The sequence below is a fragment of the Cupressus sempervirens genome, chromosome 10 (assembly GCF_028749045.1).
Source record: "Cupressus sempervirens isolate cs-2001-9-10 chromosome 10, ASM2874904v1, whole genome shotgun sequence".
Lineage (NCBI taxonomy): Eukaryota > Viridiplantae > Streptophyta > Pinopsida > Cupressales > Cupressaceae > Cupressus > Cupressus sempervirens.
In genome coordinates, this window is record NC_143127.1 from 55236323 (window position 1) to 55380501 (window position 144179).

The following is a 144179-nucleotide window of genomic DNA, read 5'->3' on the forward strand; positions in this document are numbered from 1 at the left end:
CATGATTGGGGCCATGAGTGGTCTACACCCTTGAAGTGATTAGATTTATGTTATTGTATTAGTTGCTTTGATTATGCTTATGGCTGATTTATGAGATTATGATGTGTTAGATGGTTTCATTGAGGTTTGTATCAGTGGTTACCAGGATTGATGTGGTATCATGAGGTTGTTTCCATGATTACCCTAAGATGTGTGCAAAGATTGCACTGTATATTATTATCCTACTAAACTAGACTAGTTTCCTATAGTAGTGGTTAGTAATGTATTTGACCATGTTCACGTATGTGTTTTAAGTGCCTTTTTATGTTGTTTAAACAACCATTATTAAATACTTAAATAATTAGAAATCAATTATCCATGTTGGATTCATTGGTTATGTACTGTGGATAGTTACCTTGTTCATTTCGATAATTTATGTAAAATGGTTATTTAATGTTATTTAATGCATTTATCACTTCATCTATATTATTATATGCAATTTTACTTGATCGTGTTATTCAATGTGCAGGATTTATATCCCCAATAATGGTGCATGGAGTAAATGACTCAATTGTTCATATCTACTAATGTCGTTCCTGTATGGTCAGCGTATCCTATTTAATTGTTTAAATTAAACCCTCTAATGATTTAATAAATCTTGACTCATTTGCATTATGTGATTAGACCCTTGAGCGTGTCTGTGCATATAAAGGTTTGCAATTATTGTGAAAGTTATTAAGGAATTCTGTGATTTTTGGTTAAGGGACTTTTGGGCTTTATCTCATTTAATTTATTTCTCGGCAGCTTTGTCATAGTTGAATTCCAATTACTTGGAATAGCATGTTTTCATTTGGGTGGATTTAGGGTTTAACTGGCTTTAGGGTTTAACTAGGTGATCAGGGTTAATCCTAATCCATTATTCACTCGAAAAGTTAATATATATCCAAAAAGGAATTTTATTCCTCACTTCTCACTTTCTGAAATAAGAAATTTGAGAGCAAATTCCAAATGCTCTTCAAGAGGAAATATTGTTATGTTCATTGTGGGGGCTACGGGTGTGGGATTGTCATGAGGTTGATCTCATTGGATCTAGCTCGAGGAGACCTTGGATTTCTATGACTTTTAGCAACTTTTGCAAGATTTTTACTTTATTGTTTAGATTCTTGTGTTTGCCCATTTGGTTGTCAGGTAGGGCTCTCCTATTTTTCTATTTCAGCTTTGTTTTTTCTTCCATTTTTGATAGTTGTATGTTAGAAGGTTGAGAACTAGTGTTCCCCTCCATTTTTGATTACTCGCTCTACCCGATTGGGCAAGTATGAGCATTTCCTTGATTTTCAGGATGGGGGTTTGGGGTTTCACACTGTTATTCTAGTTTTTTTTGCATATGATGTTCAAACCTGATTTTTGTTAGATTTATGTGGCTCATTTACCCAAGGATAAAATGAATTCCATTTTCATTGATTTTCGTTAACATTGGGTTTTTTGAGGTTTTAGTCTTGATTTGTGTGTCGTCAAGTTTTCTTGGGTTTTCTTGGCATAGTGTTGGTCATGGATTTAGATTATCTATAGGATGTCAATTTGATCGATGTTGCATCTTTATGTTTGCATTGGTATTCGTGTTGAATCCATACTCTTGACTTTTTGTTTGGTTGAGTGATTTTATACCTGGTGTTATTGTTTCTGGTCAAACCCTTGTTGTTATTTCATGGACACTAGGATTCATGTAGAATCCATACTCCTGGATTTAGGTCAGTTGAGTGAGTTCATGATGTATGGTTTGGTTGCATTATTGGGATTTGTGTAGAATCCATACTCTCAGATTTAGGCCGGTGGAGTGAGTCATGATGTTTGGTTTCTTTATTCATTGGGATTAATGTAGAATTTGTGCTCTTAGATATAGGTCAATTGAGTGATTTTTTTATACTTGGTATTTTGCTTGTGTTCTCATCTAGTCCTTGTTATTTGTGATCTTTGTATAGTTGGTGCTCCCACACATGAGCATGTGTGCATGCAAGGCCTGATCTCCTAGTTGTTATCAGTGGAGTTATGTTCATTTAGTTTTGGGTTGGGAATATGCATTTCCTATGGGTACTCATCATGTCATAAGCATGGGTATTAGGGTAGCACTGTGGAGGGGCTTCTCTCACAACCTTGGTGACTATTTCCTAGGTTGGCGTGAAGAAGTTTCTAAATAAGTGATAACTAAATAAATTATTGGGTAATAAATCTAAGATAATTTAAATAGTGAGCACCTAAAGTTGATCCGAGGACACTTAAAAATGTGAGCACCTAGAGTTGATCCGTGGACACAGTGCATGAGCCTCATCGGGGAGTTGATGTCGCACGATACTTAGCTTGGTCTCCTTGATGCCAAGTGACTTAGTCTCCACCGAGTCCCTACATAGTTGACCCACCGAGTGTCTGACCAGGACCTATTGTACTTGCATTGTCTTATGATCTTGGTTTTAGTCCTCTTTACTGTCTAGTGTGAGTGTTAGCCATAGACAATTGTTTTGTGTGTATTTGTGGTTGGATCATTATCTCCATCAGCATGGCGAGATTGGGCCTATAGGTTCCATGTGGTTGGGAAGCGTAGCTACCTTTACCACTACTGGGGGACCCGTGTACAAAGACACTCTATTTCTAGTTGAGGTCAATGCTTGATGTTCACTTGGTATATCCAAATTTTTGAAGTATGTTTCCTTGTGATTTATGCTTTAATTGGAATGCTTGGATATCACGTTTAGATGATGTTAGTTTTATTGATGCATTCATTTATTATGATGTTTTAGCATATGGTTAGATGATGTGATTCACTTAGTTGGAGTATCTATGTTGTGTTGGATTAGCATGTTAGATATTCTTGTTCTTATGATGTTATTACATTGTAGCAGTGACACCCTCATAAGACTATAAATGATTAAATTTATTATTTAAATGTCACAACAGTTTTATTCAAATTTGGAAGACCTGTGAATTTGCACTTTATTTATTAACATGGATTAGGAGGAAAATATAATTATATGATTTTATTTCTTGAAGCCTAAATCATTTTTATGATTATTATTTATATTCTTTAAAATAAAGAACTCACAAACGAATTATGTTGTAATCACCCACTTCTAAAAGACTCAAAAGTAAAGTTTGAAGTAACTATTATGATGCCATTTATTTTACTCTTTTACATAATCATCAACATCTCTATCTTTCTTCATATTATATGCACATTGGATGTCTTATTTGAATACCTCTCATGAAATATAAGTTGCACGTGATTTGATATGTGCTTATTCCTACTATCACACTTGATATATTATGATGTAATAGTGACATGTACAATGAATACATGTGTTTTTCACATAAGAATATGAATGTATATGAAAGAGAGTGATATGGAGAGAAGAAAAGAGTGATAAATAGAAAGATAAATATAGATTGAGAGGTAAATATAGAATTAGATCTAGGGATATAGAGGATGAAATAAAAGGTGAAATGGTAAGAGGACATTTAAATTGAGTGAGATTTAACTTATACAGATAACATAATATTATTTGAATGAAATTTGAACGTTTTAAAATGGTACCTTTAGACTGCCTTGCACTCTACGAGTTCTATAGAGAGCTCTATAAATGTCAGATAATCAAAAGGTTAGCTTTAAGCTCTTCACTCACCCTATAGAGGTTTACCCAAAAACTTGACAAATTTGGAGAAGTGTAGGTGCAAGAAGCTAGCCTGAGTGACTACTAGGTCATCTCCCCTAATCAAAGTTTAATTGTTATACTACAGTCATATTAATTCTTTCTCATTCATAGTCTAAAAACAAAATTGTCCATAATTTTCCCAATAAATAAAATTTAATATATTATTTAATATAATAGCAATACACATATTCCAAAAATGTAGATTACATAAATTCCACTAGAATATGCTATAGTGATAATGGAGAACAACCACAAATAGGGTGAGAAAACAATTGTTTCAAGAGTTTTTCTTATTTATATCAACATTGTTTGAAATAGTATCTTTGTTACATTTTTTCTTAATAGACATAATTCTTATATTTCTATTGGTATAATTATTAATTAAAAAATAAACATGGAAGATAATTAAATATATTGAATAATTCGATTTAATAAATTATATTTTTTTCTTATATTTTAATTATAAGAAAAAGAATATGTCATGTGCATTGAGATTTTAGAAGTGATTTCTCTTTAATATTTTTATCTATACAATTTATAGTGCTTTTGAATCTTAAACATTTAAGTTCTTCAAACATTTATTTGTCAATCTATATATCAAAGAAGAAGACTTACTTGTATTTAAAAATATAGATATATGCCTAGTGATATTTTTATTATTTCTTTTAGTGTTTTCATTACCTTCACAAACAATATATGCATAAATATCAAGAAATAAACAAACTACATTACAAATCTACCAAAAAGAGCTCAATTTATACAAGTGCCACTGAGTGGCTAAGTACTTGCCTCTTGTTTTTAAATAAGTGTCACATAGTGGCATGTATTTACCGTTAGAATGGATAGTTATAGAAAAAAAACTAATAGATAAAAATATAGTAGTATAGTGAAATTATTACTTATGTAAATATTTTTTCTACCATAGATAGTAAAATATTATAGAACATATAATGCATAACATGTTAATTTTAATTTAAATTAAAATAAATTGAAAATTAATAAAAATAATAATTTAAATGGTAATGTTTTAAATTTTAAATGGCAATGTCAAATTTTAAAGCAAGTGTGTACTTACTTTTATAGTTTTAAAAGTATTTTAAAGGAACATTGAGAATATTACACTAATTCTAATTTTTAAAAATGAACATGAGTACTACACTAGTTCTCTATTCTAGTGATATTATTATGTCAAAATATACATCAACAAAAATTATAATCAACAAGAGCTCTATAGAGCTAGAGTCTTGCCTAATGTCAAAAGTAAGTAAAGATAATTTATTATGAAATGAGTTATAATGAGTTATTTATTAGTAAGTAAAGATATTTCAACTATACGTTCATTTAGTTATAATTGCATAAATCTATAAAATATTTAAAAATATATAAATATAAATATAAAAAATGCATAGATATAAATATGTATCAATATTTTTAAACTTTGATTATTAAAAAATAAATAATTAAAAATAAAATTTTAAAGAAATATTAATTTAGATATTTATTATTATTATTTTTTCAAATCAAATTATCCAACATTTTAAAATTGTAATTTAAAAATATTATTAAAAAAATTAGAAATCTACAAAGATTTTTTTAGTTTTACTTATTTCTTATTGGCCATATAAAATACATTTTTTGATTTTTGAATGGAAAATTAAAAAGTCACTAGAAAAAATATGAATAGCCAATGACAAAAATGTATAGATATAAATATGTATCAATATTTTAAAACTTTGATTATTAAAAAATAAATAATTAAAAATAAATTTTTAAAAAAATATTAAAATTTTATTCAATTTTTTAAAGATATTTCTTATTATTATTTTTTCAAATCAAATTGTCCAATATTTTAAAATCATAACTTTAACAAGATTATTAAAAAATATTAGAAATCTACAAAGATTGTTTTAGTTTTACTTATTTCTTATTGGTTGTATAATACATTTTTTGAGTTTTGAATGCAAACAATGACAAAAGAGATATATTTGAAAAAAAACTCAAAATAAAAATAAAAGAAGAAACAAACATTACAATTGTGGTTTGATATTGTGGAGTGCAAGAAAATAAATAGTAAGAATTTGAGGTGAAAACATAAGTCTCCGCCTATATAGGTAGGACTAATAATATTAAATATCTCAACATTTAAATAATAATATATTTAATTTATAGTTATATAAGTCAATATCACATGTTGCATACGAAGAAATCAAATTTGGAAACGATTCATAAATGAAAGTTTAGAAAATAATTTAGTTAACTCATATTGGTAACTATTTTTTTTTTGGTAATATATGATCTACTATTTGTAATTAAGTTAGAGAAAGCCTTCGTAATTAAAATTTGCATATATCCTCTTTCTTACTTTCAATTATTTGAAGCTGTCTAAAAATAAAGTTCAATATCTTCATTAGAACTTAAAAGTATTGTTTACAATGATTTTCCAAAAAAAATAACTACCATAAATTTTTTTATCACCGTCAAATTCAATATAAAATATTTATGGAGATTGTTCCCAATGTTAAGAATATTAAGAAATAAAAAAATTTCATGGAATGAATTCATATATTGAAAATTGTCTCAAACCTAAACAAAAATAGGTGAGCCTCTTTAATGGAGATGACATTCTGCGTTGAATTAGCATTTGCAAGATACAAATTTTGGGTTTACAATTGTATAAATTTTTTATGTGGAAAAATAAATATTATATTAGATTTAGTAAGAATCGATAAAGATAATAAAAAATTAGAAACTAGTTTACAAATATTTTTGTGTGTTTTTTTTGTTTCATTTGAAAAATGAAAAAAAAAACTCAATAACATAGAGAACGAATAGGAAGAATTAAAATATTAAAAATTAAAATAATAATAATAATATTTTTGAAAAGCATAATTTTCAATATCAATAAATGGTAGAAAAAGATAGAGAAAACATAATCTATGGAAGTAATAATATTGTTAGTAAAATATTAAATGAATAGAAATATAGTTAAACACTATAGTTTTTTATTAAGATATTATTACGAAAATCATGGTGAAAATAATGCAACATGATGAACTCTCCCAAAAAAGGGTTCTTATAAGACAAATCTATTTGAACCAATAACAATGCAAATAAACATGTATTTTAGTGAGAAAATTTAAAAATTATGAACTTTATGAAACCTATAATTATTTTTAAAATCACAAAAATAAACCATTGCTATTGGTAGAACTTAATTCACTAATAGAGCAAAGCGAATGTAATAGTATTGCCTATGGTAAGTACAATAAGAATAGATATTAGATTTTTTCTTTTTCAAAATTTTAATGTAGTTTATATATTTAATTTTTAATTAAGTTGAGAGGCTTCCTACAATAAAAGCATTCATTAATGTAAACAATTAGCCTTTTTTGGAAAATTTGCCAAGCATATGACAGTTCTAATAGTGGACTGCAAAATCGACATTTGTTGTGGTAGCTGTTCATTATCCCTATTATTACGCCGAGATGCATAACCCAAAAGTGGCATAATACCTCCATCTAGAGGTCAACAAAAATAACACCCACAAGAAAAAAGAACCTCTACAAATTCCTTTTCTCCATGACAATTGGATGAATAACATTGTGAATGTAATGGTCCACATAGATGGGAATTGAATGGAATGCTCCATGTTGACAGGAATTGAACGGGACGATCCAGGTAGATAGGAAAATGATTTAATGCATCATCATAAATATGAGCAGTTACACAAGAGGATTGATATGAATGAGGACATGCTCAATGTTCAATGAATAGTTACAAAACCTTTCACCATTATTTATTCACATGAAAGTGATAGTAATGTAGGGTAGTGAGAAAAAAAGGTAGTGAAAACATGAGATTGTTTTCGTAGCCTACAATGACACATCAAGTTTCATAGGTTAGTTTTGATTTTCTAATTGCTCGATCTCTTCGCAAACATCACGCAGTAAGGTAAATCTGTGAAATGAATAATGTTATCCCTAATATTTAATACTTTTTACTGTATGATCTGTTGTTAAATTCATTAGTAATTAAAGTGATATTAAGTTCATTGTTCAAATTTATATTCATAGATAAGTGTGAGAGATTTTGTACAACTCGTGTGAGAGATTTTGTCTTATCAATCCATTAGTTTTTTCTTAGGCTTGGCAAGGGATTTGTTTAGAGTGAGACCTTCATCATCTTCATTGTTTCTGTTTTCTATGCTAAAACAATTATTGAGGTCATTGAAAATAAGAGGAATATTCATGTGATAGATCTGGGGATTTGAACTAGGTGCCAAGGGATGGTGTTAATGTAGTATCTTGCCCTTTTGAAGATTAATTAGTAGTAATTTGAAGAAAAGCTCCTTTGTGACATAACAAGAATACATGCACATTGAAATTTTATGCAACTGATCAAAAGGCTCATCACTAGCACTGGAGGTGAGAGGAAGAATAAGACCAAATAAGATCATACAATGTGAGCTAGCACTAGAGAGGAAGAATAAGACCAAATAAGGTTGTACATGTGAGAAATTCCATGGTATAAATGTAAGAACCCCCAAATAGGCTCTATGCTGATCACTGTTTGTTTCCTTGAGTGTAATGATTGTTTTGATTTGTTTTTGAATATTTTATGTTGTTTTTGGGTTTTTGAATTGACAAAAAGAAAATACAAATATTGAAACTAATCTACGTAAAATTATAACTCAAATCTGATTATAATGCTGATCAAATTCATTTATTCAAATGGCTCCTAATGTTTGTACAATACTTATTGCTAGGAGAATACATTAAAAACATCATCATTAATTGTTGAAAAACTTGATTTTTGTCTCCAATATGCAACCACACTACTGATTGCTTCCTCCTTGGGCAACGCCTATCAAAAAATGCAATATTAAATCTCTAATCTTTAATTCACTGTAGCGTTGTATTGTTCACGGCACTATAGTGCACTGTTCACATCACTGTAGCTACTGTTATAATCCCTTCCAACCTATAAATAGATTCATCCAATTCTCTCCTACTGAAACACAATATTGACTCTAGAATGAAGCCAACTCACATGCAAAATTCAAGTGATATTTCACACCCTCAAATTGCATCAACTCTAAAGATACTACGTCCTCTGTAGTCTAAATTCTTCTCAAACTTGTAGAAACCCTTGTTGCCACAACTTCAACAAATTTTGCAAGGAAAAGTTTTAAGTAATTCTCATAACCTCCTCTTGAAGGAAGACAAGGTTTTTTTATAAGGACCCCTCAACTCCAGAACGAGTCTCCACGCTCAATGTGGGATAAAAGATATAATAATAACATTAAAACTTAAAAAATCCTTTTTAATTTTTCCATAAGCTTGGACCCACAATTAATTGAACTAATGCCCCCCTTTTATGATATCATGACCCTCACTTAAGTTATATATTATAACTTAAAAATATAGGCTCAAAACCAATAATGTTTATTTTAACTAAATAAACATTAATATCTCCATTATTACTAAACATTTTTGAATGTCATCTGAACTGGGAGCTAACATGATAGAACTGCATATGACCATACCCCTTTTCTAAAAATAGCAGGGGTCTATCTTTATAACTCCAAAACTGCTAAAAATAGCATGACCAAGCCAAACTCAAAGCAAAACTCATCATAAACAAACTCTAGCAACCCAGAAGAGTACTCTGCTCCGGTCCTTGGAAGATCTCCACACCAAGGTGACCCTCTATCCAATCCTATTAGCCTACAAGGGTCTCTAATAGGCTAATCACAAGCTAAAGTGATGTCTCTAGCTAGAAGGGGACATCACAATAAATGCAGGTCAATTTGTGATTGATGGCTAGAAATGGATTTTACATTCAGTTTACCTTAATCTATTTTGAAACAAAGAATAATTCACAATCTCCTTCATTGAACAGGTTTCAGTTTTATATTTCTTTATAACATTATTATCAAAGTAATGAATATCAAAAGAATATTTTTTAGTATAAATATAAATAAAATTTTAGTACTAAACATTAATTGCAAGTACACTCATTAATGGAGTTCTTCAAATGCAAAAAAAAAAAAGTTATGTTATCCATTATTATTTGTTTTCATATTTTATTTTTTAATTATAAGAAAAACTTTGTAATTTTTAATGTGAAAAATGTAGTTAAATATTCATAAAATCTTATCCAAAACAAAGGACATTGGAACATTTGCTATGCAAGAAAGAATATTACTATAGTTGTATTTGTATGGTCTTTTTAACAATTGGCACATCTGCAAGTAGCATCATTAGCATCATTCGTTTTATTTGTATGATATTTTATACAATTTATTTCTTAAATTTTTGTTAAATTAAATATCAATGAAATGTAATATACAAAGTTAATGTTATTGAGGGTCTATCTTTAACAATTCTTATATAAAATATTAATAACTAAAATAATATTATAGACTTTTTTTTCATATATTTAAAAAATGTAGAAACATTCTATTTAAAAGTGATTGATGATTTGCTAAAAATTAAAAATAACATTTATACTAATTTTATATGATGAATCATTTTGTAGAAGAAATAGATTATAAATATATATTTGAGATTAGATTAGAAATTTGGAATTTTTTAAAAAGATATTATACATATATCTAGAATTTAGTTTTAAGAATTTAATTATTACAAAATTTAAAATTGATTTTTCTAAACTTTTGAAATATATAAATTTATTTGCATGCAAAATCCAAAATATAATAGAAATGCATTTTTACTAATCCCTAAAAATATAAGTCTATGTTTAATTAAAAATATATTAACAATATATTTAATATAAAATGTCTAATAATAAAATAGAAATATCATATTTCTATTTCATAATACTTATTTATTATTATTAAGTAATATGTTAGAAGACACATAAATTTATACTACAATGTGAAATATAGTAGTATTATGTAAATTGGACAGAATTAATATTACAAAGATAAATATGACCCTAAAGAGCTAAGTTATTCATATATTCTTCTAAATAGGGTCAGCCCCCTTTCTTTTGGCTACTATCTAAGACATCAAAAATATTAATTATATTTGTAATGGTTAAGCCAAATTCTATTCAATTGTTTAACACCTATATATATGTCTAACACTAAACCTCATAGTACTTTCAACCCTAACTTTAATAAAAAGACCCAATTAAAATTAAAATTATAGTCCACATCCTCACCCTAATCCTACTACTAATTCTATCTTGAACCCTAGACATGACCTTTACCATAATTATAACCATGTCCTAACCATAGATCTAACCCTAAATCCTAACCATAATAATAACCTTTAACGTTATGATAACCCTCGTACTTACCTAAGTAATGTGATCTAAACCTTAGAATAATGATGAAACCCTAAACTTAAAAATAAATATAATGATAATCCTAATGATAATCCTAGCCCTAATAATCATCATCATCATCCTAACTATAACCTTGATCATAACTCTAGCCTTAACTGAAATTGGCTCTAACTTTGGTGCAAACCTATATCTTAATAAAAATCTCAATTGTACTCACCATAAAACTAACCATAATTTTAATCGTATGCTTGAACCTAATTCTATTTCTAACCATATCAATACAACAAACCAAATATACAACCATTATGTAAAGCTTAATTATAACCATAACCACAACAACAAATCTAAAATAAAACCATAATGCAAAAAGTAACTACTACCATAACCCAAACCCTAATTTAAACCCTAGGAAAATTCCCAATCCTAACAATAATGTAATCTCTAATATTAAAAAAAAGAAGAAGAACCTTGACCCTATCCATAATCCTATCTTTAACCCTAACCCTAACCCAAATTCCAATCCTAAGCACACTCTAATCCATCAACCTAATTTATAACACTAGCTACCTTAACCCTAAATATACATGTAACCCTAATCATAAACCAAATACCAACCATTAAGTAATTGTCAAAGCCATAAAAAGCCTAATCATATTGCTAACCATAACTCTATATCTTAACATTAATTGTAATCCTAATCCTAAACCTAGCCATGACCATAACCATTGCTAAAATCATAACACTAACCATGGTATAAACCTTAACCCTAAGAAAAATGTAAACCATAATACTAAACTCTTATCATATCCTCACCCTCAACCCTAAATCCTAATCCTAACCCTACCCTTTACTCTAAAACCATGATGAAAACTCTATACTTAGCATGAGAATTCTAATGATGAAAACTCTAAACCTAGCATGAAGTAGACACCAAGAAAGAGAGCTAGAGAAACAGATACATGATACAAGGAGAGTAGGTAGAAATAATATGAGGGGACATGATAGAGAAAGTGAGACAAGGGGAGAGGTTTTAAGACACCTTGTGTAGACATGGAGAGATGATTATTTAGATAGAGAGAAAATGAGGATGGGGATACATTTTAGGTAGAGAGAAAGTGAATAATTATGACATGAAATATATGGACATAATGATGGGGTAAGGAAAGGGTGGGGGGGGGGGGGGGGGGGGAGGGGTTGGAGAGAGAGAGAGAGAGAGAGAGAGAGAGAGAGAGAGAGAGAGAGAGAGAGAGAGAGAGAGAGAGAGAAGGTGATATACAAAGATAAATGATTGTCAAGGGGATGAGATAGTAAGAGAGGGTGGAATGTAGGAGAAACAAATGACGTAGGAAGAGACAATGTAATGAGGGAGAGATAGAGGAGGAGATACAATAATTAGGGCATCAAATAGGTGGAGCTTTTGATGGAGAGAGAGAGAGAGAGAGAGAGAGAGTATTAGGGGGAAGAGATGGTTAGAGGGGCAAGGATTTGGAAGAAAGGGGGAAGGGAAGAGATGAGGTAGAGAGAAAATAATGATGGGTAGACCGATGAGGTAGAGAGAAATATAATACTTAGGGCATGGAATAGATGGACATGGTGAGGGAGAGAGATCAAGAGAGTTTAAATAAGGAAAGCAATGGTGAGAAGGGGGAGGGGAGAGGGGAGAGACCGAAAGAGAGAAATTAGAGAAAGAGAGAAAAGAGGGAAATGACAATAAACAAATGGTAATTAGGGGGAAGAGATCATGGAGGAGATATGTTTGAGAGAGAGAGAGAGAGAGAGAGAGAGAGAGAGAGAGAGAGAGAGAGAGAGGTGATATGCAATGATGAGATAAATGATCATATATTTTTGAACTAATATATAAAACGTATAATATATCCTAATAATATTAAAAATTTAATAATTAATTTTTTTAATAATAGATAAACTATAAAGAACTATAATTTAAAAAATAATGTCTTTCATTTTGCATTGTCGGTGCTACTAGCTTATATATATATAAAATAAGCTGAGAGATATCCTTCTCGAGGCGCCTATTTTCATAATTTGACTTAGGTCAACAGGCGCCTCAGAAGGATACTCTCAACTTATATATATATATATATATATATATATATATATATATATATATATATATATATATATATATATATATATATGTATATATATATATATATATATATGTATATGTATATATATATGTATATGTATATGTATATATATATGTATATGTATATGTATATATATATGTATATGTATATGTATATATATATGTATATGTATATGTATATATATATGTATATGTATATGTATATATATATGTATATGTATATGTATATATATATGTATATGTATATGTATATTTATATATATGTACATATATGTATATATATATATATACATGTACATATATATATATGTACATATATATATATGTACATATATATATATATATATGTATACATATATGTATACATATATGTATATATATATATATATATATATATATATATATATATATATATATATATATATACATATATGTATACATATATATATACATATACATATACATATACATATATATGTATACATATATGTATACATATATATATATGTATACATATATGTATATATATATATATGTATGTATATATATATATATGTATATACATATATATATGTATATATATATATATGTATATATATATATATATGCAATTTAAAATAGTATAGAGAATTAAAAAAGATTGAGTATATAAAGAATAAATTTACATCCAATAATGTTGGATTATTTATATAAAAGAGTAGAAGATATTTAATAATTTTTTTTTTATCCCATTAACATATGTTTTAATTAATAGATAGTTTTTTTTGGAGAATTAAAACTTAAAATGAAGACACATATATATTATGCAAATGGAAATAATCTATTTTAGAGGTTAAAATAGTATTCAATAAATAAAAATAAAAATATATTTATAAGTTGTAAATTGTTATTGTAAATTTTTAAAATAAACAAGAGAAGTGAATAAATTTTAGCAAGATATATTGATGAGTGCCATTTTTCCCTTAAAAACAATGCATGCTGAAGTCATGGTAATATAGAATTAAATAAAAAATAATAAAAATATATTTCTAACATTTGTACATCCATAAATCCGCATATAACCTGCATATAAGAGTCTAATTAAACCAACTAATAGAAACATAGAAAAATAATTTAAAAAAATTATAAAGTTAAAATATTATTATCTACTCTCATAAAAATGTAATGCTTATATAAAACAAACAAAAATAATAATTGAGATTGGTATACTAGAGTTAATTTAATAACACGTTCACTTAAGAAATACAAAATATGCCACAATAGTACTTAGCCTACCACAAGTACTATAAGGATGTTTATGTTAAGAATAGGTAGTTTTTTCCAGATATGAATGGAATTAAAAATAGAAGATATTTTTTTATATTTAACTTTTGCATACCAAATAAAAACCGGCTATTCAAATATGAGTGTAGATTACAAAGCATAGTATCACATTAAAATTTTCATCCAATGCAATTGTTATGATAATGAAAACAAGTGCCATGTATGTAGTGGCATGTACTTGCCGTAAAATGAAAGTATAATAGTTATTGAATACTATAATAATTAATAGATATATTAAATGAAAGATTAAAACATAGACTTATAATAAATTTATTATTTTGTTAATTCTGTATTATATAATAATTTAGTATTATAAAATATCTTATAAAATAATATAGTAAAAGTTGTTGATATTTTAGTATAAGTGAGATTATATGTTGATTTCATTTTTAAAAATAAAAGATGTATTTTATGAAATGAATTTTTTTTTGAAAGTTTAAAAAATCACATTGAAAAAATTGAAAGTATAAATTAACTGCATAGTAATAATTTATAAATAATTTCATTTAAGGATAGAAATATTAAATAGTAATAATACATAATAACTAGTCGAAAATATAGCCAAAAAAAAATCAATATAGTTCTAGCATGGAAAGAGGTCCTATAACACTAAATTAAATGAACCAATTAAACAAAAAATCAATATAGTTCTAGCATGGAAAGGGGTACTATAACACCAAATTAAATGAACCAATTATAAATTATATCAATCAACTATAGTTATAATAGTGAGAAAAATAGTTATAATAATTAATTATATTAATAAATCCATATATAAACTTTAGAAATATTTTATTAATAAAAAAATAGTTGATGAATTATAAAATAATTTAAGAACTGAATCTACAATTACCTACTGCACATTAAGGTGCCATTGCTAGTTATATGATCAGTCTCCGAATTATGAAGGGTAGTTGGAAGGACGTCAAATTTAAATATATAGTAAAGGGCACCTGTTCGCCCGTTATTCTGCCAAACGGTCCCAGACGCGAAGTCGGACTTATGTACGGTAGAGAAATGTTGTTTCAATTTGATTAAATGTTTGAAAATATTTTCAATTCAAACTATTTAAATTGCTTTTTCGTTGCTTTCAATTCTGTTTGGTTTGTTGAATCCTATAGATGTAAACAATTCCCCTATAGCACTTGGTTTGGGGATTCTTTCTAATGCTGGGGCTGAAAAACTGTTGCACCAGGTATGCATTTCTTACTGCAATTTTCAGCTCTGTAATTAACGGAACAGTCGAGAAAATGTTTAGATGAATTTCTGCCATTTCTTTTAAAGTGAATACGTTCAAATTGAGTGTATGTTAGGTCCTGCCCACAAATAATAGAGACTGATGCTTTGTCACCCACCATGACTCTGCGAATTCATTGTACTTGATTGTTTCCTTCTTTTGAACGCCTTCTTAACAGTATCTAATTAATGATTGCCTTCGGTGCTTCCAAAATATCCCAATCAGTATATTTGAGAATGAAGTTGCGTTTCCCGTAATAAACATTGCCCTTTTTGGCCTAATAAATTGAGGAACCATACTTTTTTTTTAACACGTTCATGTGTCAGAATATAGCCGGGTTTTAATGTGGTCAGTGGTAAGCTTGGAGCACCATCTTACCCCATGTTCTCTTGTGGCTGCAGAAAGTGTTTGCCTGATAGAAAAAGGATAAAATGAAATCTTTTTCTATTTTAGTAGAGCAGCAACTGCTTTAAAATTGAAAAAACATTGGAGAAAAGGCAATCTGCAACTGCTTATTGGAAAAAATGACAGAGTGTTCCACAAATTGTTTTCCTCCTTTCTATTTGTCTCCTATTTTTTCTCTAAATAATATTTTATTAATGATTTTGTTTAAAAATGGTTTTTAAGATGACCGTCTAAAATAAGCTATAAATTTTCATAATCATGGGGCCTCCACAAATTACTGCTAAAAAAATTGAACAGTGGCATTGTGCTTGAGTGGACCCAATACTCAGTAGAAAAAAGTCTTACTATATTTCCTTTGAGCCGCCTTATGTAGTGAACTGTGCTAGAGATTTGCACCTTGGGGCATGCTTCTCCAAGTACCCTCCAAAATCATTAGATTACAACTCATGATTACCTATAATTATGACTTCAGGCTGGCAGAGGCTCTTGGTTCAATCCTAACCCAAGCAATGCTACTCTGCAGAAAAATTCTAGACGAGGTGATCTGAATGATTTTGGGTTCATTCTCACTTGCAAGTAGAATGACTGTATGTTGGACAGATTATTGTCATTGATGCCAAAGCGTGTTTGATGTCAAGGAAGCACGAGGAAGATGTCAAAATTTGAATGTGGATTCTGTTGGACAGATACTGTCATTAATGTCAACATGCAGAATGTTAATGTTATCATTATTGAAGAAGCAATACAGAGAGTTTACATTGGGATCAGCTGTTCCTGAATGTCTATCACATTTGCAGAAGCTTGGAGGTGCCTGCATTATGTTTACGAGGATCATTGCTTAGAGGTGGTAAATGTACTTTACACTGTAATTGATTTGGTATCACATTCTACAGCAATAGATTGTTGGGTCATGTTGCTTGGTAGTTAAGTAAACTACACATAAGGTATGTTATATTCAAGTTTTGGAGCATATGATGTACATGACAAAGATCTAGAAGTGACAGAGTGATCACCTATGTTTGTTGGTTGATTATGCATTCTGTTGGTGAATGTGCTAGAGAAAGGAAATATGAGCCAGTTGGAGGGGCATATTAAGGTAACACATGATAACTTGAGTTTATTAAAGGGAGACACTTAATTTTCCACTTCCTGATATACTATGAGATTAGAGGGAGGTTTTACTGCCTGTTCGGGGGTTGCTGGTCCTTATCTTCCTTCTTCAGATACACCGTGCGCTCTATTTCCAGGAGGCCACACAGCTCCAGGATCACACCTTATAGCTTTAGTTCTTGTCGAGATAGGGCTCAGATCAGCTCATCACTGCTTTCATATTTGTCACACCGGCTAGGGGCGCCAAGCGGTTGCCGGGCCCCTCTACTTTGGTCATATCAGGTCTGTGAGACCTTGCAGAGGTTACATGTGACAACAACACTTCACTTCCAGCAGTTCTGAGAGAGGGCCCCCTCTCACCCCAGACCTTATGCTTCGGTCCTAGAGTACTTCTCGACTCCAAGGAGTGTTTAGTTCGCTACTTACTTCTGCTTCTGGTCTTCAGTTGGTTTCTCTCTTTGTTGTTGCTTTCTTTTATTTCCTTGGGCACTGTTTGGTGTTCTCGTTGTTGGCTGTCTCTTGATTGTATGTTTTCAGTCTCTTAGACCCCCTTTATGGTCTCTCGTTGGACATTAATAAAATTATCTTATCTTAACTAAGTCAAAATAGAGTTGATAATATCTTAGATGATTGTATAGATATTGATAATCAATTTCTTACATTTGTGTGTTGTATTGTGAAGCCTGTGAGTGACTACATGTGATAGAGAGTGACTGTGAAAATGTAAACTCTTGTTGACATTGTGTGCTGTGTGGAGTAAATTTGAGTCATAAATGTTGAACATCAAATTGAGTAGATGCAAACACTAAGGTTTTAATGACAATTTCTTCTTGTTTCTATGTCAATCTTTGTAATTGAATTTGGAGCCACATTGTCTAAGTTGATGCTCAGTGCTTTGTGTTCCTGAAATTCTATTACATTTGCAGAAGCTTGGATGTGCCTGCTTTAAGTTAATGAGGACCATTGCTTAGAGGTGGTAAATGTACTAGGTTATGCTGTAATTGATTTGGTATCACATTCTACACCAATTAATTGTTGTATCATGTTGCTTGGTAGTTAAGTAAACTACATGTAAAGTATGTTATATTCAAGTTTTGGAGCATATGATGTACATGACAAAGATCTAGAAGTGATAGAGTGGACACCTGTTGTTTACCATACCGGGGCAAAGAAATTAATGCATACAGGCAATAGATAAGAACAACAGAACTCCTTATATATGCCAAAGATATTACATTATACTTATGATATTTCTGATGATTACAATGATTCCGAAGGGGTTATATATACATCTCAAGGAACTTTCCCGAAGGTGTCCGTCGGCTACATACAACATATTGGCTACAGAATAAGAACCTTCCCGATACTGACAACATACATCTTGACATGAACCTTCCCGATATCGACGACATACATCTTGACACGAACCTTCCCGATATCGACGACATACATCCCGATACACACCTTGTTGGCCGATACCGACAACATCCATCCTGATACTGACGGTATACATCTTGATACTGACAACATCATCCCCCCCAAAAAAAAAAGTCATCTCCGGACGACCACACAACAAAACTCAACAACTAACTACATTTATTCATAAAACAACATAGACTTAGACATCATGAACCAGAAGGCTGTGTCTCAGATTGCGAAGACCGGCTGCGTCGAAGCTGATACACTTGATCTATCCGGACCTTCAAATCAGCTCTGATCTGAGAGTTCTCTTCCACTACTTCCTTTAGCATCAATGCAACCTCCTAACACTCAACTTCTTTCTGATCATGAGCCCTCTTTGCTGAGTCCTTCTCCTGAAGAGCTTCTACCAAACATTGCTCCGCTGTTGCTTCCTACTATTCCGCTTGCTGCTTCCCTTGTGCACCTTCCTCAAGTTGTGCTAACAGGGCAAGCTTCCTATGCAATTTGCTAGGTGGCAAGCTGGTTAGCCATCTCCTCCTGAGCCTTCTCAGCCGTCTCTCGAGCTTCCTGCCCAGCCTCTGCCCTTCTTCGTTGTGTAAGCACCAACTCTGCCAGGAACTTGCTCTACTCTGTGATGACAGCAAGGTGAGAATGAACATCCTTATCCTTCTCCGCTACTGGTAGAGGGTCTGACACCTGCACCCCTTCATCTCCTTTTTTTGCCATTGCTGCACTTTGATCCTCTACCCCGGTACATAGACACTGCAGGTCTCATCAACTGGTCACACTTCCCACGATTGATAATCCGCAACGACTGGGGGTCTAGGGCGCAACGCACCCAGTGGGGTTCTGGGGCAGTGCCTCAAATTAGCACTTTAGAAACCACATAAAACACCATTTTTGTAAGTTTCTTCTGATCCAACACTCTTTCTGACAACCACTTATGTTTTCTACCTGATTATGTATTTCTCTTTCTTTTGGCATCATGCGTTACTCATTCTGAACATTTTTTATTTGTTGATTTTTTTTTTTAATAAAGAAAACCCTTTTGTATTTGTCTACATCGTACGGCCCTTCCTTGTCACGTTGTCTCTGCTTCTTGCTTCCGTACGTCATTACTCTGTTCCAGATGATAGCCTAGCAATAACCTACTCCTGTACGAAGTCCTAGTTGCTGGCTTTGTTCAACAAAAACACCACATTAAGACGTTTGGAAGAGGCTGTACGGGCTTTATACTTGAACACTTCAAAACTTTGCAAGGATATGCCGTATGGCGTTTTAACTGAGCCGTACGGTGGTATACAAGTTATGGCATCAATCACGTGCTGTATGGTATCACCTTCAAACCATATGGTGGCCCATCTCCATGCTGTACGGTGTCCCTCCTTCAAGTCGTACGGTCTTCAAGCTGTATGGTGATCACTTTGTACTCCCTCCTGTGTTCGTACGGTGTCCAGACAAGTAAATGTGCCTTCAGAACTGCCGCCTCTAGGAACTATCTGAGTGCCGTACACTGCCTTAGACAAATGGAGGACTCTATATTCCTTATTCCTTATGCCTCTTCACCTACAAAAGGCCGTACGGATCACGCCTGTTGAAACACCCTTCATGTTGTATAGTGGATATTAGTCATCTTGAAACCGTACGGTATCCAGCCGTATAGTGTAGGCATATACGTCCATCGTATAGTACTTTCTCTTCTCTCTGCTTTTTTTTTTTGTTTAATGTTCAACTTTGTCTTACATGTGCAATATTTACATATATACAATATTTACAGTCGTTCTTTTCTCAATTGTTTGTCCACGGAGATGCGTTATTTCTTTCATGGTAGACATTCAACTTCGACCTATTCACTGTGTCGACCACTTCCTTTCCGTCTAGCATCCATAGTTTTATTGCTCCGTTATCATCCACTTCTTGAATCTGGTATGGCCTGACCCATTTCACTTGAAACTTACCTGGTTTGATCTAGTTTTGTTCGTCATACTTCAACACCAACTGTCCCAGATGGAACTTGTTCAATTTTAGGTATCTATCATGCCATGCTTTGTGCCTGTTTTGTATCACCTCCATGGCCCCTTGTGCCTGCAATGGTCGCTCAACAAGTTTATTTAAGGTACCCAATCTCTCCATCCGGTTTTCCATATCGCCCAATTTGTTCTCGAAGCTCGGTACCATGAACTTCGTCAGCTACCCCTTCTTGCCGTCAATAACACCTCCACTTCGTACTGCTGCAACTTTTATTAAACCCTTCCTCTTTGTTTCCTGTGCAGACTGTATGATGTGTCTTCCGTGTTGTCGACACCTTTTTGTTATATCCGTGGTTCAATTTAACATTTTCTTTCTACGCAGTCGTACGGTGGGATCTTTCCTTTTTCTGGGTTCATACTCTATGTTCTTCCCCTTAGCTTCAACCGTAACTGCTTTTCCTTCTTCCACTTCTCTGTATTCCTTCGGACATTCATTTTCCTCTTCTTTCTCACTTTCGTCCACCCTTAACATATTACAATTCGGAAAGAGTTCGTAGTCCTCTATTTGCCAGTGGTAAAGACCGTTGACAGAATCCAAATCGTCGTCAGTTGATCCTCCTTCCCACTGCAAGACTACTTTTTGATCTGGTTCCATACGCTGCCTCCCTTCATCTTCTTCTTCTTCAGAATTTGATGATAGAGCTTCTTCCCCAACCATTTGGGTGTATAAATCGATGACGTATTTTCGCCCTTTGCTTTCAAGTGACAGAGTATTTTTCTTCCAATCGTGCTTAACTCTGGCTTGTATCAGCCACCCCCGGCCTAGAATGGCATCGTATCCTTTCCTCTTTAGCAGAATCATGACGAAGTCAACCAGGAATGGCTGTGTTCCAATCGTCACTAGTTGTGCTATTAGGACTCTCAATGGTTTGATTCCGTGTTGGTTGGCCGTTAGTAGCTAGAATGTAGGTGGCCACAATGTCGGCTGTCCCAACCTTTTCCAAGTATCCTCTGGTAACACATTGACACTGGACCCTCTGTCCACAATCGTGTCCGTCAACACAGTCTCGAGAATTCCCATTTCAACAACTGTTGGATGGTGTTCGGATGAGAGAGCTAACAGCATCGGATCTTTTGCACTTGCGCCACCTTCTTTCTCCCTTCCTTGCTCTGCTGGCAGCTTAACAGTTGGAGTTATATTCATGAGTGTTGTATGGAGTTGAGGCATAGTGAGCAATAGATCATTTATTTTGATGGGTACCTCGGTTTGTAATATTTGCCATACAATGTTCTGTTCTGTGCAGTTTCGTGCGGAGGTACTAGTAGTGTCCTTCAGGTGTGCTTTCTCTACCTATGTTGCCTTTTGAATCTCTGCCCGTGCTTCCTCCAGTCTCTTCTTTTCTTCCGTCGGGTCGGGGTACACTTTCGCTTGCTTTTGTGTGATGGCCAAAACCTCCTCTTCGTCCGTCCCAACGGTAATCAAATTTACTCCCGACTTCGGGCACTTAGCATCTTCATGATTGCCGGGTCCGCACCATCTGCATAGCAATTTTTGTGTCTTCACCGTTGTACAGTCACGGGCAAAGTGGCCCCACAAATTACATGCTCGACATTGAACTATGGGCCGGCCATTGGCATCGTACTGGATTCGACTCTTGCTGGCATTATTGTTGTTGCCGTTGTTATTGTTTTGATCACGCCGATTATTTCTGTATCCTCCCGATGTAGTACCCTCCACACTAGTGTTCCCGCTCCCTCCTGATGTAGAAGCCTCTTGTGTTAGGAACACTTGCTGGGGTCCTCTTGTCTTCAGACTGAAAGGGCATTCCTTTGTCGAATGTCCCATGATCTGGCAAATCTCACAAAATTGGTCTCTCGGGCAGGATCCCTTTGTATGGCCTTCTTTTTTGCACTCGGTGCACCATAGCTCTTTTCCCTTGGTCTCCTTCTGCATGTTCTTGAACTCTTTCATCATGCGAATCATGTCCTTTTGGAGGGCGCGGACCTTCTTGCTATCCTTTTCATCATCACTGCTTTCCTCTGCTGAAGATGTGTCATCATCTGAATTCGACGAGCTACTCTTCTTGTTCTTTTTTGTCCTCTGCTCACTTTCCAAGTTCATTACCCGATTGTACGCTTCAGTGTATGACGATGGCGGCACGATCTTCATCTTTTTTCGTAGCTTCGGGTGTAGGCCTTCAATGAACTATCTTTTTTGTAGCCCATCAACCAGCTTATTCTCCATTTTATTGATTAAGTCCTTCAGCTTCCTGGCGTAGACTTAGACTGTTTCATTCTTCCCCTGTTTTGTATTGTATATCTCTTGCTACAATTTTGTTGTTATTGCGCAACAGTTGAAATTCGGCAGTAAACTCCTTCTTAAGGTTGTTCCAAGTGGTTAATTTCTAGGGATCTGCATCGGCGAACCAATCAATTGCAACACTCCGTAGGGTGGCCGGAAACTACTGGACCCATTCGTTTGTATGCGTTATGCCATTCGCCCTCCAAATCATTTCGCAAGTTTTACAATGTCAGATAGGATCAGTTGCTCCATCATCATCAAATTTAGGCAACTTCTCCTTTGGTCCCGCTATCCTGACATCGGTGCTTGGTATTCTGACGCTGACGTTTGGTATCCCGACACTGATGCTTGGTATCCTGACATTGATGCTTGGTATCCCGATAGCTGTGTTGTTTGGTGAAGAAAGGTCTTCGTTAAGCGAATCTGTCCCTTTTCGAAGTGTATTGTGGACGAAGAGTTCACTCCACGCTCTTGCTCCTTACGCACTCCGAGCCGTGTGAGTTGATTCTCTTTCGTCTGGATTCTCTTCCCTCGGTGAATACAAATTCAAAAACTCGTCCCTGGCTTCTTCCACCAACTCCTCTCGGTGTCGAGTCTCCTCCAACAAGTCCTCCACGCTTCTGTGTCCGTCAGCAATCTTTTAGAACCTTCGTCTGCGTTCGGCTTACTGTGCCAAAATTAAATTTTCTTGCGTAGTACGTATTCCATCTTTTCCCTTTACCTTATTTCGATCTTTGTTAAGCTGATTTGGCATTAATCTTCATTCCTCCCTCCCTTCAGGTTCATAGGGCAATGACGCCAAATTTTTACCGTACTGAGTAAAGAAATCAATGCATACAGACAATGGATTAGAATAGCAGAACTTCTTATATTATTCGCATATGTCAAAAGACGTTACATCTAGATCATCCTTACAATGATCCTGAACAAGGTATATATACATCTTGAGGAACCTTCTCGAAGGTGTCTGTCGACTACATACAACATGTCGGCTACAGAATAAGAACCTTTCCGATACCGACGACATATATCTTGACACGAACCTTCCTGATATCGACGACATACATTAACACATGACAACTTAGAGTTTATTAAAGGGAGGCATGCTTCATTTTCCATTGCCTGATATATTATGAGATTAGAGGGAGGTTTTACTGCCTGTTCAGTGGTTGCTGGTCCTTATCTCCCTTCTTTAGGTACATCGTGCGTTGTATCTCTAGGAGGCCACGTAGCTCTGGGTTCACATCTTACAGCTTTAGTTCTCATCGAGACAGGGCTTAGATCAACTCATCACCTCCTTCACATTTGTCATAGTGGCTAGGGGCACCAAGCAGTTGCTGGGCCTCTCTACTTTAGTCATATCAGATTTGTGAGACCTTGCAGAGGTTACACAAGCAACATCGCTTCACTTCCAACGGTTCGTAGAGATGGTCCGACCCCCTTTCCCGCCCAAGACCTTATCCTTCGGTCCTAGACTACTTCTCGACTCTGAGGAGTGTTTAGTTCGCTACTTACTTCTTCTTCTGGTCTCAGTTGGTTTATCTCTTTGTTCTTGCTTTCTCTTCTTTCTCTTTTGAGTATTTGGTGCAGCCTAGCTATTGATTTCTAAATGCTAAAAATGCTTCTCTTGGGGCCAAGTTGATCTTCTTGCTGGCAAAGTTAAGTTTAATGTATCACAATTAAGAGTCAGTTTGTTATGTTAGGATACTTTAAAATTCCATGCTTTATTTAATTGATAACCCTCTTCACTTCTTTCATATTGTCTACATTATTAGCTTTGACATTTATTGTTATCTCTACAAGCCTGATTGAGCAACATTGATATTTTATTCTGTTTTATGTTTCTTATTAGAATATGCAAACAGATTTCTATTTAACCTCTTTTTTTTGGTCTTAAATAAGACTTGCCTCTTTTTATTTTGGCTTATAGCATTTGAAGCTATAAGAATTTGGTATAGCTCTGACACCATGTAAGAATTTGCCTTAGGACAAAATCACCCAAGATCAAGAAGCTCAAGCACTAGCACAATATGGACCAATAAAGTATGATCAGAATAACAATATGAAAATGAATTGATGTGTACACACACACTAGGAGTGCCTGTATATAAAGACCTCTAGAATGACTAAGAGTCAGCAAAATGATAAGACTCACAACTAAGCACATGTCCACGAAGAGTGGATTATCCTCCATTGAGCACAGAAGTTAGTGTGATGATGAGAGGATAAACTTACATAGGTGTGTCACGTAAAAAGATGTTGTAGACACCATGTGCTTAATTAGAGTGCAAACAACTGTGTTGTCTACATAACAACTCAGATAAATATGCAAACTCCTGTGTTGTAGACACCATGTGCTAAATTAAAGATGCTAACTCATGTGTTGTCAACAAGACAAGTCATATGAGTACGCATACTCCTAGGTGTCTAACCTAATAAATAATAAAATAATGCATTGACCTAAGTAAACTTAAGTAAAGTGTAATAATAATTAATTATTTACACTAACAGAAGCAAACCATCTCACCATGGTTTTTCCCTTTTGGGTTTCCACGCAATATCTGCAGCCTAGGATTGAATTTTGAATGCTGGAAACTCCTCTTGGGGCTAAGTTGATCTCATTGCTAGCAAAGTTAAGTTTAACATTTCACAATTAAGAGTCAGTGTGTTATCTTAAGAGACATAACTCGACGTTTTATTTGATTGATGACCCTTTTTACCTCTTTCATATTGTCTACATATTAGCTTTGACATTTCTTGTCATCTTTTCAGGATTGATTGAGTAGCATTGATTTTTAATGTGTTCTAAGTTTCTATCTAGAATATGCCAATAGATTTTTGTGTGAACCCTTTTTGTGTCTTAAATAAGATTTACTAGTGTTGTATAGTATGCATATAGAACTTGAAATGCTAGTTATGAAATGAGGTTTCAGTAGAACATACCAAATTAAAATACTTAAACATAACAAAATTGCAACATGAACTAGGACCATTGAATATTCAACATAGTAACATATTACATACCCAATAGTAACGTTCAAAAATCAAAATTCAAATAGAAATTCAAGTACCCATCCCAACGGTGGCATGGTTGCAGAATGATAGAGGTGGGGGTACTTGGGTATGCAAGTACCCAATGCGGGGACGTCTCGAGGACATGTACTTTGAGGTTTGGGAGGGGGTGCGAGTCCCCATATTACACTACAAAATATAGTTAGTTTTAGTTTGCCTATAACAATAAAATTGTTCTGTCATTATTGGAGATGCTTGTGTTAATGTTTTGCCCATAAATAATGATAAACAACAATAAGGAAAAAGTAGAATAAAAATAGGCGCAAAAGACACATGGACTTTTCTTGGCAAAACCCTTCAACTTGAAGGGAAAAACCTAGCCACACTAGAAAAATATCTCTTTTATTGATAATAAATGTTCAAGTACAATGCTTTCCACTTGATACCATGCACATTCACACAAGGCAATCATATATATATATATCTATATATAGAATTGACAGACCCTTCATATCACAATCGAAGGTCTCTTCAATTTCCAAATACAAGACTCTTAATATTTCCAAATGCATGATTCTTCATATGACACGTCTCTTCATATAATATTATCTCAAATATAATCATAAATATCTTCTCCAACTGTTGACACAATACGGAGGTACTATCTCTATTTCAACATATAACAACAATAGAGATAAAGATCTCTATCACAGCTACAATCTTCAACACTCCCTCTTAGTAAGAGAGAGATCTTTAGTATGGAAGACACACAGCTGCAACCAAAAACATCAATGATAAATTCTCATTGCATAGATTAAAACATGTTACCTCAGCATAATAGAATTCTTCATAGTTACTTCATAAGCGTATAAAATTGAAGTCATGGAGTCACACACATGACTTCCACCATGCATACTTGTAGAGGGTGGATCCACCATACCTACTCATAAAGGGTGGAATGAGGGCTTTCACCTCAGATTTCCCCTAGAGGAGAACAAATTTCCACCATGCCTACTTGCAAAGGATGGTCCACCATACCTACTCGTAGAGGATGGAACGAGGGCATTCACCTCATACTTCGCCTAGAGAAGATTGCATTTCCACCATACCTACTCACAGAGGATGGAAGAATGAATTTCACCTTGAACATCTCCCGTAGAGAAGAACTCATTAACAAGGGATTTCACCTTGAACTTCTCCTTCATAGAGAATAATTCATTAACAAGGGATTTCACCTTGAACTTCTCCTTCATAGAGAAGAATTCATTAACATGTATAAGAATGGATGAGATTCTCTCTCAATAGAGACTCTCTCTCAGTAGGGACAACTTTGATCACCACAATAGGATTGCCGATTCCAATTTGACCAAACAAGGAGCTTTAGTAGTTACATTGCCACATAAGCATGCAAAGAATTAGATTTCTCCTTGTATCACATAACCCTCCTCTAAAGCTGAATAGTCTCCCTATGAATATCATTTACTATTTATGATCTTCCTCTTTTAATGGAGGTATGTAATATCAGCTCAATCCTATGATTGCAAGCAATGTCCCCATGTTCATTTCTATAGTCAACATATAATCTCTCATCATCTCATTGCTTCTTGATGTGTCTTGCAGCCAAGATATTAAATATAGAGATTAGTGCTAAAAGCAAACACTAGTCCTAGATATATAACAAAAATCCATGATCTATACACAAAGGTATAATTATAGAATACTTATCTTCTCGGCCATGCACACAAATATGCACCAATAACTAGTATTCATATACAACATTACCAGCTCTAGAAATAATGCATACAAAATACTACATGACCGTTATAAGAAAATAATCAAGTTTCCGGTTCAAGTTTGGTTCCAATTTCGAAGTTTTAGAACCGATTCGCAAGTTCGTCAAAATTTTGAAAAGGTGTTTGGGTTCATTAGTACAAAAACATGTAAAAATTAAAAATAAAATAAAAATAAAAATAATATATATATATATATATAAAATATGAAGCATGAGTTAAAATTGGAATGTAGCATAGTAGCATAAACACGTTTAAACAACAAAAACACTATAAATAGTTAAATTTGTAATCATAGTGATATACCGTCATATAGTTCAATCAACTTCAACATCAAAGATTTGTTAGTACAAAAACATATATATATATATATATATATATATATATATATATATATATATATATATATATATATATATATATATATATATATATATATATATATATATGAAGCATGAGTCAACATTAAAATGTACCATAGTAGCATAAACACATTTAAACAACAAAAACACCATAAATAGTTAAACTTGTAATCATAGTGATCATACCGTCATATAGTTCAATCAACTTCAACATCAAAGATTCAAAACATTATAAGTGTCAAGTTCAAGTATCATTGTTTCACGTTCATTGTTCAACTAATGGAATGAAAATGAGAAAAACTATTAATATTCTAAGTTCTTCAGTCTTCATCTTCTTCTTCTTCTTCTTCGTTCTTCTTCTCCGGTATTACTTGAGCTAAGGCCATTGGGATCAGCAGCAAAAGCAACAATGGTATTTGTTAGAAATAGGGAATACTGAGAGTGGGGGTGAGTAAGTATTCTATAAACTTTAACCCAAAACATTGCCTTATAACTTGCATATGAAAGTAAACTAACAATGTTGAATAGTAAACATAACCATACACAAAGAGAACTCATAACACCATATTTTGTTAATTGGGAAACTGTGGCCAAGGGAAAACCCCGGTGGGGATGGTACCCACAAAATGATCCACTAAACAAAAGTATCCGGTTAAGGATGTTGACCTATTAGGAGTTTATTACATATAGTGTCTCGGTCCTTGTTAGAGGGATAGGCCCTGTTAAAAGCCTCAAGCCTATTAGGAGTTGATATTACAATGACAAAATATATGCAAGATGAGCCCATTGCTCAAACATGCAATTATACAATGTAGTTCTTTATACAAAAGAGATAGATACAAAAACCTCTTTACAATGCTGATATCTTCATCTTTCCTTTGTTGCTCTTTGTATACCTCTAATCATACATCAGAATTCACATCATATATGTTTTGCATATAAGTTTGCATATCACTTGCAACATTCACACAACTTCACATATTGTTATCTTTCCTTTATACCTTTACAATTTACAAAACTGTCCAGTCAGCCTTCAAGCTTTCACATGCTTGGCAAAATACAAAATTAACTCTTGCTCTCTAAGGGTTAACATCTAGGATGTCGTCCCTAATTAGTCAAGTAATTATTTTGTAAACAAAATAATTACAAAATAATTTCTTAACCCATAATTCACACTTTTCTGTTACACTCTATTATGCTTGTACACTGCCTTTACTAGTATTTAATTCATAACTTACTCCGTATTGTTCGTATTGACTTGTGCACTTACATACTTCATCTTGATACTCTGTACTATCCGTACCCAATTGCGCATGTGCCAATAATATCTCTGTCATTTGTACACATCAAAACAGTCTTTGTTATGCTTAATAACTATCTGATACTTGGACAATTTTGTATGTCTAATTGTGGAATCTTCATCTCTACATAGTATCTTCTTTACACAAAGTATATGTTGCCATAAATGACAACACTAACACTATTCCAACTTACCCTACTTAGCCATATTGCCAACAATCTTCCCCTTTGACATTGATGGCAACATATGGGAAAATTGGCTAAGTCTCAAAATGTTCAATTTTTTTTTTTTTTACAAAACTTGGCCTTTACAAAATTTCAGAAACTTTCAAAACTCGTGAATCATTACATTTATAACCATCTTTCATTATATCTCCTATTATAATACTTTGTATAAGTACTACTTCCCCTTTCTATATACATCATACACTTAATATATTACTGTTACTCTTCCTTATTACATTGTACTTTATACAATTTTCCATATACTACTCTCCCTTTGACATCAATGGCAAAGGTGTCAAAATTTTATGTACAAGTCAAAATTTGTTACCTCTTCTCAAGATGAATTTGAGATCCTAGACAGACAATTTGCAAAATTTGTCTTTAGTAGCTCAATTTTCCTCTGCCATGTATCTCTTACTGCCTCTGTTGTGCTAAGTAGTGCACATAATCCATAGGAGGCTACTTCAACTGCATTTAAATCTGTATATGCAAATTTCTCCTAGGATGCCTTAGCTCCAAGACATTCTTCCAGCTTCTTTTGCACATTGTTGACCTTTAATGTTAGGGGTTCTTTGAGTAGTGAGAACCATTTGATCACCCTTTCTTTCCTAAGTTCAATGATTCTGATGTCATCATGAACTTTTGATACTGCAGCCTCAAGATCTTCAATAATTGTGCCCAGCTGCTGCAATGCTGATGTCAGTGTCTGAAATTCATTTACCTTTGAACTGATTTCATCATTCATATCTTTTAGATAATTGTATGACATATTGCATTGCCCATACAATTTCCTTCTTCTAGACATCTTCTCAATTCCTTGATGCTAGTATCAAGGGTCTGCAAATCATTTCTCATATTGTTGCATACAGTAGCAAACAGCTGTGCATCATGGCTGATTTGAGCTTGGATTGATGCAATGTCTGATAGATTAGTGAATTCTACATCAAAGAATTTCACTAACTCCTTTGCCTTCAACTGTAGGTCTTGCTCTGTCACCTTGGTCGTGATTGTCCTTTGTAGTTTCTCCAGAACTTCTTCCAAGGTCTTCTCTAGATTTCTGACCTTGTTGTTCTTTTCCAACTGTTTGCCCAGTGATGATATACGTCCTTTGTGATCATCATCATCATCTGATGCAATGGATATCACTATTATCATAGAAGACTTTTCTTTCTCAAGCGTAGGCAACAAAGTGTCAGCCTCATGCTGGAACTCAACTTTATCAAATTCTGTTGTAACATGCTTTAGCTGAGGTTGGAATGCTGATTCATGCACCACAACTTTCCAGTTGTGCTTTATTCTTTCATCTTTTTCATTCTTTGCTTTCCTCCTCATTTCTTCTTCCTTTCTTTTCTCTTCTTCTTCTTCTTTCGTTTTCTTTTCCTCTTCTTCCTTCTTTTTCTCTTCATCTTCTTTTCTCTTCCTTTCTTCTTCCTTTTTCCTTTTCTCCTCTTCCTTCTTTTTCTCCTCTTCGTTCTTTCTTTTCTCTTTTTCCTCACTCTTTCTTTTCTCCTCTTCTTTCTTTTTCTCCTCTTCTTGATCTTCTTCATCTTCTGAATTGGAGTAGCTAGTAATATTGCCAACAATGTTTGTACCATAACTTTTAAAAGGATCTTCCTTATCATCAAGCGTTGTATGTGTAATGTCCACTTGCATGGTATTAGTACCGATTGTAATTTGCAGAGTTTAATCTGTCATAACTGTGTCCTTAGCTGCCTTTGTCACAAATGTATCTACTGGTAGACTCTCAGTAGACTTCTCTGTGGACTCAATAGGTACACTTTTGTCTTCTGTTATGGGGGTTGCCCCCACTACATCCTTGATCTGTTTTGCAACGGTTGGTATAGAGGTCATGAATTTAATTATTGCTTGCTTTGTCTCTTCATTCACTTCCTCATAATTGCCACCCATCAAAAAAAATGTTCTTTTGTTCCTCAACAATGGCTCAATACCCTTCATCATCCTTTTCATGTCTTCGTTACTGTTAATCTCACAAAGTTTACTTGTTTCATTTTCTCTTATTCCTCTATCCTCTTCTACCAATCTTCTTTTTCTGTTAATTAACCTATTATACAAGTCTTGTGGTATATCTTTCTGAATATCCTCAAACCTTTTCTGAGTCAAAATCATATGCCTAACTACTGCATTCTCTAGTTGCATTCTATCCATGTTACTATATAAATGGTAATACTTATTCAATTGTACAAAGCTTTTATTGTCAATAATTTGAACATTCAAATTTTCTACTTTTGGTTTCCTGAGTTTCTTACTTGGGGTTGTCTTGGCTTTAGTCACAACCTTCTCAATAGGTTTATCCTTTGAATCTTCCTCAGATTCCTCTGACTCAATCATCTGCAATGTTTTCCTTCTTTTTCCTAGTCCACTGGATAGTTGCTTTGTTCTCCACTGGATAGTTGCTTTGTTCTCTTCTTGGATGGTGACTATGCTACCTCTTGTTTTACTTTGGTGAGTCTTTTAGATTTCCTTATACTTGGAGTAGTTATTGTTTGTTCACCAATTATCTTTACCTCCTCTTCATCCTTCTCGTTTTGAACAGGTTGTACAATAGTAGGTTGTACTTGTGCTACTATAGCATAGGGTGCACTAGGTATTTGAGTGGATGGTTGATGTAGGAGCATCCAGAGGTATAAGGGCAATCCTGTGTCACCCAAAAAAATGTACTTAGACTTAGTTTCTGTTTCATGTGTTTTCATTTTTGGACACCCATTTGGGTCAAATAAAGGTTCCAACCCTCACAGTTCCACTATCAGTGTGCTAGAAAATCCGGAAAAAATAGGATCATGTAATTGGGCCATCATTTTGGTAAACTAGAAGGTGTGAATTGGCCAGATGAATGTAATTGTGATTTAGAACATTCCAGAAAAAGAATCAGGTCAAAAGGCCCCTCGGTTTGAAAGTTATTGCAATTTTTCGGGTTTTGGAGACCTCCTAAGAATGCTTCAAAGTCAAGTTAGGGACATTAAATGACCTTGAAAAGGGTCGAAAATGGGGGATGAGCAAAGCTCATTCATAGGGCTATAGAGCGCTTCGAGAGCTTTCCGAAAATGTAAACGGTTCGTCAATCGGAGCTACGGTTCAAAAGTTATGCCTCCCGGAAGTTCGGTTACCGTTTCTGGATTCTTCTAGATTTGCACCGACTTCTAACGTAGCTTCTGGAGCCTTCTATTTGGTCGGTGGATGCCTACTAGCACCTTCTAGAATGTATTCCTAGTCCTTAACCCTCCGGGGTCTATTTAAGGAGATTCCTAGCATTGTAAAAGGCAGTTCGGAGTGGAGTTTGAGAGGAGGTACTGAAAGGAGAAATTATCTTCACATTTATGCTATTGTAAGCCCTTAGGGCATGTTTTGAAGTTTATTTTCTCTGTACTGAATGTACTAGCTTATTTTTCAGTTAATACAATTTCCCTTTTCTGTTGTGTCCATTCTGTTCTTGGGTTGTGTCCCCATCAATGGTCCTGCTACAGTGACTCCTTCTGCTGCTCTTGCAACTGCCAAAGGTGTAGCTACCAAAACTTTAGTTTGTCCACTTGCTCTCATTTCCATAGCTATACCCATTGCCTCTCTATATTCTTCTCGGTCATGCCTATCTCTTTAAGGATTGTGTCAATTTTCTTCTCAACTTTCTTCTTGATGTCTTTGTTGTGAAGTTCATTATAAACTTCCTTGACTTTTTCTTCATATGTCCCCCATCTAGGACATTCCTTATCTTTTTTTGATTCCAAGATAATCTTTGCATAACCCTCAATTATTTCTTCACGCATCTCACAACCTATTGGATCTATAAACTTCACTCAAGGTTCTACTGCTTCCATACATGTGACATCTGTTTCAACCATGAAACATATGTCATTCTTATATTTTTCCACTAGAGTAGGTGGAATTCTGAATCTCTGCTTCATTTTTAGACTGGAAACTTTTCATCATTTTTGTTATGTTTGTTGTTATTCTTTCCTTTGATTGCTTCCTATAATAGTGCGTTATCAATCTCATAGTGCACTGATCACTATCCCGTTCCGAGTCTGGCATACCATGGAATTGTCTGACCACTTGAAAGAATAGGTGTGTTAGTAGGGATTCAAATCTAAACACCTCATTCTTTGTCTTCAATTTGTAATGACCTTGCTCAAATCTGATCCCAAAATGCTGATAAAGGTTCAAGAAAACACTTTGCATACAAGGGTCATATGACTGATATAAAATTTCAGTATGCTTTTATGGCCCTTTCCTTCACTTAGCATCAATAAGAATGCTTGCAAGAAGACTCTGAATTGACTAAACAATGACCTAACATGAATGTGCAACTTATTTTGACAATATTCAATGCATATATGTGACTGAAACTATTTGCAATATGCAGCTACAGCAACTAGTAATTTTTACAAACACTTGGGATGCAAAATTATAACATTATTTATGCCAAAAAAGAGAACCTACAGCCAATTGACATTTTGTCAAACAATTGACATGCAAACTAATAAGCTGATCATGAATGATAAATACATATTCAATTCACTATATCAAACCAGAAACTTATGTCTCTTTTATTGCACATAAAATGTCAACTACAATGCTAGTATGAAATAGCCAAGACTCTTGGCTTACATCTGCATGAATAATGCTTAAATCTGTTACAACTTTCACCTACAGCCTTACCTCCTAATATGCATCTAAATGATAAGAACAATGCATGTAATATCCAAAGGAACCTGATTGTAGATGGCTGTAATAATTTTCTCCAATGCTGCCTTTTTGCTTTGCTTTTTTTTGTTCTGCTTTTTTACTTGCTTTTTTTGGATCTTCTTTTTCGCTTTGCTTTTTCGAAATGTTTTTTTAGATCTGCTTTTTCAGACTGCTTTTTTCAGATCTACTTTTTCGGACTGCTTTTTCGGATCTGCTTCCAAAAAATCAAACCCTCAGGTAGTCTGAATATACAAATTAAGCTCAACTTGAAATGGCTGAATACCACTTCCAAAGTGCAATCCTTCAGAAGGTCTTTCACTTCCTCAGTTATGCAATCTCTTGAGAGGTATCGTTTTCAAGGATTATGTTGAATATTTGCAAACCTGGATGGTGCCACAAATGCTCAAAGAGAATGGTAGTAGAATCATCAATTTTCGTCTGTCCCAAATGGGAGCCCAAGCCCTCTATTTATCTACTTTCCTAAGAAGTTACTAAGAACTTCTAGAAACATCCTTTTATAAGAAGTTACTAAGAACTTCTATAACATTATTTTTATTTTATGTATTAAGTGACTTTATAAGATATTTTTCAAGTCACTTTATTAAATTAATTAAATATAAAGTTACCTTTTTAATATTTATTTATTTGATAACTTTATAAATAATTAACTTAATACCACTTATTTATTTAATTAAAATAATTAATTAGTCATTCTCATAAAATATTCATTATTTTGGACAACTTAATTAATTAAATTAATTAAATCAAATTACCGCCAAAATGGGGACATTACACAATTTCTCAATATTGTCCAATAGCTACTGCTTCACAATCTCGCACATATTTACTTTTTCCTTCTTCTCTGTCATCAAATATGCTGCATGGATAAATCTAGCAGGTACTGAGTTCACTCTGGAACTGTAGTTCATTTTGTAGTCAATGATCTTATTGAAAACCCTAACATCAGTTTCTGTTATTAGACCAATCCTCATATTTCTGTCATTTGATTTTGTCTTCAGGTTAGTTTCAAGTTTCAACCAGCTTCTTTACATTCTTCTCATTTACTGGTTTGCTTCCTTCATTACTCAAACAAGTGAGCTTATGGATTATGTTATTGTCAATCATCACAGTGATGCCTCCCACTCAAAATATTCCTTCATGAAGTCTTCTCAAAATGATTCTGCTCCATTCATGATTGTCAAAGTCCATGTAAAACATATGCTTGATGATGTTCAAATCCTTCAAATGTGCAAACTCTTGCTTTAGTGATAAATCACCATTACATATTAGGCCTTCATGAATGTCACTGTCTCCAATGCTCTCAAACTTGCAATGTATGTAATCTCTAATGTCTTCTACGTGCAATACATTGTGCAGAACATGTGAGAACGCTTGAGGATCATCTTCTAATGACACATAAGGGTGCTTCTTGAATTTATAACTTGGCTTTTCACTCACATCACAAATTGTAGGGTTCTCCATTTTTACTTATTCAAAAAGCTTCGAAACACAACTATAAATGTGGAAAATAACTGAATTCCGCATAACTAGGGCTTCTTCCAATTCGCACTTGAAAATACTTCAATTCACTGTCAAATCACTCTTAACTCCTTAACTCTTCACATGATCAAATGATACACATAATCTTGTTCACATGGCTTATATCTCACGAAAATGATCTTTGCATTAATTGCGTGAGTACACAATTCGCAAAAAGCTGTTCCTGATAAGCAATAAACTTGATTTCATTTGCAATCACACACATGATCTCTAAATGTCATGTGCTCTTAACCATAGCTTCCACATATCATCTTCTATGTCATATTAACTTCGCAACTCTTAACTCGATTTCTAACTTCAGTTACATCTCTTTGGTACTTGATTTTTAATAAATATGTGCTTAATTCAAATAGGATGTATTACATACAATAACTGACTTCAATCTTTAATCAAGTGCATCAAAATACTATTCTTCTAATACTACATGTGAACTTGATGGATCTTTTTCTTTGACAAATACCTCTTTTAATTCTTCCACATGTTCTCTCAACTCATCTTTTTGACTCTAGTTGCTGCTATCATTCCTTCTGGTGTTTCTGTTATTGTTCCTTCTGAAATTTGGATTCCCGTTGATGTTCCTTATGTCCTTTCTGCAAAATCTTGCTATATGACCAAAATTGTTGCATAGCTGACATACTGGTGCATTTCTTCTCTGATTAGGTTCAGACTGATTCACTGGTGCTCTGCAAATTTTGACAATGTGTCCAAGGTTATTACACTTGTAACACACAATATGAATCCTTGCTCCATTAGGTCTTTCTCCTTCATTGGATCTGCTAGATGTCCTTTCATGGGATCTCCTTCTCTCATTACTTGCAGAGTTAGTATCTCTAAGCATTCTACTATTGCTATTATTACTATCAAATCTAGGTTTCTTACAATCAATTGCTTCATGACCAAAACCGTGACAATTATGACAATAAAAATTAGTAATAGGTTTGAATGACTTACCTGTATAGTCTCTTCATATGACCAACTTCATTACATATATAGCATCTACCTTTAAATTCATACCTTACCTCTTTAGGTGATTCAACTTGCTCTGTTTCCTTAGGTTCATCACTTTTCTCGGGTTGACTTGCTTGTTCAACTTCTTTTGGTGCATCTTTAGATTGACTAGATTCAATCTCATTTTGATCACTCTTCTTAGGTTCAAGATGTTCGATAATTGGATTTGGTTCATTTCTTGATTCAATTTTCTTTGTTGACTTTTTTCCAATAAAATATCCAAGACTAGTCTTATCATAGGAAGGTCTCTGAAAATATAGTTGCTCATCAATTTTCTCACTACTGGAATATACCTTTTTCTAATTGTTGCTTAGTTTGGGTCAATTCCCCTTTCACAATAGTATTTTACTTCTCAAGTTCTACATGCTCAATCTTGATAGATTCAAGTTCAGATGTACTTTAGTAAGATGGGATCTTAAATTTGCATTTTCAGATTTGAGATCTGATTCAACTTTGCTATCATTTTTCTTCAAACTTAGCTTTAGCTCAATGATGTTCAACTCACATTTCAAAATCTCATTTTCCTTCTTCAATGTTGATACCTCATCATTATCTTTTGTCTGCTTTTTAGGTTCCTTTCTGGATTTGAGATGATGGATCTTGTCTTTCAATTTCCCAATATAGTCTTTTGCATCTTCATATCTTTCGTTCAGGTTATCTCTTTCTTCAATAAGAAAATCAATCTGCTCAAGAGCTTCTTCAAGATTCTTCTGCAACTGTTCCATATCTATAGGGATTTTACTGAAGCTGTTAAGCCTTTTCTGAGTAATTGTGCTCTGATACCAATTGTTAGAAATAGGGAATACTGAGAGGGGGGGGTGGTTGAATCAGTGTTATACAAACTTTAGCCCAAAACTAGATATTGTTAATTGCCTTATAACTTGCATATGAAAGTAAACTAACAATGTTGAACAATAAACATAACCATACACAAAGAGAACTTATAACACCATATTTTGTTAACTAGGGAAAACCTCGGTGGGGATGGTAGCCACAAAATGATCCACTAAACAAAAGTATCCAATTAAGGATGTTGACCCTATTAAGAGTCTATTACATACATATAGTGTCTCAGTTCTTGTTAGAGGACTAGGCCCTGTTAAAAGCCTCAACCCTATTAGGAGTTGTTCCAACCCTGTTAGGAGTTGATATATGCAATTACAAAATGTATACAAGATGAGCCCACTACCCAAATATGCAATTATACAATGTAGTTCTTTATACAAAAGAGATAGATACAAAAACCTCTTTGCAATGCTGATATCTTCAATATCTGATCTTTCCTTTGCTTCTCTTCACATACCTCTGATCATACATCAAAATTCACATCATATATGTTTTGCATATAAGTTCGCATATCAGTCACAACATTCACACAACTTCACATATTGTTATCTTTTCTTTATACCTTTACAATTTACAAAACTGTCCAGTCAGCTTTCAAGCTTTCACACATTTCGCAAAATACAAAATTAATTCTTACACTCTTAGGGTTAACATTTAGGATGTCGCCGCTAATTTCAAGTAATTATTTCGTAAACAAAATAATTCCTTAACCCATAATTCACACTTTTCTGTTATACTCTGTTTTGCTTGTACATTGCCTTTACTGGTATTTAATTCATAACTTATTCCATATTGTCCGTATTGACTTGCACACTTACATACCTCACTATCTATACCCAACTGCGCATGTGCCAATAATATATCTATCATCTGTACACATCAAAACTGTCTTTGTTCTACTGGATAACTATCTAATACTTAAGACAATTTTGCATGTCTAACTGTGGAATCTTCATCTATACATAGTATCTTCTTTACACAAAGTATTTGTTGCCATAAATGACAACACTAACACTATTCCAACTTACCCTACTTAGCCATATTGCCAACAATATTGACATCAAAGTCATCAAAATCATCCATTTAAGTTGAGCAGTGGAAGCATCCAAGTCCGCAATCTCTGCACCTATATCCCAGTTCTTTGCATCCCCTTCTTTGTATTCTTTACTCTTGTGCGAAAGAAGGCGCAAGTTGTTATGCACAAAAACTAGGTTCTCTGCTTTTTTTTATTGCAACCTATTGCGCTTTATTGAGTAGATGAAAGAATAGGTGCACCAATTTCTTTCTTATGCAGAAGATCTAGCAACCTTTGAAGACAACACACGGTAAGTAATTAAAAGCAATTGTAATCTTTTAGCGATAGCATCTACAATCAGTAACCAAAATTAGAATCTTTCCATGTATGAAATAATAGCAAGATAAACTCCATGATAGCAAGATTAGACTCTAAGGTAAATACAACCGAAATATCCACGAAAGCAAGAATGAACTTTCAGAGATGGCAGCAGAGAAGACAAAAACGATACGGCCATTGGTGAAGAATGCCAAAGCATGTCTTTCCCTTGATCCAATCACCCCCTTCAATCATATTCATTTCAAGAAGCTTTTGCAGAAATTGTTGATTTATGAGAACCCTTGAGTGTAACCTTTCAACCATAGCATATACGATCAGTAACTAAAATTAGAATCTTTCCATGCATGAAATAATAGTCGAATACAAAAAAATCATGTGAACTGCCACAAAAGATATAATAAAAATGTCCGTCTTGATTAACCATTGACGGTAAAGATGATCATTCCTCCAATGGTGATCAAAGTTTTGATGACTGGTCGTTACTCAGGAAATAAATTTGCAGAAGAAGAGATGCTATTGATGCTGAGGTGAACATATAAAAAATGATAAATCATCTCTTAAACTTCCACATCGACAAAACCAGATGCAAGACAAAATGAAATAACCACAAAGCAATAAAGAACTTGAATAAAAAATAACATGAATAGAATAATAAGAAGCCATCTTAAATTGAGTATCTCTAAAGATAGACTTTGTAGAAGCTTATTTAGTAGAAGATCCTTTCAGAAGCACACCACATTTTAGGTAACTTGTCTAAATTAGGATCAACAACAAAACAAAAATAGGTAAACTGAATTCTATCACTGCTACCACATATTGCGAACAAAGATACTCAATGAAGTCTGCAATAGAAAAAACTAAAACAAGGGAAACTCCCTTATATGTTGTTTTCTAACCTTGCTCTGATACTATGTTAATGTTTTGCCCATAAATAATGTTGATTTTTAGAGGATTGCTGCAAATGTATTTGCACTGCCATGTTTGGTATGTGTTTTCGGAAGGCAGCAAATTCTTGTATATATATATTGAGAATCCACCAGGAAGAGACATGTCCTTTCATGGAGCATGTCTATTCATTTATTGGGTAATTAATATAATAATAAGTTTTAATTAATTAATTATATATATATATAATCTCCTTGTATTATTATTATATTTTTTCCTCTCACATAATACTTTAGATTTATATAAATTTATCTCACATTCATTTTATATATATATATATCTACAATAGTATTCTCTCAAAGGTTTTTTTCACTGAAGCTACCAAACATTAACAATAATGATAAACAACAATAAGGGAAAAGAAGAATAGAAATAGGTACAAAAGACACAAAAACTTATTCTGGGAAAATTCTTCAACTTGAAGGGAAAAGTCCAGCCACACCAGAAAAATATCTCTTTTATTGATAATGCTCAAGTACAATGTTTTCCATTTGATACCAGGCACATTCACACAAGGCAATCACACATACACACACACACACACACACTCTCACACACACACATATATATATATAGAGAGAGAGAGAATTGAAAGACCATATCACAGCCGAAGATCTCTTCAATTACTAAATACGACTCTTCATATTTCCAAATGCACGATTCTTCGTATGACACTTGTCTCGTCATATAATATTATCTCAAGTAATATCATAAATATCTTCTTCAACCTTTGACGAAGTACAAAGATATTATCTCTATCAAAACATATAGCAAAATTAGAGATAAAGATTTCTATCGCAGCTACAATCTTCAACACTTTGTAGTTTGTCTCACTTTTAGGCTTTTAGCATATTTTTGATTACCAAGGATGACTGAGTTTTGAAGTTACTTGTATTGGTCCCAGAATATTTTTGATGGACTTTGACATTAAACTTTTTATGTAGATGTTATAATGAATATTCTTCTCATAATATTTTCAAATCTTCAATAGTTTGAATTTCTTATTTGCAAGGTTTGAAAGTGGTTGTTTCCAAGGTTTCTGTAGATGGAGCAAGGCAACTTGTGCAGCTTGTTAGAAATAGATGGTTTATGTCTGCTATCTGATTCATTTTCAGTATATTTCATCATATTTTCCTGACTGTCAAGACATTATATTTTATTGACTTGTTATTATCATTTCCTCATACTATTCAGGAGATCTGTTTGATTTTATGTGGAACTAATTTTAAAAGAAAAACACACAAAAACATTATATTAGGAATTTAGTTTACAGCAGTCTGTCAGATTTCCAAAAAGCGGCAGCATAAGGCTTTCCAATAAATTAAGTACTGCTGGATAGCCTATCACAAGAGTCCACCTATGACAACTATTTTGAAAAACTAATAAAAATAAAAACACTAACAGTAATAATAGCATAAAACCTATAATATTGCTGACATGTAAAATATCTAACAGGTTGAGGAAACTCTAAATCCCAACACTATAAACTGCCAGGATGTATGCTCTTAACATTTCAAGTAATCAAGTGCTCAAGAGGAGGTCATTATCACAGTACTAAACAGAACATAAGCCAAAACAATCTAGTGCCCGGGGCCAAGCCTTCTACGGTCCTCCATATCAGAAATCAGAATTGCATTTGGAGGTTGCAGAAGCAATGCTCTGACCATTTTTATATGCGATTCTGCAGCAGGTGATATCCTATATTTGAGGCAATACAGGTGATCTCTTCACTTATCATTGCCTTCATCAATGGGTTAAGAAATAATTTCTTTAATTAAACATGCATAATAGGTCAGGGGATTGATAATATCCTGTCATATCATAGATGACTATAAATCCCCATAGTTCTTCCTTCCACTTTTTTGATTTGGTAGTACTTTTTCATTAGAGACTTGTTATTGAAATGGAAGAGACCATTCTTTGCTCAATTCTGATTGTCTTTCTAGTTGTGGATAACACACAATAGAGCTGATCGTTTTTATCTTGAGTTGTGTCCTGATCTATTTATTAGTCTCTGCCTATATATAGGCAGGGAACTAATGTTTTCAGTAGATCCCTACCTATTAATTTTTGCAATCAAAATTACTAAACTCTATGTAAATATTCTGCAGATTCTGATAATAGGATTAGACTTCAAATGCAAAGACTGGATTGGCACTGGAATAACTTTGGCAATAATACTTATATTCAGGCTTTTAATATTGCAGATGAGACAACTGAAGATCTTGGTATATGTAAGTACTGAAGTACTGAAATGCAGCAGATAACCTTTGAGGCTAAGAAGACCTGAAGAACAGACTGTAGGTTTATTGTGTGTTCCCAGACTGCCTTCTCAACCCTGCCTATATATCCAAAGGGTATGTCCCTCAAGGGACATCACCCTTAGCATTAACAAGTAATTAAAATACCTAAAGTTGGCGACCATAGGATAAAATTTAAATATTAGTTAGTACTAACTAAGGTTAGTTAAGTAAAACTAAGACCCGTTATACTCTGATCACTGGCACCTTTAGAGCATGTATAAGTAATTACCAATGCCTTTTAATGAAGTATATGCCAATGAGAGTTAGGCACAATCTGCACCCGTAGACCTGTGGATTATCTAGGTTAATTCTTTAACACTCCCTCTTAACTTGATAATCCTACAGAGAGATATTATATCTAGCAACATCAATATAAATGTTAAGCAAGAATTAATACTCTATATTTGTCTATCTCTACATAGTATCGTAAAACTTATGATACAAAGTCATATTACTAAACCTGTGATATGACAAATCACTGCTACTAGTGATAAAACACATGTTGTGACTCATAGAAGCTGGTACTTCTAAATCACAACTAGATCTTGAATTTAAGATCTATCAGAATGCAGGATAAACTTGAAGAATTTCTAGAATTCTTTCTTTATCTAATTTGTGACCCATGAACAAGTCAATGTCACAAGATGATCTAAAATTCACCTGGATCTTACAGTAAAATCTACTATTAGGACATTATCTAAGAGATTGTCATCTCTCATAATGCCTATTGCAAAAGTATTCATTATTTCAGAGATCGTCACCTCTTAAATAATGATTACATATGGTGGAGCCCATAACAGTCAATAGCCTGACAAAATAAAATTTTTCATTTTATTAATAATCAAATAGTACAAAAATGAATTACAACTCAACCATACCAAGTCTCTTTCTGAAATGTTCTATCTTTACTCTAGATAGAGGTTTGGTGAGTATATCTGTTGTTTGATCTGCAGTACAAATGTATTCCAATTTCACAGAATTCCTCTCTACCATATCTCTTACATAATGGTAAGGAATTTCGATATGCTTGGATCTATCATGGAAAATTGAATTCATTGAGAGCTTGATGAAACTCTGATTATCACAATGAATGATCATAGGATTCATGGCTTGCCCAAATAATCCCACAAGCAACTTCCTCAACCATACTGCTTCTCGAGAGGCCATTGCTGCAGCAATGTATTCAGCTTCTGTGGAGCTCTGAGCTACTGAAGACTTTTTTCTGCATATCCATGAAATCATAGCCGATCCTAAACTAAAACAACATCCTGAAGTACTTTTTTTGTCTTTAACACTTCCACCCCAATCTGAATCAGTGAATCCATGCAAATCTAAAGCAACTCTTTCATACTTGAGTCCATAATTGAGAGTATCTTGTAGGTATCTCATAATGTGTTTAACAACAACTAGGTGAATCTCCTTAGGTTCACACGTAAATTGACTTAAAGCATGAACCGCCTAGAAAATATCAGGTCTTGTATTTACTAGGTACATTAGAGACCCAATTATTTGCCTGTAGAGAGTAGAATCTATTGGAGGTGATTCTGCAACTGCTTCTTTAAGTTTATGCAAATTGGTCTCCATTGGAGAGGACATGGACTTGTAGTTCCACATTCTAAATTTCTTCAAGATATTTGAAGTGTACTTCCTTTGATTCAGTATGATACTATCAACATTCTGTTGCACTTCCAATCCTAGGAAGTAATGGAGAAGACCCAAGTCTTTCATCTCGAATTCTCTGATAAGATCTTTCTTGCACTGATCTATAAGATGATCATCACCTGTGATTAATAAATCATCAACATACAATATCAATATTACCATACCATCTTTATCCTTTTTATAATACAAGTTTGGATCGGCTTCATTCTTAGAGAATCCTAAGCCAGTGAGATATTTATCAATTCTTTCATACCAGGCCCTGCGAGCCTATTTAAGCCCATAAAGAGCTTTCTTGAGTCGGCAAACAAAAGCATTAGTATCATGGGTTTCAAATCCTTTTGGCTGCTCTATATAGACTTCTTCAGAAATCTTCCCATTGAGAAATGTTGTCTTCACATCCATCTGATGTACCTTCCATCCCTTAGAGGCGGCTATTGCTAAGACAACTCTAACAATAGTATATCTGGCGACAGGAGCAAAGGTTTCTTCATAATCAATTCCTTCTTCTTGAGAAAAACCTCTGGCTACAAATCTAGCTTTATATTTCTCAATACTTCCATCAACGACATGCTTTATTTTAAATAACCATTTTGAAGAAACAATGGATTTTCCTTTTGACCTTAGAACTATTTCCCAAACATCATTTTCTATAATTGATTGATATTCTTCTGTCATAGCTTCTTTCCAGGTGGGATCTTTAATAGCATCAAAAGGATTAGTTGGCTCTGTTTTGGATAAATCAATCATATTTGTTGTATAACCAGAGAATCTTCTAGGTCTTTTACTTTCTCTGACTGATCCTGAAGGTGCAGCAAAATCTTGAGCTGCTTCAATTGTTTTTATGGCCCAAAGTGGCCTTTTCTTTGAACTTTCTTCAAGGTTTACTTCATCTTTGACCTCTTCTAAGTTCTCTTTCTGGGATTTAGACTCACTTATGCTTTCAAAATTAGATAAAGGAGATGGTTCATGAGAATTTATTGCCTTTTTAAATGAAAGATCTTCCTCAAAGACTCATCCCTGCTAAGTTCAATAGTTTTTTGTCCAAGTATGAAAATTCGATATGCTTTAGAAGTTTCACTATACCCTACAAAGATACCCTTCTTTTCAAATGGTTTCAATTCGGTTCTCTTTTCTTTTGGCACATGAATGTATATAGGATATCCAAAGATTCTGAGATGACTTATATTAGGTTTTATTTTAGTAAATACTTCTTCAGGGGTCTTATCTTTAAGATAGGAGTGAGGGCTTCTGTTTTGGATGTATACAGTAGTACAAGAGGCTTCTGCCCAAAGATAGTATTCTAGATTTTGGTCAATAATCATAGCCCTAGCAGCTTCTATAATTGTCCTGTTTTTCCTTTCAGCTACCCCGTTTTGTTCAGGGTTATAAGGAATAGTATACTCCCTCTTGATCCTTGATTCTTTACAAAAAAATTTAAACAAATCTGAGGTATATTCTCCTCCATTATTTGTTCTAAGGGTTTTAATTTTATGACCTGAACAATTTTCAGGTAATGCTTTGAATTTCTTAAATCTTTGTAATATTTCTTCTGATTCTTTGCATTAAAAAAAATAAATCCATGTTTTCCTAGAGAAGTCATCTATGAACAAGACAAAATACCAAAATCCTCCAAGGGAGGGAATAGACATGGGTCCACATAAATTTGAATGAATTAATTCTAGTACATTACTTGTTTTTCTAGTACTATCATGAAAAGGTCTTCTAGTACTTTTACCTAGGGCACACCCTTTGCAAATACTAGGGTGATCTTGTTTTAATTTTGGTAGTCCGGTAACCATCTTTTCCATAGTAGATAGGGTTTTAAAGTTTAGGTGCCCTAATCTTCTGTGCCATATTTCGTTTGAATCTTCTGCTTTGTGAACAAGGGCTTGAATGGGTTCTATATTTAGTTCATACAAATATCCCTTTCTTTGACCAATTACTTTAGCTTTCTTGATGGAAGAATTCTTAGCCCAAGTTAGTACTTTGCCATCCGTGAATGCAACATTGTGTCCATCATCTTCTAATGCTGTAATTGATATTAAGTTCCTTTTTTATCCCTAGAACATATAGTACATCTTTCAGAAGGAGAGTATTTCCTATTTTTAGCTTCAAAGTGCAGCTACCAATCCTTTTAACTGAATGTGCTGAGTTATCACCAATAGTAACTTCACCGTTGACTTTGTCGGACAAGAAATCTAGAGTTTCTTTGTATCCCGTTATGTGCCTGGAGGATCCACTATCTATTACCCATGCCTTATTTGAGATTTCATTTGATAAGGAGGAATACAAAACACGATTCTCTGGATCATAAGTTTCCTCTTCTCTAACAATATTTGAGCAATTCGCTTGTTGTTTGGAGTTTTCTGGACAATTAGATCTAAAGTGTCCAAACTTTTCACATTTGAAACATTTTATTTTTTATAGGTCTTTCTTGGACTTTCCATTCTTCTGATTTCCTTTATTTTTCTTGAAATGCTTTTTCTTGCCTTTATACGAGTTGGCATTAAGAACATGAAGTTCTTCATCTTCCACTTTAGGTTTTCGTCCTTTCTTTAGTTTTCTTTATTCTTCCTGAAGTCAATCATTCTTAAGTTTGTTAAAATCCGGAAGCTGATCTCTAGCACTTATTCCTTGTGCAAATGTTTTCCATGATTCTGGCAGTCCATCTAAAGCCATGAGCGTTAGTCCGGTGTCATTTATGATGCTTCCTATGCTTGCCAATTCATCTCTAATACCAGCAACTCTTAGAAAATAGGAGTTGATAGATTCTCCTTTCTTTATTTGAATGTGATTTAGTTGTCTCTTTAGTGCAAGGACCCTCATTGCATTATTTACTTCAAATGCATTTTGTAATGCATTCATCATATCATAGGTAGTCAGATGTTTTGTAAGCATAGGTACGATGTCATTCTTAACTCCATCCAAGATGATTTAAATGGCTTTCCTGTTTCCATTGGACCATATGGATTTGTGAGGTTCAACAGGTGGCTGTTTGGATTCTCCATCAACAAATTGTCTAACATTATTTTCTTGGAGAATCATCAAGATTCTGAATTTCCATGCTTCAAAATGTTCCTTTCCATCGAATCTGTCCTCAGGCGTGATTGTATATGCCATTTGAAAAAATGAAGGATATCTACTGGATATAAACAGGTCTGATAATTAAAAAATCTGCAGAGCACTAGATCTGATAACAGGGCTCTGATACCATGTAAATATTCTGCAGATTCTGATAATAGGATTCAACTTCAAATGCAAAGACTAAATTGGCACTGGAATAACTTTGGCAATAATACTTATATTCAGGCTTTTATTATTGCAGATGAGACAACTCAAGATCCTGGTATATGTAAGTACTAAAGTACTGAAATGCAGCAGATAACCCATGAGGCTAAGAAGACCTGAAGAACAGACTGTAGGTGTATTGTGTGTTCCCAGACTGCCTTCTCAATCCTGCGTATATATCCATATCAAAGGGTATGTCCCTTAAGGGACATCACCCTTAGCATTAACAAGTAATTAAAATACCTAAAGTCGGCGACCATAGGATAAATATTAGTTAGTACTAACTAAGGTTAGTTAAGTAAAACTAAGACCTTTATACTTTGATCGCCGACACCTTTAGAGCAGGTATAAGTAATTACCAATGCCTTTTAATGAAGTATATGCCAATGAAAGTTAGGCACACTTTGCACCCATAGACCTGTAGATTATCCAGGTTAATTCTTTAACACTCTAAAGTTAGAAAGCTGTTTTATTTTTAAATTATTTTCTTATTATCAATTTCTTTTTTCTAATTGGCTGGTTGTAATTTTGGTAGGGGTTTTATTATTTTTCAAATTCAAAAATTACAGAATCTAGAAATTTCCAAAGATTTCATATATTATTTCCAGAAGTCTCCACATGGAATGGGCTTGGCTAAACACAGTCTGTTAGCTCACGTCAGATTCTGAAATCAACAGCCAAGCCTACCTGCTTTCCCTGTCAATCTTTAGTGGCACTGCTCAGAAATCCCCATCCACAGAAGCAATCAACAAACAACAATCAGAAATGATAATAATAATAAGACCAAGAAATGTGCTTTCTCAGAAAAAAATTCTCATCTTGCTTGGTTCTTTGTTCTTCTTCTCCTCCAGCCTTCTTCATTATCACAAGGACAGCCGTGCAGTCCATGTGAAAAACCCTTCCTCCTACACAGTCAACCCATGCTTATGCAGGCTTGAAAGAAAATTTGTGCACAATAAGTATCTGCCCCTTGAAACCACAAAAAAAATATCAATTATGCCCTAAGAATATAAATCATTATGATCGAACACTTATACATCAGAAGGCAAAAGAACAAGTTTCTTTCAATTCAGTGACCATCACAAGTCTGAAACTCTCCTTCTCTCTCTGCAGATTGTCATTCTATTCTCATTACTATTGGAGTCTTCATCCACAATCTAAGCTTGGCCTCTGGTGTTGAAGGGAATGAAAACTATAGCTCTGTTTCCCATGGGAAAGTGTCTCCTTGTTTGTAGATGGGAAAGCCTCTCCAGTTGTGGCAGAGGACGTGTTCCCATCACCCTCCCACTGCTATCGAATGAGCGATGTCATCTGAAAGTATGAAGGTACAGTCTGTTAAAAGGAGATGTGACTGAAATTTATTAAACTTTACCATACAACAACACTTAAGACTGGAGCGAGTAGTAAGTACTTGTACAAAAAGCAATAAAATTTAGGGTTAATTTGCAATGGGTAGCTGAGCGAGTAATGGCATCATTTACCCAAGTAGTAATTCCCACTCATGCAATGTTAATGGCCGGCCCCTGTCATCTCTAGGGAGACTAGCAATTTCATAATGTTTTGATTGAGGAATTAATCTTTTTTTTTAATAAGTTGTTTGTAATTAAAAATATATATTTAAATATGATAATAATATTATTTTTATAATAACTATTATAATAGATGACAATGATTATATTTAATTATTATTTTTAAAATATTATATAACTATAATTATTTTTTAATGTTTTGAGAATTTTATTTTTAATAGTAATGTTAATTAGTAAAACTTATTTATTTTTAAATTAATTTCTTTTCAGATATTTTCTAACTTGTAAATTTTTAAGTTAATTGTAGAAAGAATTATGGAATGTATATTTTTATTTTACACAATAGCATGACAAAGAATATTTTAGCATGTTAATTTGATAGTTACATTGGCTATTCTAAAAATTTAATAAGTAAACATTATTTATAAAATTAGACATAGGTAGTTCATAACAAAATTGATATTTTAACAAATGCATCACTCTCACATTTTTCAATACTAATCTCTCTCTCGTGAGAATAAATGAAACACTTCCTCTATGCTTAAACCCACTTCAGTTGCAACTCTCTCAAACCCTCCCTCAAAAAAGGCAGGGACTCTAGCTCATCAAGAGCTTTTGTTACCAGTGTTCCATGTGGACATGTCCCCTCCCCCAAAATAAACCTATGTCCACCCTAAGGGGGTGTTTGTGAGACTTGGGGAGTTGGAGGAAACACCCCCATAGATCCACCTCTGCTGGGCATGCTGCCAGGTCACTTTCGATATGGCACATGCTATTACGTACTAATTGCAACATTTAACTTCAGAAAATTAGTTTGCCTTTGGAGCACTTACAGAGGTGTCATATGCAGATTTTGCCTTGAAGATTCTAAATCACCTCAACCGCCACCATTGCTCTACTGCCATTACCCCCCATCCTCAAATTTAGGCCCTTGGATCCCCATCCCCAAAACCCATTCCCACATTGTTCCCACATCCTTGTGTCTCCCCATCAAGAAACTCTATGGAACTACACTTATTACATAGATTAGGATTTTTGAAGACTTCCTTTTCTATGTGTGAAGAAACTTTTTGCATTTGTGTGAAGTTGCCTTTTAGAACTCGATTGTTTAAAACTTATACTATTGTTGGTTTTTTGCAGTTGGGCTTTCAAGAGTAACCATTCACGCAAAGGAGATAGGCTATTGAGTTTGAACTGGATCAGAGTCTCTCCACAAATTGTGCACATTTCCCCTCTACTTTCTGTTTGGCAAGACACAGGAACCTTGTTCTTCCATTGGCCTTGGAAGTTCAACCTTTGTGAAAGCTTTTGGAAAGGTGATAGAAGAATGGAAATTAGAGAAACATCTGTAATTGATATGCATTTATGCAACAGAGGCAACAGCACTGCTTCAGGAATTTGTCAATCCAATGATAGTCTCATGGAGACCACTTGCAATACATACGCCTGTCAAGTAAAGGGTTCCTCGTCCCCGAAAGAAGGATGCACTAGAAGACAGATACAGCCAGAGAAATCAAGTTCTGAATCTCCACTTGATACTGTTTCTTCAGCAGGTGGATGCATATTTCTTCTTTGTTTATGTTACTTCAAGTTCAGATTCTCAAAGTCCATTATAGGAGTTTGAAACTTGAATTTTGAACAAAGTGATTTCGATTAATTGATATTATAATATCATTTTTTGGTAGTATAAACTTGGCAAATTTTCCCTCTACGCTAGATGCTTTCTGTTAAACTGGATCCTGGACTGTATTGTATATTTTGTTTGGAACATTAGAAGTCATTGTTTTTATATTTCAATCAACACCAAAAAATTAGGAAGCAATCTATTCAAAATATATTCTTATCCATATAATTAGCTTTTGTAATGAGAGGCTATCTAAGATATACGGATACCCAATTGGTGACCTGTTGTGATTGTACTTTGTGTCTCGTGTGCTAATGTTAATGTAAAATAATAGATCCAAGTCCAGTATTATTTATATATTGCAAATTGAATATTAATGTATTTAATTCAAAGTCCAAACGAGCCTGGTAACTCATTTCCTTTGCTTTCTCCTTGTTAATCACCAAATGTTCTGTAAACCTGAACTGAAGAAGAATTTCTCATGACATCATCTTGTAAGAGACATATATATTCAGTTCCCAGCTATTGGGGTGAATCTCAGGATGTATGCATCTGTCTCATTCTGGTCAACGTCCCACCCATCCCTGTGTTGATTATGCGATGTCTCAGCTATCCTGGTTTTGGCTTAATTTCCTCAAGGAATTTGTAGATAAGGTATGTTTTACTGCAAAGAGATAAAAAGTAGAGGCTATTGTATCTGAAGTCTCAACCCATAATACCTTTCCAGCTTGGTTTTTAACCTAGAAACTTTAGCGACTTGCCTTTCTGGAAGCTTATTCTTGGATTTGCAGCTCCACAAATTTATATTGATTTATATGATTAAAAAAATATTGTATATTTAAGGCTAGATTTTGGAAAAGTGTTTGTTGAAGAGATTCCTATGAATTCTTGGATTGGTTTGTTTGGATAGATGTATGATATGTACACTGTATTTCTTTTTCATAATCCCTGCCACAAATTTCTGAGTGTAGAGAGTTATACTTTTCACCTTATTTCACATGCTGATCCTTCTGCTAAGTGAGAGTTAGATGATTGCTGGAAGAATATTGTATATGTATATGTAAGACCAGATCTCTGAAAAGACTTTGTTAAGGAGCATGTAACAATCACTTTATTGTTTTTTTGTATAAATGTATAGTATCCATAATGCTCATCCATAAAGTAGTAAAAGTTAATAAGTGCAATCATGATGTTGTGACATGCAGAAAATTCCATTTCTCTCGTGATTGCACATGCAGATTCTTCTGTTGAGTTAGCATACATTGAAGCACTCAAAAAAGAGAATGGCTTGAAGCTTCTCGACAGAGAGGTAGTCATAACAGCAAGGTCTCTGCAACACATAACATCTTATCTTGAGTTCTTTGACATAGACTTGTACATGAATAATCTTTCAACAAACCAGTTTGGAAGGCTTCTTATTTGGTCCCCACGTTTGCCATCAACTCATACCTTGCTTTCTCAGTGAGTATAGTATTCTAGACTTCCCTTACATTTGGTTTTTGTTTGGGCTATTGTATAGCACTTGCCTATTTTGTGAGAAATATAAATGCCAATATAAACGTTTCATGTCTTATGGCTATGCACCATGTGAATGGTTTCTGCAAATCAGTTGTTATATGAATCTAACATAGTTAGAATATTTAAACCAAGGATTGCTACACCTTTAAATATGTATGTTGGAAAGTTAGTTTGTGTATTACTATGTATGCTTTTAAATCATAAACGGCTTAATCTTTGATATTGAGCAGAAACTTCCACGCTTTTCCTCTTGGTACTGCATGTGTGGCTGATACCCAGTTTCAGGGAAAAGGTATTGATTCTGAATTGGAAGAAACTAAGTAAATTGATTCTAATTTGATCTACTATTGGAATGGATTTCTTCTGATATGCTCCAAATTCAAGGACAGGTCGTGTAAGCAATTTGTGGGAATCTCCTGTGGGCTGCATGATGTTTTCCTTTACCCTAGCAATGGAGAATGGTCGTGTACTGCCACTACTTCAATATGTCGTTTCTCTTGCAGCCATTGAAGCAATTGAGACAGTTTGTGAAGCAAAGGTGATTTTGCCTCTTTTCTTCCTATTTTTCTTATATATTCACAGAAATAACTGTTATTTCACTTGTCAGCCCTAAGATAGTTTCACAGAAATATCAAATATGCAGCAGCCCAGAAGTAGCATGATATTTCTTTGGCCCAAAACTATTTTCATTTGTATAAGACTTGTTCGCCATTCATGGAAGTGGCATGGTATCTGTGATTCTATCAATAACCTTAATCTTTTTAAAAATTGCATCAGATATATCATATAAATGTATTTGAAGGTAATTACGAAAGTCTGATGTGTAGCTGCTTGTACAGCTGAGACTCATGATACTTGTGGAAATGTGATATTTGAAGAAAGATGAGAAGCAGTAGTTATTGGAATTTAGAAATACATATAAATAAAAATGATGCTATATGAAATTTTTGATTGTGTAGATACCTTTGACGGTCATTGCTCACTTCACTTCATGTAGTTATCTTGGATACAAGTATTCTCCCCTAAAAGTATTGCTCTTTACAGGTAATCTTGTTTACTGCATGGTTGTAGAAAAGAAAGAGATTACAGTAATGTCCACTATTGAAAACTGGATTTCAATATACCATCCATTACAACTTACAATAGTATAAGACATAGTGGTGAAATTATAAGAGCAAAAGTGACCAAGAGGAAAACAGTGAATTGAAAAGGAGCACATCGACTAGTTTGATAAATCATGGAGTTTGATTTGAATTGTCCAAAGGAAAAATTCAGACATTCAAATCCGGAAATCATGCAGAACAATATAAATGGACTGTGAATCACATGTTTACAAGGAGCACATCAATCAAGATTCTCAAGAGCTGATGGAAGCCTATATTGAAGCCTGGTTTAGATATTCATGAAACATCAGAATCAAATATCAGGGCATGGGGCCTGGCAATATCAAGCAAAGCTCACAAGATCATTATCAACTACTGTAAAATAGTGCATGCGGTCATAGAAAATGCACAGAGTTTTCCCTACTAAAAGCTTTTCAAGGGTCTCTTGCCCATGGCACCTAAATATTGCCCTAGTAATTGAAAGAAGTTCTTTAATTAAGATGGCTAGCCAACAGGGCGATGGTTGAATTCCTTTGAAACACATCTTCTTGTTTCAGCAATAACATTGTCTTCCGTGATCTTGAATCCATAGTTGATGACTTAAATCTTTATATTTGTTTTGTTTAGGGCAGTAATTGAATCATTCTACCATGCTAGTGACTGATAGTCATGTTGTCCTGCATTTTGTCACCACAAAATGTAGGTAACAGTACGAAACTTTTTCAAATTAGTTTCGCATTTCTCTGAGTTTATTTTATTATTTAATTGGTTAGTATTGATCAACCAATCGGTACTAATTGCTAAAATGAATCTTTTTATTGAAAGCTTTCGTCAAGTCTTTTTTGTTTTGTTTTTTGTCGAGCCTTTGCTTGATTTTTGAAGCCTTCAAAGTCTGTTTTTTTCTTTTGAGTTTGCGTTCGTTTGTTTTTAGTCTTTTGGTTTTGCTCATGTCATGCCTTTCGTTTTCTCCTTCGATTCGGTCTAACTTAGAGGTCAATCGGAGTTGTCAGTTAAAAGACATGGTCATTTTAGTGTCTCAAAAGTGGACATTTTAGGTGCAACAGCACGAATTAAAAATATGATGTTATATTTTCATTTTGACATTCATTTTTTGAAAATATAACATTTTACTCACTTTTTGTTATGTTTTGAAGTTACTTTTCATTTAAATTTATAACTTAAAGTGACTATAGTGCACTTTATGTTATAATTTTAAGTTAGAGTTATTTTTTAATTTTTCACTTAAAGTGACTATAGAACTATATAGTTACTTTTTAAATTTTTGATTTTTAAATCAAACACTTATATAAATGTCATTTTAATATAATGTTTATGTATAATATTGATTAATATGATGCATAAATGTTATTTTTGACCCATATTGTTGACATTTTTATAAAAATAAGTGAAATGCATAACTTAAAAGCCTAAAAGTGGACATTTTATGTGCATATACATGTAAAAAACTATGAAAAGTGAAAACTTTTCATGCTAATGCATATAAAAACTCATTTTGAAGACCTTTTTTATGCCATTACATCAAATGCTTGTAAAAGTGGACCTTTTTGATGCAATGGCATGAAAAGTTGAGTTTATATGCTTGTGCATAAAAAAGGTGAGATATGTTTATAAAATATGTAAGTGACTCCAAAAAGTGAGATTTTGGAGACTTGCACATTTTAAAATATGTAATGGGCTTCAAAAAGTGAGATTATGATCAAAGACATTTTTTAAAACATGCATTGGACTCTAAAAGGTCCGATTTTGTCTTATTACAAGTTTTAAAATATGTAATAAACATAAAAATGTCCTATTATGTGAAGAAAACATGTTCTTGCTCCAAAAACCTCCTATTTTGATCATAACTTTTAATTTTTTCCATGGATTTGGATGAAATCAGTTGCATTCAAAACGTTTTGGAGAGGTGATCATTTTGCCCTCATCAAAAATCAGTTTATTGCACCCAAAAATGTGTTTAAAACTCCCAAGCTAGGACACAATTTTGCAAAAAATTCCGTAAATCTTCAAATTTGGAACATGTTTTTGTTTGGAATTAAATCGTTTTGACATTATTTGCTGATTCCATTATATTGTGATCATTATTTTGATGTTAAAACACCAAATCGTTTTTTCTTGGAGAAACACGTTTTTGTTTAGAATGCCCGAAAAATTGGAGTTTTAATCCACTTTTGTGTTTTAAAGCAATTTTTTTGCATTTGCATCCATGTATATCATTTTGGAAAAGTCGTTTTTGCTTTCACAAGTAAAAAATGACTCAAAAACATGCAGTTTTTTGCCACGTTTCTGCAAAAACGGCCCAGATTTTTGAATAAAAAAGTCATGTATTTGTTTAAAAAACTCAAAAAATTGCATTTTCAACCCATACATTTGATCAAAAGGGATTTTTTTTGAGTTTTAAATGCATGATATTGTCTTTGGAGACCATTTATTTGACACTTTCATGTCAAATCTGACCATTGAATGTCCATTACATGCAAGTGTAGAAAAAGTCAAAAGATTGTTTGAAAATTCAAATTTAAGGGAGAATTTGTCTAAGTCTATAAAACTTGCTATTTTAGCATCTTTTCCTTCATTTTTGGCACATATTCATCATGTAAGTGGACCTCTTCTTTCTTACATTTTAATTCATGCTTATCCTTGCTGATTTTATGCATGAAATCGTTGAATGGATGCCACTTGTGAGAATCTTTGCCATAGAATGTGCATTTTTCCCTTAAATATGAATTTCTCCTTCATTTTGATGTTTTTGGTTCTTCCCCAAGTTTCAAATTCGAATTTTATCTTTGGAGTGCATTGCATCTTGGCATGTTTTGAGTTGTTTTCAAAGGTATGTTGTTTTTCTTTTGTTTTGGTTTTGTGTTTGTTTGTTGTTTTTTCTCCATTTGGAGAAGTTGCAAATTTTTTTCCAAAAGCTTGTTTTTCCTTCATTACATGCAAAAGCGTTATCATTTTTCACATTCCATTTCCATGTCATTACATCTCACATTTCATCCGACAAATGTGATTACATGTTTTTCACCATCATTCGCCATTCACACATGCATTTAATCCCATTTTCCACTTCCGTTTTCATCCATCTCATTTTTCGCTTTCATTCGCACGACACGATTACACGAAATGTCTTACGTGTAATTGTGTCTAAAAAGTCCAATTTTGACTAAAAGTCACTTTTTGAAAAGTCAAAAAGATGTCATTTTCTCCTCTCCATATGCATTCGCACCTCCATGAGAAAATACATGTTTCCATATCTTTCCATGCTTTCCATCTTAGCATTCATCCGCATATGCATGTAAAGCCTATCTTTCACTCACACTTGCATCTCATTTCACCCTCCACCTTCCGTTACATGTTGCATTTACATGTAATCCATTTTCCATGTAGTGACATCTTGAAAGCCCAAGTCACTTTTTGAAAATCGACAATCTCCATTTACACGCATTCCCATACGCCAAGCACTTTACTTCAAAAAAAAACAAAAAAGGGAGTTAAAGGTGCTGATGGAAAGTTGTTTCGAGTGTACATCCGAACATTGTCAAGAAGGTTTTCAAAGTGTCAAAGACTCCAGTTTGTGCTGATCTACAAAGGAGAATTCACGACAACTTGAGTGAGAAAAGATGGATCACATCAAGTTTCCACATGATAATGGACAATTCATCAAAGAGAGCTAGAGGTTGTCAAAAGACGCAACACTATGGTTATCAACGTGAATGTTGCAGTACAAGGTACAAGAACTCCCAATCCTGTTATCATCTAGGATTGCATCGTCAAGTACAAAGCCTTTCAGAATTGTTCTTTTCTCTTCCGTCTTCTTTCTTCTTCTTTCATGTTTGTAGTTGGAGAAGATGCATTACATGAAAAAGTGTAATTACATGTAATGCAAGTTACATGTGTATGTAAAAGATGTAATGTGAGTTGCACATGCAGTTGCATGTAACCCTATATTTTCTCTTCTAGTTAGACTAGGTCAAAGTTGGTTGAGTTGCTCCCACTTTTTCCTCTACCTTTTTCTCAACTCCTGTGCCTATATAAAGGAGTGCCCCCTCATTGTAAAAATTATCTTTTGTTGTATGCAAGAAAGCTCTACCACATTTGTGCAGCATAACTTTGATTGTGTAGTACGAATTTGGGAGAAAAGTGAATAAAATAAGCAATTGGATTCAAAGCTTTGACTGGAAGCAATTGTGATAGAACAAATTAGAAGCTTTGACTATAATTTGTGCCTATTGTCTTGATTCATGTTATTATTGTGTGTTCAATAAAAGAGCATAGAGAGTTAAGAAACAATTGAAGCCCGAGCTTTGACCAGGAACAATTGTGAAAATCCATAGCTAGAAGCTTTGTTTGTGGCTTGTATTTTCATCTTAATTCGCAAAATAGTTAGATTGTAGTTACTTTTAAGAGTCTTTGTGCCCTAATTGTAAAACTTTTACCATATAGAAGTACGACCGGACTTAAAGCCAAACCGGTATGTTTTAGCTAGCCTTTGAGTTAGTGAAGATTTATCGGTATCACTATTTCTAACTTTTGAGAGAAGTGTAGTTAGAGATTTACCTTGCCCATTATTCGTTCTACGAGTAAGTGGATCCTTTTTTGAAAGTTAAGAAGAAAGGATATTAGTAACACCGTGTTTAAGATCTCTCGACTTTTTACTTACCTTGAGTTGATCCAAGGAACGGTGAGAAGGGGGAGCCTTCCCTTTAAGGTAGGAGAGACTCTGTCTCACACGTTGTGGCTGGTCATCCTATTTTGCGATTGAATTTTTACCCAAAAACTGTTGGTTGCAAAATATTCACCCAACAAGTCATATCTACAATGCTTTGATTGGCAATCTTAAGATTAGGAGTATTGCAATTTACAACAGTTTTCATTACTGATCCTTTATAAAGAATCTCATTGCTTCACCACCTCCATTCCTATGTAGATTCAAAACTTTATAACTTTTATGCAACTGATTCTCATTTTTGATGTTTTTAGCACTTCATCACAAACCTTTTGGAATCTGGAAGATTGTTTGGGAAATCAACATTCCATCATACTTGAATCGATAGGCCACCATTTTTAAGGTGACAATAGTATGCATACTAACCATTCACCATCTTGGTGTCTCTTCAGTGACTTTGCAAGAATAATATCATCCTCTTAAAATGGATAAGAATGATAGACAACTGAGAGCTAGAATTCCAACTAAGTCCTTCAGGTTTAGCACAGTTCATTCCTAGTGCATTTTGGTTTAAAATTCAAAACTTTATAAGAAATTTCTTTTTCAATTATAGAAGGTGGCAAATACTTTTGAGAGGGCCTTTCTCGTAAGGGAGTCCTACTTATGATCATTCACACAATCTTGAGTTTTTTAGTGCTTTTTGTTTTCAGTGAAATTCAATTTTTGTCTGAGATGTTATTTAGAACTTACAATTTCATAAGAGGTTGCCTTTTTAGTTATGTAGGATTGATTTCGTAAGAAGTCTGAAGATATCCAGAGTTCAAGGGATGTTTAGAAAAAACATGTAGAGGACTCGTACGTGGCTATGAGTGCAAGGAAGGCACCAAAATGTTGAGGTCAAGATATTTCACCCACATCCAACGCACAAGGACTATGGGCGAGAAAAATGGTGACTCCTTTGGTGAGCTGAATGTGAAAGACATATTCTCCTGAAGTTCACAGGAATTGGGTATGAGGATCCTATGAGGCATTGCAAGATGTGCAAAACCATTTGATAGAAAGTGCTAGCAAGATGAAGACTATTGGGTGTAGCCATTGACTGGTTCACAAAACTTAACAATGAATCTACAGCCTCTTGGGATGCATTCAAGGTGTTTGAGGACGAGTTCAAACTATTGAGAGACAATAATGAGATAGTGGCAAAGATCTACACTACTAAACAAGGAAAAAATGAGAATGGACGGTCTTACAATTGTAGTCTCAACAAGTTGCTGGTAAAGTTGGAGAATCAGCTAGTTGATAAGCTGAAGAAGCAGCTGTTCGTTGAGGGGCTAATCTCATCCCTACACAAGAATACTAAAGAGGTGTCTATGTCCTCATACGTCAAAGCTTATAATTAGGTAATGGACATTGAGAATGAAAACAAAACATCCTCCTAGGCATAGAGGAAGGCTGTCGATGTTGAGAGTACAAAAGAAGAATAAAAAATGGTTCAAGCCCTACAATAGGATATGATGAGAATGATGAAAGAATTTGAAGGTTGAGAAAGGAACTAACAAAGAAACTAATGGACTATGGTGTATTGTGTGCAAAGATGTAGGGAACATAAAGTTCAATTGTCCTAGATTTCTTAGGGTATTGGTCATTCAATAAAAGAGTGCCCATACAATTTGTAGACCAAAAGTACTCAAGTACTCTTCATAGAGGGAGAATCCAATCAATTAGAGCCATAGAGTACATCGCTAGGTAGTTATTGAAATCAATGAGGACGAAATAAAATATAATACGTCTCCAAAGGACCTATCAAACAATGTTGACAATGTAAAGAATGTGGATACTTTGCAAGAGACTTCCAAAGTAAGATATCGTATGATTATTGTGCAAATAGTATGGACCAATTGAGCATGAGGGCACTGACTTCTCGAAGAAAAAAGGTATTAATACCCTGGAGATGGTGTAACAAAACGAGGTAGTTCTAGCAATCACTAGAGTAGAGATGAAGAAATTTGTGTACCCTAACTCTTGTATAGAGAATGAATGACTTGAGAAGCCAAAGAAAAATCAGAACAAGTCAATGGTGAAGGGATGAAGAATCTCTTATGGAACTACAAGTACATCATTGCGGTTAGAACCAAAGAACATTGTACAACATTTGTTAGAAGCAACCATACCAATCAAGGTTAAAAACCTTCGTTACACCATGTTGCAACTAAGAATGACACTTACAAATATAGTTGGTGACAACCAAAGTCGATGACAAGATGACCTAAGTAAAGATATGATAGTAGAGCTGCTACTCAAGGATAAACAAGTCATTGACCTTATGCTATCGACATTGAACATTGAGACAAAGTTGATGTTGTTCAGATGGAAATCATGGGGAAGAGTTTGAAAAAAACCATCATTGCTAGAGGCTCAAGAGTAAACGTATGGCCAAAAGATACTTGTAAGTGCCTTGGGAAACCAATTCTTTGGCCACCAACATTTCACCTAGTATGCCCCAACTAGCATGGAATCAAGCCTTTGGAGATGTTGATGGCCTAGAAGGTGATTATCAAGACCCAACAGTTCCTCTTGAATTTTATGGTCCTAGTGGAGAAGAGAGAATATGATGCATTGCTCGGGAGAGGATGGTTGGTATTAGCCAAAGCCAATCACAATTGGAGAAAGAATACAGTCTTTTTTGAAAACAAGAGCTAAAAGTATTTAATTGATAAAAAGAACAAAGCCGTAAATGAGGAAGAAGCTTCCTCAGATTTATTAGATACAAACTTAGGAGATGAATAGATGGAGGATCAAGGTCAGATGGAATCAAAAGCCGAAGGAATTTTGGAAGTTTAACCATTCTATGAATACCAAATTGGCAAATGGTGGACGCTGAGGCATATTTATCAACATGTAATTCGTTAGATTCTAGTTACATCTAGTTGGGGTGCTCTTGTGTCAGATGAGCATGGCGATAGTAGTTTTTCCCTAGTAAAGGTTCATGTGCTTTGAGAGGCTATTAGGATCTTGAACCATAGTTACTCAGTTAGTTATTGACAACGATTACCTTCTGGATTGGGGTAGCACCTGTTATGAGACATTGTTAGGGAAAGAGGAGGTAGTTGAGCTCACCCAGGAGCTTGAGGTTACTGTAGGCTCTCTTTAGTATACTCAGTTGGCTCTTCAGGAGTAATAGTCACAATTGGATGAGGTTACTGTGGAGTTAGAGCAGGTACAGTCGAAACTAGCCCCAGACCTTGTTTAGTTACCTATTGTGGTTGGTGGTGAGTTTGCTTCTACGGTTGGGAATGATGGACATGATAATGTGGCCAACACATTCATCCAGCATATGAGTGCAGTAGGTATAGAGGAGGTGAGAGCATTAGTGGAGACAAGCTCTCATGGCAATTTGTTACGTTCTGCCAAAAGCGGATCTATTTTTTCATTTCATATAGCTAGTACAATTGGACAGTTGGCAGTGCCACATTTTCAGAAGGATCAGCTATAGGTCACAAGTTATCAGGTTGATGCTTCCACATATAATTTCTACTGCATAGAGTCCTTCATGGAGTATCTATTGGGGAGTTCGGATGTGCAGGAGGATTCATATAGAGTGTCTGAGGGTACTCTCATCTGAAGTTGTCATGCTATTCTGAGGTTGGGTTTGTTGAGAGGGTTGCCCGATATCCTGCCCGACCAGTAGTTCGAAGTCAGAGATTGGAGTCATCTTCTGATTCCCAGTTTGATGTTGATGAGCCCTTGACAGAGATTTGGAGGTTTTATCAGCATTACACTGTGAGGTGTGCTCATCACTTCTCTTTTGACCCACATGTAGAGGATTTGATTTCCCGTCAGTGTGGTTTGGCTCCTATTTGAAACCATCCATTATGGGATGGCTTAGCACCATCTTTTGCAGATGGGATTGATAGTTGCAAGTTAGACCACTTGCAGTACCCACACACCCATGACAGTTTATCAGAGGTTGGAGTTGGTGATAGTGATTCAGGTTCATATGGTCATTGTCATCTCCACAGTGCACTTGGGTGTCAGTATTAGTTTGGTGGAGACCTAGGTGGGGACAAAGTTGGTATTTCAGTTGGGTTGAGTTTCGATGAGTTGTTACTGCCATCAACGCCTACAATTAGTTTTTAGATAATTATATCATTGGTATCAATTATTTGGTTGTTGCTACTACAGGAGTTTCTTGTACATAGCAGGGATAGTACGCACTGCACAATTTTACCCATAGGATCTAGGTGGATGGTGATGTTCATTTTGCTTTGGGATTGGTTAGGGACAAGCAATCTTAGGAAGGGAGGACCGTAATGTTCCCCATTTTTAGCAAGTTCCTGCAGTTGGCTTGTTTAGTTCACCATTGCAACCCTCGTGAGCTGATATTGAGATTTGAGGGTCTCAGTTGTGGGGTTATAGGCTTTTCAGTAGCCTATGGTGTGTTTTGGCTCCATTTGAGGGATTTACTATTTATAGTAAGTCAAACTATTGGTTTCGATGAGCTTAGTTGAGTTAGAGTAGTTGTGTGATGCTCTCAATTTTTATTTTGGGCTTCCAGTTTGGGCTCCAAGAATCTTGGAGGGAGCATCTATTTATAGTAAGTCACCCTGTTAGGTTCATTCGTCGCCTTTCATTATCAGGATCACTTTGGTGTTGTCAAATTTTGATTTTGATGCTTATTTAGTTGTTTTTGCAAGACGGGTGAATTATTATTATTCATTTAAATACGTTGAGGTTGCTATTTTTGTTGGTGTTATTGGTTGGTCACCTCAGTATCATACCTCGTTGGAACTGGGATGAAAAGTTTTAAATCATAGGAACAAGAAACACTGACCTTGCATATCAAAATATTAAGTTATGGTGAAAAAGGTCATTTTTGGAGCCAAAAGCAATTAATAAATTATATTACTGACACTTTATATATTTTAATGTTATGTAAGTGGAGTTCTTTTGGAAAATTGGTGCCATTTGAAGATTAAAAATATGAGGACATTTAATGAGAAAAGCATCCGATCATTAGATTATCTTATTTTGTTTTGTCGTCTTTGTGACATTTCTTGAAGTTTTGATTTTATGTGCCCTTGCTAAAGTATAAGGGTTTGAGACTAAGTTTGTGCATCACTCCACTGCTGAGGTAAAGTGGTATTGATTTAATTTTCAATTTAAATTGAAGAGACTTCTCATACTGTGTCTATTGTGGCTGAGGAGTGAATTGCTTGCTAAAAATTTAGTTTTAATTCGTTTTCAATTATCTCTATTGCTGGGCGAGGGTTTAGTCTGCAAATTTGAGTTTGGTAATTCTAGATATCGTAGTTTGTTCGATTTGCATCAGAATTAGTGTGTTGGATTTACAGCTTGAATGCCAAGGGTTCTTGTATTTGGCATGATTTCTATATCAGTTTTGGGCAGCATTTGTAAGGGTAGACTGTGTACGCCAAATTGAAATCGGACCAGGCAGCTTTTAGTTCGGCTTTGCAATTACATTCTACGGCAAAGACTAAGTTCTTAATTTGTAAAATTCAGTTTATGTTACATAGTTTGAAAGTATAATAGGCTAGTTTCAAATTCTGATTTATAGCAATCAGTTAACAACTAAATTCCCTGTTCATTATATTGTTGTATGGTTTGTCAATGAATGAATTCAAAGGCTGGTGTGAATCATTTCAAAATTGTTTATTGGCATTTGGTAATTATTTATGCTAAACTTATAAGGCCAAAATTGAATAAATTTGTGATCAGTTTGTTGTAAATCTTGATATTGTGTTTGAAAATTTAAGACATCATATATTCAATGGTATTTGGGTTGCTTGCCAATTGTTTGACAAAATGTCAAACTATTGAAATGTGAAAGAAATTGATGCTTGATTTAGCTATAACCAGACAGGATTATTAAATGTGCTCGAGTATATCCTTGGCTAACAGACTTTTGAAGCTCAAAACACCTCATTGACATTAACTTGAGCCGTACCATCCTTAAAAAGGACATCAATATATCTATAGAAAACTTACTAAATCTCAAAGATCTCATTGCAATCAAATAAATTCCCTTTTCAATTCTATCATATGCTTTCTCAAAGTCTATTTGAGCCATGGAAATATTTTTCCTGGAATCTTTCATCAAATTATCACTTCTTAGCCTGTAAGGAGATTCTCTAATTTACACATCTCCTAGACAAACCAATTTGATTGGGGGAATTTCCTGTTAGCAATTATTTTATCAAAAATCTTATAGGAAACATTCAACAAAGTTATAGGCCTCTACAATTTTATCATAGAGCAGTCTCCTTTCTTAGGCATTTGTTTTATTATCTCTTTTTATATATCCTTTCCAAAATAACAATCAGAGTAGCTTCTTTATACAATTGTAGCAAGAAGGGGGAACCCATTCTTTATCACATTTGTATAGTTCAGCCAGCTTACTATCAATCCTCGTCGTTATGTTGTTGCTAAGGGAACAAGTAAGATGAGATAAGATATTTTTATTAATGTCCAACAAAAGGCCAACAAGAGGCCAACAAGAAAGCAGGAGGACAACCAACAACATGAGCACCAAACAAGGTTCAGGGAAAGCAAAACAAAACAACTAAACAAATCACCCAGATAGCTTCTCTGACTGAGGGAAAAACTAAAATCAAAGGCTAGGCCATAGAGCAGGAAGAGACCCAACAACAGGAGCACTAAACGGTGTCCGGGAAAGAAAATAAAACAACCAAACAAACCACCTAGCTAGCTGCTTTGAGAAACTGAGGAAAAGTCCAAAATTGAAGTGTAGGCCCTAGTGCAAGAAGAGACCCCAAGCTACTACTGAAGACTTCTGGAAGAAGGGGAAGACTGCTACTGTGAAGAGGATCTGCGAAGTATCACGGTCCTAAGAGGCCCAGAGGAGGGATTAAGTGGCTGCTTCGTACCCAGCGCAAGAGAGACCATCGTGAAGAATGGAGTGATTAGCTGATTGGGCTGCAGTCTCGAGGGTAGACACTGCTGCAAAGAGTGTTCCTGGAGCCTCTTGGCCTCCTAAAGAAAAAGCGCAAGGCACTTCTGATCTGTATATCTGGAATAGTAATAACATTATCCAAACAGAAGGGACAATTCATTTTCATAACTATAGGCCCACTGATTTTCTTAGGCAGATTTTTTCATAATATCTCTGTTTTTGATATTTTTAGAGTTTAAACTAGTGAATGTACAGAGTTCCCAAAGAAAGCTTTTAAATGCATTTTTGACATTATTCTAATCCTCAATAACACCAATCATCAACTCTTATCCTAAGAATACTCTCCCTTACAAACTTAACCCTTGAGCAATTGAATTTTTTCGAAGTCACTGATTTGGGGTACAGGTATGGGTACTTGATACAGATTTGGGTGTGCGGGTATGACAATTGTTTCCATATACATATATTTATATGCATGAACACATGTATTTATGTATGTTGGAGCTTCAAAAATTTTAAATTTAACTGACTATAAGAAGAGTGATACTCGTAATTACATAATTGTCAATGAGTAATTGTTTTGAATGTCTCATAATATTATATACATAATTGCAAAACTATACATTTAAGTCTCAAAATGTCATTACACAAGGAAAATTCAAACTGCAATCTGATTGACATATTCATATTCATCTTCATCAAAGGCATCAAGTTCAACTTTTGGTTTAACTTCATTTGGACCACAATCCATGACATTGCCACTCCCACTAGCTACGTCTATGTCAAGTGCAAGAGCTGCCTCATCTATAGATGCCTAGGCAAGTTGTGCAACTACAGTATCTAAGAAAACTTCAAAACCAGCTTGGAGGAAAAAATTGGCTAGAATGCAAGTTTTGTTATAACATACAACTACCTACCACATAAAAATAACATTAATATAATTAAATAATGAACTATTCATGAGAATAACTTTTTTAATTTTAATACTTATTAACAGAAATTACTTTCATTTTTACTTAAACAAAAATAAAAGGAATGTTCATTACCTAACTTCAAAAAAGATTTAGTATTGTTAAATTTTGAACCAAAATATAACAATTGCAATAAACTAAAATTCAACACAAAATTACAAAGAACATAGGAGACTTGTCCTAGGAAAACCCTCCTCTTGAGGATGAAAAGCCCAAAAAATGATGATCCCTTTATTGAGTTCTCAAAACAATTATAATTACTTCTCCCTTATGATTGAAGACACTAACCAGTCAAGCAATAAGCCTGATATATCTCCTTCACAAATTAAACACTTTAACTGTGTAAAATAATATACCAGAGTATCTCACAAATACTATCGATCCTGAGAAATGATTTACAAACACAAAGTTATCACGCACAATCAGAATCTCTGATAATACAGTACAAAAAAGACACTGTTACAAAATGATATTTTAATGCGTCAATCTTGGTATCTTCTTTGCTGCTCACATACAGAGCTAACCAACATTCTCCGCTTCCCAAAATCATCATTCACTCTATGTAAGCCATATTTACCTAATGTAAAGTTTCTGCAAATTCTGCTACAAATCCAAGTGATATAATGCCTTGATGCTGAAGATAGTCTTGACAGACCTTTAAATGCGTGTTACTAATAGTATAATAACTATATTGGAAATATTCTTATCCCTACAATAAAATTGCATAAGGCAACAATGTAGAGGAGAAGACTTGATTGTGTATTGTGTGTTCTCTAACCTCATTCTTACCTCATACTTATATTGCACCCAAGAGAGTCCTTTCAAAGGACATGTCTCTTTCTAAGTCAGCCCTTATGAAGAAACTAATGATTATATTCCATGATCGGCGTCTCCTAGAAAACATAATTAGTTAGTAATTATACTAACAACAATCATGCAAAAGAACATTATTAAATGCTCCTAAGGAGGTCGCCGATAAGATTAATTATCTAAGATTATTAAAGAGGCAACTCCAACTAAGGATATTCATGCATTATAGAATTTGTACGATATGTAGTTCAGATCAGTCACGATTACCAGAGTTACAGAATCAATACTCCCTCTTAAGTTGATAATCATACTAAGAGATAACATATCTAGCATTATCAATTAAGATGAATAAGCATAGATTGATACTCTATATCTATCTAAATCTTCTAAGCATGTGGTATCATTGAACACATGATACTATATCATATTACTAAACCTATGATATGACTTATCACTTGTACTAGTGATAACAGTATTGCATGGAATGCAACATACAAGATAAAACCCACAGAGTGATTAAATTCTCCCTTTATTCAAATTGTGACTCATAGGTACTGATAGACCTATATCACAATATGATCCTGAGCTAAGATCTGCAAGTTCACAGAATAAAGTCTGAAGAATAATTAAATTCTTCTTTTATCCAAGTTGTGATTCATAGGCATAGAAATGTCTATATCACAATGTGATCTTGAATCATCCAGATCTGATAGTAGCTCTCTATTGTTCAGTACATTATCTTAGAGATAGTCATCTCTCATGATGTTTTTTGTAGAAGTGTTCATTATCTCACATATTGTCACCTCTTAGATAATGAATACAAATGGTGAAGCTCATAACAGTGAATAGCCTAACAACAATAATTTTAACTCAAAATTATTTCATTAATAATTAAAGAATACAAATGTATTATAATTCAACCATTCTAAGTCTTTTCTTGAAGTGATCTATCTTCACTCAAGAGAGAGGTTTGGTAAGAATATCTGTTGTTTGATTTGCAGTGCAAATGTATTCTAATTTTACAGTATTCATGTTTACCATATCTCTTACATAATGGTAAGGAATTTCAATATGCTTGAACCTGTCATGAAAAACTGGATTCACAGAAAACTTGATGGAACTTTGATTATCACAGTGAATAATAGTAGGATTCATGGGTTGACCAAATAATCCCACAAGTAACTTTCTAAGCCACACTGCTTCCCGAGAGGCCATTGCTACTGCAATGTATTCAGCTTTTGTAGAACTCTGTACTGTTGATGTCTGCTTTTTGCATATCCAAGATATCATCGTTGAGCCTAAACTGAAACAACATGCTGAAGTGTTTTTCCTATCAATAACACTTCCAGCCCAATCTGAGTTTGTGTACCCATGTAAGTCCAAGTCAACTTTCTCATACTTGAGCCCAACGTTAAGAGTGCCTTGAAAGTATCTCATGATGTGTTTGACTGCAATTAGGTGAATCTCTCACCTTTGGCTCACACATGAATTGACTTAAAGCATTATCAACATAGCAAATATTAGTCTTGTATTTACCAAGTACATAAGAGACCCAATCATTTGTCTGTAAAGAGTAGAATCTATGGAGGGTGATTTTTCTGTTGCTTCCTTAAGTTTATGTAGATTAGTCTCCATAGGAGAAGACATAAGTTTGCAATTCCACATTTCAAATCTCTTCAAGATATCTAATGTATATTTTCCTTGATTAAATATGATGCTGTCAGAGTTATGCCATACGTCTAGTCCTAGGAAGTAATGAAGGAGTCCTAAATCTTTCATTTCAAATTCTCTGATTAGAGCTTTCTTGCATTGATCTATAAGATGATCATCATCTGTGATTAATACATCATCAACATATAGTATCAAAATTATCATATTATCTTTATCCTTTTTACAATAGAGATTTGGATCAACTTCGTTCTTGAAGAATCCTAAACTGGAGAGATACTTATCAATTCTTTCATATCATGCCATTGGAGCCTGTTTAAGCCCATAGAGAGCTTTCTTGAGCCTGCAAACATTGACTTTAGGGTTATGAGTTTCAAATCCTTCAGGTTGTTCCAAATATACCTCTTCTGTAATCTTTCCATTAAAAAATGTTGTTTTCACATCCATTTGATGTAATTTCCATCCCTTTGATGCTGCAATAGCTAGGACTGCCCTTACAGAGGTGTATGTAGCAACTGGAGCAAAAGTTTCTTCATAATCAATTCCCTTCTTCTGAGAGAATCCCCTAGCTACAAATTTGGCTTTATATTTTTCAATGCTACTGTTAATAGCATGCTTGATTTTAAATATCCACCTAGAAGAAACAACAGATTTTCCTTTAGGCCTTGGAACAATTTTCCAAACATCATTCTTAATAACGGATTGGTATTCTTCCGTCATAGCATCCTTTCAAGTTGTATGTTTAATAGCATCCGAAACATTGGTTAGTACTGATTTAGATAAATCACTCATGTTTGCTGCATAACTAGAAAATCTTTTGAGTCTTTTGCTTTCTCGGAAGGTTCCAGATGGTGCAACGAAGTCTTGTGCTTCCGCTACAGTCTTAATAGCCCAAAGTGGCATTTTCTTAAGATTTTGAGTTTCCTCAAGATTAAGATTTTGAATTTCATCTTCAATTTTTTCAATGTTCTCCCTTTGAAACTCAGATTCATGATTTTCTTCAAAACTAGATACATATGTAAGATCTTCAAAACTAAGGGCTCCTTTGAACGCTAAATCTTTTTCAAGTATTACCTCCCTACTAAGTACAATGTTTTTCTAACTAGGTATGAAAATTCTATATGCTCTAGATGTTTCACTATACCCAACAAAAATAACTTTCCTCTCGAAGGATTCTAATTTAGTTCTTTTTTCTTTTGGAACATGTATGTATACTGGGCATCCAAATATCCTAAGATGGCTTGTATTTGGTTTAACCTTAGAAATGACTTCTTTAGGAGTTTTATCTCTAAGGTGGGAGTGAGCACTTTTGTTTTAGATATAGACATCAATACAAGAGGCTTCTGCCCAAAGATGATATTCTAAATTTTGATCAAATATCATAGCTCTTGCTACTTCTACAATTGTTCTATTCTTCCTTTCTGCTACCCTGTTTTGTTGTGGGTTATAAGGAACAATATACTCCCTCTCAATTCCTACTTCTTTACAAAAATCTTTAAACAAGTCTGAAGTATATTCCCCTCCATTATCAGTCCTAAGAGTTTTAATTTTGTGTCCAGATAAGTTTTCAGTTAAGATTTTGAATTCTCTAAATCTCTTAAGGGTTTCTTCTGATTCTTTACATTTTAAGAAGTAAACCCCATGTTTTCCTAGAGAAATCATCTATAAAAAGTATATAGTACCAGAATCCTCCAAGAGAAGGAACAAACATAGATCCACATAAATCTGAGTGGACTAATTCCAAAACATCGTTAGTTTTTCTAGTGCTATCATGAAATGGACTTTTGGTGTTCTTACCCAGAGCGCATCCTTTGCATATGCTTGAATGATGTTTATTCAACTTAGGTAAACCAGTAACCATCTTCTCCATAGTTGATAAGGCTTTGAAGTTTAGATGTCTTAATTTTCTATGTCACATTTTGTTTATATCAGCAACTTCATGAATTAAGGCTTGAATAAGTTCTATGTTTAATTCATACAAGTATCCCTTTCTTTGACTAATCAATTTTGATTTTTTAAATGAAGAGTTCTTAGACCAGGTCATCACTTTACCGTCCATGAATGCAACATTATGTCCATCATCTTCAAGTGTTGTAACATAGATTAGATTCCTCTTTATTCCCGATATAAAGTACTCTTTTGAGAGGGAAAGAAATACCCTACTTCAGTTTCAAGGTGCAGTTCCCAATTCTTTTGACTGAATGATTGGAATTATCACCTATGGTAAGTTCGCCATTAACTTCTAATATTGAGTCTAGTACTTTGTATCCTATAATGTGTCAAGATGATCCACTATCAATTACCCATGTTGTGCTTGATACTTCATTTGATAGTGCAGAATACAATACATGTTTCTCAGTATCATAGTTTTCTTCTTTCCTAGTATCGTTTGTACAATTTACTTGTTGCTTTGTATTCTTAGGGCAATTAGATCTATAGTATATAAATTTTTCAAATTTGAAGCATTTTATTTTGGATAGATTTTTCTTAGGTTTGTCATTTCTTTGATTACCCTTCTTCTTCTTGAAGCGCTTCTTCTTATCTTTATAGGAATTTGTGTTGAGAACATGAAGTTCTTCATCTTCAGTTTTCAATTTTCCTCCTTTCTTAAGTTTGCTAGATTCATCTTGAAGGCAATCTCCTCTAAGTCTATTGAAGTCTAGAAGATTGTCTCTAGCACTTACTCCTTGTGAGAATGTTTCCCATGAATCCAGTAACCCATCTATAGCCATAAGTGTTAGCTCTTTGTCTTCAATTATGGTCCCTATACTTGCAAGTTCATCTCTTAGACTACCCACCCTTAGGAAGTATGAATTCATAGATTCTCCCTTCTTTATCTGTATATGATTTAGTTGCCTTTTAAGTGCAGGGGTTCTAGTTGCATTGTTAACCTCATATGCATTTAATAATGCATTCATCATATTAAATGTTGTTTGATGTTTCATTAGCATAGGTGCTATTTCATTTTTAACTCCATCTAATATGATTTGCATGGCTTTCCTGTTTCCTTTACTCCAGATAGTTTTATGAGAATTAGCATCAAGTTGCTTGGTTTCTTTATCAACAAACTGTATTACATTATTGTCGTCAAGAATCATCATAATTCTGAATTTCCAAGCAATGATGTGTTCTTTTCCATCAAACCTATCTTGGGGTCTAATTGTGCTAGCCATTGAAGGTAGGAGTTGCTAGATATTTTTAATTTGATTGTCAATTTGCAGAGCCTAGGTTCGACTACTAGAGCTCTGATATCATGTAAAGTTTCTGCAATTTTTTACAAATCCAAGTAATATAATGCCTTACTTGATATTGAAGATAGTGTTGAATATACAAACCTTTAAATGAGTGTTACTAATAGTATAATAACTATTCTGGAAATGTTCTTATCCCTGCAATAAAATCACATAAGGCAGTAATGTAGAGGAGCAAACTTGATTGTACAAAGAGGCAACAAGAGGCATGTAAATTGTACAAATGATACTAGGAAAGAAGTAAAGGAAACAAATGATACAAACGATACATGTCCTTTGAACGATACAAATGATACAAATGATACAAACGATACATGTCCTTTGAACGATACAAATGATACAAATGATACAAACGATACATGTCCTTTCAAAGGACATGTCTCTTTCTAGGTTGGCCCTTATGAATAAACTAATGATTATATTTCATGATCTGCGTCTCCTAGAAAACATAATTAGTTAGTAATTATACTAACAACAATCATGCAAAAGAACATTATTAAATGCTCCTAAGGAGGCCATCGATAAGGTTAATCATCTAAGGTTATTAAAGAGGCAGCTCCGATTAAGGATATTCATGCATTACAGGATCTGTATGATCTATAGTTCAGATCAGTCACGATTACCAGAGTTACAGAATTAACACCTAATGTAGACAAAGAGACCATTGTGACTGAAACATCACTACCCCCAAAGAATCATTATCAAAGCGTAAAGAATCTCCTATGTAATTGCTAGAGTCGGCAGTTACAAACTTGGACAAGACACGCAATGGCCTCCCAACGTGAACAATCAACTTGAAGCCATGTACCATTGTAGTGAGCCACAGTGATGCCAGTTCATGCAATGATCGTCCCAAGTCATCATGTGATACAGTAGTGAAAAAGTGTCAAATAATTACAAGAACTTTATCCAACTGAATAAAAAACAACAGACATAACAGAAGACACCTTTTTATGCCAACAGAGACCATGATCGATGCCCATATAACTCATAATAACAAACAATAGATGTAATTGAAGGCACTTTTAATGCCATCATAGATCATGATTGATGCCCAGATAACTCACAATAGCAAAGAGAATAGAGAAACAACTCGATGCCAATAACACGAGCTACACAATACCACCAGAAGACTCGAACTCACATAACATACACAAAACTTCGAAGCAAAAGTGCTTGAACACGAGAGAAACCATATGACAGTGCTGACCAAAATATGATAAAGAATAGATCATTATCACAACATTAACTTATTTAAAGATGAGTTCAATCGTGAATTCTTGAATTTTTTTTCTCCTTGCCGAAGTTCATCCACATTTTATTGTTGGTGAACACAAGCTTTGTGACCTAGTTATTAACCATGGGGATGTCATTAGGATTGGGGTTTGATTCATATGGAACAACAGCTCTAAGCACTGCATTCTCAACATTGTTTACTGCATGGGGTAAATAGATTAATGCACACAGACAATGAACAAGAACAACAAAACTCCTTGTATTATTCATAATGCTCCTGATGATTACAATGATCTCGAAGGGTGTATATATACTTTCCGAAGAACCTTCCTGAAGGGGTCCGTCGGCTACATAACAAGAACCTTCCCGAAGGGACCCATCGGCTACATAACAATAACCTTCCAAAGGGACCTGTCGGCTACACAATATCTATCGATGACATACATCCTGTCGGTTACACAATATTTACTTACGACATCATCCCCCCCAAAAAAAAGTCGTCTCCGAACAACAATTACAAAATATCCAAGACAAATTAACAAAACATAATACATCAACTGACTAATTACAACAAGATAGATTTGTTTTTGTCACAACACTTTCACATTTGTTCTATGCCTGCACCAAACTGGTCTCCAAAACATGTTGCATCTGTAGCCTTTGCTAACACAATACTATTTCCTTAGCTGACCTTGATAGCCACCCGTGCTGCTTTCTCTGCTTCCAACTCCTGGGTACCCTAAGCCAAGTGTTGCTGTACTACCTTCAACTGGATGATCAGCTCCTCCTGAGCTCTCTATGTATCCACCAAGATAGCCTCACGTCCAACACCTACTCCAAGTGCCTCTGGTACACAGACACTCCATGCTTGCAGCAACTCTAGATCTCATCAACTAGTCACACTTTCCACGATTGATAACTACACCGACTGAGGGTCTACGGGGATCACCCCCAGTGGGGTCAAGAGGCACTCTGAAACCCACACAAAACTCCATGGAACACACCATTTATATCATTTTCTTCTGATTCCACACTCTTTCTGGCAACTGCTTATATTTTTCCTTCACTTTGGCATCATGCATTATTCATTCCAAACTGCTTCAATCTGTCGTCTTTTTTTTTTTTGCTTCTCCCTTCTGACTGCTTCCTTCTGCCCTTCTCTTCTTGCAATTGTCATATGGCAATCTCTGCTTACTCTGCTAGATGATATTGCCGTACTGTGTTGATATATATATATATATTTTAAATTTTTTATTTTGTTCCTTTACTGCAGGGTCTGTATGAATATAAGGCTACAAAAGAAGTCGTATGGACACATCAACCATCCCTCATAAACTTGCCATACAGTTAGAAAGACTTTAATGTGTTCAGTATGGTGACAAGAATCTAAAAATGCCGTATGGTGCTCCTCAGAAAATCTATGCTCTTCACTCTGCTATACAGTGTTGGGGAAAAAGGTGTATAGGCGTATGAAACACAACAACAATTCTTAATGCCTTCACTGTATAGGCATGGAGGTCTTTTTTAAAAGACCGTATGACCATTGACCCTATGTACGATGGCAGTCAGAGATTTCAACCTTCAAAATCCGTACGTTCCCAATAGAACTTAATCTTCAAAATTCGTACATTCCCAACAGAGAACTTAGTCTTCAAAATCCATACATGCCCAACTAAAAAAACAACCTCCAAATCCATACCAAATCCGTATGGCAGCAACAGGAAATTTACCCTTCAAATCTGTACGGGCATGAGGACCTTTTAAAAAGGCCGTACAACTAATGACACCACCGTATGGTACCTATCAGGTCAACCCAAATTACTGTACAATGCCTATTAGGGAAACTTAAGTTACCGTACGGTGACTTTCTCTCTCTCTCTCTCTCTCTCTCTCTCTCTCTCTCTCTTTGAACATATACATCTAATTCTTCCTCCGAGTTTCGTCCTTCTCTGATGACGAGGGGATGATTCTGACATGGTACATCTTTAGCTTTAAATCGTTGACTACTTTTGGTATTTCTTGTCCATTTAATGTCCACAACTTTATTGCTCTGTTGTCACCTACTTCCCGTATCTGATATGGCCCGAACCATTTGACTTTAAACTTACCTAGTTTGATTTCGTTCCATTTGTCATACTTCAACACTAGCTGCCCCGGTTGGAACTTGTTCAGTTTCAGGTGTCTATCAAGCTATGCTTTGCGCCTGTTCTGTGTCACCTATGTGGTCCATTGTGCCTGCAATCATCGCTCATCAAGTTTATTTAAGTTACACGATCTCTCCCTCCAGCTTTCCATATCGCCTAGTTTGTTCTCGACACTCAGTACCATGACTTCCGTTAGCTACCACTCCTTGTCGTCAATAATTGTATTCTTGATTTTAGAACCTTTACTCCGTACTGTTGAAGTTTTTCTTAAGCCCTTCCTCTTTGTTTCCTGTGCAGACCGTGCGATGTGTTTTCCTTGCTGTCGGCACCTTTCTAGTGAATTCGTGGTGCATTGTAACCTTTTCTTTCCGCACGGTCTGTTCACTGTGTTCCGTACAATGGGATGTTTCTTTTTTCTGGGCTCGTACTATATGTTCTTCCCTTCAGCTTCAACCATAATCGCCTTTCCTTCTTTCGCATCTCTATATTCCTTTGGACATTCATTTTCCTCTTCTTTCTCACCTTCGGCGACCCTTAAAATATTACAGCTCCAAAAGAGCTCGTAATTCTCCATCTACTAGTGGAAAAGGCCGTTCACCGAATTCAAATCATCGTCCGTCAATTCACCTTCCAATTGTAGGACTCCTTCCTTATTGGATTCCAATCGCTGCTTTCCTTCATCCTCTTCTTCGGAATTAGATGATACGGCTTCTTCGCTCACCATTTGTGTGTGTAAATCAATAATGAATCGTCATCTCCTGCTTTCCATTAATAGTGTATTCTTCTTCCAGTCATGCTAAACCTTTGCTTGTACAAGCCATCCTTGGCTCAAAATGGCGTCATATCCTCTCCTCTTCAGTAGGATGATGACGAAGTTGAGTAGGAACAGCTGTGTTCCAATAGTCGCTGGTTGTGCCATTAGGATTCCCAACGGTTCGATCTCGTGCTGATCAACCGTGAGCAATTGGAATGTAGGTGGCCACAACGTTGGCTGTCCCAACCTCTTCCAGGTATCCTCTGGCTGTGTCACAGGGTTCGCCGGATTTCAACCATTAAGTTCGAAATTCAGCGAACTTCAAAAATCTGCTAAAAAATCGCAAAAATTCGTCGCTAAATTCGACAGGGTACTGATTATTTAAATAAAATATATTAAAAAATCATTTTCGTAGGGCCCTTTCATGTCAAGCAGCGATAAGTGCCCTTTCATGTCAAGCAGCGATAAGTGTAAATGATAACCTGCGTAGAAGCTCAAACTCCATCCATGGAAATATTTCTGAAGTTTATAATCTTGCTCGATAGATCAAATGATCGTCGGCTTCCTTTTTGACTCTAAATATCTAAATTAAATTCAAAGTTTAAACATTTAGATTTAATTTAAATATTCAGTTTTAATTTTTAAGTTTTCTTTTCTTTTAAATTTGTTTTAAAATAAAAATTTAGCATCTTCCTATTAAATCTTCTAATTTGTTTTGTAATATATTTTAGAATTTAATATATGACCTAAATTATAATATTTAGTATTTAAATATAAATTTATCTACCTTAATTATGTTTTAAATTATTAAAAAAAAATTTGATTTGTATTTTATTAAATATATTAAAGTTTGATATTTTAAATATTTAGATTATAATATATTTTATGTTAGTATAAAAAGTTCTAATATAACTCTTATAATATATTAGTAATATTTAAATTAAGTTTTTTAAATCTATATAATATGGTTACGTTTTAAGATAACTCTTATCATATATTAGTAATATTTAAATTAAGTTTTTAAAATCTAATAATAGGAATATGTTTTAAAATGTATTCATATTATATAGAAATTTAACATAATATTATTTATTTTTTAGATTTAATATTTATATTTTAAAAAAAAGAAATTTATATAAGGCGAATTTTTTTCGAATTTTTTTGGCCTCACCGAACTTCTCTCGAATTTCATCGTTGTCGAACTCGAATTCAAATTCGAACCTTGTGACATAGTCCTCTGGTAACACAATCACATCGGACCCTCCATCCACAATTGTGTCTATCAGAACAGTCCCCAAAATTCCCATCTCGACTACCACCGGGTGCCGTCCGGATGTGAGGGCTAGTAGCATTGGGTCCTCCATACGTGTTCCACTTTTCTTCTCCCTTCCTTGTTCTAATAATTTAGCAGCGGAAGCAATGTTTGTGAGTACCAATTGGAGTTGAGGCATTGTGAGCAGTAGATCATTTATCTTGACTGATACTTCAGTTTGTAATATCTGTCGTACAATGTTCTGTTCCGCACAGTTTCTTTCTAAGGTACTAGTAGTGTCCTTTAAGTGTGCTTTGTCCGCCTACTTTGCCTTCTTGATTTTCGCCCATGCTTCCTCTAATCTCTTTTTTTCCTTCATCGGGTTGGGGTATAGTTTTGCTTGCTTATGTGTGATTGCCAGAACCTCCTTTTCGTTCGTCCTGATGGTGATTAGATTCACTCCTGATTTCGGACACTTAGCATCTTCATGATCTCTAGGACCGCACCATCTACATAACAACTTCGGTGTGTTTTTTGTTGTACAGTCTCGGGCAAAGTGGTCCCACAAATTGCATGCTCGACATTGTACCATCGGGCGGCCATTCGCATCGTATTGAATTCGGTTGCGACTTCCATTATTATTGTTAGCATTGTTGATGTTTTGCCCTTGTCTATTATTTCTGTACCCTCTCGAGGTGGCACCCTTCGTACTGGTGTTTTCGCTCCCTCCTGATGCGGAAGCCTCCTTTGTCAGGAACACTTGTTGAGGTCCTCTTGTTTTCATGTTGAAGGGGCATTCTTTTGTGGAATGTCCCATGATCTGACAGATCTCATAGAACTGGTTCTTCGGATAGGATCCCTTCATATGGCCTTCTGCCTTGCAGCCTGTGCACCATAGCTCATTTCCCTTGGTCTCCTTCTGCATGTTCTTAAATTCTTTCATCATTCGGATCATATCCTTTTGGAGGGCTTGGACCTTCTTGTTGCCCTTTTCATCATCGTTGCTCTCTTCTTCCGAAGATGCTTTGTCATCTGACTCGGATGAGCTACTCTTCTTTTTTGTTTTCTGTTCACTTTCTAAGTTCATTGCCTGATTGTATGCTTCAGTGTATGATGATAGCGACACAATCCTCATCTTCTTCCATAAATTTGGGCGTAGTGCTTCAATAAACCATCTCTTTCGTAGCCCATCTGCTGGCTTACCTTCCATCTTGTTTATTAAGTCTTTTAATTTTTTGGCATATACTCAAACTGTTTCATTTTTGCCTTGCTTCGTGTTGTATATCTCTGCTACAATCTCATTGTTGTCGCGCAATAGTTGAAATTCGGTGGTAGACTCCTTCATGTTGTCCCAATTGGTTAATTTTTGGGGATCTGTATTGGTGAACCAATCAATTGCTACCCCCCTTAGGGTTGTCGGAAATTGTCGGACCCATTCATTTGTATCTGTTATGCCATTCGCCCTCCAAATTGTTTCACATGTTTACAGTGTCGGATTGGATTGGTTGTTCCATCACCATCAAACTTGGGCAACTTCTCCTTTGGTCCAGCCATTACTAGTAGAGGTTGAGGGATTTGTTGCGTACCCGCGTTGTTCTGTACACTCGCGTTGTTCTGCACACCTGCGTTGTTCTGTACACCCACGTTGTTCTGCACACCCACGTTGTTCTGAACACCCATGTTGCTTTGAACACCTGCGTTGTTTCTGATAGTTGTGCTATTTGGTGAAGAAGGATTTTCGTCAACCGAAGTTGTCCGTTCTGGAAGTGTATCTCGGATGAAGAGTTCACTCCACGCTCGTGCTCCCTCGGCACTCCAAGCTATGCAAGTTAATCCTCTTCCATCTGGATTCTCTCCCCTCGGCATATGCAGGTTCAGAAACTCCTCCCTTGCTTCTTCCACCAAATCGAGCCGCTGTCGAGTCTCTTCCAACAATTCTTCAATGCTTTGGTGTCCGTCGGCAATTTGTTGAAACCTTCGTCTGCATTCGGCCTGTTGTGTCAAAATTAAATTTTCTTGTGCGGTGAGTATTCCATCTTTTCCCATTAGCTTATTTCTATCCTTGTTAAGCTGATTTGGCATTAGTTTGCATTCCTCTACCTTCGTTCCAGGTCCATTAGGCAACGGTGCCAAATGTTTACTGCATGGGGTAAATAGATTAATGCACACAAACAATGAACAAGAACAACAAAACTCTTTGTATTATTTGCATATGTCGAAAAGATTACATAATGCTCCTAATGATTACAATGATCTCGGAGGGTGTACATATACTTTCTGAAGAACCTTCCTGAAGGGGTTTGTCGGCTAGATAACAAGAACCTTCCCAAAGGGACCTGTTGGGTACATAACAATAACCTTCCGAAGCGACCCATCGGCTACACAATATCTACCGACAACATACATCCTGTCGGCTACACAATATTTACCTACGACAAGCATTATCTCTCTCAATAGTCTTGTTGCAAACTGGGATAATATCTTCTTATGAAACATTATTCATACCACTAACAAACATCATTATTTATGCTCTCTCCTTCTGTGGATGTATTCTTTCTATTTCTAATATTAGGACAGTCCATTCTCACATCACCATTCTTATGCAAAAAGAATAGATTATTTCGTGCAAACACAATTTTATCCACAATTTCCTTTGCCAGGTCTAAAGAAATTAATAGTCTCCTTTCATATGAGGTGTGAAGACTACTACCCTTGTTTTTAATGAAATCACACAAGAGTTTAAGAAAATGTAGCAGATAAAATCATCCATGAGGGGTTAAACCACAAATTTCAATCCATTTAGGGCATATCTATCTGTATAAGGGGTTAGACATGGAATCTTACTGTAGGTTATATCTATATGAAGGCTCTGTTGTGTAGTTCCATTTGTTCTATACTATGGAATTTTGATTAGAGTCCAGGCATTGCAAATTTTGGCATTTACCACATTGATTCTAGTTTTAAGGGTTTTCCTATTAAAAAGGTCAAGGCCCAAGATATTGGTTGTTTGAAAAATTCTGTAAATATTGTATTGAACATATCCATGTCACTTTGTTGCTAATAAATTGTGCATTTTGTAGATTATGGCAAGGACATGAACTGAATCAATTAAAGAGGCAATTTAATTACTGGTCTGATTCTTGATCAAAATGATCTCTTAGTAGTTATGAAGATGGTCATTTGTTTTAGGAATTCAATTAACACACCAGTACAATCAATTATGCAGTGTGCACCAATTCCCAATGTGAGAATCAAATGGCCCAATGATATTTATGCAAACGGTTTAAAAGTTGGTGGCATCCTTTGTACTTCTACTTACAGCTCCAAAAAATTCAGCGTCACAATTGGTCAGTAGTGTTTGATTCATAATTTGTGAAATGCCCAAAATTAAATTAATGCCTTTGGTTCTTTCAAAATTGTGAATTATGGTTTTGAAACTTTCTTCATTAAATACATAATACCTGTGGTTTTGAGTATGCCTAGTGAAGCACTTCTTAGATAGATTCTGCACTTTTTCTTCCCATTCATTATATCCTACGACATTATTTTTTATCTTTAATATTGATTGATTTTATGATTCGTGCCTTTAAACCTGAGTTTGTAATTATGACTTTTCAAAAGTTTTGAGAAGGTTTAACACTACTGTAATGATGCAGGCATTGGATTGAATCTAGATAATGAGAAACCTACAACATGTTTGAATGCGTTACTACAAGAGCTAACAAGTTGTTCACATTTGATAAGGAGGGAAGAACTTCTAGCTGCTTTTTTTGGAAGATTTGAAGTTCTTTTAGATATTTTCCTGAGACAAGGTACATCCAAACTTCATCATACTTCTTGATAGTATCATCACATGCTCAGCTCAAATTGTATTTTTCTATTTTCTTTCTGTGCATCTGGGCTTTTGGAAGCCCTTATAAGATGTCAATACATTATTCATTAGGCTCACAAAACTTTGTTTTTGTCTAGAGGGCTTCCATGCATAGTATTTCATACAAGCTTGGTGAAATTTATTTGCCAAAGCTGGTCCAATGAGTTATATACATCCATGGGAGTGGATAACTATTTTTGATGCTCATCTTATACAATGCTATTCATTCTATTCACATCCTTACAGAATATTCCTCCTGTCCCATGACAATGGGTGATTTACATGGTGATGTACTTGGGTCACTGGGTGTATGACCATTTGCTCCAACAACCCTTGAAGTTTTTTCTTCACTTGATTGCTCTCACAAGTGACTGTTTGTAGAAACTACTTTTGGGATCGAGAGATTCCAGCAGTGTTTATGGGAGATATATGATTGGGGAATTTAACTTTCTTGTATGTTAAAAGAAGTGAAACTAACTTTCAACCAGCATCTGCAACCACATTGACTCGAGTAGCTCTAATGAAGGAAATTTTTTATTTATCTTTGAAGGATTTAATGATGTGCATATTCTCTTCATCAATTGATATTAGTCAGTTCTTATCTATAACATAGCATCTATCAAAAACACACTGGGTTTTACAAAGATGACAATGCAAACATCATTAGGCCACAATAACATTACGAGAAAAATGCTTGTTAATAGCAAACCTCACCTTACATTAGTTATTCTTATCTCTATTTTGACTCCTTGATTCACCCAACTCCAAAAAATAAGAATTAAGATGACCATACGTGCTTATCACCCATACTTATTTATCATCTCTTTAGAAATCAGATATTGTTTGACAGTAACAATCAAAATTGTCAATCTTCGACTTTATAATTTGAATTTTGAAATAAAAGAGTTTTGCCAGCATAGAGTATCAAACATTTCAATTGTATGCTGAACACTGAGTTATTTGTTTGATATCACAGATTGTTTTCAAAATGTATTTGCAAGTGTTTCTTTTGTCAAGTTTCATAGACCGTTCTTATTCATGCATCAAATGAGCAGGATTTCTAAACTAAGATCCCAACAAGAGCTCATAAGGAATATGAAATATCAGAAATAAACTGCCAATACTAATCTTATTTAAAACAGTGCTCAGTCTGATATGAACAGCAATCTGAAAATATGTAATAGCAGTCCAAAATGTTCTTTATTTCAATCAAACTCAATGCACAGCAATTTGTGACAAATGCTGAAGATAAATGCATCCATATTTTCTTTTATTAGAATAGCAAACACTGTAAGCATAGATTTGGTATTTCTTCACATACCCCCTCGTGTGGTTATGTTTCTCTTTATTTGCTTCTTGTTCTGTTTGCTTTCTTTTTCTCGGATACCGTTTGGTGGTCCTGCTGCCTTCTTGGCTTCTGTTGTATTTTTTGTCAGGCCCGTTTGTGGTCTCTTGTTGGACATTAATAGATTATCTTATCTTATTTTTTCTTATGACTCCAATAGGAACTTTTCCAGAAGATGCAATTTCATGACTCCAACACCCAGCATTTATCTTTAACTCAGTTTTGTACAGAAATCATCCAGGGCCATCAAGCAATCAGTTCATATAGTTTTTTGCAGCCTTCTTTCTCTGATATGCCCTTTAATGCCTTGCAAAAGTGGAAACTTTTGAATGCAGCCTGAAATGATTGCCTATCACATGTCGATAGCAATGGATTGTGTTGCTGTATTAAATCATGCTAAAGCTATGCCAAGACCAGTGGTAACAAGCTTGAACAACAATGGCAGCCTTGAAGGGACCTTCTGGTCAAGCAATCAGAGGACAATCTCCATGTTCAGCAAGATATTCATTCAAAACCCAAATGAACTGATATTTCCAGTCACGTCCCTTTTAAGTCTTCAGCGGTAAGCTATGGAATGGAGATTCCAAACGGCCAATAGATGATACTTACACTTGGCATCCATGAACCACATGAGAACCTTTGACCAATAACCCATAGTGAAATGGAAGTTTCAATCTCAACTTGTCCATGAAATGTCAGCCTGTAATGTTTTCCAAATTATCACAACTTAAACACACAATCTCCAAATTTATTTGGTTTCAAGTGCCTAAACAATATGATTTAAGCCTTGGTTGAATTTTTTTAAAATTGTAAATCTCCATCCACTATTCTTTTTTTAACAAAAATGTATCCTTAAAAATATAAATTCACATTAAGGATTCAATTGAAAACTGTTAGATCTAGCTCAGAAAACAAAGGTAAACTGAATTAAGGAAGAGCTAAAATATGCAAGAGACACATAGACTTATCCTAAGAAAACCCTTCGAGAATGAAGGGAAAAACCCAGCCACACACAACGAAAGATCATTTTATTGATAAAAATTGAAGATTACATTGCCTTTCGCTTGAAGCGATATATATGACATAAAGAGAGACTCTTCACATTCTAACCGAAGGTCCCTTCAATAACTCTTTATTTTCAAATACAACTCTCCAGGTTTCCATGCATTAACGCATTTTGAAATAACACGTCATTATATTTAATATTATAACTTATCATAAATGTCCTTTTCAGCTGAAGGTGACCATAATGGTCTTAACACCAAGAGATAAAGATCTCTATTGTAGCTTTAAAATCCAACACTACCTCTTAGCAAGAGAGAGATCTTTAGCTGAACAGTCACACAAGGCTGCAATCAAAATGTCAATGATAAAATATAATTACATAGATCCTATAAAATTCATGAAATCACTCAACATGAAAAGCCTGCAAGAATCAAAATCAGCTTTTATCACAGATTCTCTCAATGTGATATTGTCATGGAATCTCTCAACATGACACTAAGAGAACAATTTACTCATAGTTAAAAATCATGGAATAACTCAACATGATAGTTCATAAAAATTACTCATAATCATGGAATCACTCAACATGGTAAACTTGTAAGAATCACAACTAAGCCTTTAATCACAAACTCTCTCAACGTGAACTGTCATGGAATTTCTCAACATGACATCCAACTCCCATCACAAAATCTCTCAACGTGATGTCATCATGGACTCTCTCAACATGATGTTCACTTTCCAGAGTGAGAGTTATCATAGTTGATTCTTACAATTTATTAATTTCACATGCATAATAACTCATAATAGCACAGTTGAAATTGTTTTCCATCAAGATTCTCAAATTCTACAATATCAAGCATGAATAAAATTGGAAGGGATTCCATAAATACTCCATCTTAATCAAGAATTATTTTGATCACAACAATAAGAAAGAGAATGCAACTTCCCTCTGAAGCTAAGCATCTCCCTTTGAATATTAAAGCAACATTCCCATCTTATAATTTGTTGCATCCTTTTTCTACAACCAAGAGATATAAAAAAAAAATCTTTCCAAATATATAATTGTGAACTCTACAAAGATAGAATATTTCTCTAGGTTGGTGTCAAATCATAGTTCAATTTCTTTGGAAACACCTCTAGGTACCAAAATTCATGAGATTAATTCCATCATCTAATGCTTCTTGCACTTTAGTTGTAGCTCCATGCTTGAACCATAAAGTAAGCAGTTGAAGAATATCCTGCAATCTATCATCTCCCCCTTTCTTTTACTATTGAATGAAACATACCCTGTAATAGCTGCAATTGTAGTTGGAGAACTCACCAAAGCCAACAACTTGCCAAGCCCCTAAAAGTTTATTTGAGAAAAAATTGGCCAGTTTTTTAAAAAAACTCGAGAACCTAAAAAATTGCTAAAATTTAATAAAAAATACATTTTTTTTGCGAATTTCAATGACAAGATGCATTTAATGAGTTAATTAAAGAGAACACAAAAGGAACAAGCAGAGTTTAGATATATATATAAATGCATAGTGGGTACAGAATCGCATTCTCATGAGGAATGTTGATGGCGGGAAGCAAAATAGTAAATAGTTTCTATCAAACTAGAAGTCTAGAAGTAAATATATCAATACAATCACATCTTCCTCTTTCTAGCTCTGCCAACAAGTCCCTCAATGAAAAGCATGACCCTCCTCTCAGATATGTCGTATTCCATCACTGACAACCTCTGAAACTCACTAATAAATACCTCCAAACCAGCTATTTGTTGTAACTAAGCCAACTCCCTAAAATAAACCTCAGGGTCCTTGTCAAAACGCTCTATCAACCTGTCAACAAACTCCTGGTATGATATGATCTGATCATGATGAAGAGATACTAAACCATGATACCACCAATCGTGCACAACTCCGTCAAGGTGTAGCACCGCAAACCTGATGGCGTCCTCCTCAGTCACAGGACGCAAAGCGAGGTAGGTGTCAAGCTTGTGGACCCAAGCTCTAGCAGTCACTCTACCACTCCCATCAAAATGAGCCAATGTCATCTTACCAGTTGTTTGCTAAAGTTTTGTGTGCCTAGGGCGTTGTTTGTTAGTAGCAGGCCTACTCCTAGAATACTCACACTTCTATGTCAAATATCTATCAAAACTCAAGTTATCCTTCAATGCCTGAGGAAGAGCATCCCACTCATGAAAATGAGTTAGAACATCATCAACAAATGGGGTGGCATTAGAAGTGGTGCTACCTGCATCCAACTCTGGTCTTTGGAAAGTGGGTCTTTGTGGCCGGTCCTATGCACCAATATAATCGTCCTATCCACCCTATCATCCATCCTGACATGATCCTCGACCCTATGCTTGTCATCAACCTTGGGTCCCTCATCCACACGTGTCCTGTGAGAACCAACTAAAACATCTCGAACTCTCTCTCTACCCTGGTCTCAAGGTAAGACTAACTGCTGTAAGGTGTCAGATAACTGTTGCAGTACTCCCATCACCTATTGTTGCCTAGTTGCAATATTCCTAAATGCCTGAAGGGCACCTCTATCAACCTCAGCATCTGCAGGTCATAATCCAATGCTACCAGAACCACCCGGACTACCTATTGTACCAAACTAAATCTCAAGCTCTCCTTCCTTGGGAGGCGAATTTTGTTCCCTTCGGGTGTAGTGCATACCCGACACAAATCTCCTATTGTCATCAATGATAGGAAATAATGGATCAATTACTAACCATTAATAACTGCTTTTGAGCCCAATTCCTACAGGCTGGCAAGAAATCGCTCTGGTACCACTGTAAAGAATCGTTGCTGGCTCCCAATTTTGAATATCGTGCACAATTTATTGTTTGCAATGTTTATATGTTTTTTAACTTATTCAATATTTCCCAAGTTCAAAATGTAAAATTAATTACATTGAATGTTGAAGTGAGGATGTAAAATCAGATTTTAATTGCAAGGAAATTCTTGTATTTAATTTGAAAATCTCAAATCAGAATTACACATAAATATTAATATGCCTAGTTGTGCCACCAAATGTCTTTCCTTAACTACTAATCCCAGCCGTAAATGATGAATACCCTTGCCGTCAACAAAGTGCAGATTGTTGGGCACTTGTAAGGGGGCTGCTGCTGATGTGACACCTTCTCTACCTTAATACGGCTGCCTCTATGAAACATAAGCTCTAGTAGATGAAGACGTGGCCTCCCACAATTGTTCCAAAGCAAAACACAAGGAGGAGTATGCAATGTTACTACCGTACAGTCTCTTCCTTGGCCACGGCTGCCAATATTGCAAACTTCCCAAACAAATTTGACCACCAATGTAACCTTCCAGCAAGGTCATGCAACCTCCACAATTCAATAATTAAACACTCTCAAATATCTCCAAGCCACATTAGACATAGTAGGAGAATTTGATAATTGTTTACCTTAGCACAATTATCAGAGACGATCTCAGAAGTTCTTCAAACCCTCAACTAGATGATATGAGAAAAGACAATATATATTGCAAGATGTCTCTCTTCTCACAAGTTATAATGTCATTTGAGCCATTCAGCTTCACCCACACACCTTTCACTTAAAAAGCAACTTTATAATATAAAGTCTTAACACTTTATAATTTAAAGTACAATAATTATTAAATGTGTATTAAATAATCATTAAGGCTGACATGCTCTTCAACAAATATGACTTCAACACAAAAAGCCCAAAGAGAGAACAGATATCCAAAGTTAGTTGATCATCCTGCCTGAATTGCTCAATTCAAAAATAGCAACTGGCCATGAGCGACTTCCTAAAAATAGTAAGTCCTTAAATAGCAACCGACCGACAAAAACCCCCAAATCTAGACATCAGCCCAGGAGGGTCATGATGATGAGCTGACAAAACCATACTCCAGAGACCTGCTAAATCTGGGACATTACAAATCTAGAGAGCTTGATAGGAGGCATTGTCGGGCGAGGAGCCAGACTGGTTTTCATGCCGATTTCTAGACCATGGACCATATCTTGACACTACAGACTATCATTGGGGAGGCTCAACATTACTTGGTGAAAGTCTATTGTTGTTTCGTGGACTTTTGTAAGGCATTTGATTCTATTCCTCAAGTGACTTGTTTTAGGGGCTTAGGGATATTGGGATCTTAGAGATTTTACTAACAGCGATTATGAGATTGTATGAGACAGTTATGGGCAGATTCAAGACTCCAGAGGGTTTCTCTAATCTGGTCCAAATTACCATTGGGGTGAAGTAGGGTTGCCCTCTCTTCCCCACCTTGTTCAGCATTTACATTGATGAGCTTGAGGCCTTTCTCAGAGATTCCTTGTGACTCATTGTTACTTACACTAAGTCTTGATTTACATTCTCTTTAGTGACAATGTAGTTCTAATGGCCTCCTCGAGGCTCCTCAAGAGAAGGTCTTCAGAGGCTTCTTGATGGGCTGGCCTCCTTTTGTGAATTGCGGTAGTTGGTTGTGAACCTAGGTAAGACTCGGGTTATGGTTTCAACTACTTGAAGACCTCTCATCGCCATTTCTAATTTCAAGGGCTTGATATTGAGATTGCTTCCTCATATACTTACCTCGGTGATAAGTTCTCTGAACCTTGTTTTAGTTTGGGACTCGCCATACAACCCAGGGTTAACAAAGGGTTGGGTTCCCTAGTCATGTTGGAGAGACAGTGTTTCAGACATCACTTTCAAGACACTACGTCCAAGTTATCCCTCCCAAACTTCCTTAGTCAAATCGATAGTGTTATATGGCTCGGTGGTGTGGGGGCCTTCTCTCCTAGATTCACAATGGGCATCAATTGAGCGGGTTCATCTGTTCCTCCCATGTATTATCAAATGCCATTGGTCCACCCCACATAGTATTATTCTTGTTGAATTAGGGGACCATCCCTGTAATGGACACCTAGGAATGCCCAAACGCTGAACCAACTGCTGAAATTATATTAATTCTAAAAATGCTACAATCAAGTACAAAGAGATGTATTCCAAAGGCCAAACCCTAAGGGAATGACGTCTAGAATGTTACAACAGAGAATGAACATCCCCTATTGCCAAAAAAGATATGAATTCACACATCCAAGTTATTATCAAATGCAAGTCATAATCATCCGATACAATAATCCGATACTCAACAATGAGACTTTCAGCCCAATTATCCTTTTCTTCATCCTTCTAGAAGGAACTAAAACATTAATTAATTGCAAGAGCTAAAAGCTTCCTCCTTCCAATAATTAATGCATTCTCTAGAAATCCCTCCCTAGCAATAATTAATTAAATGACGAGAGGCTTCCGTCCTTCCAATAATTAATACATACCCTAGAAGCTACTCCCTTGTAATTAATAATTAAATTAATTAAATACAAAGTCACCTTTAAATTGAATGACTTTATAAGAAATTAATTTAATTTCTTCTTATCCTCCACTTAGACTTTGGAGAATGTGAGAGCTAAAAGATGGGATAATTACAAATCCGCCCTCCTTGAAATTGCTTGTCCTCAAGCAATTAAGTAACATAATGGACTCCAACCTCCACCTGGATCCCAATATGTGATATCCATATGAAAGTTATACCAACTGCAAACCCGCATCATCAGGACCAACCCCTGTAGCCTAGAATTCAAAACTTGTGCTGATGAAGTCAGAATGTCACCATAAGGCAACTCCGTAGAAGATATATGAAATGTCTTCTTCCCTGTATCCATCCACATAGTATATATTGGATTGGAAGGCATATTATTACTATCATGCATTGAAAAAAATGTAGCTGCAGGTGAACCATATGTACTCATGCTAACTGTATCAACAATAGGTGTTGCCGCATTGAAATATATGGACATAGGAACAGCATTAACTGCTGCAACAGAAAACTGAACTGAATTTGTAGTTGATGAAAACTCATAATCAACAACTTGTGTGGCTTCATTAGAAAATACATCAACCACTGCATTTAAATCATTAATCTCCTCATTGGATGGTTCAATTGACATAGAAGTGGCTGCTGATATGATAGTATCCTCGCATTCTCCTAATTCCACTATTGCTACGTCATCATCCCCTGACAAGGCTTCATATGTGGTCTCCTGACTTTGCACGTATGTCTCTATTGACTCTGTCGAAATGCCCACATCACCAACATCATAGCTAGCTGGCTCTATACGTGTCTCGATCCCACCTGAGAAATCGACTACCTTATGCTCTGGAGCAACGTACAAATCATCAATGTTGATGCCCATCTGTCTAGCCATAAGCTGCAACATCATATCCATTCACCTATTCTGCTCCTGTTGCATACGTTGCCTCTTCTCTAATGTACCCAATAACTGTCTGAACATCACATCTTGATCTGGACTAATATACATCTTTATCCGGCTATCAATATGATCTCCATAGGATGGCAGGACTTATAGCTCTGATACCACTGTAATGGACACCCAGGAATGCCCAAAAGCTGAACCAACTGCTGAAATTATATTAATTCTAAAAATGCTACAATCAAGTACAAAGAGATGTATTCCAAAGGCCAAACCCTAAGGGAATGACGTCTAGAATGTTACAACAGAGAATGAACGTCCCCTATTGCCAAAAAAGATATGAATTCACACATCCAAGTTATTATCAAATGCAAGTCATAATCATCCGATACAATAATCCGATGCTCAACAATGAGACTTTCAGCCCAATTATCCTTTTCTTCATCCTTCTAGAAGGAACTAAAACATTAATTAATTGCAAGAGCTAAAAGCTTCCTCCTTCCAATAATTAATGCATTCTCTAGAAATCCCTCCCTAGCAATAATTAATTAAATGACGAGAGGCTTCCGTCCTTCCAATAATTAATACATACCCTAGAAGCTACTCCCTTGTAATTAATAATTAAATTAATTAAATACAAAGTCACCTTTAAATTGAATGACTTTATAAGAAATTAATTTAATTTCTTCTTATCCTCCACTTAGACTTTGGAGAACGTGAGAGCTAAAAGATGGGATCATTACAATCCCTTTAGGCTTGGGACCATTGTTGATCTGATTTGGTTTCTTCATCGTCTTCGGGGATTTGCTGACTTTGTTGATGGTTGCCACACATACCCCTACCTGGCTTATTGCTCCTCAATTGTTGTCACTAGTTCTGACCCTGCTGCGAAGGCCTGTTATTGGTAAGCTCAGGCCTCTACTTTGTTGGGCTCGATTGGGATTGAGATCGATCATCTTCATCCCTTTCAGTTCTCAATGGATGCTCCCGCTTTCTGAATCTCATTATCAATTTTGCCAACTTTCTCATAAATCTTCAAAGAAATAAGATTAACAATGGCTTCTTTGCAGAGGCCAGAGATACTCCTGCAAATACTCTGGAAAATATGCTCATTAGTCTCTTTCTCGCCATAAACAAAACAAGAACTATGCTTAGCAAACTAAGTGTCCCCAAGAACAAGCTTCATATTCAACGAAAAACTATTTAAAGGAACATTTCTATGGTTCAACAAATTAACACCAAATAGTACAAAGCCTAGTAGACAAAGATTTATCTGAATCATTCACCTCCTAAATATTGCCAACATAAACATGAAACATATCTACTTTTACCAACATATCATAGGCATTCTTTGTAGAGATCTCAATCAACTTGCTATAACAAACCCATAAAAAATTAAGATGCGGACTAGTGTCACAATTCCTTTCAAGCATTGGACAGTTATTGTTAATTACAGAAACAACTAGGCAATAAATCCTTTTCTGTGAACTAGGAAAGTCATATAAAGTCTTGATAGAATTCAAATAAATAATACTTCCACCACTATTGATTTGATTAATTTTCCTGTTAAATTGCTCAAGTGCATTGTAATCTTTTTGCAAAGCTAAATTTTTTTCATGCAATTTCGGTGACCAAACAAATTCCATTTTGGAAAATCAATAAATCACAAATTATTTGTTGTGATTCAGTAATTCAAACAAAGGTAACTAACACTGGTGTCAAGATTTTTTAAGCTTGGGACTTCTGTAGGTTGTAGTTGTTATCCATGTGTGGCCTGTTAAATTCACAATCATTTTTATACAATGTCATTTTCCTATAATGGTATATTTCTTGTATTTCTCTCTCTTTCCTTCTTTCCCATTTTTATAGCATGTTTCTAGATAGTGACATACTTGTTTGATGCTTGAGAAGGTTTGGAGATGGTATGGGACATTGTGGAACACTCTTTGGCAGAGGAGACATCCTTTTGGGTTTGATTCTGCTCGTCCTTGGCTGCATAAATGTATTTATGTTGTAGGGGTCAGATCAATGTGTAGATGAAATAAAAAGTTGAAAATCATTGCACATGGCATAGTACTTAGTAAGTTAGTTGAGCACTCTCCAAGACTTGGCTAGACTTTGCATGAGAGTCTGCTTGACTTGGCTCAACCAGCTCAAGGACTCTAGAGTTGCAGTCCTGCAGAGTACTTGGAGAGTATTTAAACTATGGTTTTGGCTTCCAAACCCCTGTCTGTAATTCTGTCAGACTGGTTCTATGGATCATTGGAGTCATTCCAGACTTTTTACACTTTTAATCTCATATTTGGGAGCATTTGTGAATGTTTTAGCTCATGTTGATGAAGTTCATAGTAGATGACTGAATAATTGTAGGAAAGTGTTGAGTTTGATCTTGTAAGGGTGGGTGTTTCCAAGCTCTTGAATGGTTCTAAGAATTTTTATCAAAGTGTAAGTAAAATTGTTGAGTACGTGAGTGAGTTACACCACAAATCTGGTGGAGTTTTTAACCACAAGAGGTTTCTCGATGTTAACCTGTCTTTCTCTCCTTTCGATGGCTGTCAATATTTACTGATACCATGGTATATGTTCATTCTAATTCATGAACTTCAGTCATATTGTTCTCATATTTTATCTCCCTCCTAATACTGTAAGTTGGTGATAATGTGAGAAATATCCTCCCTAGTTTATGATCTCCCACTACTCCTATCTGATATACCTTCAGAAATGAAGGTATTGTGCATGATTAATTGACATTAGATTTCCGTTTTTGTAAGAAACCAGTATATGGGAAAAAGTTTTAGGCATATAGTAAGATCAATTTATTGTATACTTTGAATTAAATCAGACAAAATAATTGAAATGTTAATTCTTGTGAATACAACCTTGCCAATTGAGAGGGTGCACATGGAGTTAGTGTTAGAGGTTGTCTTTCATTTCAGATAATTATCAACTCATGGCTTCTGAGTCTGAAAATTGGTGGTCATAACTCTCAAGATGTTTCTTTCTTATCTGTGTGCTACATCTACAATCCAATCAGACCACTGTCTTACATTTCTTGAGTTCTACCATCAATTTATTACATTCTATTCTGAATGAGATAAAAATATAGTTTGAGTAATTACTTCTGTAATTGACAGTAATATTGGTGCTTGTAGACTGATTGCCCACTGGCTGTTTTGTAGATATATTATGTTTTTGTTTTTGTCTTACAATTAGGACTGTTTTTTAAGTACAATTAGGACTTCTATCAGCGTTTTCAATTATAAAAGCCTAATTTGTTGGAATTTTCTCTAGGATTGGAGTTTGAATGTCTGTATTTAGAATAAGACATAACTTGAAGGCAAATTTGAGACCACATGATAACATTTTTATTTGTTATTAATTATTCATGTAGGTTTTTCAACCCTTGAGAGCAAGTACTATGACAAGTGGTTGCACAGGTATTTGCGATGCAATTCCAAGGCATATTTTTGTTGGTTGTCAGTTATATATTTACATGCTCATGTTTATATTCTCAATTTTGAGATAAATATAATGCACATACAGCTGGCCATACCATGATTTTCAATGTGATTTTACCTTGCCTTGCAGATTCTGCCTTTTTCTCTAAAGATTAGTCTAGAACTCAGTTGTTAGTCTCACTGACAGTTATCAAATAATGAATTAGTATTATTTGTCAATTGAAATGATTGACTGAGGGAATATCAATCTAAGTGGTATGATTTCTATTTACAATGTGACACATACAACTGTACGCCTATGAAAGATAAAAAATAAGAATTTTATTTATTTATTTGCATTATTAATGTGTTGCATTATTATTAAATAACAGGACATGAAGGAATTGTGTGGATTTGACATTGTATATTTTACCATTTACAAAATTCAAAATCTCTCTTTTGGAAGCTACTTCTCAGAGATGGATCAAGAATATAACAATACCTAGATTCGTTTATGTTTAATATTAGTTGTCTGTTTATAATTAATTCCAAGTAAAATGTTAACAGCCCATATATACATGTAACTAGGTGTCTTTTAAGATTTATCTTTCTCAATGGCCATTTTCTAAATCTGTTTTGCTCAGAATTACTTTTTGCAATAGTATATTACATTTTCACTTTTTTTATCCATATTTTGTTTTAGATGATCAATTGGGCAATATAATTTTGCACTTTCTTGAGTTGCTAAGGCAACAATTTCACGTTACTTTTTAACTTTTTTATAACCGCTAATATGATCATGCGTTACACAATCAGTTCATATATTCATTTCCACAAGTTTATACAAAACTCAGGCCTTTGTTTTTGTCCTTGAATTTTGTCTAGTATGTTCTTGGGAGTGATGAATTGTGAGCTTCTATGAATTGCAAAAATAGCAACTTTGCCTTATTTATTTGCATTGCTATAGCTAGTAATGTTATCACATATTACTGTTTGTCCCAAGCTCCAGGATCTCTGTTTTTGGAAGCTAACATCCTTTTTTAACAACATCAAAGCTTTAGGTATTAGGTTGACTTCTGTGAAATGGATAAAGAGACCATAATTTACTTTCACGAGGTTCTTTTCAATTGTATTGATCACATTTTAAGGGCTTTGTTTACTTGCTTGAGAGGTGTTCTCGCGGTTTACTAAACTTCTTCAGTATTTACTATTGATAATGCATTCTTTGTATTTTAATATTTTATATGTAGAGCTTGGGAAATTTGTTTTTATAATAATTATGTGGTTCATTGGGAACATTTGGGATGAGGAAGATCTTTTTTTATTTTAAAGTAGAATTATTATTTTCTTTGATGAGAAGTGACGAGTTTTATTTCCAGTGGACAAAGGGTTTTTCTGGAGGAAAGACATCAGAACCTTGATCCATCAAATGTTTTTGTTACAGTTAAGGTATGCTGGTCTTGATCTTGTGTTGTTTATTGTAAACCTGTTAAGTCTATAATGCTTTTACTTTTACTTGAGGACTTGTATTTTATGCAGGGTTTAACTTCATCTGGATATTTACTGGCAATTGATGATGAGAACAATAAATATGAGCTCCATCCGGATGGAAATAGGTATGCTATGATTCATACTTGCCACTTTAGAAGCATTCTCATGAGCATTTGCCTACAATTCTTGGAAACACTTCCAAGATCATGAGGCAACCTTGTCCTTAAACGCCCACTATTTTGAATTCTCCTGCCCTCCCCCTTTTGATTTGTATTCCATGGTACAAAATTGATTTAATAATTGGCATAAGAGAAACATAACTTGCAAAGAGATTTGAGATTGGTAAAAGGAAATGATGGTATAGCTGATCATCTTTTAGTTGATTCTAGTAAATTTTGCTGTTGAATTGCACTGGAAATTGGGTTGCACTATATAAAAAGTAAATTATTTGTTAATAGATAAGGAAGAGCACAAGCTAAATATCTACCAATATCTATGCCTTAGTGTTACCTTTAATTTATCCAAGTACAAGAATCTTTGGCTTGAGTTCACACTTTTCTAACACAAGTTTACACAAATTGCATTATTTAAAGCCAAACTTTTACATCACACAACAAACAACCTTGCAACTTGCAAACTTTATTGATATGTTGGGATCCACAAGCACTACTTGGACCATTATCATGCTTGAGAATATCCACGTTATTCAATGACATTTAACCTTATACAATGACCAATGGAATTGAAAAAGTTGGGTCACGAATGATATTTGCAACCTGTTGTTATATAACTTTTCGCAGTTATATCTTCTTGAACTCCTTAATTCAAGGAAGATAGATGTGAAGACATACAAATATCACTTCTATAACACAGTCTTAATGGTAAAAATCTTTGTTAGGACTTGGTCTGTGGGAGTTAAACATTTTAGACTTAAGGTCCATCATTGTATTCTTATCTGTCATATCATGCTTATGATATATATAAGAGCTTTATTTTGTTATGTCTCATCTCTCTCAATCATGCAATGTTTTTTTTTGCATTTGTTCATGTATTTCTATTACATTTTCACCATGTTCATTGATTTGCCAAGAAGATCTATCTCGCAATTCGTTTGTGTATTATCTTTGTAACTTGTAACCTTTGGGATGGACATGGATAATTTGATTCATAACTCACATTTATTCTTAACCATCTTTCCATTTGGTTTATACAAGGATTTTCGATTGTGCCCTATGTTGGAAACAATTCTTAAAATTGTATGTTGCCACTGATGTTACACAAATGTCAATACTAACCGAGTTATGAAGAACTTGCAGTATTAACTAAGCATATTTAGTATTGGCCAAGCAGTTAGTGAATGAAGAACATTCAGTGTTAACTGAGCAGTCAGGCAATGAAGGATATCCAACTTGCAATGTTAACTAAGTGATCAATCTCAATATTGACTGAGTGACAACACAATACACTTGTCTAATAATTAATTGATTGAGGCTGATTATTTGGATGTTTAATGATTATTTGAAAGCATATTCAAGTCGACACTTCAAAGCTTATGATATATAAGGAAAGTCAAATAGTGAATAAAATGAATAAGTGATGTACATGGAATAAGATGGATATATGATCGAAAAGGCAAAGCATGAAAGTGTGGAAGATAAGCTGCAAAGAATATTCTAATGAGTAAGGATCCAAAGGTCAAGCCTAAACAGAGATCTAAATCTACAAAAGAAGTTGCTTCACAAATCAGGTCAAATTACTATTACCTTCTAACCATTGTAACAGTGAAGAAATCTCCTAATAGAGTTGACTTAACCGTCATATTGTAAATCCTTTAACAAGGTGACATTTCAAGATTGAAGTGTTTAAAGACCTTTATCTAGGCCACTCCTAATAGGGTGATCTAAATCCGCTAACAAGGTCATACTTTAATAGTATGTTTTGCAACCTTTAACAGGGTTGGCTCCTAACATGGCTCGCTTCAGAAGAGTGAAAATTATTGTAATTAGTTGCATAATGGTTTTCCCAAATTGGATTTTCACGTTAAATCTTGGTGTCATTTGTGTTCATGTTATTGCTTTATGCTTTATGTTTCTACAACTAAGTTACTAAAGGTTAAAACAAATTAATATTCATAAGACTGCTTTGTTAACCGAGTGACAGCAATAACTTAGTTTTAATCAAGCTGGACAGCAATAATTACAACTAATTATTGTAATTAGCTGCATAATGGTTTTCCCAAATTGGATTTTCACGTTAAATCTTGGTGTCATTTGTGTTCATGTTATTGCTTTATGCTTTATGTTTCTACAACTAAGTTACTAAAGGTTAAAACAAATTAATATTCATAAGACTGCTTTGTTAACCGAGTGACAGCAATAACTTAGTTTTAATCAAGCTGGACAGTATTGTATTATCAATGAAAAGTTTGATTTGACATCTGGGGACAAGGAATTGTTTTTTGTGGTAACTGATTCACCCATCCCCTCTCAGGTACTCTCTTCATTTCCAACACCCTATTGGTTTGTAAAAATGAAACAAACATGGTCGCAATTGTTAAGGCAATGTGTGCTCATTACTACTCTTTGAAATACCTCCATGATGTGTAAGAAATTTCATTGATACTTGGTGCTAGATTATAAATTCCATGTGCTTGATGCATGTTTGAATTATTGTGAAACAAACATGTGGCATTTATCACTACATGCAAGTCATTGTAGAATTTTTATATGCAAATCATTGGGGATAGCTAAATGGAAAAAATCTTAGTCTTTTCTTTTGGCCTGTTGTATGAGCATGATTTTTTTTTTTATAACTACCATAGGGGTATCCCTATGCACAACCTAGTTCCAAACACGCCTTGCCTTGGTCTTATAGCCAATTTGGGGAGTTGGGGCAAGACTAATCCTTTGCAGATGCCCACAAGCACCCACAAACCACATGCATCTTATTGAAATATTCAAGTACAAAAGCACAACAACAATGTCACAGCAGACAATCTTTCCTTAGCTTCAAGCAACTATGCAACAGAAATTTCTTTTCTTGAAGAATGGAAAAGTAAAGAAGAAAAAAATGATAATCATCGTAAGGATGATATCCAAAAATGCTACACAAAACACTTTGCTTGTAAAATATCCCCGAGGATATTATTTCCATATATTTACTACAGGAATTTAAACAAATAATTTGCATGCAATTTATTTTGATTTAACTAGCACATTATCGTGAAATATTATAAAATATTCAATTCAAGTAGAGATTCTGAAAGGAGAAATGCATATTGCATTTAAATCTTAGTAGAACAACAAAAAAAAATTCAATCGTAGTCACAAAACTTAGTCGAATTGGATAACTAGAAATGTGAATTTGAAGCACATGTGAGACACTTGAGTGATATATCCAATAAAAAATGGATTTTCATACATTGTCTCCAAGCTCAAGGGCTTTCGTCCTCAAACTTGCTAAAAGCCAAGCTTCTAAAATATCTCCAAGAGAATTCAAACATAAAACCAAGCATGAAGAGAATGAGCCTTTGAAAGTTCTTTTATAACACATCCTAGTGACTTCATTTTCCTCTGCCTGCCTCCTCATATTTCTTCGATTTGTCTTTTAATTTTTATTTTTAACTTAAAATGACTTAATTTTTTCACTTGGCTCCATAAATGTTATTTTAATGCTTTATTTAAATAATAAAGCTAAGATGTCATTTAATTTGACACTTGAGAATTTAACTATTTAATTGACTACTAGTGTCCCAAAAATGGGACATCAATGTTGTTGGCAAAATCATATGTATTGTATAAATGTTGTTAATGTTAATCATGTCGTTGGTAGTTAGCATGGTTGAGGGATAGGTAGTTGTGGTTGCGATGGTTCAAAGTTGCACCCCCTCATAGGTTATATGTACACTCCCTCGGATGAAAGAGGGCATCATTGGCATAATCGATATCATTATTATTTGCATTATCATTTTGGCTGGTAACATTGTGTTGATGTAAACTCTGATTGATATTAATGGAATACATAGCGGATGTCAAATGTTTTAGTTGCATTTGTTATAACTCTTAGACAATAGCATGCATTAAACTACTTTTATCGTAGGCGGAAAACATTTGGTGCGTTGCCTCTGCGATTCTGGGAAGCAGTAAAGTGCTCATGGCAAATGGAAAGTCATAGGGAAACCAATAAACTACAAGGAGAGTAGCTGTCAAGAAAACGAGAACCCAAAATTATTCAAAGGTGAGCAGGAGTTGATAACCGACTTCATCTCACTAGTTCAGACATCCATTGAGACACACGTGCAAAGGGAAGTCATACAAGAAGGAATATTTTAGAGTGTCATGTGGAGTCCCCTCAGAGTACATCCAATAGAAGATCATTTGATGTGTCATCTCCCCGAGTTGTTGGCATAGACATTCTTGGCACTTTATAACTGATGAGAGAAAATCAATTGGGAGAATGACGACGACAAGTTCTCCAAGACTACTACCGCTAAAGGGAGGAATGCCGAAGGGAGGAAGAAGAGAGGAATAAGACCCATCGCAAGGGAAACATGAAGTGAACCCTAAGAGATCACAATGTTATATTATGTACATACAGTAGCATATTGTATACAAACAATAAATGAATAAAAGTGTTCTTGTTTATGTCGTGTTGTTTCAATTCCTTAAATGAGAAGCATACATGCCAAACTTATTAAATAAAGGTAGAAGTAGAAAAGAATGTATAGATTAGAAGGAGGCTATTTAGAGGGTGTTATTACTATAGTAGCAGGCAGAGCGAAGGGGACAGTTGAAGACACTTCTCGAAGGACTACAAGAAGGGTTGACAAAAGGAAACCAAGTTGGTATTGCCGTAGGTGAAGAAGCCCAAGGAGTACAATACGGTAGGAAAGAATATCGCTAGGAATGTAGTAGACAACACCAGGTTGGCGACAATGACTTAATAGAGGAGACAAGGTGTCAATTAGGTAGTTTAACCCTTACACTGCGTAGTGAGGCAAGGGAAGCCCAAAGGAAGGGGGAGAAGAGGCTAGAGAAGTTAAGGACATTGGGGTAATGAGGAGTGTCGGAGGGACACCGCATGGTGGTCAACACAACCCTTCAAGATTGAACCCAACCAACTCGGGGGTACAACCCACTAGAGGCAGCCAAAACAAAATTATTTCATTGCAAAACCAAAAACTATCAAAATTTGATGGTGACAAGAAGGAAGATCCTATAAGGCAGTATCGGACCTGGGAAACCATTTGGATGGTGAACAAAGTCACAGACAAAGATGAATGGTTCCAACAATTTTTAGCGACCTTATGAGCAATTGTCATTGATTGGTACTCCAACATGGATAAAGGAAAAATAAATACATGGTGATGGGATAACCTCAAGAGGAATATCAGGTTGAGTTTGGATTGCGTCGAGACAACAACGAAATAGTTCCCAAAATCTACAATGACAAACAAAGAAAGAAGGAAACAATACAAGCATACAACAAGAGGCTTAAAGGGCTTCTCGAGAAGATGGAGACCCAACCAGCCAATGAATTGAAAAAGAGATGGTTTGTGGAGGGATTAAAGCCTTCCCTCGGAAAGAAAATGAAGATAGTATTGTCAATGTCATACGTGGATGCCTATGACAGAGCCATGAACTTGGAGAGCGAAGACAAAACTTCTAAGAAGAAGAAAATTAAGTCCTCATCAAAGAGTGATGAATCATCTAGAGAGAGCAGCAGCGATGACGAGTTGAACAAGAAGGTGTGAGCTCTTCAAAAGAATATGGAACAAATGATGAAGGAATTTCAAGTAATTAAGGGAAGTGCAGGACAAAGTGATAAGGGAGAAATGTGGTGCATAGAGTGTAAGGAGAACGGGCACATGAAGGGTTTGTGCAATAAGTATGGTGTCCACCAAAGAAGGGGTGGGTGAAGATTAACTTCGACGGTGCCTCTAGGGGCAATCATAGAACTTTGGGGTGTGGTTTCATGGAAAGGGATGAGAAAGGAAATATGATAGCACTTGGGGTGAAAAGATTAGTAGATGGGACTAATAAAGTAGTAGAGTGTCAAGCAACGGTAGAGGCTATTCTAATGGGCATCAAATTGGGATACAAAAAGATTCATCTATAAGGCGGTTCTCAAATTGTGATAAACGACATAATTAAAGGTCATTTGGATATGTGGGAGTTAGACAAATATATCAAAAAAGTCAGATCACCTCTTTCAGAGATTGAGGACTTTTAGGTGACCCAAATTATTAGAGAAGCCAGTGGAATAGAAGATAAGTTGGCTAATGTAGGTGCCTTTGGGTCTTTGGAAGGAAAGTTTGAAATGTTCAAAAACTTTCACTCTATTAATTTGGAGCATGATGAAGTGTGAGTAGTGTTAGATGTTTTAAACCTACCCAACCCCTTGAAAAAATTGGATGAGCATTCCAAGTGAAGATTGACAAAGAATAAGGCAGAGTCTGAGGATTAGATTCGAGTACGAAGGGGCAGCTGGCCATGTGTGAGATTCAATGTGCCATTATTTTTCCTTATGCATTTCGCGTCAGGGTTATGAAATGTTATGAGAAGGACTAGATAGACCAATCTCTTATGCGAAATTGGACAGTTTTTGTTTGGGTAATGAAGAGTATGGAAGCAAATTTCAGCTTAAAGCCGGTTGGGCAAATTCCTGGCTTCACAAGTCAAGTTTCGGGGCATCGGATTGGGAATGTTTTTCAATTTTAGGACAAGGAGTTTTGGAAGGCGATCTCTCTGATGTTTGGCCTTGAGTATTTGGAGGACTACTAGCGTCCAAGGTTTAATACTAACTTGGCATCATTGTTTCTAGCGATGGGTCTCATGGTGGGGTTGAGTAAGGAGGTGAGGTACATTGCGAAAAAATGTCTGGAGCCTCAATGGGCGGAGGGTGTGGAGGAGATTGTAGATCGAGCTGTGATGGGAAAGGGCTTGGATATGGGGAGTGGTCCGTGGCGAATGATTGGTGTCAGGAATTCTTTGATTCAACCATCGATTATTTGGTCTTCTGCTTATCCGCATGTGTTCAGCTGCCAAAAGTGGATGAGGGCTAGGAGAAAGTCAAGGAATATGTGGTAGAGCGTGTTTGAAATAGGGAGGCGAGTAGTCTACGGAAGTGGTCAATGTAAGTCTACCTCTCACAAGTCCAATGCTCTGATGGATTTTGATGGGAGATCGTTGATTAGGCGGTAGCTCCCGACTAAGCAGAGGGGTGGAAGCGAGGCAGTGAAGCAAGGTGGCAAGAGGGGGCGATATGTGCGAAGTAAGGGTCCTCTTATAGTCGCAGTGGATGTTTCTCTACTTCAGTGTTTACAAAGGCCAAGAGCGACGGTGTCATTGATCGAGAACCCAGAGTGGGGCATTCCAAACTTTTTAGAAGAAGAGGCTGCTATGTGGTTCCTGTGATTGAGGTGTGATGTTTTGATGATTTGTGTTGCAGTCTCTCTTTTTTTGTTGATGTCAGTAGTTAGTGGTAAGGGGCGGCCTTACTTTCAAGATGGTTATTTGCTAGTACCTAGTATGGGCATATGGTCTAGTTAGTGTCGTTTTTTGGATTCAGAGTGCTAATGGGGTTGATCCCATGGTTGAACAGTGATGGGGGGTTGATGAGTTTGAATTTTTGGGGGCAACCATAGTTGATCAATGTAGAAGTTATGATATATGATGGTTGTTGATAGCAATATGCTATCTTTTTATGTAATTCAGTTGTAATCAGCTTTAATATTAATAAAATAATCAAATGTTACTGATCAAAAAAAGAAAAGTGATCTTACCGTGAAAGAGGTGTGAATTGAATCAAGACATGAATGATTAAAAAGAAGTGTGTGTGGAAATGAATGAGAAGTCAGAAGTTAGAGAAATGTGAGGAGCAAAAAGGAAAATATATAATCACAATAAAATCTAACACACACACATAGCAGAGTATGTGGTGTAAACAAAAGAAAAAATATTTTTATTAGAGGTTGATTGTTAGGAGATAAAATAGAAGAAATATAAGTCGCAAAGTTAAAATATTTATACATATATAAGAAGAGAAATTGTGTGTTAAAGATATCCATCATCAATTGAGTAAGCAACATTGCTGAGGTGGAAAAGAAGTTTGTGTGCAATGGGTTGGTGCTTACGAAGACAAAGTAGGGGTTGGTGCTTCCTGTAGGTCGGTGACTACGAAGTGTGGGAGTTGAAGCTTCCAGTGAGTCTGTGCTCATAAGCATAGGGGTTGGAGCCTACAAAACATTGTAAAAGAAAAGTTTATGTATAAAGCAATTATTTGTTGTGGTTTTCTCCTGCATTGGGCTTCCACATAAACATTGTGTTCATGTGCATCATTGTTAATTAATAATTTTAGTATTTGAAGTAATTTTTTGGACAAAAGTTTTAAAATTGTAGAATTTATTTTCATATTGATTCACACCATCCACCCCCTCCCTCTTAGTATAATTGTGTGCTCTTCAAGCCACCATCCTCATCTCTATAAGCTCAGTTTGTACAAATTTTCCGAATAAGATTTTGTGCTTTTTGTTTATCATTTTGTGTGTAAGTATTTATTTTTGTACTAGGTACTTTTTTCCTTCTAAGCCTGATTCATTGTTTAGACATTTTCTACACTTTGATGGAGTTGCTTGTCATGTCCCCATTTTGGAGGCAATTTGATTTAATTAATTTAATTAATTAGGTTTTCCAAAATAATGAATATTTTATGAGGATGACTAATTAATTATTTTAATTAAATAAATAAGTGGTATTAAGTTAATTATTTATAAAGTTATCAAATAAATAAATATTAAAAGGTAACTTTATATTTAATTAATTTAATAAAGTGACTTGAATTATAAAATATTTTATAAAGTCACTTAATAGATAAAATAAAATAATGTTCTAGAAGCTTCTGGAGAAAGTGGAGAAAAAGAATAAATAGGCACCCCGGGCTTCATTCTAATCATCCAATTGTTTATTTCTCTCTTGACATCAAATTGTGATTCAGTCACATAGTCTATTGTGGAGCCAAGTGGTTTCAGATAGTCAGTTGATCTTTGGGAATGAAAACTCCCTTGGATTTGCATAACTGGAGAAGTGAAATATCTTCTGAAGGGTTGCACATTTGGAGGTGATACTTCAGTCACTTCAACTAGGGCATCATTGGGCCTAAGGCCATTTTTCAGCATTTCAGCATTTCAGGAGGCATTTTTAGCAGGGCCGAAATTATTGGAGGTCATTTCTAGCAGGTCTGAAATTATAGGAAGCCATTCTAAAGCAGAACCGAAAAAGCAGTCCGAAAAAGCAGGCCGAAAAAAGCAATCCGAAAAAGCAATTCGAAAAAGCAAAACGGAAAAAGCAAATCCGAAAAAAACAAGTGGAAAAAGTAGATAAAAAAAAAAAAAACAAAGCAAAAGGGGCAGCATTGAAGAAAATTATTGCAGCCATCTACAATCAGGTTCTTCACTTCTCATTTGGCATATTTTTTGAGAAATGTAGGTTTTCAGCTAAGTACAAAATATAGCTTCAGCACTTCACTATTTCACATTGTACTTGTCTTTGTTTGCCATTTGGCATTATTGGTATCAACTATCAAAGGAAGGCTAGGATTTTGCAATTGAAAGAGCGTTGTAATTTTTAAACTATCTATATTGCAAACCTAGAGTTGATGATCAGCTTATTAGTTTGCATTCCAATTGTTTGACAAAATATTAATTGGCTGTAAGTTCTCTTTTTGGCATAAATAATGTTATAATTTTGCATACTAAGTGTTTATATTAATGACACTTGGTTATAAGTGCATTAATGCCATCTTAGGTTGCATCCAAAGTATTTGTCATAATTACTAGTTGCTGTAGCTGCATATTGCTAGTAGTTAAGTCTCATATTTGTATTGAATATTGTCAAAATTAGCTGCACATTCATGTTAGGTCATTGTTTAGACAATTTGGAGTTTTTTTGTAAGCATTCTCTTTGATGCAAATCGAAACAAGAGTCATTGCAGCAATCTGAAAAGTTATATCAGTCATATGACCCTTGGAATGCAAAGTGTTTGACAAAATTTTTTGAGCCGTCAATCAGCATTTTAAGGTCGGAATTGAGCAAGGTTATTACAGTGGTATCAGAGCTTGCTTGCAAAGTGTTTGACGAAATGTCAAACAACTGAAGTATAAAATTTTTTTCTGGTGTTTGAAGAAGTTATAACCTGTTGGGGTTATTACATTGTTGAAATAGTTGTGTATTATTGAGATTCAACTTCTGTAGTAGGCCTTTATGAGTGAAATGCATTAAACCATTGTGTTTAGAACATGTAAGAAACTTTGCTTTGCCTTTCATTTTTGTCAAAATCAAACATAGAGAAGCTAAACTAACAAGTGTTGAAGATTTCTTATTATTTGTAATTTTTTTGTAGTCCACTTCACCTGGAAGTGGCTTGCATCAATTTTGAGCTTACTATTATGTCCATGGCAGCCAATAAGTTATACTATATAGATTTCTCATCAAATTGTTGAATTTTGACAAGTTTGACCAGACCTCTATTTTTTGGGTCTCTATTCTGTGTGTACATCCTTATGACATGAATTTTGAGATAAATGTGTAGCACTTGAGATTTTTTGCTGATGCTTGTGTAATGTCCCTAGTTGGTTACCTCAGAAGAATAGGGAGAATTATCAGAAATGTGTTCTATCTAAAGTACTATAACACTTAAATTTGTTGATAGATCTGTCTTATCAATAACTTTGGTAGACTTGCATTGTAGATCTCCTTACAATATAATGACCTTCATGCTAATTTTGTCTTTTGATAAAAACTATTTTGATATTCATTCGATGTTTCAGTATTGGAAATAGCTACTGTTATATATATTAATCTCAGTTATATCCTTGCACCTCTGATTGATATCTTCTTTCCTTTCTCAATATTATTTAGTTTTTATTTTACACCTTTTTAATATTTTGAAATATCTTTGTTTATTATGTAACACTTCTAGCAATAGTGCGAGGTAAACTTTAATCTTTCCCTACGCTTGAGTTACCTGTCTACGCTTGATACCCTTACTCTGTTCAGCTCTGTCACTACCTTTCACTTTTTGCAGATTATACTATTCTAAGTTTACGGAGCTTGAGTGATCCAGAAAATGAATCTCACTAATGATGTTTGCACTAAATAGTTTGTGTCTGACCTGGTTAACGGGGCTTCTCTTGATTATCCTTGCACTAGTATCCTGTCAATTTCTGGATTATCGTTTTGGGATTTTGACTAACTATTGGATGTGACTGCCCGTACAAAGTTCCCTCCCATGCAGACTGGATATTGTAATGGATAACATCAATTCTTTTCAAAGAAGAACCAGTGCTCTATAATTTTCAGATGATAAGGAATTCACTGTTGTATTGTTTTCATCGTATAATACTGATGTCTTTGAGATATGCCATTGATAGTTATGTTGGAATTATATCACTGCATAGATACCTTTAGCATTCACTGTAGATATGTCTGATTCCATTGTGGCCCTTTTGAATGATGACGATGAAAAATATGATATATTGTGACTTCCCAAATAATTAATCTTTTTCCTATTCCCCTCCTAAGTATTGAGGTCAATGCCAAACTCTGCAAATAGTTAGAAGACGAGAGAAATGTTATATTTTTCTGTTTTGTATACAATCCATATCACACGGTTGCCGGTTCAATCAATAGTTAACAGAGAATATATTTATATCGCCGAAGACTTGGAATGTATTCACTACATATGTGAATCCTTCCTTTCGCTCATCTCTATGGATGTCTGGGTCTTCCTATATCAGGCGTCTAAACTCCATCCTTCCCCTTATCCCTTTGCTTCCTTTTCCTTATAGCTTCTACATGCAATTAGATGTGTCTATTGGTAATGACACCATTTATATTTAAGTTTTCTTTTTTTATAAACTTGTTTATACCAAATCTCTATATATGTTGAGGATTATATCACTACCTTATTTATAATTTTTTTTATCATTTATTGTAGTGATAACATTATATTCATTATTTTTCATCATTTTACAAATCATTTATTTGCCATATAATAATATCATTTAATATATTTATATCTTTATTTTTAATTTTTTTCAGCAAAAGTGGGCTACCACTGAAAATTTAATTAAACCTGATTTGAGAGCTCATTAGAGAAAGAATTAGGAAGAAAACTCTGAATCCCAGCCCAATTACAGAAGAGGAAAAGGAAAAGAAAAGAAGGGAAGGGAAGGGAGCCAATTTGCGGCAAAACAGAGTGAAAGTTGTGAACAAGTGCTGACAAAAATGTCAAGACTTCTCATTCTCAATAAGCTCTTGCAAACGTTGCCATTCAAAGTATTGAGTATATGGGCTGAATGCTTCAAAATTAACATCATCACGGCCAAGATTAGCAAGATAATCTGCAACTCCATTACCTTCACGCTAGATATTTGAGATACAATGGTCATCAAAAGAGTCTAAAAGATTCCAAATTTGATTCATAATATACATTAGTTTCCAATTCAGGAGTCATCTCTTGATGCATGCATTAATAATAATCATGGAATTGCCTTCGATATGGATTTTATGAAACCGTCTTTGCTTAGCCAACACTAGACCAATGAGCAAAGCTTGAGCTTCAGCAATGTTGTTAGTGTCTGGAGGAATTGGAACAGCTTTAATTGCTTGCACTATACCACCATGATCCCTAATGCAAATGCTAATGTTAGATTTACCCGGATTACCTCTCGATGCACCATCAAGTTGAGCTTAACAAAATCAGTAGAAAGGGGGCTCCATTTGGTTGATGAACAATCTGGAGGATACTTCTGGCTACTGTTTGGAACAGAGCCAAAAGAAGCAAGTAAACCATCTGATTCCTTGATAATTTTTCCATCCCAAGAAGAGAACAGATAATTACATTTAGCATTTAAAATGTTAACAACTTCAGAGGCCGATTTTTGAATGCCATCTTGGACTTTTTGTAGAGAGTTAAAATCTTGGCGAAAAATGCATTTATTTCTCTCCCACCACAGAGCCCAAACCACAGTAGCAAGTACACAACTCCAAATAGAAGAAAAAAGAGATTTAGAAAAAAGCACAGGCCATGCTTGAAACAAGTTCTATAGTTTTCTTGGAAGAGGCATAGAGAGACTTAACTTGTTTAACACAAAAGTCCAATAGTCACAAGCAAATGGGCAGCTTAGAAGAAGTTGGTCCGTAGTTTCATCTTCAACCGTACAAAGAGTACACTTGAAAGGCTGTGTAATGTGGAGTTTTTCAATTCGATCACTAGTAAGAATTTTGTTCCTCAAAGCCAACCAGCTTTGGGGAGAATAAATTTATTCCAACAAAAAGAGAAAGCACGGTTAGGGACTTTGCTGATATTTAACTGCTATAAGACTTTGTAACCCTCCTTTATTGTATATCTTCCATCTGTAGCAGCAGCCCAAAATAAAGTATCTTGCTTATTAGAAAGAAATACTACTCTTTCTGAGAAGACTTATTGCAAAGCATCCTTGTGAACTACATCAATTGGAAGATCTATAGTATCCCTCCATATAACCTTACCCGAGAAAATATCAATAGCAGACACATAATCTAGAAGTTGTGAGCCCCATAAGTCAATGGTGAGAGACATAATATCTTTGAGATGGTTAGAAATAGCTAATGCTAGGAGACCATTCCAAGATTCGGACCAAAACTTAACACTATCGCCATTATGAACAATCCATGAGATTTAGTTTACCACTACCTTCCTTGAAGACATTAGGAAATTCCATATGGCAGATCCCTTTGGCAGATTAGACAAGGAAAAAATTCTAGAAGGGTCACTATTATCCAAATACTTTTGTTGCATAATCCAACACCATTTGCTGTCCGATTTTGTATACATTTTCCATACTAATTTCCCCCCAAACACTTTATTCCTAAGGGATAGATCATGGGTACCTGTGCCCCCAACAACTTTTGTTGATGCCATCTCTTTCAACGAGATTAAAGATATCTTCTTATCATCTGATAGGTTCCCTTTCCAAAGAAATTCTCTAATGATCTTTTCAATTTGTTTCACAATTGAGGAAGGAGCCTTCAGGACTGTCGTCAGTAAATACTGTATCAGGATGTATCCCGTTAGTGTATCAGGATGTATCCCGTTGGTGTATCAGGGTACATGCCGTCAGTATCAGGATGGGGTGTGTGTCAAGATGTATGTCGTCAGGGCGACAGGGTGTGTATCGGAATGTGTGTATCGGGAAGGTTCTACTATTGTAGCTGACATGTTGTATGTGGCTGACGGATACCTTCGGGAAGGTTCCTCGAATAGTATTTATATCCCCCTTCGGGATCGTTGTAATCATCATAGCATCAAAAGCATAATGTAATATCTTGGCGTATGCAAATATAACAAGGAGTTCTAGTATTCTTATCTGTTGTTCTCATCTATTGTCTGTATGCATTATTTTATTTACCCAATACGGTAAACATTTGGCGCAGTTTTCAGGGAGGCGAAGGGGTACAGGCGACGAGCCCTCTACCTGTAGCGGAGGAGAAGGATAAGGATGTTCATTACCGCCTTGCTATCATCATAGAGCAGAGCAAGTTCCTGGCAAAGTTGGTGCTTACAGAGAGAAGACGAGAAGAGGCTAGGCAGGAAGCTCGGGAGATGGCCGAGAAGGCTCGGGAGGAGATGGTCGACCAACTTGCCACCCAGCAGAGTGCGTGAGAAGCAGAGTGGACAGCACTGTTAGTACAGCTTGAGGAAAGTGCACGAAGGAAGCAGCAAGTGAAACAGCAGTAGCGAAGCAACGGTTGGTAGAAGCTCTTCAACAGAAGGACTCAGTGAAGAAGACTCGTGATCAAAAAGAAGCTGAGTGTTAGGAGGTTGCATTGATGCTGAAGGAAGTAGTGGAAGAGAACTCTCAGATCAAAGCTGATTTGGAGGTTTGGACAGATCAGGTGTATCAACTTCGACACAGCAGGTCTTCGTAGTCAGAGACACAGCCTTTGAGTTCATGATGTATAAGTCCATGTTGTTTTTGTTGTTTTATGAATAATATAGTTAGTTGTTGGGTTTTTGTTGTGTTGTCATCTTTTCTTTTTGGGGGGGATGATGTCGTTAGTAAATACTGTATCAGGATGGTGTATCAGGATGTATCCCGTTGGCGTATCAAGATAAATGTCGTCAGTATCAGGATGGGGTGTGTGTCAAGATGTATGCCGTCAGGTTGATAAGGTGTGTATCGAGATGTGTGTATTGGGAAGGTTCTACTATTGTAGCCGACATGTTTATGTGGCCGACGGATACCTTTGGGAAGGTTCCTCGGATGGTATTTATATCCCCCTTCGGAATCGTTGTAATCATCATAGCATCAGAAGCATAATGTAATATCTTGGCGTATGTGAATATAACAAGGAGTTCTGCTATTCTTATTTGCTGTTCTCATCTATTGTCTGTATGCATTATTTTCTTTACCTAGTATGGTAAACAAGGACAGCAAGATAATAATTAGGAATGACAAATAAGACAGTTTTAACTAGCAAAATGCGACCAACAAAAGATAGCCATCTTGTTTTCCATGCTAGAATTCTTGATTTTAATCTCTCAATAATTGTTGCCCAATAACATGTTTTGTTTGTCCCCATAAAAAAGGAATGACAGGATAAGAAGAAGGAAGATGTTCAATTGGAAAACCCAAAGTATTGGCAATTTTATTAGAAATAACCAAACTTGTATTGAAGAAAAAGATTTAGATTTGTGTGGATTTACCTGTTGACCTAAGATTGAAGTATATAGATCAAGAGTACTTTTGATCAGTTTGGCTTCCTGAAAAGTTGCTACTCCAAATAAAAGTGTCGTCCACAAATAGAGAATGAGTGACAGTGACTGAAGTGCCAATGATATGAACCCCATGCCAAAGATCCAAGCTATATGTGTGATAATTCTACTAAAAGCCTCAACCATTAAAATGAAGAGGATAGGAGATAGTGGATCATCTTGTCTGATCTCTTGTGAAGAAGAGAAGAAACCAACTGGAACTCCACTAATAATCTTTGAAAACCAAGCTCCCAAAATACATACTCTAATCGATTTACACCATTTGACAGAAAAACCAAATTTTTGAAGGACTTTAAAAAAGAAATCCCAATAGACCCTATCATAAGCCTTCATCATGTCAAGTTTAATGACGAAATTGGATGATTGGGCAGAAGTAATGGAGTGTAGAACTTCATGAGCCACCAATGCAGCTTCCATAGTTTCTCTTCCTGGGACAAAACCTCCTTGTTCAATGGAAACAAGGAAAGGAATGAAACGAAGCATCCTCAAATAAATAGCTTTTGTAATAATCTTATAAACTGAATTGCAAAGTGAAATGGGTCAGAAATCAGCAAATGTCTTAGGCTCTTTCAGTTTAGGAATGATAGAAATATTTGTAGTATTAAAGTATTTCAGCATGGACTTATTTCTCCTTGATTCTTCTATGACAGACAGTAGATCCGGGCCAACATTTTTGATAGAAAAGAGCAGTGAAACCATCAGGACTTGGAGCCTTATCTGGCGCAAGAGAAAAGACAACATGTCTAAGCTCATCCATTGTGAAGGGGCCCATTGAATTGCAATTGTCTTGATCAGAAATCAGATTGGGAATTGCCTCAAGAAGTTCATTTGTGCAGGCTTTAGAATTGACTGAATCAATGGAAGAATGTAGTAGATCCCTAAAAAACCTTACACCTTCAGCTTTAATACCATTAGCATCAGTAATGAGATCACCATTCTCGGCATTTGAAATTGAGAATATTGAATTGGTTGCCCTTTTGTGCTTTGCTGAAGCCTAGAAATACTTTGTATTCATGTCCCCTTCCTTGAGCCAGAGCTTATGTGATTTTTGTCTCTAGAATCCTCTTCTCGATGGCAAAGCTCTTCCCAATCACTTTCTAGTTGTTTTTGCTTGGAAAAATATCCTCATCCATACCCTGTTGAATAATAATATCATTGATTGCTGAAAGTTGTAATTTGATCATGTCTTTTTGCTAAAAGATGTTTTTGAAAATTGTAATGTTCCAGTGTTTGATGAGGCCTTTAAAATGCTTCAATTTCCTTGAAAATTGGTACATCTTAGTTCCAATAGTCTTAGGAGCTGAAATCCACTATTGTTGTAGGAGAGGGAGAAAAGTTGGATGGCGAAGCTACATCCTTTCAAATTTGAAAGGAGGCCTATGATTTTGCTTTGAGATTAAAGAGGGACTATCCATATTCAGAACAATGGGAAAGTGATCTGATTCAGAAATTGATAAAAAATTTGAGTCAAAAGTGAAATTTTGAAGTTTCCAATCTTGAGATATCAAGAACCTATCCAATCTCTCAGTAATTTGGACAAAACCAACCCTTTTATTAGTCCAAGTGAAGAGACCCTTAGAAGGTAGAATACCCAGTAAGTTATTATCCATGACAAAAGCAGTAAAGTCTTGCATTGCATTAGGTGGAGGACAAATACCTCCACACTTTTCTGCAGAATTGATGATAGCATTAAAATCACCCCCAAGCAAAATGTTATTATCATCAAGGTGTTGAATAATGACAGTCAGTGTTGCCCAAAGATTCCTTTTATCTTGAGTTGAAGAGGGGCCATAAACATTAATCAGAGTAAAAGAAGTGTCAAAATGGGTGGCTTTAAAGACTTGAAAAATAGCATTCTGCTCTATTGGTTGACCTTGAATTGTTTTTGGATTCCACAAAATAGCAGAACCATCGGAAGCACCAACACTTTGCTGATGAGTAGACTTCCATAATTGACATTTACTAATAGAATTGGAGTATGACTCTAGTGACATTTTTGTCTCTTACAACAATACCAGGTCGGCCTTCAAAGAATCAAGATGATTTTTGATCCTTAATCTCTTGTTAGAGGCATTAATGCCTCTGACATTCCATGAGGCAATCTTCATTGCTGACAAGAAGAACATTATGTTCTCCTTGTCACTCTTTTAACTGATGCAAACTTGCCATCAAGTGTGCTTTGGGTGCCAGCTTCAATTTCCTCTTTAATTTTAGAAGCTTTGGATTTTTTACCCCGAGTTTTAGGGGTTCTTCTGCCTGTTGTCTTTTGGGATGGTGTTTGTGAGATCGATAAAATCTGGAGAGAATCAAAAGTCAAGTTGTTCTGATCTATTTCTAGCAGTGGTATTGAGTCACTCTCTATGTTGTCATCATGTATCTCACTATGTATTGGAAGAGGTGTATTTGAGTCGTGCCCCTAATGATATGTAGAAATGTCATCAGTTATCATGTTGGAAAGAGGTTGAATAATGTCACACGAATCCACATCCAAGGAAGAGGAATTTGTATTTAAACAATCTGAAGAAAGGGGAGGAACTTGATTATCCTGCAAACCACACCACTGAATTTGCTCAATCAGCCTGGGATCAGCCAAGTTGGAGACAGTGTTAGAAGTGTCACCAGCAATGTGAAGATCTTGCAAAGAGTGAAAGCTATCTACGCTATCCGTTTGGGAGGTTATACACATGGCCTCCTCCTCATGAATCCCGTGTGCTAAATCTTTAGACCCTGTTGTGAAATCATCTGGTTGAGAAATCTTGCAAAGAAAATCAGAATGTGAAGAAGGTTTACAGTCCTGGCATGAGCAGTGGTCTAACATTGCACACACAACTTCTTCAGCAATAATCTCTTGAATCATTTTTGAAGCAAGGGTAGACAACATTTCGTTGGCCATGCTCTCCAAATGCTAATCAGAAGGTACATTAGACTTCAAGCCTGTGTATTCCAATGGAATTTGTACTAGGTGGTTTTGAAGCATCAGATCTAGTGTCAAATCTTCAATAGTGGCAACCAGTATACAACTTTCATCAAAATCTTGAGATTGAAGCGACGAGGGAAGGGGTCTTGGAACCAAAAGGAATAAGTGTTTCACTGAGTCCATGTGATTCATTAAAGCTTGTCTGAAGGATTGGAAGAGACCAGTAATAAACTCCTGAAGCTGGAAAAACTCCAACGATCCTTTCCCAAAACTGTGGTAACAAACAATATTCTTCTTGCTTACGGAGGATGCCAAAGGTAAACAAGAGACATTAGTGACTTCATTATTAAAGATAATATGAGCATTGGGTGCAACAAGAGAGCATAGATCGGGTTGGAATGCGAATCTTTGCAAACAAGAACATCAGAGTGAGGTGGAGAATGGCACTAAGTGTTAAGATGACCTAGATGGTTTTCAAATGTCCACGAGAGCCTCATCTTGAACAAAAACTTGTTGTTCCCATAAACCCCATTTTGAGCAGATAAAAAGCTTTTGAGGCAAAGGTTTAGCAAGCTTAAGGAGTAAGCAAACTCTAAAATCATGATGAAGGTGTTCAAAAGGGATCAAATCATGCTTAATAAAAATCCCCAGACCATTGGTTAGACTTTCAACAATCTAAGGATCTCTGTATTCTAGTGGTAAAGCAGACAAAGCAACCCAAAAAGGCATAAAAACACAGAGTGAAGGATCAGGCTTGAAATTAGGAACCCAAGGCATAGTGAAAAGGCTAGAACCTTTGCAAAACCAGCCTTTTATTTTGTGAGCAGCATCCCGCCCAGATTTTGACTCAAAAAGAGCAATGAAAAGAGCAAGAGTGAATAAAAAAGATGTCCTTTAGACCAGTCCAATGTTCAAAAGCCCATTTTGAAATGACCGAAATATGGAGATTAGGATTCACGAACTTACCAATGAGGTTTGTTTGTCTTAGGAAATCCACTGACAAAGAAAGAGAATGATCCGGCAAAGAAATAGAGGGGTATTGTTGATCAAAAGGAAGAGGATCATGAGTTTGATCAGATCGACCCTCCCTTGATTGCTTCTTTCTCCACACTTGAACGTTATATTTTGAGTTGAAAAATTGCTCATTGACGCCTCCACGAACCACAGATGGAGCAACCTTCTCCTGCAAGGGAATGTTGTTAGGTTATGAGAGGAATCTAGGTTTGGAGAGATAAATGGAGTTAGGCAAAGACACGTAAGAAGGAAGCTAATGATGCTTGCTAACCCAATTGGTAAAGATTCATTTTCCATGCTTTGATCCATCATCCACGGGTTTGAGCCACTGTTTCTGACATGGATATTCCTGAGCAAGAGCTTTTTGCCATCTACTTTCAAAGTTAAAAGCAGATTTTGAACATTCTAGACCCCATGGCTCCTGGTCCGCATCCGTAGCAAGTTTGTCCTGATTCATAGAAGACTCTCCAACCTCAGAGAATAATAGACCTTGAGATGTTGCTAAACCCTTTTGGACGGGAAGCTGCTTACTCGCTGGCACTTTATGGCAAGCTTCCACGGGGGCCCTACCCAAAATGCCTCGACCAGAATCAAAGTCATTCAATGCTGATTTGGGATGGAATCTAGGTTTATGGATCTGGAACCTAGGGTTAATGAAGAAGGGCTTCGCTGGTTGGACTACAACCTTACCTCGAAAATTTTTCCCAAAATCGTGGAGGTCCTCTCTAAGTCTACAATCGACGACATGTTTTGCTGCAAACGGGAACTTTCTGAGGCCTGCAAAGGTTGACTCTGCTCCCCTTGCTCTGCAACGGTCGCCTCCGCCCCCCTTCCCCTACCCCATGTATTGTGCTTTTGTTGATATTGCTATATAATATCTTTATTGTATTATAATATATTCTATAATATTCTTCTATTATCATTATATTGTTAATGTAATTAATAAGTTTTATTATAATTTATTTATTCATTATTATTATTTTTTTATCATTTATTATTTAATTATATTGAAGGAAAATAGGGGATGTGACAGCTTGGTCCTGTGTTGCCATGATCACACCATTCCACACTGGCAACCTCCACCTTTAGCCCATTTGACAAATTACTTTGTTGGAGTTCCTATGCTAGTTAGTTGCTAGAATATTCTATTAGCAGCACATTCTTTGAGAATATTCCTGCCACACAGTGCACAATCAAAATTCGATTCAGCTACACAAACACTATCCATGCCATCTGTATGGCTTGCACACTTACCTAACATATCAAGAACAAAACATCACTTAGACTGCCATTTTACTGCTCAGTCTACTTTTTGGCAGTTGTGTGGAGACCCATGAGAACCTCAGTCTACTTGTGATAACAACTCAGTTGACCTTTCTTTATCACAAGTTGCAAACATTGCTTCATAAATCATGGCTTCTCCAGATGCGTCTGATGGCTTTCTTCAAAAATTCTTACATATATCTATAGGATCCATCTCATTAGGTTACATACATGACATCTCACATCTATTTGTAGAATCTCAATTTTGGGATCTTGATAACATTATCGGGAAAACTTCTCGTCGATGATGGCTCTTTTGTAATTTCATCACCTTCTGGATTTAATGACTACATAAGTTTAGCTTAATCACCTCTTTTGGATAATGGATCTCCTGTATCCCTTTTGTTGTCCCTCTCTTGTTGACATGATCTCATAATGGCACATCCTGTAATTGTACTTAAGTTTACTGATTAAATCCAAGCACATTTCAGTATAAGCATGCAGAATATGAAGTTGAATATCTCCAAAACTTTTTATCATGCCTCCGCTCTACTTTTGAAGTGGGAATTCAAAAAATATTCATAGGGGGTTCTTTCTTCTGTAAGGGATATCCATTTGTTCAATGCAGTGAGACCTACTTCAGCATTTGTTTTGAGACTATTTGCTTTACACTTTGCCTAGTTGCCAGAACCTATCACCATTCTCGTAAATTATTGGGAGGATGATGGTGTAATTGATAATTTATTACTTTTTTTAGAGAATTAAGCTGGGGTGATATGTAATTAATACTTTATTATACCTTAGGGAATAAAACTTATTTAGGCAAATTATTTATTTATATCCTAGATATGTGTCTACATTCTACACTTCATTTCGTTAGTCCGAATTTCACAAGATTGTTCTGGTTGAATATATCTATTTCCGAATCTGAATTGTCATTCTTGTCCTCCGCTATGTAAAATGCTATGAAGTTGCATTTTCATCGTGTACACAGTTTGGTGAGACTCTTTGTTCATTATTTTGTGCAGTAAGTCTTTAATTTTCTCCAATTAGTTTTAGCATAATTTCATTTTGTTCTGTGGATTTGCTTCAATACCTCACAATGAGATATATTGATTTAAATTAAGATCAGGTTACTGATGCTAACATATCTTGTGATGCAGCTTTGATTTCTTTAAAGGCTTAGTCAGGAAAAAACTTGCAGACTGACGAACAACATTCAACGCAAGATCTAATCCATATTATCCGGTTGTCTATAAAATATGTATTTTTTGACGATATTGTTCTAAAAAATTCTAGGTCTACTATGCAGAGACTATGGTACTGATTGGTTGCTTCTGAGGGGTTATCGTGCAGGTTATGCTCTCAAGGGAGATAAAGAGAAGATAGAGAATCAATCCCGCTCATAGATACGTTAGATTCCATGCAATATTGATTAACCTAGCTGATAGATATATGGGATTCTGTGCAATACTCATTACCAAGCTCTTGTTCCAATCATAGCTATAAAATAAATAGATACAAAGGACAAATGCTATCCTTGAGGTCTTTTATGCATTTTCAATTTAGAGGTTTGAAATGTCAAGATGTTAAAAACCTTTATCGTTACCTCCAAGGCAAGTTGGAGAATGACTCTAAATGACACTTCTATCTTTTCCTTTCACTCGATTAAATGCTGTGGTCCATCATTTAATTATTATTTTCAGTAATTATTAAGTCAGCGACTGTATTTTGAGGAAAAATGAGAAGTTGTTATGAATACGGTTATATCTCATGGATGTATTTGGCCATAGTGAAGGAATGCTTGGTTCTTAAGTACGTGCGTTTTAAAAAGTATTTTAATTGTGCCAAGATCGGATCTATTTAGGTCTCCAATAAATCACAACGCATGTTGCCTAACAATTATTATTGACTCCATTCTTGGGAAAACCAACGATCATCAATTGTACCGGTTGTGAAATTTCAATATGTAACATGGAGTTTGTCTAGTTACAATTTGATATGAAACTTTCACAGTTGTCGCTTAGATGTCAATTGTTTTTTCTGTTGCAATCAAGATAAAAAACTGCATTTCATTGCAGTTTTCAAAAAAAAATTCGTTCACCAAATCAATCAGTGTTTGTGCAGAACTGCAGACATGAAGTCCACTTTAATTGTCTACAAATAACCAATAACATTAACATGAAAACAGAGGCATGTTTGCTAGTGTATACATGAATTGACAACTACATTTGATGTGTAATCTAGACTATCTAATGTCAACACTCAAAAGTCTTTGCATGTTACCACATGAACATGTTCAGTTTAACATCCGAGAGGTGTGAAATCTCTGAAGTTTATACACCCTTCTTTTGTTTGAACTTGAAGGTGTTAGAAGTGGAAATACTCTGAGGAGTGAATCAGAGTATTCAAAAACTTTTAAACTTTTGTAGAAAATTGATTGTTTGTTGCAAATTATACATTAATCAAATAAAACATTCACACGGAACATGTAAAGATAAAAACTTTCAAGAATCATATGAAGCATTCAACTTGAAATGAAAGATATCAGAATATCTAAAAGGAAGACTCACAAAGAACGTTACAACACATCATTTTTTTGTCAAATGTGAAACCTTCAAAACCAATCGGTTTTGTCATAGGAAAAAACCCACTCCAAACTTGTGATTTTATTGAGCACCATGTCTTTTAGATTGTTTTGCAGCTCCAACTGCAAGGAGCACCAACCCCTCCTTTTCTCTTCAGAATTTTAGACTTCACATTACGTATACATACATAAATACATTTTTCAGATTTATGCATTCATGCATATACATTTAACCATATGATTTCTCAACCGATGCACAACACACTCCTCATACAAGAAAGAAATGGACATACACGAACTTTTTTCATGCATTTCTCACTCTTGCATAGGGATACAAGATATGTGTCGTTCAATATTGAATATTAGTTTCATCAGAATGTAATTGCTTTTTACATACAAACCGTCTGTTGGGGGTGGACCAAAAAAAAAAGGTTTTGTTCCAATATATCAAACAAATAACTATCCTTGGTTAACCTCTGATAAATGAAACATTGTGTACCTATGAACAAACTATTCATAATCACGAAACTGTTTATCGCTAGTACCTTTACCCAAAGGAGCAAGGGCTATGCTGATAGTGACAAATGTGCAAATATATGTATGATGTTTTTTCACATATATTTTTTTGCCAAATATTTAATATAATATAAAAGGAAATGTAAAAGAAGAAAACAAAATAAATATAGTTAAATTGTTCAATTGTTAAATAATAAACATGAGGGTCGCATACATAGTTAATTTTGCAACCAATCAAAGAGCTACTTGCCAGCACAAATCTCCATGACCAAATGCACATGTACCATTTCTTCATAGACTGCCTTGAGTAGTTAATTTTGCAACCAATCAAAGAGCTACTTTCCAGCACAAATCTCCATGACCAAATGCACATGTACCATTTCTTCATAGACTGCCTTGAGTGCTATACAATATTAGAGAGCCTAGAGAGGCTAGTCATGATAGTTTCACACTCTTAGCATCCTATGTAGCCTTCAATCTATCTCTTCCCAATTAATTTGCAAGCCTAACCTCCTATTTGACACCAAACTTCCCCAACTGAATTCATTCCCCAACTAATATTTATGCCACAATGTACCACTTTCTTTAATCCCCACAAAAGAGTTAATATGAAATTTCTATATGGAAAACCCTAGGCATCACAAAAACCAATGGTTACCCACTATTGTGCCTAAGAACAAACATTGATAGTGATAGCAAACAACTTCCAAAAAAACTCACACCAACAAAAAATATTAACAACAAACATTTGGATTCAAACAGGTCTTGTATATGGAGCACTTAGGGGAATGGTAGATATTGTGTACACACTCTATAAGCCCCTAGGACTACTTCTACATGTGGTTTTCTAATTTGTTAATTGCAATGGCCCACTTTAGAACCAAGATAACTAAAAAAGTTTATCTATAACACCTATATGCCTAGGTAATCATAGACAAATAAAGTTATCCATGTCATGGGCACTCACCATACCCAACGATCGACACTTCAAAAAACAAAATTTGATTTCAAATGGTAAAATAGAATGACAAGGTTTAACTTTTATAGGTATATCATGAGTTAAATTAATATACAACATTCATATAGAACCATCATTCTCCTTTGATCAATATTCAATAATTAAAAACAGTCTGTCCTCTTTGGTTTCGTTATCAATACTATGCTTCTCTTAAGCTAGCTTGGGTCATGGGACTACTGATGACCATAGCTTTATTTCAATCTTACTAGGCACAAAACATTCAATTAAAAAGTTTTGATGTGATGTAATACATGTATAATTTTACTATAGCCAACTCTGATGGAACTTCTCTTAGTCTAAGTTTCTTATTAGTATTATAGATGGATATACATTTGGTTTTCGTGATGTATTTTGTGAATTATATTTAATTGAAAAAAATATTGCTATAAACTTCATAACCTAAATATTTACCATAGAGAGTCATATCAAGAAAAAAACAAAATAATTAGATACTTCCCTTTTTTTTGCTGGATAGTTAGGTTTGACACTAATTAGTGCATTACAAATAAAATAGAACAAAATATGTCTAAAACAATGAGAAATTAATATAAAATATACATTTTTACATTAAGCTAAAAAAATGTCATATAATATTGAATTATAATTAAAATGCGACATCTTTTAATCCACTTTTATTTTTATATTTTGTTATAACTTACTTTTATTATTATCTATTTATCAAGTAAAATACCAACCGTATTAATGTCAAAGACTACCAATTAGTTTTGGGAAAGGGAATAAGTAATTCTCACACCTTCTATATAGACCTGATTCCCAATAACTATTTTTAAAAGAGTATAAAAAATGAAAAGAAATAGTCATCATTTTTTAGCTTTTTCGGTTGCTAATTGACTAGTTTGTGCACTTTTAGTAGAAATAGTTGTGCACAATCATTAGAAAATTTGTCCAAAAGTAGAGTTAGTGAGAGCCATAGGCTATTACTAGAGGACAAAGAACACAATATGTTGGCCATTCATAACATGGGGGTGCAAACAAACCATTACTAATGAGATGTGTGTGGATTTTTCTACCATCGTGGCTAGAAAGATAGGTCCTTGACAATGACAACGGACTTTAGGACGGACCCAAGCTGATTACAGTTTCTTTAGCAATCATATTGATGTTGGAAAGTGCATTTTTGAGTGGCTCAACTCCAATTTTGAATCTCTCTTCAATTCTGACAATAACTTTCCTCTACTTCATTGTCTTTCTTGAAAAACTTAACTCATCTTTGGACTATAGAGAGGCTCTTCACCACGAGAAGTTCTTCCAAGCTAAACACTCCTAGTTGATGGTTGTTCAACATAATGATTGATCGTTGTTTAGTGGAGGAAGTTAAAATCGGGTCTCTGTAAAGTAAGAAAATGCATGATGCATCTCATATTCTGCCATTTGGCTATCCACGTTATTGAAAAGGAGGACAAGAATGAGGAAAGGAGTTTATTTAGAGCTGGAGATAATTTGGTTGAGTTCCCTTCCAAAGAGATCAACCAACACAACCACCAATGGATCTCTCTTGTGTACAATCGCATAACTCGTCTCCCTAAAGATTTTAAATGCCACATACTTCTCTCTCTGATCTGTCACCATAGTGAATGTCTCTATGTCATTCTGCATGGTTTTCTCAATGATTCGACATGGCTGAGAACCCTCAATTTGAGCACGATTGGGGTCAAATCTGTGCCCATCACTTTGGGATGCCTGAAAGGTTGGAGTATCTCAATGTTTTGCAGACTAAGCTGAAATCCCTACGTGTATTCATCGCTCACCTATAGACACTGATGTCTCTGAACCTCTTTGAATGTAAAGAGTTGAAAACCCTTCCCCTTCAAATGAACAAGTTGGAAGATTTGTGTTTTCTGAACTTGAGGCATTGTATTGAGCTGAGGTTCATTCCATTCCAAATAGAAAAAAATCATTTCACTCTTGTGGTTGATTATTAATGGTTGTGACAATTCACAGGAAGCTTCAAAGTTCTCAACCAAAAAGTGCTCTACAGTATTCCCAAATAGAGGATGTAAAATCCCCTTCCTTAAAGATACAATCTAAATTATAAGTTATAATAATAAAATTAATATTAAAAAAAAATATCAAAATTATCATAAATCAAGATAAAGATATTTAAGTCTTTAAATATAACCATCAGTTATAAATGATATCATTTTATCGATGTAAAATGTAATGAATATTGTCAAGCATTAATATTATTATGAAATATTGTATCAATTTGTATATATAAAGTTAACTAAATAAGTCAATAACGATCAACCAAACATGGCAACACCCCTAACTGATGTATCGATTGCTTCTCAACTTTGTTTCATTAAATAATTAATTAAATAGAGATTAGACCCTTAGTGAACAGGCATTGTGAATAGGGCATGACATTTCATAGAAAGTAGGCCCATGCTGTTTAAGTGGTCAGGAAAATAGGATAAAGGGCACGTGGTGATAACAATTCAAGAAAATAAACCAATGGGACAATGCCGAAAAAGAAAGATACTAATATCATATTTAAAAAGAAATATAGCAAAATATATTCAACAAATGGGTGTTTAACTAATAAAGGAAATCCAAGTTGCATAGGAAACGTAAGCCTTATAAGGAAGGAGGCAAAGTAAAGCCAATGGCTATGGGGCAACTTATATGCACTAGTATAGAGTGGTAATAGTCTAAGAAACTTATGTTTTCATTGCAAAAAGGTGCATCATAGTGGCACAATAGATGACACCAAAGTAAAAATGTATCAATACATTCACCATCACACGTGGACTATTTTAGAAAGATAAGGAAATAAAATATAAAAAAGGAAAACCCTAATTCAACCCATGTGATATGGAGAGGAAGACCAAAAAACACATATCAAAATAAACAATGAAGGACCAATCGTGTGGGATTATTTGGTGGAAAAGAGAAGGCATTTTTTGTTGCAAACAAAAATGAAAAATAAAGGAGGATAATCATCGATTAAGTAGAAGATATTTATAATGTAGAGACCACCAAATATGGAGCCATGAAACTCGAAATTGTAGGGAGTGTGACAAGGAAGGTATGTTTCGTAAAGGTAAGTAATTTTGTTAATTAGAAAGGTTTCCTTTATTCATTAAAGAAGATTATTATATGAATTTTCTTTTATATTATTATACACTTTTATATGTGTGAATATATTTATATGTTAAAATTTACAATATTTATTTGTGTTGATCTTATTAATGTTAGAAAAATGAGTTAATTTAATAGATGATAATTAAATATTTCATATTATAAGACTAATTAATATAATTCTTATGGGGAGATAATTAATCGAGTTCTATAGTGCACATGTTTAATCTTTTCAATTAATTTCTTTTATTTCCAACTCATGCATAAATCATGCGAACTATAATCTTTATGATAATTAAATATCTTTTCACTTTTAATTTCATTTTTAGAAACTTAATTGATAAAAATATTTATTAACTTAAATAACAATAATATTTAGCATTTATTTAAAAATGCACTCTAAATATATTATTATTAAATTAAATAAATATAATCACGTTCTAAATTTAAACTTTAACTTTTATCTCCAATATTTAATTCTCTCTTATTTAATTAATTCATTCATGCACAATTAATTTCCTTTTTAAATTAAAATATTCTTTTATTATTCCTTCATGCACTTTAAGTGAATTATTAAATTACTTTATTTAACTTTCCACTTTGACTTTGCTTTTAAAGTTAATTTATAATTTTAATCTCATGCGTACTTTATTAAAATACCTTTATTCAAGTTCACATGTTTTTATCTTTTAAATTAATCTCTTATATTTAAAACTCATTCATGCGAACTTAAATCTTTTCCATAAATTAATATCTTTTTCCTTTTTAATATATTTTTGAACGTTTAAATTGATAAATATTTATTAACTTAAATAACAATAATATTTAGCATTTATTTAAAAATGAACTCTAAATATATTATTATTAAATTAAATAAATATTATCATGTTCTAAATTTAATCTTATAGCTTTTATCTTCCAATTCAATTCTTTATATTTAATTAATTTCTCAATTAATTAAATATAATTAAATATTCATAATATCATAATAATTTTCCATTAAATTAAATTATTAATTTAATCTATTAATTAGACTTAATTAATAGAAATTCATCAAAGACTCACAAAACAACATACGCACAAAATACACACGGGTTTAAAAAGGGTAGACAGTCTGTTACGAGTCCTCCTTGCAGGACAACTATTATAGGCTTATGGCTAGGATTGGACCTGATCATTATCTTCCCATTCTCACCATTTGAGTATTTGTAATAGGGCACGCTCATCCTGGCAATTCAGGGAAGTCGATGCCCGGTACCTGCATCCTGCGTAAAAGACGAGCATGTACATGTATATAATATATCTAAACTAAACAGACAATGGCGAGGAGTGGTTCATCGTGTAGATCCCGACTAGCAGGTGACTACGACTCCCTCCGTTAACCACATCAAACACGTCAGACAGAAAGATAAAATAAACGCGCGCACCATACACATGCAAGTATGGGGTAAGTATCGTAAAAATCATAAATCTAATATCAAATGCGTACATATAATAATGCATCTCTATCAATACAACATAATCATCATTAAAGACATCATGTTAACATTTTTATGAAAGAAACCACATTTACTAACTAGGATCATCAAAATATCATTAACAACACATGAATGAAATCAACTAAGCAATAATAACCGATGCATTTGTAATTCAAGACATGAAATAATATCATAATATTGTAAATCCAATATCTCTAAACTAATCAATGCATAAAATCAACCTAAAAGAATTTGACAATGATAACATAAATGCGAACTAGGGGCAGGCACTACAGATAATTAATCGAGTTCTATAGTGCCTCTCCTTCCTAAAAATATATATATTCAAATTGAATTATCCATCTTAGTGAGATAATAAATATGATTCCCTACATGCAAGGAATATATATGTTCCTTTTGTGTCAGTCCAAGGGACTAATACCGTGGAGATTAATGGGATCCCTATCATGGGGTATGTGAGGCATTAAGGTCTCCATCTAATCACCATGACTAGGATTAATAGACAATATCCATGTGCTTGAATATTTTGAGGATGTCAACATATACATATGTGATTGGCCTTGGATAGAGAATGTTTTTTTCATGAAGAACCTTAATCGGAGCACTCCATGAGAAGATGGCCGAATAACTAAGGGTTAAAAAGCTTGATCTGGAGATGTCACTAAGATTGGGGTTAAATTAGAGGGTAGAATAGTATAGTTAGATTTTTATTGTTATGATTCTAACAATTATTTTTGTAGGTATTACTTGTCCCGAGACAAGCCTAATAGTGGGGACATTACAAAGGATCTTCAACCACTTAAACATCTGAGGTGTCTGTCATTTGTCTATATGAAGGTAAAAACCCCCCATGGATTCATAAAAATATATCAATAATTGGAGAGGTTGGAGCTCTACCAAGGCCTATCGAAGAGTCTTCCAAATGGTGTATACAAGAAATCAAAACCCTAGAAGAGATTTGACTAAGAAGATTCACCTATTTAGTTCACAAAATTGTTTATCATTAATTGTATGAACTTCAAAAGAACAAAAAAAATTGTCGATTGGTAACATCTTAATTACAATGTCTAACAGAAGTAGTTTTAACACTCTATTGTTAAAGAAACTGTCATCATAAGATTTTCTTTCATTTCTTTTTTAGGACCCAAAAGTAGAAACATTTTAACTTTGTAACTAATTTCACATGAGTGGGGTTTCGGTGTTATTCCAAAAGAAAACTTTAGCCATTAACTATTATGAAACCTTTTCTCTTTTGTGATATTGTTGTTATTAGCATTTAATTGTGTAGTTTTTTTTATTCAAACACATTGAGCCATGAAACGTGATTCACACGAATCCATCTCTCATATGAAACATTTAGCACTCATTGGATCTAGGTGACGCTCACAGAGGTGAAGCATCAAGACTTCTTAATAGGTCACCCATCCCAATACTACTACAACTTGATCGAGCTTAACTATGGAGTTTCCTCCATGGTCAAAGCCACTCTACTTGCAACCCCATTTTAAAAACCTTCACCAAGTGTTGACTAATGAACCATTCATTAGAAAGCCCAACAAGCTCATCAATTGATAAGTAGGAGATATTTTCCAGCAAGTCAATTTAGGATTTTACAACTACTCTAAAATCTAAAACACTCATTTTAGTTCAAACCCTTAAGCTTTTAAGAAAGCCCTTTATTTAAAACTATTTTTTGTATCTATAAACCCTAAATCATTTAATATGTCAAAATTGTTGACAATATAACATACCCAATTGAGCTATTATAATAGATAGAAGGGGAGAGTTTACTTCTAATGAGTTTGTTGATTTATTTATTTTTAAATGGCATACAAAGACATCTTACTACAACATATATGCCTTAACATAATGATATTATTGATATAAAGAAGTGTATCATTATATGGAAATGGCCTGAAGCATGATGTAGATAATAAAAATGTTCCAAACAATTTTTTGGGAGAAACAATTGTCACTACAATATATATTCTAAATTGTAGTCCAACAAAAGCTCATAACATCACTCTAAAGGAAGCCTAGATTGGTCAAAAGCCTTTTGTAACTCATCTTTGAGTCTTCTGTTTCATAGCATATGTACATCATCCAACTTAAAAGCAAACAAATTTGGATGCCAAATCCCAACTTTGTATCTTTGTGGGATATTCTACTATAAGTAAAGGATATAGATTCTACAGACTTGACACATAGAAATGGATTGTTACTCAGGATGTGATTTTTTATAAAGGGGGAGTCTAGAAGTGTTAATTATGATAGCTTGGACAGTTGTTTGTCCACTTTCTAGAATTTAGTAAATAATTGTTTCTAAACAAATTGGTTAGAGTAAAGACAATTATTTAGTAATTACTTAACTCCTTTTAGAAACAACTATAAACTAATTTGTTAGGTTTTTTTTTTAAATCACAATTGTTAGTTGAGAATAAATCTTGGATGTTGGTTTTCCAACAAGAATAATATACAAAAGGGTCAGGTGGAATTTAGAGAGTACAAGTTTGAGAAGTGATTTGCAATGATAGCAAATGGTCTTGCAATATTAGCAAGGGTGCACTGATATCGTTGAGAATAACATTGGGGGAATATCAATGGGAGAAATTGGGAGATTGTCAGAGTTCTGCCAGTAAGAGGCAAGGAATTTTGTATCTCTTAATTTGTTGAAGTTTAATATCATTCCTCATCTATAGAACTAGTTTTCCCTTAGGGGTTTTTCCAGAGACAATTTGTCTGAAAATATTGTGTTCATTGTGTCACAAAAAAAATTGTATTTGTTGGTGAAATTGCAATTGTGTTCTTTTTCATTATTAATTGTAAGTAAATTTTTAGTATTCAAATAATCGTTTAAAATAGGAAATTAATAATCAATGACTGCAATAGGAATTTTCATATGGTATTAGAGCAGTATTGAGGGTATAAAAGGTTTTCCCTAGGAAAGAAATTGAGGTTTTATAAAACTTAGTTTGACCTCTTTAGAATAATTATTGCTTTTATCTCTTGTGATGGCTTTACCTAGTTTGAGAGATTAGGACAAATTGGATGGTGCCTCAAATTTTGGTGTCTGGAAAGCTAGAATTTATTTATTGTTGGAAGAGAATGGTATCGTGGAAAGCTTTAAAAAATTCATGCCTTTCATTTTATGTTTTAAGAAAAGAAAATGATTGTCAAATTTTTTATAAACTGATTTAACAAATTATTTTAAATTTAAATATTTAATAAATTATAAAATAACAAAGATTAATTAGTAATATTGACAAAAATGCTACTTAGTTACTAAGTATAAGCACTTATCATCAAGAATATCTTATAAAAATTATAAATATTAAACCTTTTTATAGGTCTTAGTCAATCTTAGTAAAGAGTCGAGATATAGGCTAACCTAGTTAATGATTTTATAATTTAGGCATATATCCTTTGAGTCAATTAGTATGGCTTGTTCTAATGGTTTCCTTCCATCAACAAGCATGTTGGTCATTTTCTTTGTAGTGCTACTTCTAGTTAGTGTTATTCTTATAAAAAAATCAGCATAGAATGTCAACATACCACCAGTCGAGATATACTCGGGTTCCTTTCCTCTTTGTAGTATTGAATAAATAAGAAGGCTTCATCTAGATGTTACTATGTTCCCAATTGCAGAAGTTTATAAATAAATATCATAATTAAAGGAAAGCTTTATAAAAAAGAATTTGGTTTATGTTTTTCTTTGATAATTTCAAAGTCAATTAGTAATCAAACGATTATGAATAGAACATGGCATTTTTGCAAGGAGTCTTATTTTCATTCGGTATCTTCAAAGTTCAAGATTAGAGCTTGGATTAAGCATTGTCTTCTGGATACTAATAATAATAGCTTTAAGCAGTCTTATGGTTTTAATATAAAGAACATATTGGAGATCAAGAAAAACTCAATTACAATGTATGTTAAATTCCAACAATCTAATGAAAAAAGAATAATGAATGAAGTCTTAACTAGTCAACAATGACTGAGGAGTTTGTAAGAAAATGCACTGGGTTTTCCATTGCATTCAAACATAATCCAGATAGCAATCGACATAGAAAGGTAAGGAAACCAAAATGGAAAAGGTAAGAGTATTGGTAAAAAAAATATTTTAAATGAAGACTTAAAATAGCCCAAGGACAGCTAGAAGCATTAATACTTATTTCCATAATCACTTCACCTTAATCTTATCAGATCATTCCAAGAAGGAACTAGTGTATTTCTCAGAATAGAAATACAAAATAAATATGAAGACTATATACAAGGTTCCACCCTTTGAATCTCATAAGATAAATTGAACTACATCTCACAAAGCTAAACTTTTATACTTTTATCCTTTTAAACTTTTATACTTATGGGGAAGCACATTTTGGTACATGTATGCTTTTGGCCAGAGTTCTATTAAAAATGGAGGGATATGGGTGATTTGGATCAATATGGAATTGTTACCTCATGCTCATTCTTTGTTTTCGTTGTGGTTGATTATCGTAAGAGTAGTGCAAATTATGTGTGTGTGATGGGTTTGATTCACCTAGAAATCTACTATCGATTGATGACAATGGCTACAGTGTCAATCTGGCACTACTCACCTTATCTACACAAGTTCTAAAGGTGCATGTAAATGTTGATCCCTCTCACTCGACCCTCTACTTCTTTCGCTTCTTACATATCTTGGATCTGTAAATGTTGATCCCTCTCACTCGAACCTCTACTTCTTTCGCTTCTTACATATCTTGGATCTGTAAATGTTGATCCCTCTCACTCGACCCTCTACTTCTTTCCCTTCATACATATCTTGGATCTATAAATGTTGATCCCTCTCACTTGACCCTCTACTTCTTTCGCTTCATACATATCTTGAATCTGTAAATGTTGATCCCTCTCACTCGACCCTCTACTTCTTTCACTTCATACATATCTTGGATCTGTAAATGTTGATCCCTCTCACTCAACCTTCTTCTTCTTTCGCCTCATACATATCTTGGATCTATTGGTTCCAACTCTCAAGCACTGTTGTTTCACTTTTGATACCTTTGCCCCCTACTATTTATAAGGGCAAAGTGGGTGGCTAGATTTTATACATAATATGCCCAGCCTATCCTCCGCACTCTTATCCTTCACCCTAGCTTTGATTGTGGAATAGTCCTAATATTTAAAATGCAAAGGTATGAATAAGATTACTTTCAGGAAAAGATAAAAAAATGCAAGAGTAGGTCTCAAAGTATCATAGCTTATGATAATAATAATAAAATGGAAAGTATGATATAAGTAATTAAACTTCCTTTAAAGAAATACATAATTTAATAGGTTAATAATCATTCTAGGTAAATCAGACTGAATATATCTCACTTGAATACAAGAAGTAATCTAAAGCATGACTAAAACCTCAATTAGCAAACTCTATCTTGAACATGCTAAGTCGGATCAACCAACATAGGTTATCCAAATAAATAATCTTGAAAAAAAAAAGGTAATGAATCATGAAAAATTAAGGCATAAGAAAAAATTAATCAGGGATCCCCATATTAAGACATTCTTTCCTTTTCCTTTTGGTTACTAATAGCTAACAACTTCATGTGAGTTTCAAACTTTATGTAGAAGACAACAAAACACAAAGGATCACAACTTTGAATTACTAAAAGAAGTTAAAGGAGTCAAGGATTCAAAAAGAGGCTTAAATGCAAACAACAAATTACTAATTCAAAAATTAACGTAAGGGATCCTCAAGCTCCAAAGGAAGGATTACTTTCTAAATCCCCGACAAGGACTAGGGCAATTGTATATAAAATCAAGAAGACTAAATTATAAATTCGATAAAAAAAGGTGTAAGCATGGAAACTATTTGTAAAGAAGGGTATATCCTTCATTAGGCTAGGAAAACTGGGGTATGCCCATTTTAATTTTGTACCATGTATAGGACCTTGGTCCCAGGCAAGACTAGAGGTTTTTTTTCTCCATTCTTTCCTACCAATGTTTGTTTGAACAGAGACTACGTAGACTATGTAATTTTATTTTATTTTCTAATAATATAATTGATAGGACTTCATTTTTTTACTAATAAAAAAAAAGATTAATTAGTAATATATGTAAAAGTTGATATATCTAAAATCTCAAATAAAAGAAGGAAGTTTCTAAGTTCATGAATGATACTTTAACGATTTTTAAATGTAAAAGTCGATATATTAAAAAATCTTAAATAAAAGAAGCAAGATTCTAAGTTCATGAATGTCTTTGTTCAAATTCTCAGTGGACAAGACACCTTACTGAGTTAGGATTGATTATGGAGTGATTTCACTCTAGAGGATTTTAGACTAAGTCTTGTCAATGGGGCCAACAAGTGTCAAAAAAGTGGGGTGGAACAGGAAAGTATTTCCCTTGTGGGAAAAGGGAACAAGAAGAAGGGTTCTAACAAAGGATCAAATTCACAAAGTGATAAGAAGGACATGTCTAAGATCAAGTGCTTTGGTTGTCACAAGTATGGTCACTATGTCAATGATTGCCCAAAAAGGAAGAAGAATGAGAAGAAGGGAAAGAAGTAGGTGGCATCTTTAACAAGTGCAGAGGAGCTCTCTAGTAGAATGGAAGATGAGTTTGTATTCATAGCTTGTATGGTTAGCTCAACCTCACAACATGTTTGGTATATAGATAGTGGACATCATTTCATATGACAAGAGTTAGAAAGTACTGCTCCAGTTATAAGGAGACTGCCAATACCCAAATTTCTTTGGGGAACTTGTCCAAGCTCAATTAAGAAAGGAATTATTCTATTTCATAGGGAGAATGGAAAAATAATTCTACTTCATGATGTGTTGCACGTGTTAGGCTTAGGTATGAATCTAATTTATGTATTTATCCTTCAAGATAAGGGGTATAATTGATGCAGGTGCATGACTAAATTAAGAGTAATTCTAGAAATTCCTGTAATAACCCCAATAGGTTATAACTTCTTCAAACACCAAAAAACTTTATACTTCAGTGGTTTGACATTTCGTCAAACACTTTGCAAGCAAGCTCTGATACCACTGGAATAACCCTCCTCAAATCTGCCCTCAAAAAAAAATTGATGAAAGCTCAAGGAATTTCATCAAACAATTCACATGCAAGGGATGTATGACTGATATAGTATTTCAGCTAGCTTCAAATGACTTTTTCTTCAATTTGCATCAATGAGAATCTTGTGCTAGAAGACTACAATGGACTACACAATGACCTAACATGAGTGTGCTACTAATTTTGACAATATTCAGTGCATATATATGATCTAAGCATGAGAAATGAACACCTACAGCCAACTGGCATTTTTACAAATAGTTGGTGTACAAACTAACTAGCTGATAAATAATGATATTGAATTGCTTAAATGACACCAGCAACTATTATCTTCTTAATTTGCAATGAAATTTCTAATACAATGCTCATGAAATATGGCCAAGACTTTTGGCATTTACATAGATTACAAAATTATAATGCTGGTATAATGCACACTTAGAGCTGAAACTTATAACACCCTAAAAAAAAAACAATACTAATAAAGGAACCTGGTTGTAGATGGCTGTAATAATTTTCTTCAATGCTGCCCCTTCTGTCTTTCTTTTTCGATTTGCTTTTTTGAACTACTTTTTCAGACTGCTTTTTCGGCCTACTTTTTCGGTTCTGCTTTTTCGGACTGCTTTTTCGGCCTGCCTTTTCGGTTTCGCTTTTTCGTATCTTCTTTTTTCAGACTGCTACCCTATTGAATCTCAAGACCATATCTTTCAATGGCGTCAAGATTTTCAACTTGAAGGGATTTTTTCCTTCAAACTATTGAGACATGATCTCCAAAAAATTTTCCAATTTCTTTGATTTTCCCAAGCATCCTTAAAAGAAGCTCTTCCATTTCTTTTATAGTGTTCTCACAAGAGCTTCATCCTCCGTTTTCTCAATGTGGGATAAAACATAACTCCCTTTATGTAACTTATGTCTCCAATGTGTTATAAAATAAAGGGGACTTTTAATTTAAATATTTCCCACAAACTATAGTCTATGCATGAATAAAGTTAAATATTTAAATTTAACTTTATAAAATAGCTTTATCAATGCATAAAAAATCTTATCAATGATAAACAAGTCTTCTTGTCGATTTTAATCAATTACCATCGACATACCATTGCCACTGGATGTCCGCCCATGTCCAAGATGACTTACTATAAATAGTAAGTATGCCCAAAGTTGCCTCAAAACCCCTCAAAAAGACCTGCAACTGAAACTATCTAGGCCAAATGGCCTCTAAGCCCCTTTAATGTCTTGGTTAGCCTACGAGACCGTGGGGAAATAGGCTAATGACAACATCATGCTATGAATGCTAAAAAGGGGACATTACAGTCCGCCCTTCCCAAAATTGCTTGTCCCCAAGCAATGGCCGAACAACAACCCAATCAATCCACCTGGATCCCAAATGTAGTCATGAACTATACTGCTGTCAGTCAACATAGGCTCCTGCAACAACCTCTGAAAATTAACCAAGAGGAATCCATAAATGAATCGTGAATCACGGTGCAACTAAACTCCAAATCCACTACTGCCACAGTCAGGAACCCACGAGGCACAAACTCTCAAAATATTAGACCCCAAGTAGAGTAGATCACCCAAACTGTCAACATAATAAACACCATCGACACAACCCACTGTGTTATGCGGAATGCACACTCCAACTCTGCTACAATGGTGAACGTTCTCGAATGAAATTGCACCAAGTATGGAGAATCCACACACTGCACATCTCCTGCAGTCAACACAACTCTGCAGATCATCGTCCACTATCTCATAACCATAACTCCCATGCACCGCTGATGGTGAAAAGACATCACAAGATAAACAGCAAGAAATGGAACCCAAACCAAATTTGTCTGCCATCAACTCCTCAACACAAGGATCAAATGCTAACTGATGTACATACCCTGCAGTATAATGTTGATAAAAAGAACCAACCTCAGTCAACAACTCACCATGAACAAGTGATACAACCCACTGTGACTGATCACCAGTTAAGTTAGGAGATGTCATAGCCAAAGGCGTAGAATCAATAACAACAACCTCTAAAGCATCACTCCCAAACTCCTGCTCTAAGTCATGTATTATCAAGCTGTCAACCGCAGAACCTATCACCATGTCACGCCCATCACAACTCTCATCCGGAGGCGTCAAACCGTCCCATAACTGATGACAAGCACTAGGAACCAAAGTACGTCTCTGTATCATCATCTCATCAACATGGTCATCAAAGGTAAATTGATGAGCATACCTCACAGTGTAATGCCAATAGAATGTGCCAATCTTAGTCAGTGGCTCAGACTGCAATTGATCATTAACCATGTTGGAACTGACTACTACCTCCAAGGACATCACCAAGGGAGTAGTATTACTACACGAACCATGCCAACTATCAGCTCACCAATATCACACATGATCTTTGATACAACATCTCTAGTCTTCGTGCCATCAATACTAGAGGCCACCACCATGTCAGGCATACCACAACAATTTGCTGCAGCACCCAACTCAACTAATCCTAACTCTAGTGGGAACGAACCCAATATGCCAATGTTAGTATCAAGGATGGATGCATTCCCATCTCCATTATCTTTGACAATCTCGACCATGGACATCCTCGGATCACCAAACACCACAGCTTGTGACTGTACAAAATCTGGTAAAGACTACCGTCATTCTAACTCCACGATCACCTTAGCCAAATGAAATTGTGACTCCTCGAAAGCCAACTGTGTACTCTCAAGAATCTCAGAAGTCACCTTGAGCTGCTGAGTAAGCTCACTCACCTCATCTTCCTTGGCCAATAATGCTTCGTACACTGTACTGCCCCACTCCATAAGATAATCTCTGTTGGCTACCAACTGCATATAATTCTGTCTCAAAATCCGAATAGCCTCCCATAAAGAGTGGATCTTTGTCAAGAAAAGATAACTACCTCCCTGCTCATCACTAGTAGGAGAACCCCATCCAAAAACTAGTAACAACTAGCAAGCAACATCAAAATGTTTGCACACAATAGCAATGTCTCGCTTGCCAACTCTCAGTTGACTAGACACATGATTGTGCCGATTGGTCAAACTCCTATACTCTATCCCTGGTACACTGTCCAAAGGAGTAACCTCAGAATAGCTATCATCTGTAATACTCAGATCTTGGGACTCTCCTGTAAACTTTGTCATCTCTGAGAAATCATCAACATGTGACCTGACTATAAAATAAAATTGAGTCCCTACTATATGCGCTAACTCCCGAACTGAGCTCACCTCAAGACAAAGCTCGTCCACATGTCTCTCAGAATCTTGGAGAGCCAACTAAATACACACCAAGGAATTTCGAGTATCCTCCAGCTCATGAGAAATTCGGTCAACCTCCTCCTCCTTCTTCTTCAATGCATCTAAATAGATCCCTACAAGATTAAGGAGATGATCGCGATCTGAAAGTAGGTGTATGTAACTTACCTTCATTGCCTCCATGCCTTCCTTGATCTGCTGTAAGTCGTCACAAGAAGAACCTGTTGTGACTCCTCTCTATCTCTCCTGCAGTTGAATCGTCCAAATGTGATTCTCAATCAGTCCATGCATCTTGTCATGATGAGATAAAGCTGCGACAATATCCTTGTCCCCTATCTTCAGTTGGCTTGCCAAACCAAGTAAAGAGCTACTAGCCTCCATCTCATGTGAAGAAGCATCCAACTGTGCTTGATACTCATTTTCTGCAAAGTCTTGAATGCTCACCTTCTGATAAACTGTACTATCCTCAAACATGACAGTATCCTCAACTTTTGTAACTTCATCCAGCCCAACTGTACTGGAATCACTATCTGTGTCAATCACACAATCCGATGTGCTTTTGATATCACCTTCTAATGCAACTGGCTCAACCTGCACAACATCTGTAACCCCTTCTACCTGTGAAGATGATGCAGATAAACCATTACCTAAAGATGTGCTAATGTCTCCTTGTATCGAATCGGCATGTCTGTTAAACTCCTCATACAAGTTTTTGCCTGTCATAGGGAAGGTACAATCCTTAGGCCTATCAAAATGTTCAATCAGTCCCTCCTTAAGCTCCACATATGAGGTAATGTGTGCATGACCCATAGTGACCATACCATGATGCCACCACTTGTGTGCTAACCCATCTAGGTGAATTGCTGCATACTTAATAGCTTCTTCCTCAGGCATAGGGTTCATTTGAAAGTATGTGTCAAGCCTTTGAACCCAAGCTCTTGCTGTAGACTTCCCCGAGCCATCATAATATGGTAACTGAAGTTTCCCTACTTTCTTTTGTAGCTCATAGCTCTGGTTCCTGTCATGTCCACGTGGCATATGCTTCATCCGCACATATATATACTCCCTAAAGGTAATTGCAGCAATAAAATCTGGACCTCCGACTTCCAAATCTCTCCTCAGCTGGTCCTGTATATCAGTGATCTGGGGCTCTGGTTCCTGTCATGTCCACGTGGCATATGCTTCATCTGCACATCTATATACTCCCTAAAGGTAATTGCAGCAGTAAAATCTGGACCTCCAGCTTCCCAATCTCTCCTCAGCTGGTCTTGTATATCAGTGATCTGGGGCTTTGGTACAGGCTGCTCTAGAGCTCTAGGAGGAAATGTGGGAATAATGGGCCTCGAACTCACTGTCCTAGATTGCTGGGGTGCATGACCGAAATTGTTCCCAACTTGTTCGCCTCCATTATGTGCCCCATCCTGATTATTACCATTCTGATTATTTCCTCCACCCACATTAGCATTCAACCCCATTTGACAAGCCATCATCTGCATCATAAGCTCAAATCTCTGACTCTGTTCCTGTGCTCTTTGCTCTACTGATTACTGTCCCTGTGCTAAGGTGTCTAATAATTGTAAGAATCTTTCCTTTCCCTGATCTGGACTGGCATTCATTTTGTTAAACATTTTTCTCTCTATCTGGCTATTCCAAATTCCCTATAAGACCTCCACAGGATGGCAGGACTTATAGCTCTGATACCACTGTAATAACCCCAATAGGTTATAACTTCTTCAAACAACAAAAAACTTTATACTTCAGTGGTTTGACATTTCGTCAAACACTTTGCAAGCAAGCTCTGATACCACTGGAATAACCCTCCTCAAATCTGCCCTCAAAAAAAAAAATCGATGAAAGTTCAAAGAATTTCATCAAACAATTCACATGCTAGGTATGTATGACTGATATAGTATTTCAGCTAGCTTCAAATGACTTTTTCTTCAATTTGCATCAATGAGAATCTTGTGCTAGAAGACTACAATGGACTACACAATGACCTAACATGAGTGTGCTACTAATTTTGACAATATTCAGTGCATATATATGATCTAAGCATGAGAAATGAACACCTACAGCCAACTGGCATTTTTACAAACAGTTGGTGTGCAAACTAACTAGCTGATAAATAATGATATTGAATTGCTTAAATGACACCAACAACTATTATCTTCTTAATTTTCAATGAAATTTCTAATACAATGCTCATGAAATATGGCCAAGACTTTTGGCATTTACATGGATTACAAAATGATAATGCTAGTATAATGCACACTTAGAGTTGAAACTTATAAAACCCTAAAAAAAAAACAATACTAATAAAGGAACCTGGTTGTAGATGGTTGTAATAATTTTTTTCAATGCTACCCCTTTTTTTTTTCTTTTTTGATTTGTTTTTTCAAACTGCTTTTTCGGACTTCTTTTTTGGCCTGCTTTTTCGGTTTCGCTTTTTCGGACTGCTTTTTCGACCTGCTTTTTTGGTTCCGCTTTTTCAGGCTGCTTTTTCGTATCTGCTTTTTTCAGACTGCTACCCTGTTGAATCTCAAGACCATATCTTTCAATGGCGTCAAGATTTTCAGCTTGAAGGGATTTTTCCCTTCAAACTATTGAGACATGATCTCCAAAAAAATTTTCAATTTCTTTAATTTTCCCAAGCATCCTTAAAAGAAGCTCTTCCATTTCTTTTATAGTGTTCTCACAAGAGCTTCATCCTCCATTTTCTCAATGTGGGATAAGACATAACTCCCTTTATGTAACTTATGTCTCCAATGTGTTATAAAATAAAGGAGACTCTTAATTTAAATATTTTCCACAAACTATAGTCTATGCATGAATAAAGTTAAATATTTAAATTTAACTTTATAAAATAGCTTTATCAATGCATAAAAAATCTTATCAATGATAAACAAGTCTTCTTGTCGACTTTAAACAATTACCATCGACATATCGTTGCCACTGGATGTCCGCCCATGTCTAAGATGACTTACTATAAATAGTAAGTATGCCCAAAGTTGCCTCAAAACCCCTCAAAAAGACCTACAACTGAAACTATCTAGGCCAAATGGCCTCTAAGTACCTTTAATGTCCTGGTTAGCCTACGGGACTGTGGGAAAATAGGCTTATGACAACATCATGCTATGAATGCTAAAAAGGGGACATTACAATTCCTAAATTGAGTGTTTGTTAATCAAATAAAGCTATTTAGCTAAGAGATAGATAGTTGGAGGGATTTAAGGGATAGATGCATATCAGGTTTTGAAATTTTTTTAGCCTATGCATTTTAGTATATATTTGAACCTATGTTGTAGCCTACGGGCAAGGGTGGAAAACTCATAATGTAAATAATATTGCATGATTTGTTTGCCATATTTTTATTAATGTTTTTGGTTTTCTCGTGAGTTTTCTCTGCCATCATTCTGCAATTGCATTAGTTTTCTCTGCCTACAATATCCTACTACATTAGTTGGTATCAGAGTTGGAGGATCCTAAGTATTGTTGTTTGTGGAAAAGGTGAGAGGATTCACTACTGTGCTGGAAGAGGGCTTCATAGTGATGGGTGTGAGCCTGAGAAAAGTTGTGTATAGTGGTCATCTTGAGAAATTTGTTTGTTGTGTCAAGTCGGTTGTCAGTGCCACTATGAGAAGAGTCACTATGGTTGAATTTAAAAGAGCTTTCGCTACTTGGAAATAAGTCTGCATGGAAGATCTTTGAAGTTGAGAAAAGCTGTCACTAGCGATTATGATTATTATAGAGTGTGTGTATTCATCATGAATCATTATATGTTTGTAGATCTGCCCATGTATGTACTTCTTGTGCCTTGAGTCGCCATTGGAGACGAAGAGCCATGCATGCTAAGAGGTGAGTAATTATATTTTTATTTTTGAGTCGTCACTATGAAAACCAGTCTCAGAAAAATGCTTGCAACTTTCTCATTTCTCAATGAAATTGAGAAATTCAAAATGTTCTAAAAAGGTAGAAGCAAAGAGCATAAAACCCAGAAATAGTTTTGAAGAATTCATTGCACGGAATGAGCAGTTTTAATGGGAAGGTGACGGGGATTTTTTTTTTTTGCAATGTCTATAAATTTTATGGAGTTAGGTCTAATATTCTGTCTATTTGAAATCTCTTCTCTAAGTGATCCACTATATAAAGAAAAGAAGAGCATATTTTGATCTTGGTAATAATAAAAATTTGTATGAGTAGAAGATTGTTTTTCAACCCTCTACCATTATTGGTGTCTGAAAGTGAGGAAATCCCAGTCAGAGTGAGACAGGACTTTCTTTGTTAAGAGATGGCATTCAAAGTCTGAGGAAGAGGAAGAGGATGAGGACGAGGAAGACAACCTGCAAATGTAGAGATTCTAGAAGAGATGAGATGTATGCAAGCACGGTTGGAGGCTATGGAACTTGCACAAGGAGGGGGTATTGACATGGATGATGTCAATGATGTAGAGGAAGAACCCCAAGAACAAGCAGCAGAACCTAAAGAAGAAGGATTTGAAACAAGATTTATCAAAGCAATTGTGGGAGCAAGTTCCAAACCCAAGTTGGAGGTGCCTATGTATGAAGGTAGCCTAGATGCTGAGAAATTGATCGATTGGATTAGTGGAATGGAGAAATATTTTGAGTATGAAAATGCTGCTGATGACAAGAGTTCAATTTGTGGTAACATGATTGCAAGGTCATGCATCCCTTTGGTGGGATGGAGTACAAGATGAAAAAAGACAAAAAGAGAAATCAAAGATCAAGAGCTAGGATCGAATGATAGCCAAGCTAAAAGGTAAATTCTTGCCTAAGGATTACCAAGTTAATCTCTTTAAAAAATTACAAAATCTTAAGGAAAAAGAAGTGTCAGTCAAAGATTACACAGAGGAATTTTATAAGTTGACCATCAGAGCTGGTCATATTGAAGATGATATAGAAAAAGTGGCTCGATATCTCAATGGATTGAGATATAATATTCAAGATGAAATTAATCTTTTATGTCCAAAAATAGTGGAAGAAGCATACCAGTATGCTCTCAAAGCAGAGGAGAAGCTATCTAGGAAACAAGCACAAAGCTCAAGAGGGAAAAGTAGAAGCTATAGAGGAATAGGATCCTCAAGTGGTGGAAACCAATAGCAACCTCATAGGGAAGAAGCCAGTAGTTCACATCACCAGGAACAATCCTACCAAGGTAATGATTCCTTTAGAGGAAGAAGACCTTATTCAAGAGGTAGAGGTAGAGGATTTGTTGGAAAATATTTTAAATGTAATCAATATGGACATATATCTTATGAGTGTCCAAAGAATTCTACCACAAGCCAAAGAAGTGCACACATTGCTCAAGCTGAGGAGGAGACTGCAGAATCAACTATTCATACAGATGTACCTGAGGTTGGAGAATCACTACTTATGAAACGAGTCCTACTTAAGCCAACCAAAGAAATTCAAGAGCTAGCACAAAGGAAAGAATTATTCAAAACTACCTGTAAGGCCAAAGGTAAATGTTGTAAAGTTATAATTGATAGTGGGAGTACAGACAACTTTGTATCCACTAAAATGGTTGATAAGTTAGGCTTGAAAAAGATAACTCATCCAACCCCATATAAGGTGTCTTGGCTGCAAAAAGGACATCAGGTATTGGGGACATCAAGTATTGGTAACTAAACAATGTCATGTAGAATTTCAAATAGGGAGTTATAAAGATAAAGTAATATGTGATGTTATGCCTATGGATGTTTGTCATATTCTCTTAGGTCGACCTTGGCAGTTTGACAGGAAGGCTATCCATGATGGAAGATGTAATACATATACTTTTGAAAAAGATGGGCATAAGCACACATTGATACCCCTTAAGGATGAAAATGTAGTTGAGGAGGTTAGTCTTAAGGTGTTAATGGTAAGTGGGAAAGAATGTTTGCATCATATTAAGAAGGAGGAGCTAAATTTTTCTCTAATGGGGAAACCAAAGGTAATTCTTACAAGTACAAAATTGGTTGATTTACCTTTAGAAATTCAAAAAATGTCAAATGATTTTATTGACATTGTTGTGGATGATTTGCCTAATGAGTTGCCACCAATAAGAAGTATCAGCCATCATATTGATCTTATTCCTAGAGCTAACTTGCCAAACAAAGCAGCTTATAGAATGACTCTGAGAGAGAATGAAGAGATCAAAGCTCAAATACAAGATTTTCTTGACAAAGGAATGGTCAGAGAAAGTCTAAGTCCTTGTGTCGTTCCTACTGTATTGAGTCCAAAAAAAGATGGAGGATGGAGAATGTGCACGGATTCTGGGGCCATAAACAAAATCACCATTAGGTGTAGATTTCCTTTGCCTCGTATGGATGATTTAATGGATTGTTTGAGTGGTGCTAAGTATTTTTCCAAAATAGACTTAAAAGGTGGGTACCATCAGATTAGAATAAGAGAAGGTGATGAGTGGAAAACGGCCTTTAAAACTAATGATGGGCTTTATGAATGGTTGGTAATGCCATTTGGTTTAACAAATGCTCCAAGCACTTTTATGAGATTAATGAATGAAGTGCTTAAGGAATTCATACGAAAATTTGTAATAGTCTATCTTGATGATATTCTAATCTATAGTCAATCAAAGGAAGAACACCTTAGACACTTAAGATTGGTTTTAAGTAAGTTGAAGCAAGAAAAAATTTTAATCAATCTTAAGAAGTGCATATTTTTGAAGGATGAGTTAGTTTATTTGGGTTTTGTAATATCTAAAAATGGACTAAAAATGTATCTTGAAAAGGTTAAAGCCATAATAGATTGGTCTACTCCAAGAAATGTTTTTGAAGTCAGAAGTTTTCATGGACTAGCTAGTTTTTACAGAAAGTTCATACGGAACTTCAGTGGTATTTGTGCTCCAATTGTTGAAACAGTCAAGGGAAATAAACAATTATTCCAATGGACTAAAGAAGTAGAAACAAGTTTTCAGTTACTTAAGAAAAAGATTACTGAACAACTTGTTCTAGCCTTACCTGATTTTGCTAAACTCTTCCAAGTTGAACGTGATGCTAGTGGAATGGTTGTAGGTGTTGTTTTAAGTCAGGAAGGTAAGCAAATTGCTTACTATAGTGAGAAATTAAATGATGCAAGGAAGAAATATTCTTCATATGACGAATAATTTTATGCTCTTGTTCAAGCTTTGAAAAAGTGGATGCATTATTTGATGCCTAAAGAATTTGTATTATATACAGACAACCATGCTTTAAAGTTCATTAGTAACCAAACCAAATTAAATCAAAGGCATGTAAAATGGATTGAATTTCTTCAAAATTTTACCTTTGTTATCAAGAATAAAAGTGGTCAAACTAACAAAGTTGCAGATACTTTGAGTAGAAAAAGTTTGATCATGCAGAGCTCTGAAATGAGCATAATGGGCTTTAATGATCTAAAGGAGATGTACAAGGACGACATAGACTTCAAAGAAGCTTATGAAGCATGTGTGAATCCTCTTAGTAAGGATAGAAGTCCTTGGATGGATTTCATGATACAAGAAGGTCTTCTATTCAAAGGAAGTCAGCTTTGCATTCCAAGAAGTTCCATGAGAGAGAACTTGGTGAAAAAAAAACATAGTGGGAGTTTAGCAGGACACTTCGGGCAAAACAAGACACTAGCTCAATTGAGTGCATACTATTACTAGCTAGGTATGAGCCAAGATGTTAAGAATTTTGTAGAAAGATGTAAAGTTTATCAACATGCCAAAGGAAGTAGTCAAAATGCAAGTTTATATCAGCCGTTGCCAATTCCCAATAGGCCATGGGATTTAGTAAGTATGGACTTTGTACTTGGTTTACCAAGAACTCAAAAAGGGCATGATTCAATCTTTGTAGTAGTTGATTGTTTTTCCAAAATGGCTCATTTTATTCCATGTACAAAGACAAGTGATGCTACAAATATTGCCAATTTGTTCTTCAAGGAGATAGTTCGGTTACATGGACTGCCTAAAAGCATTATCTCTGATTGGGACACTAAATGTGTAGGACACTTCTAGAGGACTCTATGGAAAAACTTGGGTACAAATTTAAGCTTTAGCTTAGCTTATCATCCTTAAACAGATGGTCAAACATAAGTAGTCAACAGAAGCCTTGGGAACATCTTGACAAGTTTGGTCAATATGCATCCCAAACAGTGGGACTTGGTACTTGCACAAGCAAAGTTTGCATGCAATGACTCACCTGACAGAAGCACGGGTATGAGTCCATTTCAGATTTTGTATGGTATGCATCCTAGAGGAGTATATGAGTTAAGAAATTTAGGGAAATTGGAAACAAGAAGTGCCAATGGTGAAGACTTTGCAAGAGCAATGCAAGATTTGCATGAACAGGTAATAAGGAAACTTGAAGAAAGTACCATCAAGTACAAAATGAGAGCTGATCAGAAAAGAAAAGAAGTCAACTTTAATGTTGGTGACCTTGTTCTAGCACATCTCAGAAAAGAGAGATTCCCAAAGGGTGAGTATAATAAACTAAAGGCTAAGAAAATTGGTCCTTTTAAGATTCAAAGGAAGTTTTCTAGTAATGCATATGAAATAGAACTTCCACCAAGAATTGGAATTTCTCCTATCTTTAACGTTGCAGATTTATACCTTTTCAAAGGTGAAGAACATATAATTGAAGTACCTAAAAAGGGTGAAGAGCAAATCATTGAATGGGAGCAGAAATTACCCAAAGAAATGCCAAAAGAACCTGAGGCAATTTTGGATTAAAAAGTAGTCAAGAAAACCAAGGGCAAAGAATATTTACAGTACCTTGTCAAATGGAAGGGACATCCACTTGAAGATGCCACATGGAAGACAACTTTTGAACTATCCAAGTATGGTGTGAGTATTGAAGACCTCATGGATAAGAGTACATGAAAAAATCTTGTGTTCCTTGGGAGTCTAATGTAGGTGCATGACTAAATTAAGATTAATTCTAGAAATTCCTAAATTGAGTGTTTGTCAATCCAATAAAGCTATGTAGCTAAGAGATAGATAGTTGGAGGGATTTAAGGGATAGATGCATATCAGGTTTTGAATTGTTTTTAGCCTATGCATTTTAGTATATATTTGAACCTATGTTGTAGCCTATGAGCAAGGGTGGAAAACTCATAATGTAAATAATATTGCATGATTTGTTTGCCATATTTTTATAAATGTTTTTGGTTTTCTCATGAGTTTTCTCTACCATCATTCTACAAGTGCATTAGTTTTCTCTGCCTACAATATCCTACTACATTAATAATGCACTCTTTAGAGGGGCACATGTGTTGATCAAGAATAAGGATTGGAAATCACCCATAGCTATTGAATTTAGGAATGATCGCTTTTATAGGTTGCAATTTGATACTCCTAAGGCGCTTATGAGTAGCAATAATCCTAGAGATCTTAGAGAGCTTTGGCATAGGAGGATGGGCCATATCCATCATGAAGTGCTTAAATTTTTTCATGAGATAGTAATAGGTGAGAACAGGGTATGATGATGTATGTGAGGGATGTGTATTGAGGAAGTTTGCAAAAACATATTTTCCAAGGAGTGACACCAGATCTGAGGGTGTTCTTGATTTAGTACATTCAAATGTATGTGGACTAATGTTGATGATATATCTCAGAGGATATGAGTACTATGTTACTTTTATTGATGATTTCTCTAGGAAGACCTAGATATATTCTTGAAGACCAAGGATGAGGTTTTTAGTCGGCTCCAAGAGTTCAAGGCTCTTGTGGAGAATTCAACGAGAAGGAAGATAAAAGTTCTTCAGCCAAACAATAGAGGCAAGTACAAAGGAAATGACTTTTAGGAGTTCTATACTAGGGAAGGAATCAAGAGAGAGCGGATTGTTCCTTACAATCCACAATAGAACGGAGTAGCTAAGAGGAAGAACCATTCTATATCAAAGGGAGCAAGGGCTATGCTACATGACTAGGACATGCCTTGTTACTTATGGGCAGAGGTGTGTAACACAATATACATACAGAGTATGGTTCCACACAAGGTACTAAAGAAGATGACACCAGAGGAAGATTTCATAGAGAAGAATCCAAATGT

The 144179-nt window shown here is 34.9% G+C and overlaps 1 protein-coding gene across 7 annotated transcripts; it reads left to right on the forward strand.

Moving 5' to 3' along the window:
- Nucleotides 1-15364: 15364 nt before the first annotated feature.
- Nucleotides 15365-116825, forward strand: LOC149532531 (biotin--protein ligase 2-like). Of its 7 annotated transcripts, XM_089807679.1 has the most exons (13): nt 15365-15428; nt 15546-15619; nt 49892-50304; nt 51581-51836; nt 52124-52185; nt 52283-52431; nt 79921-80041; nt 80351-80506; nt 92559-92604; nt 93984-94053; nt 94144-94220; nt 116269-116353; nt 116462-116825. In XM_089807679.1, exons 2-12 carry the CDS (start codon nt 15591-15593, stop codon nt 116312-116314), a joined length of 1425 nt encoding a protein of 474 aa, XP_089663805.1. In that variant the 5' UTR covers nt 15365-15428; nt 15546-15590; the 3' UTR covers nt 116315-116353; nt 116462-116825. The 7 variants fall into 7 exon arrangements, with proteins under 7 accessions (XP_089663805.1, XP_089663803.1, XP_089663808.1 ...); XM_089807677.1 differs by having other exon boundaries at nt 15396-15433; nt 116269-116825; XM_089807682.1 differs by lacking the exon at nt 15365-15428 and adding an exon at nt 41425-41687 and having other exon boundaries at nt 15462-15619; nt 116269-116825.
- Nucleotides 116826-144179: the final 27354 nt, after the last annotated feature.

Coding starts and splice junctions, on each gene's coding strand:
- LOC149532531 (XM_089807679.1), top strand. CDS start 15,591: ATGCTGGGGCTGAAAAACTGTTGCACCAG. Junction 15,620..49,891: donor CTGAAAAACTGTTGCACCAG/GTATGCATTTCT, acceptor GGTTTTTTGCAG/TTGGGCTTTCAAGAGTAACC. Junction 92,605..93,983: donor TATGACAAGTGGTTGCACAG/GTATTTGCGATG, acceptor TTTTATTTCCAG/TGGACAAAGGGTTTTTCTGG.